The 119,831-nt window shown below is 39.7% G+C and overlaps 2 protein-coding genes and 1 pseudogene across 6 annotated transcripts; 2 read left to right on the top strand and 1 right to left on the bottom strand.

Moving 5' to 3' along the window:
* Positions 1 to 18,729: 18,729 nt before the first annotated feature.
* SAV1 (salvador family WW domain containing protein 1) lies at positions 18,730 to 54,045 on the top strand (the record flags this gene model as incomplete). 3 transcript variants are annotated; one of them, XM_080708086.1, is made up of 5 exons in its annotated part: positions 18,730 to 18,823; positions 21,509 to 21,952; positions 43,073 to 43,343; positions 47,328 to 47,471; positions 53,844 to 54,045. In XM_080708086.1, the coding sequence occupies 5 exons, from the start codon at positions 18,730 to 18,732 to the stop codon at positions 54,043 to 54,045; spliced, it is 1,155 nt and encodes a 384-aa protein (XP_080564212.1). The 3 variants fall into 3 exon arrangements, with proteins under 3 accessions (XP_080564212.1, XP_080564213.1, XP_080564214.1); XM_080708087.1 differs by lacking the exon at positions 47,328 to 47,471; XM_080708088.1 differs by lacking the exons at positions 43,073 to 43,343; positions 53,844 to 54,045 and having other exon boundaries at positions 47,328 to 47,470.
* LOC308271632 (large ribosomal subunit protein uL18-like) lies at positions 46,002 to 46,855 on the top strand (annotated as a pseudogene). The gene has a single exon. The product of its transcript is annotated as a large ribosomal subunit protein uL18-like (transcript).
* A 2,638-nt stretch (positions 54,046 to 56,683) lies between the features above and the next one.
* ATL1 (atlastin GTPase 1) lies at positions 56,684 to 119,410 on the bottom strand (the record flags this gene model as incomplete). Of its 2 annotated transcripts, XM_080708082.1 has the most annotated exons (14): positions 56,684 to 56,794; positions 59,376 to 59,390; positions 60,769 to 61,200; positions 63,030 to 63,101; positions 64,175 to 64,231; positions 65,284 to 65,411; positions 73,191 to 73,329; positions 75,555 to 75,647; positions 87,029 to 87,085; positions 89,687 to 89,737; positions 96,799 to 96,903; positions 97,766 to 97,900; positions 99,380 to 99,627; positions 119,377 to 119,410. In XM_080708082.1, 14 exons carry the CDS (start codon positions 119,408 to 119,410, stop codon positions 56,684 to 56,686), a joined length of 1,677 nt encoding a protein of 558 aa, XP_080564208.1. The 2 variants fall into 2 exon arrangements, with proteins under 2 accessions (XP_080564208.1, XP_080564209.1); XM_080708083.1 differs by lacking the exon at positions 59,376 to 59,390.
* Between the last annotated feature and the right edge of the window lie 421 nt (positions 119,411 to 119,831).

Below are 119,831 nucleotides of genomic sequence, written 5' to 3'. Positions count from 1 at the left end.
CATCTCAAGTTGATTCTTGTGCAGGGAGAGAGGTAAGGATTTAGTTCCATTTTGAAATGTATGCACATTTTGAAATATAAAAGTTGAGCTAATTAGCATATGCATTACCTCACATACCTTTTATTTGTAGTGTGAACACTCATAATGTAGCCCCTTAGCAATTTTCAAGAATACATTATTATTAACTCTAGACACCATGATCTGCAATAGATCTCTTGAATTTATTCCTCCTATCTAAAAAGAATTCTGAATCCTTTGACCAACATCTTCCCAACCCAACCCTGCCTCTGATAATGACCAAGTGTTAAATATGTCTTCAAGCTCAAGTGTCCATGTTTTAATCTGGTTTACAGGTCCTTCATGCTCAGAACCTAATCAAGGTTGAACCTAATTTGTCTTCACCATTACCCTTGCCCCACAAGAATTCGGCCATTCTAATCTTTGTTCAACTTCTTAAAGGCAAGGGGTATGTCTTGCTATGTTGCATCTGTACACTTTGTGTGTGTGAAGTGGGGCACTGGGGTTTGAACCCAGGGGCATTCTACCTCTGAGCTACACTCCCAGCCCTATTTTATTTTTTATTTTTAAACAGTATCTCCTTAAGTTGCCAAGGGCCTCACTAGGTTGCTGAGGCTGTTCTCGTACCTGCAATCCTCGTGTCTTGTCCTCCCAAATACTGGGATTACACGAGTGTGCCACCATCCTGGCTCCCTTTTTTCTCAAAAAAAAAAAAAAAAGAAAAGAAAAAGAAAAAGAAAAAAAGGCTGAAATTTACCATACATGTTATATCCATCCAGCCATAAAACTACATTCATCTAGCTTCTTTTGCTGCTAGATGTGGCCATGTGACTAGGTTTGGGCCACTGATGTGTAAAGTCTGGGAAGTTTATCCCTTTTTAAGAGAAGGGATAAACATTTCTTTATGCCTTTTTTATCACAGCCAACTGAGATGAAGGTGATTGGCAATCTAGCAGGTACCTTGTGCCATGAGAATGGTATCATCCTACATATACACATTGGAGGACTGAAAAGACACTGTAGCTTTGACAAATTCATGTATCCTTTGACCAACATCTCCCCAACTCAACACTGCAGCTGTCATGTAAGGCCAGAATTAACTCCTCCTGGACTTCTTTACATGAAAAGAATGCAATTTTAGTTTGTGGATTTTCTTATCATATGCTGTCAAACCTAATCCTAATTTAGACTGAGATTTAATTGGATACTATAGTGGAAAGGAAGTGTTTTTGGTTTTTTGTTTGTTTTGTTTTTTTGTGGTACTGGGGATTGAACCCAGGGGCATTCTTCCTCTGAGTTATACCCCAAGTCCTATTTTATTTTTATTTTTAGTTTGAAACAGGGTCTCACTAGGTTGCTGAGAGTCTCACTACTTGCTGAGGCTGTTCTCAAACCTGCAATCCTCCTGTCTCAGGCCCCCAAGTACTGGGATTACAGGTGTGTGCCACCATGCCCAGCTATGGAGTGGTCTTGATTATCCAACTAGAACCTAAAGAAGATACAGGATGCATATGAGTCTAGGAAAGATGGAAAAGGCCAAAAAGGTAGAGTTTAATTCTATACTTGGTTTCCTAGAGGATGAAAAGGACAACTTTTATTTTTAAAGGTGACGTAAACATCTGAAAAGAGAAAGAAACGGTAGAATCTTGGGAGGGAGCACAGCAGCAGCAGTCTGCAGTGCTGAAATCCATTTAAATGCAGCGGTTTTATTTTTACATTGACACCGACCGCACCGTCTTCTGGATTCTACCTTTCAGGTATCACTAAATTGGCTGCACTTTGACTCGAAAATAAGACTGGTCTTGAACAATAGAGAGAACTGGACAAGCAGACACGTGGTACTGGGGAGATAAATTGCTGACCTATTGCTCCTAAGAATTGCAAGGTGTCTGAAAGTAGGGTCTTTCTTTAGAAGCTTGAGGATTTTGCCCAAACAATCAGTATAATCAGGACATGGGCACTAGACAGTTTTCTGCAGATTTTTTTCCCCACCTTCTTAGGAACAGTCATTCTAACCAAGATTAGACACATAAAAATGGTAGACTACATTAAAAGAATACCATTGAAGATTTGCTTCAAAAAGATTACTCAAGGGCTGGGATGTAGCTCAGTGGTAAAGTGCTTGTCCTGCCCCTTGTACCAAGAATGACCTCGTCCCCCACCAAAAAAAAGATTACGTAAGCTTCTTCAGACTTTTATTTTATTTTATTATTATTATTTTTTTTTTTTTTGGTGGTACTGGGGTTCCTGGAAGCCCTTCTACCTCCGGGCTACACTCCCAGACCTATTTTTGCATTTTTATTTGGAAACAGGGTCTCCTAAGCCAGCGCGCGGGGCTGGCTTCGAACCTGCGCGATCCTCCTGTCTCTGCCTCCCAAGCGCGGGGATTACAAGCGTGCGCCACCACGCCCAGCTTCTTCAGACTTTTAAAAGAACAGCATCTATTAAAAAATAACTAATGGGTCTTCATTTAGCTCTACTCCCCAGTTCAGAATCTCTTCCTCACTCTGGGTAACTATTTCATTGGCTGAGAAATTATCTATTGAAACCTATAAGTAAGCCAAGAATGCTCTGCAGGTTTTTGTTTAGGTCACTCCTCTGCTGACTGTGACACCACAAACCTCAGCCCCACCACTACTAATTACCCACGGGACCAATTCCAAGCAGGAGGCTACACTTAGAATGGACCCGCTGCTAGCTTTGCGAGTTATCTACCTATTCCTGTCCATACTCTTCACTGGTGATCTTAGAACATGGATCATCATGTTCTTTTTACTATCACTTCTTAATGTTTTCAATGTCCCATATAGGTGGTATACTCACATTATGTGGCCTCATATTTTTCTCTACCCTAATTTGTTACCAATAATTTCACCATATCTAAAGTCTTTATTTCAAGCATCCAAGTCTTTAAACATCTCTTTCCTCTTTTCACTTTTAAAATTCCTTTCCTCCACCCACCGATCCTACCATATTTTATCGTCCATTACTAATCCTCATACCTACTTCATGTCCTCTCTATATTCAGCTTATTTTTTTAATTTTCATATAATTATTCAATTTTTATTATTCTGTTTATATTCTATAATCCATCACCATAACTACTGTCATGAAAACACAATCAATTTGCCCCTATCAACCTTTGCTATATTCACCTGGGATAAGCCCAATCCTGATTAAATTCAGTCTGCAATTGCCACAGCTGAAAATTTTCAGAGAAACAACAATCACCTGTTCTGAGTGATTCACTTTAAATTTATGAACACATATCAAGAAGGCCTTCAACACTGCTTAACCATTCCATTGCATTTAGTAAATTTGATTTTCCATAATCTAAGATAATGGTTTCATATATTCCTTCTATTCAGATATCCAATTTGTCTTCCTTACTCCCAAGTAATAAATTACTCATTTTGATTTCTCAGAGTTAAGTTAGCCATCTTATTTACTGTTATAGTTGAGATATAGTGTCCTTTGGAAGAGTTTGGTAATTAAAAAAAAATGCTCAAAGGGTAAATAATTGAATTAAGAGAGTTTTAAAGCTGGGCATTGTGGTGATGCTTGTAATCCCAGAATTTGGGAGGCTGAGACAGGCCGATCGCAGTTCGGGGACAGCCTCAGCTACTACTTAGTGAGGCCGTTTGCAACTCAGTGAGATCCTGTTTCAAAATAAAAAATAAAAAGTAGAGAGGGGGTGGTATAGCTAGAAGGCAGAATGGGATTCATCCCCAGTACCACAAATTAAATGAGAGAGAGAGAGAGAGAGAGAGAGAGAGAGAGAGAGAGAGAGAGAGAGAGAGAGAGTTTTGCTGGGCATGGTGGCACACACTTGTAATCCCAGCATTCGGGAGACTGAGACGGAGGACTGCGTTTTGTGGACAGCCTCAGCTACTCAGTGAGGCCCTCTGCAACTTAGTGAGACCCTGTTCCAAAATAAAGAATAAAAAATAGGGCAGGGGGTGTATCTCGGAGGTTGAATGCCCCTGGGTTCCATCCCCAGACCCACAAAATAAATAAATAAATAAATAAAAAATTTAAAAGAGTTTTAATAAATCCATTAATAGATTAATTAATTAATAGATTAACAATTTTATGAGGTAATGAGGTAAGCAGGTAGAGTGTCACTGGTATGGCATTGGGGAATATATATATATTCCTTTCCTCTTGTTCTCTCTGCTTCTGCTTCTGGAGGCCATGCCAAGAGCTCTGCAGATATCACCAGCCTAGCATGAAATAAAACATCGGAAATCTCCAGAACTGTGAGCAGATCAATCATCCTTCCTCCAAGTTGTGGTCACTAGGTATCTAGAGCAGTGAGAATATTGACTGAAACAATCACTAATTCTATCTACCCTCTGTATCTCTACCAATAATTTACTACAGGTAAACTGTCCTGGCTTCCTAGTCTGGTAACTTTGTGATCTGAATTTTGTTCCTTCCCACCTCAAGAATGTTTTTCTGCAATTATTACTAGTTATCCATTCTCTGCTATTCCAAACAGTAATTCTCACTTTATCCATGGTTCTTCAAAAGTCCTTCAGAGAACAATTTAATTCATAAATTTTATTACTATGAAGTTTTATCTCATACAGAACAGGAATATCTAACTATTAAAATATCATTAATTTTAAGCCGGGCGTGGTGGCGCACGCTTGCAATCCCCGCACTTGGGAGGCGGAGACAGGAGGATCGCACAGGTTCGAAGCCAGCCTTGCTGGTTTAAGAGACCCTGTTTCCAAATAAAAATATAAAAAATAGGTCTGGGAGTGTAGCCCGGAGGTAGAAGGGTTTCCAGGAACCCCAGTACCACAAAAAAAAAAAAAATATATATATATATATATATATATATATATATATATATATATAATTTTAGTATCTCACACAATTCTATTTTTCCTTTCAGTACAAAAACTTCTCTTTTTGTCAGTAAGTATAAAGAAAAATAGGAATAAAGAGATTTTTCTCACTTGTAAAACTAACATCATTTCATAGTGGTTCTATTTCTCTTCAGGTGGCTGATTTCCCAAATCACACATTTTTAGGAATTCCTTTGCTAGTCCTTAGCATTTTTGCAATTCTAATTTTTGTCATTCTTGTGGGCATTATTCTTCCAGGTCTATGCCACAGTCATATATTATTCTCTGATTATACTCCTAATTTGACATCATGTGTACAAGTTCTTTTAACATCTGAGTTCAACACAGAACTTTGTTCAACAACACAGTACTTAATTCTTCTTACTTCTCTTTGAAAGCAGCTGTATTTGTACATCCAGATTTTTAGAGGTTGTGATTTATTTTGATTCATCTTTCCCTCTAAGGTTCCATGTCATATAATCTTGTCCCTCTTTTGAAAATTCTATCTTTTCCTTGAATTTTGTGAGATATATTTACCCTCCCGCTAACTATTAGAACTCTAACTCTGTTTAGTTTTCCCAAAGTTATCATCATTGCCTCTTTTTTTAAAAAGGAAGGAAGATTTACTTGTTCACAATTGTATGGGGATTCTGGGTTCCATCCATTTGAGGCTGGGGTCTATGAAGCTCAGGGCATAGTACTGGGAAGGAGGGAGGGAGAAAAAGAGAGACTGTGATCTTACATCATAAAAACCAGAAGCAAGCGAGATCAAGAAAGGGGGTTCAGACAAGCAAGCAAGGTCCCTAGACCCCCCACAGGGATCCACTTTCTCAAACCACACCCCACCGGGTCAGGTTACCACCCAGATAAACCCATTACAACCCTCATGACTTAACTATATCCACCCTGAACATTAAACATGAGCTCTACAGGAAACATTCTCTATCTGACCGTAACATTCTGCCCTCGGCCCCTGAAAAGGCAGGCCTCAGCAAGCTGTGAGCCCTCAGCAACTTAGTGAGACCCTGTTTCAAAATAAAGAATAAAACAGGGCTGGGAATGTATCTCAGATGTAGATCACCTCTGGGTTCAATAGCCAGTACCACACACACCAAAATATTATTATTTTGTCTCCTCTTATAAAATGCTTGTATTTACATTGAGCCTACCTGGATAATCCAAGATAACTTTCCCCATCTTGAGATTTACTTGATTGTGTCAGCAAAGTCTTTTTAACTATATTAGCATATTCACATCTTTTGAGGGGGTACCATTTAGCCTACTCAACTTTTAACCCAGAAGTTCTGCTACTGAGAGTTTAATCCAGAGCAAATGTGCAAAGGATTCAATTATAAGGATATTTACGTGAATTACTGAATTTATCAGCCAGAAGAAGAAAATTTCCCAATGTCCATAAAAAAGCTATCATATTTAACATTTATATTGACTATTCTAACCACAGATCCTCAGATTATACTTACCAGTGTTAGTAATTCAAATATTAGGGTTTTGTTGTTGTTTTGTTTTGTTTTTGCAGTAGTGGAGCATTCTACCTCCAAGCTACGCCCCCAGCCCTATTTTTTATTCTATATTTTGAAACAAGGTCTCACTAAGTTGCAGAGGGCCTCACTAAGTAGTTGATGTACCAGTACTGGGAATGGCCTAGGAAGATTTGAGAAAGCTCTAAGTATTAAGATATTTCAAAAATTGGGTGAGGGGCAAATCTGTGAAAGACTTGGTTTTGGTTTCCATCAGGAAGCAAACAGCTATTGAAACTTAGATTGACTTGGCTAAAAGTAATTAGCAAGTCCATAGGAGAGGGGAGCTAGGACTTCCTCTTTCTAAAGACAGATCTACATAATAATCTAGCTAGGATGGGAGGAGGGGATTGACCTTTGTGAAAGACACCTTGGCCGGAAATTAAGGGGAGGTACCTTAGAGGGTAAGGGGAGGTACCTTACAGGGATGTTTACTATGTCAGAATTACGTGAATAAGATGGAGGTCATGTGTATAAAAAGTCTGGTCCACATGTTGTATCTTTGGTGAATTCGCTCTAACCACCCCCTCATGTTACCTTTGGGTACATGAGGCTCTGTCTTCTGTATTTCTATCTTTTTAATAAACTTCTTTAAATCTTCAGCAAGAGTCCGGGCTAATGTGTATTTATCCTTAGCTCAGGACAAGAACCTGCAGTTTTTCTGTTTTGGGGTTATGTTTTGAGGGAAATTGTGTCCGGAACCCTAAAAGGGGTCCTCGGGGACAGTTTCCCCAAAACCGTAACATATTCTCAAACCGTAACATTTTAGGCTGGCTGCAAACCTGTGATTCTCCTGCCTCAGCCTCCCAAGTACTGGGATTACAAGCATGTGTTAAAACTCTCGGCTCAAATATTAGTTATTAATATTAATATTAGAATCTAATAAAGTTTGGGATTTGGATGAGAACAGTCTTTATGTGAAAATGATGTATGTTACAGGGTGAGAGCAACAGAGACAATAGAGAAAAGAGGTTGAAATTCCTTTTATCCCCTCTGTATTTTTAGTCATTATAAATCCCAAACCAGAATTATCATCAAAGTTGTCAGTGACAAGATGTATGTTACTGTCATTAAGAAACTTGCCTTTATTTCCCGATCTGATCATTCAGTACTATTAACTAATCATGCCTGAGATTGCCCTGGCCTGCAAGTCTATACATGCTCTGAATTCAGAGGAGACTAATACAAAAGTTCTGAACTGAATTAAAGAGAAAAGCCCAGAGCCAGGCATGGTGGTGCATGCCTGTAATCCCAGTACTTGGGAGGCTGAGACAGAAGGATCACAGGTTGGAGGACAGCCTTAGCAAATTAGTGAGACTCGCAGCAACTTAGTGAGACCTTATTTCCACATAAAAAATAAAATAGGGCTGGAGGTATAGCTCAGAGGTAGAACACCCAGCACCACACACAAACACACACACACACACACACACACACACACACACACAGCAAAGCACATCAGTGAAATACAATATTTGAATGTTACTGGTAAGTAATTTGGACTCCTCAGTGAACATTCTGGGAATTCAGAGTCCTCTGAGTAACACATGAATCATAAGGAAGAAATCTGTTATTTTTATGCCTCTTATTTATACTATTCTTTCCTCTTCCTTCTCTACTAATTTCCAGGGCGTTTCCTTTGTCCTTTTTTAATGGCTCAATTTGTTTTTATTATATTCCATCTCTTTAGCATGCTACCTTTATATTGCATAATTTTTCTCAATTTCTATACTTTCACCTCTATGCCAACTACTGGCTAGTTTGGTCCTACTTGATAAACCTTATCATTTAAAACTGGAATTCCCCTCTGCCCACTACCTCCTGTTCCTGCCCTCCTACTTCCTCACTCCCCTGAATCTGCTCTTTGTCTATATTGTTATTCTTACTTCTTAATCCTGATCAGCATGCGAGCACCGCTTCACCAGCCGAAAGCAAAGGATCTTGGAATTTCGTGTCCTGTTCTGACCTGTCTTAATCTGATGCATAATTTTTATTGCAATTTGTAAGGAGGTGTGTGTGTGTGTGTGTGTGTGTGAGAGAGAGAGAGAGAGAGAGAGAGAGAGAGAGAGAGAGAGAGAGAGAGAGAGAATGTGATATTGGGTATTGAACTCAAAGGGATTCTACCTCCTAGCTACACACTTCCAGACCTTCTTCTTTTCTTTTCTTTTCTTTTTTTTTTAAATTTATTTGAAATGGGGTGTTGTTAGGTTGCTGAGAATCTCACTAAGTTGCTGAGGCTGGTCTTGAACCTGCATTTCTCCTATCTCAGCCACTCACATTCTGGGATTGCAGGCATGTACAGTATGAGATTGAACACAGGGGCATTCTATCTCATAACTACCCCCCAGCCTATTTTATTTTTTATTTTGAAACAGAGTTTCACTAAGTTGCTAAGGGTCTTGCTTCTGAGGCTAGCCCTGAAGCTGCAGTCCTCTTGTCTCAGCCTCCCAAGTACTAGGATTACAGGTATGCACCACATTTGGTTGGCTGAGTTGTGAAGGCCTCACTAAGTAGTAGCTGAGGCTGTCCTTGAACCGTGATCCTCCTGTCTTAGCCTCCCAAATGCTGGGATTCCAGGCTTGTGCCATGATGCCCAGCTCTTATTCTTTATTTTGAAACACGATCTCACTAAGTTGTGGAGGGCCTCACTAAGTAGCTGAGGCTGGTCGCAAACCCGGATCCTCCTAGTTCAGCCTCCCAAATACTGGAATTACAAATGTGCGCCACTATGCCCAGCTCAATCTTAAATTTTAACCTTAATCTTTGGGTTTGTTGTTGGATTTTATCAAATAAGTCTTTCCTTTCTTGCTTTCTTTCTTTTTTGTACTAGGGACTGAACCTGGTGGCACTCTATCTCTGAGCAACACCCTGGCACTTTTTTTTAACAGTCTCACTAAATTGCAGAGTGTCTTGCTAAATCGCCGGGGCTGGCCTCAAAAGTGCGAGTCTCTTGACTCAGTCTCCCAAGTACGGGGATTACAGATGTGCGCCACCTTGCCTGGCTCAAATAGGTCCTTTTAGAGGGCCCGTGGTGTTATAGTCCCTCAAGTTTTCCCAACTTCTTTCTTTTTCTCTTGAATCCTTTGCCTTTATCATCTTAATTTGTCACAGATTGTATTGACTTCTTGAATTTCATCTTTTCCTTTTCCCCAGAGTCCTCTAAAGTCCAATCCAGTCCACTCAGGAATAGACTCCAGGCTTGCTCTACAGACATGATACTGAGACTTAAATTTCTTTTTTCTTTTTTTTTTTTTACAGTGCTGGGAATCAAACCCAGGGCCTCAAGTGTGCTAGGCAAGTGCTCTATCACTGAGCTATATCCCTAACCACGTTTACTTTCCTTCCTTCCTTCCTTCCTTCCTTCCTTCCTTCCTTCCTTCCTTCCTTTCTTTCTTTCTCTTGTGGCACTGGGAATTAAACCCAGGGACTTTCTACCTCTGAGTTATACTACCAGCTCTATTCTATTATTTTTCAAACAGGGTCTCACTAAGTTGCAGAGGGCCTTACAAGTTGCTGAGGCTGGCCACAAATCTGCAATCCTCCTGTTTCAGCCTCCCAGAAAGGGATCACAAGCATGCGCCACCACACCTGACTCTATTATTTTTATCTCTATCTTTCTGGGTTTTGCTTGTTCCTTATGTATGTGAGACCATTATGCTCTAATTTTATTAGAATTATCTTCTGGTAACTGACTAGGATAGAATATTTGAGAAGTATAGTCTTCTAGCCTTCCCGATGTCTTTGTTCTCCCCATATTTTCAGTCGATATTTTGGGTGTTATGGGACTGGAAACTAAAGTTGGTGTTCTCTCATTTGTTTGAAGGTAATGCTCTGCTGTTTCATTGTCCTTGATGCTGACGAAATATCTGACACGAGGCTGATTTTCGTTCCTCTTTAATTGCCCTTTGCTTTCATTGAAAGCTTTTAAGCTCTTCCCTTTATCACTGATGTTCTAAAATTTCACAATGACATGATGAGACATGGATCTTTTTTTTCCATTAAATTTGAAGGGCTCTTGGGATACCCTTTCAGTCGGAAAATTCCTTGCATTTCTAAAAAAAAACAAAAAACAAAAAACAAAAACATTGTACTGATTATTTTTTATGATTCCCTCCCATTTTCTCTACTCTCTTTGGAACTCATCTTTATTCAGCCTCTCATATAAATCTTTTTCATTTATCTTTTCCCTCATATATTTCCTATCTCAATCTTTTTATTCTGTTTTCTGTGAGATTTACTCAGCTCTTTCTTCCTCACTTTATTCTGAGTATCTTATTTTGGCAACCTCTCTTTAATTTCTGAGAGCTTTTCATTTTTTTCTGAATGTTTTTTTTCATAGCAACTGGCTGTTGAGTTATGTTTGTTGCATCTTTCCAAGTCCTTTTTGATGGAAACAAGCACTGTTTCTTAAATTACTTCACTATGCTCTTACCTGATTTTTTTTGGAGTCGACTTTTCTATTTATCTCAGTATCATGCATGTCGCAAAATTTCCTACAATTCCTGGGAATCCTTGCTTGCATATTTGTATTTAAGAACAACCCATTAAGCCGGGCGTGGTGGCGCACACTTGTAATCCCAGCACTTGGGAGGCTGAGACAGGAGGATCACACGGGTTCGAAGCCAGCCTCAGCTACTTAGTGAGGCTCTCAGCAACTTAGTGAGACCCTGTTTCCAAATAAAGTATAAAAATAGGTCTGGGAGTGTAGCCCGGAGGTAGAAAAACCTCTGGGTTCCACCCCCGGTACCACAAAGAAAAGAACAACCCATTAAATACACATAGACACACATCTGGGGGTGAGGGCTTACTGTCTAGAAGACCCCTTTATGAAATGGTGGTTCTTTTGTTACCGAGCATAGGAATGTCAGACTCCAAGACCTGTGCTGTAGTGCCATTCAGTTTCTCTAGATAGGTGCTCAGCTGCCTGAAATTCTAGGAACAGGGTCGTAAAGATTTGACTTTCAATTAATGTCTAATTTTAGTTAGATATTGCTTTCCTATCTACTCTCATTAAACCAAACACACCTGAGTCCAGAGCCTGTTGTAGGCCTTGGACTGTGTGTACTTTCACAGGTGTTTAAGGTGTGACTTCTGCAGTCCTGTTTCATCTTTTCTTCATCTCCTCCTCTCCCCTCGGTCCAGCATCACTCTTCATCTTCTAGACATTTGCTAATGTCATTTCTGCTGATGGTCCATCTTGTGTTCTCATAATAATTAACTTTATTCCCTCTGCATTACTGCACTATCAGTTAAGCGTGGCTGCAGGAAGGAGAGGAGGTACATTTATGTGGCCTGTTCTCTCCACATAGAATAGGGCCTTTTTGGAACCCAGGGGCATTCTATCTCTGAGACATATTCCCTATTTTTTATTCTTTATTTTATATCCCCAATTTTTTATTTTGATTTATTTATTTATTTATTTATTTATTTACTTTTTGGTGGTACTGGGGTTCCTGGAAGCCCTTCTACCTCCGGGCTACACTCCCAGACCTATTTTTACATTTTTATTTGGAAACAGGGTCTCCTAAGCCAGCGCGCGCGGCTGGCTTCGAACCTGTGCGATCCTCCTGTCTCTGCCTCCCAAGCGCGGGGATTACAAGTGTGCGCCACCACGCCTGGCTCTATTTTTTATTCTTTATTTTACTAAGTTGCAGAGGGCCTCACTAAATAGCTGAGGTTGGCCACAAACCCGTGATCCTCCTGTCCCAGCCTCCCAAGTACTGGGATTACAAGCGTGCACTACCAGACTCAGCTTAGAATAGGGCATTTTTATTTCTTTCCTTATACCTTTGCATTCTGATTCTACCAAGGGAATTCTACCTAAATTCTTTCTTGAAAATCTTTCAAGCAGACGTACTTTGAACCTCCTCCTTCCCCCATTTAAGTTTGCCTTGCACCCTAATAAAGGGTAAAGTTTATTGCCCCAGACAGGTGGGTTTGCAATGGTGTTTCTGTTACTTGGCTCCCATGTGGTGTAGAAGTGATTCAGGTGTTTCAACCTACAATCTATAATAACAGGCTTGGAGACATTTTTTACTGAGTTCTAAGAAAGAAAGAAAGAAAGAAAGAAAGAAAGAAAGAAAGAAGCCTTAACTACAAGCCCCAGTAAAAATTAGTAATTTTTAAAGAATAATTTAAGATAAAGTTGAAATTGCCTAATGGCCCAGTTTTAGAAGGAAGATAAAAAAATGTATATGGCCAGAGAGGCCAGGTAAGAGAAGGACTATAAGGACAGATAGCCGAAGTCAAAAGCTAACACTACCAAGAGTAAAAATCATTCTGGCTAGCTGTCAGGGTTTCAGAGCATTTCTAAATCTAGGCGCTAGGAAGGCATGGTGGTACACACTTGTAATCCCAGTATTTGGGAGGCTGAGACAGGAGGACTGCAGGTTTGAGACTATCCTTGTCAACTTCGTGGTACCCTATTTCAACATAAAAAAATAATAAAAATTGAGCTGGGGGTGTAGCTCAGAGGTAGAATGCACCTGTGTTCAATCCCTAGTACCATGAGAAAAGAAAAAATCCATCACTAACTGTTCTATATTAGTCAGCTTTGCATCACTACAACAAAATACCTTTGGCAACTAAGTTGTAAAGAGAAAAGGTTTACTGAGTTCATAGCTTTGGAGGTTCAAAGACATGGCACCTGCACTAGCTCAGTTCTGGTGAGAATGATGGATGTTGGCACATTGTGGTGGGACTACAAGCAGGAGTCAGCTCTCACATCTCCAGGCCGTGTAGGGGAGCTGGTGGGAAGGGAGAGGAGAACTGACAGATGGGCCCGCCCACAATTCCTTTCAAGGGCATGGCCCAGTTACCAAAGGACCTCCCACTAGGTCCCACCTCCTAAAGGCCCCACCTCCTAAAGGCCCCACCTCCTAAAGGTCCCACCTCCTAAAGGCTCCACCTCCTAAAGGCCCCACCACCTAAAGGTCCCACCTCCTCAAGGTACCACCACCTCCCAATAGCACCACTCTGGGAACCAAGTCTTTAACCACGGGCCTTTGGGTAAGGGATGGTTAAACCAGTATCCAAACCATAGTGAGTCCACAGGAATAAGAGCTCAGCTCGGAGACACCAAATTTCCGCAATGGATCAGATTTGGGCTACTCAGTCTGTAGCATACGAGATGATTCATCAGACATTAGAGGAGTTTGGGGACCCAATTTCATTGTTAATACTAAGAAATTCTATTTTGAGAGCTGTATGGACATTCCACATCCTTATTCTTCATAGGAAAGAACTGAAGTTCTAGCTACGGGGCATTCAGGAATTTATACCCAGATTGGAGCAAAACCTTGGACACTTAAGGAGCTACAGATTTGGTATAGTTATTACTTCTTCCTGAGACAGATTGTTTCTCTTGTTACATGACCAAGAAGAGTGGTTTAGAGAGAAGTTCTTTCTCTTTTTTTTAAAGGCTCCATATGTAGGGCTTATTTCTTTTTTTATTCTTTCTTATACAATCCTTTATTGGGTAATTTTCCTTTTAAAATTTTACATGTTTATTGCAAGAGGAAATCAAAATAGCATAAAAACTTAGCTCTTTGAAAGTTAACACTTTGACATATAAGTTTATTTTTATGCTGCTGCTGCTGCTGCTGCTGCTGCTGCTGATGATGATGATGATGATGATGATGATTTGGTGGTACTGGGGTTCCTGGAAGCCCTTCTACCTCTGGGATACACTCCCACGGGCTACATTCCCAGACCTATTTTTTTACCTTTTTATGTGAAAACAGGGTCTCTTAAGCCAGCAAGGCTGGCTAGGAACCAGCGCGATCCTCCTGTCTCCGCCTCCCAAGCGCAGGGATTACAAGCGTGCGCCACCACGCCCGGCCTATGCTAAGGATTTTATATAAACTGATTTTTTTTTGTGGTACTGGGGATGGAACTCAGGAGTATTTTACCTCCAAGCTACACCCCCAGCCTTATTTTTTATTTCTTTTTTTTGAAACAGGGTCTCACTGAGTTGCAAAGGGCCTAAGTAACTGAGGCTGTCCACTAACCACAATCCTCCTGTCTCAGCCTCCCAAGTGCTGGGATTACAAGCCTGTTACCTATTTATTATCTTACTAGGGTGACTGTTTTCATTTTTACATATTCCCATCTACCTGCATAGCACAAAGCTTTAAGGCTGATAGATATTTAAAATAAATGGAACCAGGCATGGTAGCACATACTGTAATTTCAGTACTTGGGAGGCTGAGACAGGAGGATTCATCTTCCTGTTTCCCAAGGCTCTAAAAGAATTTAAATGGTAAGCTAATTAAAATCGCTGTTAATAAGACATAGTTCCGCCAGGTGTGGTGGCCCACGCTTGTAATCCCCGCGCTTGGGAGATGAAAACAGGAGGATCGTGCAAGTTCGAAGCCAGCCTCACTGCCTTAAGGAACCCTGTTTCCAATATATATATATATATATATATATATATATATATATATATATATATAGTCTGGGAATGTATCCTGGAGGTAGAAGGATTCTATTCCCAGTAACACCAAAAAAAAAAAAAAAAAAAAAAAGACATAGTTCCCTAATTGCCTTCTTTTCCCTACAGAAAATGCAAATGCAAGGAGGAAAATGTCTCCACAGTGTAATATACGATTAGTATTACCAGAGGCAAAGTCTAAAGAACTATAGCTGCAAAATCTGCAAGTCTTAATAAAAATTCCCAGAAGTGTAGGTTTTTTTTTTTTTTTTGGTACTGGGGTTCCTGGAAGCCCTTCTACCTCTGGGCTACACTCCCAGACATATATATATATATATATATATATATATATATATATATATACACACACACATATATATACATATATATATACACACACATATATACATATATATATACACACACACATATATATACATATATATATATATATATTTTTTTTTTTTTTTTAATTTGAAAACAGGGTCTCCCAAGCCAGCGTGTCTGGCTTCGAACCTGTGCGATCCTCCTGTCTCCGACTCCCAAGCGCGGGGATTACAAGCTTGCACCACCACGCCCGGCTAGGAATTTTTAAAAAGCAGATATGTGGGCATGGTGGAGCACGCTTGAAATCACAACATTCAGGAGGCTGAAACTGGAGGATCACTTTCCCGGACAGCCTCAGCTACTTAGTGAGACACTGTTTCAAAATAAAGAATAAAAAATAGGGCAGGGGATGTGGCTTGGAGATCAAATGCCCCTGGCTTCCATTCCCAGACCCACCCCCCCCCAAAAAAAAAAAAAAGCAGATGTGGCTGGGCATGGTGGGCATATGCATTTAATCCCAGCATTTGGGAGGCTGAGACTGAGGATAGCGGTCTGCGCCAACCTCAGCTACTTAGGGAGGCCCTTTGCAACACAGTGAGACCCTGTTTCAAAATAAAGAATAAAAAAATAGGGCAGGGTGTGTAGCTCCCCCCCCTGGGTTCTGTCCCCAGTTACCCCCCACCCCCACCCCACACAAGCATATGTGGAGTCAAAGCCTCCCAGTTTTAGAATTTGGATTCAAAATTCCTCTATTTTCTCAGCCTTGCTACTGCCATCACCTGAGATGTTGCTTCTGGAGTGAACCCTTCTTGATAAAAAGGCAAATTATAGGCCTTAAAGAGGCCACCTAATTGAGGCTTTCTCTTTGCTATACAAAGAATTGAAATAGCTTTGAGAAGAAGAGTACTTTGTAGGGAACATGGGTGGCTTTCAAAACAACAGTGTTAGAAACAGCCTGGATATACAGTAGTGGGATTCTTGATGTACTACAGCAGAAAAAAGGCCCAAAATGGGAATAGAAAACTGCAGTTCTGATATGGCCGCCGTTTACCAGGAAGGTAATCTAAAGCAAAACATCTTATTTTTTTAGGTGTGTTGATAAAATGACGTTTGCATAGGGGACCTCAGAATTCTTGTCCAGCTACAAAATTCTATGATTCTTTCCTCCGTGAATGTGAAAGTATCTTATAGATCAGGCCCTGGGACGGCCCAGGTGTGAAGAGTTGTCATTATTAATAAGGTTCTAATACTCTTGTTTGCTTCTTAGGTAAGCCCTGGGCAGAAACCTGGTACTTTCCTGGCATCCCCTTCCCTCCTTCACTTCCCACCTTCATCCCCCACCTGTAACAAAACCCCATTATTATTATTATTATTATTATTATTTATTATTATTATTTTGCGGTACTGGGGATGGAACCTCAGGGCATTCTACCTACCTCCATGCTACACCCCCCAGTTCTACTTTTTAGACTTTATTTTGCAACAGGGTCTCACTGAGTTGCAAAGGGCCAAAGTAGCTGAGGCTGTCCTCGAACCGCAATCATCCTGTCTCAGCCTCCTGAATGCTGGGATTACAATGGTGTGCTGCCACACGAGGCAAAACCCCATTATCTCTTCCTTTATGCTTCATCACTCTTTCTTCTCCATCCACTTCACCAACACTTTTATCTGAACCACAGGAAGAAGTCACTGCTTTAAATATTTCTCTACGCCGGGCGTGGTGGCTCACGCTTGTAATCCCCGCGCTTGGGAGGCAGAGACAGGAGGATCGCGCAGGTTCGAAGCCAGCCGCGCGCGTTGGCTTAGGAGACCCTGTTTCCAAATATAAAAATGTAAAAATAGGTCTGGGAGTGTAGCCCGGAGGTAGAAGGGCTTCCAGGAACCCCAGTACCACCAAAATAATAAATAAATAAATAAATATTTCTCTACTAGTACAATCTGCTTCACCTGAGCTTCAGTTTTGTTGATCACGATATACACACCCATGGGAGTGACCCTTGATTTCTCTTAGTCTCATCCTTCATAATCAATCTGTCAGCAAATTCTACTGACTGTCTCTTTAAAATATGCCGGGTGTGGTGGCACATGCTTGTAATCCCAGCATCTGGGAGGCTGAGACCGGAGGATCGCGATTCAAGGACAGCCTCAGCTACTTAGTCTGCTATATTATTTTGGTGGTATTGAGAACTGAAGCCAGGGCATTTTACCTCCAAGCTACACACATCCCTATTTTTTTTTTTTTTTAAAACAGGGTCTCCATAAGTTGCTGAGAGTTTTGCTAAATTGCTGAGGCTGGCCTCCAACCGGGGATCCTCCTGTCTCATCCTCTCAAGTACTGAGATTCCAGGTGTGCATTACCATCCACGGAAGGTCTGCTATTTAAATAGAAAATTCCAAGCCTGGAATTGTGGTGCACGACTGTAATTCCAGTCCTTGGAATGCTGAGAAAGGCCGATGGCAGGTTTGATGCCATTCTCAATTTAGGTAGCCTCTGATTCAAAATAAAAAGTAAAAGGGCTGGGGGTGTAGCTTGGAGACAGAATGCCGCTGGGCTCAATCTTTAATACTATCCATAAAATACATGCATAAATAAATCAACTTCTGATAGTTGGAGCTTAAAATCCTCAAAATTCTAAGATTGTAATATGTTAACACCGAGAAGAAATGTGTGGCCTTCGAATATATCAAAGTGACGACGAAGTAAGATCATATGCTAACATCAAATTTATTTTGAATACGAGGTAAAAGACACGTTGTGCCCCCCCCCAGCTTTTTCCTTTCTCAAAATGATGCATTCGGTGGCGCCGAGAGAGGATCGATTCATGCCGCTCTGAGGAGTCCAGCACGGACCCTTTTCAGCCAAAGAGGCATCTCTGTTACTTGGGGCGGCCCTGGCCTCCGTGGCAGCTCTTCAACTCTATTCTGCGTTCTTAGGGACCTGAATTGACCAGCCCAGGAAACTCCGGGAGGGGCGTCCTCACTCGCTCCAGGAGGGGACGCCCCTCCGCTAAGGTCCCAAGGGCGGCATCTGCGTGGAGGGGGCTGCGGGGCGCGAGCTGACGCTCCCGGGGCTCAGCCTGGGCGCGGGCGGGAAACGCTGGCCGGGCCGGGGCGTGGCAGCTGCGGGAGCCAAGGCCCAGCCCAAGGGGCGGGGCCAGAGCCGGGTGGGCGGAGCCAGAGCGGATGGGGCGGGGCCTGAGCGCGGCGGGGGAGGGGCGGCGGCTCGCGCAGCGTCGAGTTTCCCAGAATCCCCAGCGGCCGCGGGGAAAGTTTACGGGGCGCGGGCGGCGGCGGCGGCGGTAGCGGTTACCCGGCGGCCGGCGGCGGACCATGGCCGTGGCCCGGCGTCCTCGGCCTCTCCTCACGGCGTCCCCGGGGCCGCGTGGCGGGGAGAGGAGACTTCCCGGAAGGAACTGACATGCGGCGGAGCGGCGGCCGGCGCGCTTAGCGCCGCGAACATGCGGCGGTGCCTGCGGGCGAGCCCGGGCGGCGGAGCGGCGGCGGCTCGGGAGGGGCGGAGGCGCCGGCGCCTGGCGCGGCTGCGGCCTCGTCGAGGAGGATGCTGTCCCGAAAGAAAACCAAAAACGAAGTGTCCAAGCCGGCCGAGGTGCAGGGCAAGTACGTGAAGAAGGAGACGTCGCCTCTGCTGCGGAGTGAGTATCGGCGCCGGGCCGGGCAGCCCCTTCCTCTTCTGCTCCCTGCCGAGTAGTCTGTTTTTGTTTTTATCTTGTAGCAGAAAGTGGTGTTTGTTCATTGAAAGTCGGCCAAGAGCAGGAAACGAGTTAGTCCCCCACCCCGGTCACCCCCTAAACATAAAAACTTCCCTGCCTCCCAGGGCAGCGTGTTAAAGTCCTTTGGGGCTACCTGGAGGAAAGAGAGTGTAGGGAATAAATCGCTGGTCCCTTGACGCTGCAGAAGTAAAAGTGATTAGACCGGGACACTTTCTTTCTTCTAGATGTGTGCTCGTGTTTGCAAACATTGCGGGCGTCACGCGCCCTTGCTCCAAGTAGTACAACTCGGGACAGTTTCCTTAGTCTTCTTGCGGCTGGACATAGACGAGGTGAAGAACAGACGGTCGCTTTTGTAGCCGCTGCTCAAAGCTTCATCACCGAAATCGCAGAGTAGTCAGAGTAATTTTTGTTTGGTTATGTTGTGAGATTCCAGAAAGGAAAACTACTCAGAATGATTTCTGTCACGACAGAGAGGTTACCAGGATTTTTTTTTTTTTTTTTTTTTGAGGGAAAGGAATGATTTTATTTCGAATAGAGCATATTCCCTCTTCCCCCTGCTCTTTTCAGTTGAAACATTTGACTCTTGATTTTGGAGCTAAATTTTAAATTCGAATGTGTTAAAGATTTGTGTGAAGGAAAGAGCTAAGCTTCTGGTTCTTATTCTGCGTGCAGGCCCCTTTGTGTTAGTTTCCTTCTTGGAAGCTGGTAGCAATCTTGTGACTTCAGCATTACCTCACATTGTATTTGGAAAAGCTGTTCATAGAGGTTCCTAGTATTTGCCCAGCATTACACAGAAAGGGGTGGAGAGAATGTTTTTCCATTGTAACTTCATTGTTAGCCTTCCAGATTTCTTAGAGTAATTGCAGTGCTTTCAACAAAATATATCAGATGGGAACATCAGTAATTTGAAACTTAACTTTTAAACTTATTTGCAAGAGCTTGGTTTTTATCTGTACATGCTCTTAGGTTTGTAGGGTTTCTTTTTTCTTTTTCTGTTTTGGTACTTCGATTGTACCCAGGGGCATTCTACCTCAGAGCTACACCCTCAGTCCTTTTTTAATTTTTAATTTTGAAACGGGGACTCACTAAGTTATTGAGGCTGGCCTCAAACCTGTGATCCTGTCTCACCCTCCCAAGTACTGGTATTACAGGTGTGAGCCACAATGCCCAGCTTTTTGGATACTTTCAAATGATAGTTTGCTATTTGCCACAAATAAAGTTCATTAAACCTTACTTGAAACCATGACATATGTCATTTGATACAGTATTTTTTCTTCAAGTGTTCATCCTTATTTATTGCAATATTAATTTGTTTTAGTATTAGCTTCTGAAGGTTATTAATATGAGTGCCTTTAATGTTTTAATGTATTTGCTTTAATGTATTTGCTTTCTCTTGAAGAATGTCTAAGCTGTTTCACATTCACTGTTAAGTACTATCATAATCCTGAAAGCCATTGTTCGACCATGACATTCTGTTTTTGAATTATAATTATTCTAAAAGTAGTCATAATTCCAGGATTTGTGTTTATGATTTGATTCAACATTTGTGTGTCTCTTTGAAATAAGATTTTAATTTACATTACCTAAATTTTTGTATTTTCATTTTTGATTAGTAGTGCTAGATAATTCCATGAATAGAATGACATTATTAAATTTGAAGTCTTTTAAAAGAAATCCACCTTTACATGTTTGGAAGTAGTATAATGTTGTGTTTGCTTGAAGAAGGATTTTTGGCAATTTCTAAATTAAAGTGAAAACAGTAAACTAAGTATAGTCATAGCTGAACATGATGATGCATGCCTGTAATTCCAGCACTTGGGAGGCTGTGACAGGAGGATCACAATTTTGAATCCACCCTCAGCAATATAGCTAGACCCTCAGAAACTTAAGGAGACACTGTTTCAAAAGTAAATAAATAAAATAGGGCTGAGGGTATAGATGGAAGGTAGGTAGAATGCCTGTGGGTCCAATGCCCAGCCCCTTCTATACACACAGTATAGTCATAAATAAATTATGCTAGTATTATTGTGTGTGTGTGGGGGGGTACTGGGGGTGGAACTCAGAGGCTTTTCTACCTCTGGGCTATCCTCCCAGACCTATTTTATACTTTATTTAGAAACAGGGTCTCACTAAGTTGCTGAGAGCCTCACTAAGTAGATGAGGCTGGTTTCGAACCTGTGTGATCCTCCTGTCACAGCCTCCCAAGTGCTGGAATTACAAGCGTGTGCCACCACACCTGGCTTGCTGGTATGTTTTGATAGATTTTTTTTTTTGTATTTTTACACATCATTTCTTGAGTATTTCATTGATATGCAGTTCAGAGATAAGCTTATTGACATTTTGTTCATATTATGTATAGTAGTATGCAGAATACATTTGTTTCTGGCTAAGCTTATACATAACATATTCGTGTAAATTATAAATTCATTTGAGTGGAAAAATATCTTTTCTCAATTTAAAATACCCATGTAACTATCAAATCAAAATGTAAAATTTTGTTTCCTTAAACTTATTGTGGTATTTTGGTTTTGGGGTAGTAGGCATAAATGAACAACTTTTGAGAAAATGTTTATTGAAATGGCAGTTTTACTCTTTGTTTTATTGTAGATCTCATGCCTTCATTTATCCGGCACGGTCCAACAATTCCAAGACGAACTGATATCTGTCTTCCAGAATCAAGCTCTAATGCTTTTTCAGCTCCTGGAGAGGGAGTAGTTTCAAGAAACCAGAGTTTTCTTAGAACTCCAATTCAAAGAACACCTCATGAAATAATGAGAAGAGAAAGCAACAGATTATCTGCACCTTCTTATCTTGCCAGGAGTCTAGCAGATGTCCCTCGGGAGTATGGCTCATCTCAGTCATTTTTAACAGAAGTCAATTTTGCTATTGAAAATGGAGACTCTGGTTCCCGATATTATTATTCAGATAACTTTTTTGATGGTCAGAGAAGGCGGCCACTTGGAGATCGTGCACATGAAGACTATAGATATTATGATTACAACCATGATCTCTTCCAAAGGATGCCACAGAATCAGGCGAGGCATGCTTCAGGTAACTTAACCTTACAGATAGCCCTTTAAATTCATTGACATTTCAGTTAAAAAGATGGTCTTTTCTGAATTTTCCTCAGAAGCCAACAAATACTCTTAGATAAATTTTCTCCTTTTTCCATTTTGTCAGTCTTGCTCAAGGCTTCTTGCAAGTAGTTATTAACCTATACTGACAGAATTCTTGTGTCCATTTATTTTATCAACCAGTGTTAAACTGGGCACTTATTCAAGGCCATCTAGACTCTTCATACGATGAGCCTTGAAAATATGGAAAATTTAATGTCTCTGGTTGTATTAAATTTAGATTTACATTTGGTAGAATGGGGATGTTAGGTCTTTAGAGAAACTGAAGTGAAATCTGAGTAAGGAAGAAAGAAGTGAGTAAGCTAGCTGATACCATAGGCAACTACATTACATAATGAGATCTTATAGTTTCTCTTCTTTTCTTTTCTTTTCTTTTTTTTTTTTTTTTTTTTTTTTGGTGGTACTGGGGATGCAACCCTTCTACCTCCAGGCTACACTCCCAGACCTATATTTTTATATTTTATTTGGAAACAAGGTCTCTTAAGCCAGTGAGACTGGCTTCGAACCTGTGCAATCCTCCTGTCTCCGCCTCCCAAGCGCTGGGATTACAAGCCTGCGCCACCACGCCCGGCTCATCTGAATATTTCTGTCCTGCCTTTAGCTGTAGGTTTTAAATTGGTAGGATAAAGATAAATGTGTGAGACATTTACTTTTTAACCCACATAACTTCAAATAAGTTGACTTAACAGTTTGGGCCATGAGTATTTTGTCTTGTCAGAAAAAATTATATTCATTTAGTATTAATCATGTATATGTCTGGCATTTTCTTTGACCCTCTTGAGGTACCTTATTTGAGGAAACAGAACCAATATATACTTAATAGTCACAGGATAAATAATTGTTACTCTTTTTGGTACTATGTGACAGAGAGTCAGAGATCAGTATAGGCTGGAATACTAAAAGAAAAATTCATAGAGGAGGTAAAACGAATTGGGCCTTGAGCTTAGACTTTTAGAGAACAGGGCAGAAGAAACATTTTAGGTGGAAAGTTAGGAATAGCCCAGTGAAAACAGTAGGCAAGCTTTAAACTTAAAAGACTGTGTAGTTCTGCCTAGTTTAAAGAAATAGGATGTAAGGTAAAATTGGACATTTATGGTCTAAAACTAGCTTAGACTTAACTCAAGCAGAAGCCATTGTGCATTTCAAAAAGACAAATGATTTTCATGAAAATAATATTTAAAGACTAGTTGTGAAACTGGGCGTGGTGGAGCATGCTTGTAATCTCACCCCTTGGAAGGCTGAGACAGGAGGATCTAGATTTGAGGATAGCCTTAGTTACTTAGTGAGGCCCTTTGCAACTCAGTGAGACTCTTTCAAAATAAAGAAAAAATAGGGCTGGGTTGTAGCTCAGAGGTAGAATGCCCCCGGGTTCCATTCCCTGTAGGGAGGGGGGGGGAGAAAGAAAAAGAAAAGATAAGATTAGTTGTGTAGCAATGTTTAGAATTCCTAGGGGGGAAAAAAAGTACCAGTGATAATGGAGAGGATAAGTTCCTGAGGTTAGCCTTGAACTTCTAAGCCTCAAGTCTCAGCCTCCCAAGTACTCAAAAACACAAATGGCCGAATCAGTGATTGAATCCAGAGGTTTGAAATCTGGAGACTTAAAACAGTTTTTGTTAGCTGAGGAGGAGTAGAAATAATAGCTATGTTTATCCTTAATACAGATTATTTGTTCTTTGCACTCACTTTTCACATCTGTATATTGCAAACATCACTGATAGGTCATTGAGGATGAACATCTATAATCTAAAAGTTAATACTAAAATTGAATCTTTTTGGGCATAGACATAATGGTACACCACATGTATAAAATTTCACATGACCTTGTGTGATGAATAATAGTCAAATGTAGGTGGATTAAAAATATAAAATTAAGCTGGGCATGGTGGTAATCTCAGTACTTAGGAGGCTGAGACAGGAGGATTGCTGGTTCTAGGACAGCCTCAGCAAATAGTGACACTCTCATTAACCTAGCAAGACTTTGTTTCAGAATAAAAATAAAATAGGGCTGGGGGTGTAGCTTGGAAGCAGAATGCCCCTGGGTTCAATATCCAGTGCCACAAACAAAAATATATAAAATTACCTTCAAGCTGTATGTATAAGTTATCTATGAAACATGCATGAATTTGATATTTATGTTTGGGTTCCATCTCTAAGATACTTCTTTATGTATACACAAATATCCCCAAATCCAAAAAATACCCCAAATCAGAAACTTATGGTCCTTTATCTTTTTGATAAGGGATACTCAGCCTGTAATACTTTTCTATCTGAGCTTTTAGTAATATGAAGAATTATTAATACCGAGTTGAAATCTTGCTTTAAAATTCTGGTTTGCAAATTATCTTTGAGGAAATACTGTAAACTTAATCTCTGTTGGTCCTCTCTTAGGAGTGATCTGAAATGGTTTTTATAAGTTTTACAGACTTTAAAGTAACTTTTCTAATCATAGTTAGAAATGAAGTACAGTTTAACTAGATATTCTTTCAAATTAAAAAGCGTAAATAAAAAAATAAGATCTGATATAATGGAAAAGCCAAAACTGCTTTTAATGACAATAGGTTACCATGTTCTATCAAAATTCTTTGATATCAGATTGTACCAGGTTTAGTTGCAGCTATTTGAAATTTTTTTTTTTTTTTTTTTTTTTTTTGGTGGTACTGGGGGTGAAACCCAGGGGCTTTTCTACCTCCAGGCTATACTCCCAGACCTATTTTATATTTTATTTGAAAACAGAGTCTCACTAAGTTTTTGAGAGCCTCACTAAATAGCTGAGGCTGGTTTCGAACCTGTGCGATCATCCTGTCTCAGCCTCCCAAGGGCTGGGATTACAAGCATGTTCCACCACGCCCGGCTTGAATCTTCTGTAATAAAATATCCTTTTCCTCCCCAAATTTTAAAGATATGTATTTATTACAGCACTCATACATTGCTTGAGAGACTTAATTTTATATCAGGGCAACATAGATTTAAAGTTTTGGCCTTGTGGAAGAAAACAATATTTCTTTGAGGGAATCTCTTTAAGTTTCATGAAAAGAATAACAAATCAATTACTTAACCAAACAGAAAATTCTAATAACTGTCTTTTCAGAAGGGAAAAATCTGACTATGGGACATTAGCAGAAAATTCTTGAATTCATCTTGAAAAGACTTTAGCTTTTCATTTTCAAAATTTATGCTAAATAGGATTCAAGGAATTTGAATGAATGGAAAAGAGAAAATAAGTTTGTGGAAGAGTAAGGATAATCTATCAACATTTGCACAAGCAATTAAATTGTTACTGACAAAATAAACATAAAAAGTGTTTTGTTTTTTTGTGGTTCTAGGGATTGGACCCAGGGCATTCTATTTGTTAGCTATACTCCTAGCCCTGTTTTTTTTTGTTTTGTTTTATTTTTTGAAAGAGTGTCTCACAAGTAGCTGAGGCTGGCTACTTGACTGCAATCCTCTTCTCAAATACTGGGATTACAAGCATGCACCACCACTCGCAACTGTGGAAAGTTTTTTAGTAATGATTTAATGACAGTAGTAATTCCTGCCATTTTGATATTTCTTAAGATTTTCAAGAAATACTTCTTTCAAAGGGTTAAACTAATCTTACTGTATTTAGCAGAAGCACAAAAACAAGTTGTATAATATCTTAAAAGGTTTTAGAGGATCCTGGCATGGTAGTGCATGCTTATAATCCTGGTACTTGGGAGGCTGAGACAGGAGGATTGCAGGTCTCTGCCAGCCTCAGGTACTTAGGCCCTCTGCAACTTAATGAGACCCTGTTTCAAAATAAAGAATAAAATATAGGACTGGGGGTATAGCTTACAGATAGAATGCCTTTAGGTTCAATCCCCAGTACCACAAAAAAAAAAAAAAAAAAAAAAAAGAAAGAAAGAAAAGAAAAAGATTTTAGAGGTCTTAAGGAGTTCTGCATTTAGATATGAAATTTGACCTTTAACATTCCTGGCCGACATGCAGTATGCCAATGGAAGGAATCCTGCCATTAACAGGAAGTCTTTAGTTGGAATACTAAAAGGAAATTAAATATCTGTGGTTTGCACTTAAAAGTTTAGTTCCATGCAATTTTAAGTTAACAAATTTGAATTTTTGTGTATGTGTGTGTGGTATGGGGATTGAACTCAGAGGCATTCTACCTCCAAGCTACACCCCCAGTCCTATTTTTTATTTTTATTTGGAAACAGAGTCTTACTATTTTGATGAGAGTCTCACTACTTTCTAAGGCTATTCTCAAACCTGCAATCTTCCTGTCTCAGCCTCCCAGATACTGGGATTTGCAGGTGTGTGCTTTCATGCTCAGCAACCTGCAATCTTCCTGTCTCAGCCTCCCAAGTACTGGGATTTACAGCTGTGTGCTTTCATACTCAGCAGACATATATATTTTTAATACAAATTTTTTATTGAACATAAATGGTATACATTTAAACTATACTTGGTGCCCTCTCCCCCCCCCACCCCATTTTCCCTTTTCCCCTCCCACCAATGATTGTCCAGGGTAACCATGCCATATTCATAATTTTACACATACTTGGATGTAGACCCTCATTAATCAAGTTTAGCCTTCCTCCTCACCTATTTTTCCATTCAAACTTTGTTGATATTTCCCCTCCATTATCTGGAATCCCACTGGTATCCTCTATGTTCCCTAGTTTGGGCATATTAGAGGAAACATATGTACCTTCTTCTTCGGCAGACTTTTTTTTTTTTTTTTTTTTTGTGGTACTGGGGTTCCTGGAAGCCCTTCTACCTCCGGGCTACACTCCCAGACCTATTTTTATATTTTTATTTGGAAACAGGGTCTCCTAAGCCAGCGCACGTGGCTGGCTTCGAACCTGCGCGATCCTCCTGTCTCTGCCTCCCAAGCGTGGGGATTACAAGCGTGCGCCACCATGCCCAGCTCATTTTTTTTTTTTTTTTTTAATTGGAAACAGTCTCACTAGGTTGATGAGCGTCTCACTACTTGCTGAGGCTGTTCTTGAACCTGCAGTCCTCCTGTCTCAGCCTCCCAAGTGCTAGAATTACAGGTATGTGCCTCTGTGCTCAGATGAAAAATATTTTTAAAAATTTTTAAGATTAAAGAAATCAAATTATAAGAATAAAACTAGAAAGTGTCAGGCTTTACAAAACAAAGTCTGGATTTGTAATCTACTCCATTAAATATGTAAACATTTGTTAGGGACGGGTGCTGTGGCAATCCCAGTACTGGGAGGCTGAGACAGGATTATAGATTCCAGGCCAACATGCTGTAACTTAGTGAGATCCCGTTTCAAATTAAAAAGAAAATTTAAAAAACTGAGGGTATAGTTCAGAAGTGGAATACTCCTGAATTCAGTCCTCCGTAACACACACACACACACACACACACACACACAGATAAAATATTTAATTTACCAGAATCATCTTTTGAGAAGAGGTCAATAATTAGACACAACTTTATCTGTAATTATTTTACAGAGAAGAAGAGAAAGCATTTGTCTTAGTTCAATACTTAGATCTCTTTATTAATATCCTGATTATAACACAAGCTGTAATGTTTAGTAACTATTACTATAGACATTGTGGAACTTCAATGGACTTACAAATTTCATTATAAATGTAGCTCTTTTTTTTTCTTTGCAGTACTGGAGATTGAACCAGGGGCGTTCTACCTCCGGGCTCCACCCCAGCCTTTTTATTATTATTTATTTTGAAACAAGGTCTCACTAAGTTGTGAAGGGGCTCACTAAGTAGCTGAGGCTGGTTGCAAACCTACAATCCTCCTGTCTCAACCTCCCAAGTACTGGGATTACAACAATGTGTCACCATGAGAATGTGCCACCACACCCGGCTATAAATGTAGTTCTTATAAATCTCTTCCTAGTTGTACAAAGTTAAGTTCTTTGGAAGCATAGCTAAGTGAAAGCTTGGTAGAAACAAAATAATACTTTATTCATCTTTGGAAAATCAGGTAATTAGCTTGTGAATGTTTTATTTTATATTAATGGAATGTGTGCAGTTAATTCCTACAAATGAAAGCAATTTTGAGATTATGAATGTTCATGTGTACAGTTCTATAGCTTAAGTATATTTACATTGTGCTACCATATTTTTTAATTTATTTTTCATATTCAGGGTCTCAATAATTGTAAAACCATTCATCTTGTTTTATATTGCATATCTTGTCTTAAAAAATAGTACCAGTATTATTAAGAATATGATTACTGAATACAATTTAAGACATTGTTGTAGTTTATTTTCTATCTTTAAGATATTTTCCAGCCAGGAAGTACAATTTATTGTATTTAAAATTCACGTTGTCCAGGCATGGTGGTACATGCTTGTAATCCCCGCACTTGGGAGGCTGAGACAGGAGGATTGCACAGGTTCGAAGCCAGCCTCAGCTACTTAGACTCTCAGCAACTTAGTGAGACCCTGTTTCCAAATAAAATATAAAATAGGTCTGGGAGTATAGCCCAGAGGTTTCTACCCCCAGTACCACACACACAAAAAAATTAACTTTGAATATTTTTCATTTAATTATTATGTTTTAGGGATTGTTCCTTCTAAGTTTCAATTTTGTTTTGTAGTTAGATAAGTTATTTAAAAGTTTCTCATCAGCTTTCCTGTTCCTTGGAGGTTCCTGAGAAAACTAGGAATGTTTCGGAACCACCATATGATCTAGCTGTATCACTCCTTGATATATTTCCAAAATAATTAAAATCATAATACTATCACAATACATGTTTATAGTAGCACAATTCATCAATAGCTAAATATGGAGCCAATCCAGATATCTGTTAATAGATGAATGGATAAAGAATGTTGTACACACAGTGGAATTCTACTCAGCCATAAAGAAGAATAAAATTATGTCATTTGCTGGAAAATGGATGGAACTAGAGAATAAGTGAGATCAGTTACTGTCAGAAGATCAAGGGTTATATATGTTTTTTTCTCATTCGTGGAAGCTAGAGAGAAAATAGGGAATCTAAGGGACTTTAATGTAGAAAGAGCTGTAAAGAAGTGGAAGGGGAGTTCAGGAGAGAATAAGGAAGAGGGAGAGTGAAGGATTGAGGAAGGAAACAATTCAAATAATACTATGACAATATGTGAAAGTATTATCAATTTCATTAACATGTGGAAGGGAGGAAGAGAGTGGGAAGGGAGGTGGAGAGTAATACACCAAGGGTTGTGTGCATGTATGTTTTTAATCACATTGAACCTCACTATGATAAATGATTGTAATACACTAATAAAATAATTTCTAGACATAAAAAGCTGGGCATGATTGTTTACACTGTAATCCTAGTACTTGTGAAGCTGAGACAGGAGAATCACAGATTCAAGACCAGACTCAGCAATTTAGGAAGACCCAATTTCAAAATAAAAAATAAAGAGCTGAAGGTATATATCAGGGTAGAACACCCCTGGTTTTAATCCCTAGCTAAGAAAAAAAAAATCCTTAAAAAAACCTCAGAATCAAAACTATAAAACAAAATACATTTAGAAATTCTGTCTGTTCCTTTTAACCTTATTTCCTTCCTCTTCCATAGGTAACCATTATTAATTTTTGTTGTATCTTTCCATTATAACATTTTATGAAGTTATAAATAATACATATTCATATTAATCACTCTCCTCTCATATGTATTGTGTGTGTCATCTGTTGCTATATAACATGTTACTCTCCAGCATTTATCATTCCAGTTTATGTGAGCCAGTGTGTTAGAAGCAGCTTAGCTGGGTGGTTCTGACTCAGGCTCTCTCATGAAGTTGGGCTTCAGATGTCAGCCGGGGCTATTGTTACCTACAGTCTTCACCAGGGCTTAGAGATTCATACTCTCACGTTATTAGCAGAAGGCTTCAGTTCTCAAGAGCTAGAGGCCTTGGGTCCTTACTACAGAGGCTCCTCATGACTTGGCAGCTGCCTTCCCTCAGGGTGAGTGACCCAAGAGAGAGCAAGTGAGCTTGACAGGACAGAAACTGCAGGATTTTTATATCCTGATATCAGAAGTCACATCCTGACCTTTAGGGGTGAATGAATAGCAGGAGAGCAGGCATCACTGGTACCCAGGGCCACTTTATGGAATATGAATATATAGAGAGTGTATGTGTTGTGTATGTAAGGTAGTGTATTATGCAGGCTATTTTTATTCACTTAACATTTCCCCGAATCTTACTCCAGGGCAGTAAATAGAAATCTTTATTTTTACAAATGTTTAATACAGTATTCTCATCTAGTATGTGCATATAATAGCATAATCACCAATGCCCTAATAGTGAACATTTGGTTCATTTTTAGCCTTTCATGACTACAAATGATACAGCAATGACTAGCTCTATGCATTTTCCATATTTTGTGTTTTATATTTAATTGAAAATTATTAAACCATCTGCCAATAATATTTGTTCAACGTGTATATTTCTTTTAGACTATAAGAGATTGAATAGAAGCATTTACTTTAATTTTAAAGTTTTTTTTGTTTTTTGTTTGTTTGTTTGTTTTTTACCTCCGAGCTACACCCACCCCTAGTTTTTAGTTTTTTTATTTTCAAAACAGAGTCTCACTGAATTGTGAAAGGCCTCGCTAGGTAGATAAGGCTGTTCCCAAACCATTATCATCTGGTCTGAGCCTTCCAAATGCTGGGATTACAAGCGTGTGCCACCATGCCCAGCAATTTTAAAGTTTTTTCTAAATTACTCTTTTCATTGGTGTTTACATTACAGAGCAATATAATTAATAGACTCACTGCTACTCTAATCCAGCAAGGGGTCCACACTTGTTGGCATATATAGTATTTTCAATATAGTTTTAAAACATAAGAAAAATCTTTTTTTTTTTTGCCATTTCTTAAATACTTTGCCTTAGTTCTCAACCAAGTATAAATTTAAAAACTTTAAAAAGTCACCTGGAAACTTTTTTTTTTTTTTTTTTTTTTTTTTTTTGGTGGTACTGGGGTTCCTGGAAACCGTTCTACCTCCGGGCTACACTCCCAGACCTATTTTTTATATTTTATTTGGAAACTTCTCCTAACCTGCACGGCTGGCTTCGAACCTGTGCAATCCTCCTGTCTCCGCCTCCCAAGCGCGGGGATTACAAGTGTTCACCACCACGCCCGGCACCTGAAAACTTTTGATAAATAGATGTTTTGCACTAAAGTGGTAATCTTTCACACTTGAATGGTAACCTCATCTTTATTTTTTTTAATATATTTTTATTGGTGCATTGTAGTTAAACATCACAATGGAGTACAAGACTTGTGAGGGTTTCCAAGCACACATCATCCAATTGGCCCTTATCCAATCCCCATCCCCCTCCCTCAGTCCCATACTTGATTTAGTGATTAACTTTGATATATTTGTTTACATACATCATGTGTTGGAAAGAGATTCCATCTTCCCCCATCCCATTCTCTCTGATTGGTCACCTTAATTGCTCCTCCATAGGGCCCCTTCTTCAATCAGATTTCCTCCTATTACCCATTTCTTCCTAGTTTTTGCATATTAGGGAAAACATCTGATTTTTTTTTTTTTTCTGTGATATTTCTCTGTGTATGCCGCATTGCAAGTTCTGATCCCACTATTAAGGCCCCAGCACTGGCCTGGCCACCCGGCAGACTCTAATCCCGGCCTCGCTGGCTCCAGTACTGGCCTTGCCTCATGGTAGGCTCCATCCTGACCTCAGAGGCCCCAGCACAGGCCTTGCCTTAAGGCAAGCTCCTAGTCTTTGTTATTTTGAATATCAGATGTATTCAAAATTTAGGCCTTGTGGTTGATTGGCAGTCTTCTGTTGTCACACTAACTTCATTTGAATGCTGAATCTTTATACCTTTTAGTCGAGGATCCAATTTTTTTTTTGTAAAGGGTCTCACTAAGGTGCTGAAGGTCTTCTCTGGCAGCCTCCCAAGTGCTAGGATTACAGGCATGCGCCACCATGCCAAGCCTCAAGGATCCAAACTTGTTAACATTTTAAGTGGAGTATAACCATTATGAATAAGTAGGAGTAATATTGGTACAAATTAGATGCTGTCTTCTTTTTCTGGCCATATGGGAATCAAATCCAAGGGCATGCACATGCTAGGCAAGTGCTTTACCATTGAGCTACATCCTCAGTTCTTTTTATGTTGACAGGTTCTTGTTGTTGGCATATTCAATGGTAATGAATAATGGTATGATATTAGTACTTAGGATGAGACAGGATGATCCCAGGTTTGAGGCCAGTCATAGTTATTTAGTAAATGTTATGGTTTAGATATTGAATGTCCCCTGAGAGAGCTCATGTATTGATGTTTAGAGTTAATGTAATAAGGGCTATAATCTCATCAGTAGATAAATCTATTGTGGTGGGTATATTGGGTGGTAACCAAGGCCGTGGGTGTGACTGGGGGTGTGGCCTTGGGGACTATGCATGTGTCCTTTTTTTTTTTTTTTTTTTTTTTTTTTTGCGGGTCTGGAGATGGAACCCAGGGGCATTCGACCTCTGAGCTATACCCCCTGCCCTATTTTTTATTCTTTATTTTGAAACCGGGTCTCACTGAGTTGCAGAGGGCCTCACTAAGTAGCTGAGGCTGTCTGCGAACTGCGATCCTCTGGTCTCAGCCTCCCGAATGCCGGGATTACAAGCGTGCGCCACCACGCCTGGCTTGATGCATGTGTCCTTGAATCTCATTGCTAGCTCTCTTACTTAAGGCCTCCATGATATGAGAACAGAGCACTTGCTTTCTTCCTTTTTCTGCCTCCCACCACCATGTACTGATATCTGTTGATGTAACCTGGCCACATAGGCTAAACTCCTGAAATCTCCAGAACAGTAAACGAATAAATCTTACTTCCTCAAAGATAATGGTGGTCAGTTGTTTTTTTATTGCAGCAGTGAGAATGCTGACTGAAACAGCAAGAACCTTCGGCAACTTAGTGAAACCCTGTTTCAAAATTAAAAAAAAAAAACAACAGGACTGAGATATAGCTTGGAGATGGAATGCCTTTGGGTTCAACCTTCAGTACAAAAGAAAAAAAACCTTACTGAGCATATCTTGTGTCATTAATCTTACAGACTGATAGACTAAATACTTCTCTTTTTTTTTTGGCGGTACTGGGGATGGAACCCAGGGGCATTCTACCTCCAAGCTATCCCCCCAGCCCTATTTTTTTATTCTTTATTTTGAAATAGGGTCTAAGTAGCACAGGGCTTCACTAAGTAGCTGAGGCTGACTGTGAACCCATGATACTCTTGTCTCAGCCTCTCAAGTACTGGGATTACAACCATGCACCATCATGCCCAGCTTTAAAATGCTTCTTTTAAACCACTAAGTTTTGGGGAATTTATTATACATATACCATTACTTTTCTTGTGTGAGGATAAGCTCACACAGTAGGTTATTACTTCTTCTTAAAATATATTAAACATAGCCGGGTGTGGTGGTGCACGCTTGTAATCCCCGCCCAGATGTGGAAGGGCTTCCAGGAACCCCAGTACCCCCCCCCACATACTATCTATATCTATATCTATATATAGATATATATATATCTTGACTTTTATGAAGATACATAATTCTGTAATGCTAGCACAGTCAATAAATGAACATTTCCATCACCCCCCAGAATTTTTCTATGCTTCCCTTTGTAATCACCCTCCATCCTCAACTTCAGTTCGCAGCAACCACTGTCTTTGGACTTAATATGTAGTTTTGCAGGAATCTCATAAATAGGGAACTGTACAAATTAGAGCCATTTGAGATTGGTTTTTATCATGCCTTTGAGATTCATCCATGTTGCATATGCTACTAATTCCTTTTTATTCCTGAGTATTTTCACTGTATGGTTATGTTACAGTTTATTTAATCCATTCTTTTGAATGATATGTGGTTTGTTTCCACTTTGGCACAATTATGAATATAGCCACTGTGTAAACATTCATATACAAATTTTTGTGTGAAGATGAATTTTAATTTCTTTATGATAAGTATCTAAGAATGAGATTACTGTATCATATGACAAGCTTTATTAAGAAGCTTAACTTTGAAGCTAGGCGTGGTGGTGCATGCTTGTAATACTAGTATGTGGTAGGCTGAGACTGGAGGATTGCAGGTTCAAGGACAGCGTCAGCAATTTAGTGAGGCTCTCAGGAACCTAGTGAGACCATATTTCCAAATAAGAAATAAAATTGGTCAAATAAAATTGGTCTGGAGTTGCAGCTCAGAAGTAGAATGCCTCTGTGTTTAATTCCAGTAACAACCCCCACCCCAACACACACACAGCTTAACTTTGTAAAAAACTGCTAAGCTGCTAGAGTAGCTGTAGCATTCTGCATTCCCAGCAGCAGTGTACAAGAGTTTCAATTGTTCTGCATCAGAACTTGTGTTGTTGATCTTGTTGGCCATTCTCATAGGTGTATCTTGTCATCTTTTTTTTTTTTTAATTTTATTTTATTGGTGCACTGTATTCATACATCATAGTGGGATACAAACTTTTGTAGACATACATGCACACATCGCCCAGTCAGCCCCCACCCGATCCCCACCTCATTCTCTCCCCATCCCTCCTTCCCATGCTTGGCTTAGTGGTTGACATCTAGTATTATAGCAATTTATCCAAAATTAAAAATGATAATCTCACATAACAGTTTCATTTGTCTGATACCAAGCGTTTGATGATTTAAAGATAGCATTTCAATATTTCTTTTTGCTTTCTTTCTTACTAGAGCATATTTTTTTCTGTTTTTTTAGGTGAAACTATGATATATTTATATATTTATTTTTCAGAAAAAAATCTATCCTAATATGGAATATGAATTCTAGATACCCAAAACGATCTTGAAAAAGAACAAAGCTAGCAGATATATATTTTCTGATTTCAAACCATATAAAGCTACAATAATTGAAACAGTGTAGTACTGTTCTAAAGGCAGATATATAGACCATTGGAGTTAAATACAAGCCTAGAGCTAAATTCTTCCCTATATTGTCAAGTTATTTTTGACAAGGTTTCCACGAACATTTGGTGGTGGAAATAATCTTTTAACTAAATATTGTTGAAAAATAATAATTACATGGAAAAGAATAAAATTGGATCTTTACCTAATCCCATATACAAGTATTAACTCAAAATAGATAAAAGACCTAAATATAAATCTTAAGACTATAAACTTTTAGGAGAAAATCTGGGTCATAAAACCTCACAACATTGAAATTGGCAGTGATTTCTTGGATATGATTTCAATGGCACAGGCAACAGAAGAATATACAAACTCCCTAAAAAATAAAAGAAAATATTGTATATCCAAAGACAATGTAAACAGAGTTAAAAGTTACTAATAGAATTGGATAAAATATTTCCAAATGCTATATCTGAAGGTATATTAATATTCCAACTAGAAATCCTAAAAATTAACAACAATAAAGGCAAACAATACAACTTAGAGATAGGTAAAAGACTAACATAAATAATGAATCTCCACAGATAACCAATCTTAGTTGTCTGTTGGATGGAAACTCTTGTTTCTCTGGTTCTGGTGAGTGTTACCTATTTCTTCTTTGTAGTTAATCTCTTTGAGTATTTTCTCTAGCGCTGGTTTTGAAGACATAAATTCCTTCAGTTTCTGTTTGTCATGGAAGCTTCTTATTTCTCCATCTAATTTGATAGAAAGTTTTGCTGGATAGGAAATTTTTGGCTGGAAGTTGTTTTCTTTCAGAGTTTGGAATATGTTACTCCAAGCCCTTCTGGCTCTCATGACTTGGTTTGGGAAGTCTGGAGTGATTCTAATTGGTTTGCCTCTGAATGTCAGTTGGCCCTTTGTTTTTGTTGCCTTTAAGATTCTCTGCTTGGCTTCCACATTGGTCATTTTGACAATTATGTGGCGTGGGGATCCTCTTCTCCGATCCTGTCTAAAGGGAGTTCTATAAGTTTCCTGGACCTGTGTATCAACCTCTTGCTCTATGTTTGGAAAATTTTCTGCTATTACTTCCTTGAAGAGATTGTTGATCCCTTTGGTTTCACTTTCTTTTCCCTCCTCTATTCCAATTATTCTTAGGTTAGCTCTCTTAAGATGGACCCATATTTCTTCAATGTCAGATTCCTGCTGTTGGATATTTTTTTCTAGATTAGAAACTATGCATTCATTTTTGGATTGCTCATCTTCTAAGAGCGAGATTCTGTTCCCCATGTGGTCTAATCGGTTGTTTGTGCTTTGAATTGAGGCCTTTACTTCATTAATTGCATCCTTTATCTCTTTTTGGCTCTCTCTGAGTTCTTTTCGAAGCACCTCTATTATTTCTACAGTTATTTTCCTGATTTGATCTTCTAGAAATCTCTGATTTTCTGTTTTATCAGGTTCTGATGTTGTGGGGTTGTGCACATTCATTACTCCAGTGTTATTCCTCTTTCCCATGATTTCGGAGGTTTGTGCCTTCTCTGGGTTCTTCCCTTGGGTCACTATGGCTTCACTTAAGGTGCTCTGGATCTCGAGTCTGTATTATCTCAGACCCCACTACTCCTTTACTGGGTTGTATCACAGAGTCTCCGACCCAGGGAGTCGATAGAGGCTGCTTTAAACCATGGGGGGTGCCAGGTTGCACGTTCTCCTATGGTGTGATATCTCTGCCACCACCACTCCCTCACTGGGTCAAGTCCCAGGAGGCCCAATACTGCGATTTCTCCTCTGTGGCCCGCAATTTGACTCACTGTTCTTTTTTTTTTTTTTTTTTTTTTGGTGGTGCTGGGGGTGGAACCCAGAGGATTTCTACCTCCGGGCTATACTCCCAGACCTATTTTTTATATATATATTTTATTTGGAAACAGGGTCTCACTAAGTTGCTGAGAGCCTCACTAAGTAGCTGAGGCTGGCATCGAACCTGTGCGATCCTCCTGTCTCAGCCTCCCAAGCGCAGGGATTGCAAGCCTGCGCCACCACGCCCGGCTAACTCACTGTTCTTGAGTACGCAGATGTAGCTGCACTGGACTCGGTGAATTCACTGCTGCTGCCGCCGCCGGTGGCAATATTGTGCCTCTGCCACGCCCTCGGCCATGAGGCTGGCGTATTTTTTCTTCTCTGGTTTTGATTTCCACTCTGAATCCCTGCAGCGTGTGCTGAGCTCAGCCACTGGGAGCTTTAAATGCTGTCTGCGCCGAAAGATCCCGCCTGGCTGTTCCGCAGCGGCTCACCTCGGCTTGCTGTAGCCGTCCGTTGAGTTCGCCGCTGCCGCCGGCAGTATGGCGCTGCTGCCGCGTTCTCGGGCGCGTGTGTCTCCTCTGTGGCCCTGAGCTCTGTTCTCAGTCCGCTTTCTCTCTGGAGCCTGGTGTTTTTTTTTTGTTTTTCTGGTGATGGTGTTTTCTGGCTATGAAAGGCGCTCTTTTTGTGGTAATGGAGATTGGTTGTTAGCGGGACTCTTAAGCCCCGCTTTTCTCGGTCGCCATCTTCCCGGAAGTCCACCAATATCCTATCTTGTCATCTGTGTGTGCAAAGTGCATGCTGGGGATTGAACCAAGAGTCATTCTACTTTCCAACCTTATTTTACTTTTTTTTTGGAAAGAAGGTCTAAGTTGCTGAGAGCCTCACTAAGTTTCTGAGAGCCTCACTAAGTTGATGCGGCTGGTTTTGAAATCCTGTCAGCCTCCCAAATACTGGGATTACAGGTATGTAATCCACCATGCCTGGCCTCCTTGTGGTTTTGATTTGCATTTCTTTGATGGCTAAAATTGAATATTCTTCCATGTGCTAATTTACCACCTATGTATCTTCTGTAGTGAAGTGCCTTTTAAAATCTTCTGCCCACTTTAAAAAAAATTGGGTGGTTTTCTTATGTCTTCTTTTTTTCTTTCAATGCTGTAGTTTAAATGCAGGGTCTTGTACATGGTAAGTAATCACTGCACCACTGAGCTACATCCCAAGCCCTTCATGATGAGTTTTGAGGGTTCTTTATATATTCAAGATTAAAGTTCTTTGTATAATGTGTGATTTGCAAATATTTTCTCCCAATATATAGCTTGATTTTTAGAACTTTTTTACAGAGTAAACTTTTGTGTGTATGTGTGTGGTACTGGGGGGTGGAACCCAGGGGCTTTCTACCTCTGGGCTATACTCCCAGACCTATTTTTTTATACTTTATTTGGAAACAGGTTCTCACTAAGTTGCTGAGAGCCTCACTGAGTAGCTGAGGCTGGCTTCGAACCTGTGCAATCCTCCTGTCACAGCCTTCCAAGTGCTGGGATTACAAGTGTGTGCCACCACGCTCAGCTTCAGAGTAAACATTTTAATTTTGATGAAGTCCAGATTTTCAGTGCTTGCCTTCGTAGCACAATATAAATTAAAATTTGAATGATACAGAGAAGATTAGCATGGCCCCTGTGCAAGGATGACACACCGATTCATTCATTATTACATGTTTTTCTTCATTTAAAAACTTTTAAAAAAATATATTTTCTTTCTTTGTGTGTGTTGCACTGAGGAGTTGAACCCAGAGGCATTCTACCTCTGAGCTAAACCCCCAGCCCAATTTTATTTCTTATTCGGAAACAGATTAAGTTGTGGAAGGCCTTGCTAAGTTGTCAAGGAGGCTGGCTTTGAACCTGTGATCCTCCTGTCTCAGCCTCCCAAGTACTGGGAATTACAAGCATGAGCCACCACACCTGGCTTAGTATTTTTTCTATTTGCGTTGGACTTTTAGGATCATGATTAAGAACTCATTGTCTAAATTGAGGTCATAAAAATTTATCTTACAACCAGGCACATAAATAGAATCAAAAGACAAAACTCACAAGAGATGGAGAAAAGGTCTTGATTAAATTCAGAATCCTTTCATGATAAAAGTCCTGGATAAATCAGGGATGGAAGGGCCATAACTCAACATACTACAGGCCACATATGACAGACCTATAGCCAACATCATGCTGAATGAGGGAAAACTGAAAGTTTTTTGGGTTTTTTTTTTTTTTTTTTTTTTTTTTTGTGAGTCTCGGGATGGAACCCAGGGGCATTTGACCTCCAAGTCACACCCCCTGCCCTATTTTTATTTTTTATTTTGAAATAGGGTCTCACCAAGTTGCAGAGGGCCTCACTAAGTAGCTGAGGCTGTCCGCGAACCGTGATCCTCCTGTCTCAGCCTCCTGAATGCTGGGATTACAAGCATGCACCACCATGCCCAGCTTGAAAGATTTTTTCTCTAAGATAGCAGTGTACAGTCTCACCACTTTTATTTAATATAATACTAGAAATTTTAGCCAAAGCAGCTAGTCAAAAGAAAGAAATAATAGGATTCAAATAGGAAAGGAGGAAGTAAAATTATCCTTTTTGTTAATATGATTCTGTAAATAGAAAATCCTAAAGACTCCACCAAATAACTATAAAACTGATAAATTCAATAAAGTAGCAGGATACAAAAGAAGCATACAAATATCAACTTTTCCACATACCAATATTGAGCTTGCTGAGAAAGAAATCAGAAAAACAATCCCATTACAGTAGCCATGCATAAAATTAAAATACCAAGGAATAAACCCAACTGAGGATGTGAAAGACTTCTACAATGGAAATTACAAAACACTGTAGAAAAAAATAGACTGTAGAGGTAGAAAGACTATCGCCCCATCCTCATGGACTAGGAGAATTAATATTATTAAAATGGCCATTATTACCCAAAGCAGTCTACAGATTCAATGCAGTCCTCATCAAAGTACAAATGAAATTCTCACAGAACTAGAAAAAAATAACCCTAAAGTTCATATGGAAGCACACAAGATCTCAATAGCCAAAGCAACCCTGAGCAGAAAAAGCAGTGCTGGAGGCATCATAATACCTGATTTCATAGCTGGGTGTGGTGGCGCACACTTGTAATCCCAGCATTCGGGAGGCTGAGACCGGAGGATCGCAGTTCTCGGACAGCCTCAGCTACTTAGTGAGGGCCTCTGCAACTGAGTGAGACCCTGTTTCAAAATAAAGAATAGCCGGGCGTGGTGGCGCACGCTTGTAATCCCAGCATTTGGGAGGCTGAGACCGAAGGATCGTGGTTCGAGGACAGCCTCAGCTACTTAGTGAGGCCCTCCACAACTTAGTGAGACCCTGTTTCAAAAATAAAGACAAAGAAATAGGGCTTGGGTGTAGCTCAGAGGTCAAATGTCCCTGGGTTCCATCCCCAGATCTGCCAAAAAAAAAAAAAAAAACACACCTGATTTCAAAATATACTGTAAAGCCAGATTTCATAATATACTAGAGAGCCATAGTAGCCAAAACATCATGGTATTGGCATAAAACAGACACATTGATCAATTTAACCATGTTAGCTTTTCATCCAGGTGACCAAAACATCTGACATAAACAACTTAGAGGGGGAAGTTTATTTGACTCATGATTCAGAGGTTTTGGTCCATGATCGGAGTCTGGGTCCATTGCCTTAGCCCTGATTTGAGGCAGAACATATTGGCAGGAGTGTGTGGTGGAAGAAAGCTGCTTGCCTTATGGCATTTGGGAAGCAGAGGCAGAGAGGAAAGAGCCAAGAGCACACACTCAACTGACCAACCTCCTCCAACTAGATCTTATTCCCCAATAATGTCATCAAATTATGACTCCATCAATGGATTCATTCACTGGTGAGCTTAGAGCTTTTGATCCATTCACCTTCCCAAAGGACCCAATTGATGCATTTGGGTCCAAGTCCAATACATGAGCATTTAGGGAATATTCTAGATCCAAATAAAAGCAACAAAAGAGAGATTCCAGAAATTCATGCTGCTTTAGCCAAATGATTCTTGATGGAGGTGTCAAAAATGTATACTGGAGAAAAGACAGCCTCTTCAAAAATGGTGCTTGGGAGGCTGACTTATCTTGACTGTAGAAGATTGAAACTACAGCCTTATCTCTTACCCTGTACAGAAATCAATTCAGAATGGAACAAACTTTAAAACCTGAGACTTTTGAATTTCCAGATGAAACATAAGAAAAACACTTTAAGATACTGACACAGGCAGTGATTTTCTGGATGGGATTCCAGTAGCTCAGAGAATCAAAGCAAGAATTGACAAGTAAAATTTCATGAAGTTAAAAAGCTTCTAAGAGTGAAGGAACAACCTACACAGTGGGGAAAATAATTTACTGACTTTTCATCTGGCAGAGATTTAAGATCCAGAATATATAAATAACTCAAAACCTTTTTTAAAAAACCCAAATAATCTAATAAAAAACAGGTAAATGACCTAAAGATATTCACCTCAAAAGAAGCTCAGATGGCCAGTATACATACATATATATATATACACACACATACATATATATATGAAAAAATGCTCAAGATTGTTAGTTATCAGGGAATTGAGAATCAAAAGGACATTGAGGGAGCTGGGTATACGCCTGTAATGGTGGCACATGCCTGTAATCCCAGAATTTGGGAGGCTGAGACAGGATTACAGGCTTGAGGCCAGCTGTGGCTACTTAGGCCATTAGCAACTCAAAGACTGTTTCAAAACAAAAAGGACTGGGAGTGTTGCTTGGAGGTAAAATGCCCTGGGTTCAATTCCTGCTACCACAAAAAAGCAAAAAAGTACATTGAGATTTTATCTCACCCCAGTTAGAATTGTTAAGCAAAACAAAACAAAAAATACTGGTGAGGATTTGGAGGAATCCTCATGCCCTGTTGGTGTGAATGTTAATTAATACAACCTTATGGACAACAGTATGGAGGTTCCTCAAAAGAGTCGAAGAATTACCATATATGATCAAACTATACCACTTCTGGCTATATATCCAAAGTCAGTGTACTAAAAGATAACTGCATGCTCAAATTTATTGCAACACTATTCACAATAACAAAGATATGGAATAGGCCTATGGTACCTTTCAGCAGATGAAGGGATAAAGAGAATGTGGTATATATACCCGGTGGAATATTATTCAGCCATAAAGGAGAATGAAATCCTGTCATTTGCAAGATGTCATGTTAGGCAAAATATCCAGGCACAGAAGGACCAGTATTGAATGTCTTCTCTCATTTGGAAAATAAATAAAATAAAATAAAAAGATGACCTGGAAGTTAGAAGGGGAGGTATTAAGGACTGGACTAGGGGAGGAAGGGCTGGAAAAAGTAGAAGAAAGGGTGGATATAACTAGCGAATGATATACAAATATAAAAGCCAGGCGTGGTGGCGCTTACTTGTAATCTAGTATTTGGGAGGGTGAGACAGGAGAATCATAGGTTTGAGGACAGCCTCAGTAATTTAATGAGGTTCTCAGTAAACACAAACATAGAAATACCGTGAAACTCAAATTTATATAATGTTAATAAAATTACCATAAACAATAAAGATCATTTCAAGAGACTTGACATCATGACTTCCTTGAATCTTCTAACCCATTGACACAGTTGGTCTTCATTTCTTTCATCAGAGTTTTATAGTTTTCAGCATACTGATTCTACACACATTATGTTAGGTTTATTCACAAACATTTTAATTTTGGAGTCCTTGTAAATGATAACTCAACAATGTCTTTCCAGATATTTGTTTTTATATTGAACTTCGAGTCTATCTTGATATACTTACTTAATAATTCTAGAACGTAGCCAGGTTGCTTTTAAGAAATTGTAAACTGGGGCGGTACGTGGTGGCACACTCTTGTAATCCACGCACTTGGGAGGTGGAGACAGGAGAATCGCGCAGGTTTGAAGTCAGCCTTGCTGGCTTAAGATACCCTGTTTCCAAATAATATAAAATAGGTCTGGGAGTGTAGCCGGGCGGTAGAAGGGTTTCCAGGAACCCCAGTACCAGCCCCCCCCCCCCCCCGCCAAAAAAAATTGTAAACTGGGACTAGTTTAACAAGTTCCATTTCTGCTTTTGTTAGATGAAATTTCAAATCTTAATTGAGGTGAGCTTTACTTATTTTCACTTGCTTTAGTTAAGTGTTTCTGTGGCTTGATAATAGACTCAAATTAAAGAAAAACCAAATTTCAAAGTCTAATTTCTCCCTCTTTTTCTAATTATATTGGCTAGTTTTATGAAAAACTATAATGACATAACAAAATTTTAACAACAGATAATTGAATAATTGTTCTGTACTTCTTTTTCCCCTCAGGTATTGGAAGAGTTGCTGCTACATCTTTAGGAAATTTAACTAACCATGGGTCTGAAGATTTACCCCTTCCTCCTGGCTGGTCTGTGGACTGGACAATGAGAGGGAGAAAATATTACATAGATCATAATACAAACACAACTCATTGGAGCCATCCTCTTGAGAGAGAAGGACTTCCTCCTGGATGGGAACGAGTTGAGTCATCAGAATTTGGAACCTACTATGTAGATCACACAAATAAAAAGGCTCAATACAGGCATCCCTGTGCTCCTAGGTAGAGTATTGACTTATTTTCAATATTTTGTTTCAAGATTATTGCATGTTAGATTGTAGACTTACATTTTCATCACAGAAAGATTTATTTTTATCAGAGAAAGGTATCTTGAAGCTTGAGATTTTAAAATCTTTATTTTTCAAAGTTTATGAAAATTATCTCAACTTATTTTTAGTAATGAATGACTTTCTTTTTTTTTTTTTCTTTTGTTATACTGGGGATGGAACCCAGGGGCATTCTACTTCTGACCGACACCCCAGCCCTATTTTTTATTGTTTATTTTGAAACAGGGTCTCACTGAGTTGCAAAGGGCTGCACTAAGTACCTGAGACTGTCCACGAACTGTGATCCTACTATCTCAGCCCCCCAAATGCTGGGATTGTAATTGTACGCCGCCACACCCAGCTGACTTTAATCATTTAAAAAATACTTTTTTCTTAACAACCTGAAAAACAGGATCAGTGTTCTTATGGTCAGATTCTGTTTTAGTATGCCAGAATATTTTTGTGTCAGATACCCAGAAATTAAATAATTTGTCTCTTCATATTTAAATTTCTATGAATAGTTCATGCCTACTTTTTAAGCCAAAATACTTTTTCAAATTCTTTTACTGGTGCATTGTAATTATACACCAAAGTTATATAAACCTGCGTGCGCACGGCCCTTGGTTTGTTTCCTTTGTATCCTAGCCCCCTTGATACTTTTGAATTATAACATCTTGCTCTTTTTATGCATTTAGGACATGGATTTATGTTCTGTTGATTTTTCCAAGCAAGAAAGTGAAAATTGGGACTGGACAAAACATCTCAGATTTATTTAATAAATATAGCCAGTGATTTCTTGGGACTAGTTTGATTGATAATGGGCATAGCAGTAGATCTGATTTGTTGACAGTTGTAGCCTGTACTATCTAATACCAAAGCCAGTTGTCACATGTAGCTGTTGAGATGTGCTATAAGTGTAAAATACATACTAGATTTCAAAGTACATTTGAAGTGAGTACATATGAACCTTAGTGATAAAGTGGCAGATATTTCACAGTAGCCATATTTGAGCTTCAAGAACTGAGCCATAAGCCAGGCATGGTGGTGCATGCTTGTAATCCCAGAATTTAGGAGGCTGAGATAGGAGGATCGCAGATTGGAGGACAGCCTCAGAAAGTAGTGAGACTCTCATCAACCTAATGAGACTTGTCACACACACACACACACAAGTAAAATGTCATTGGCATATTGATAGATGTTGCCTAGGTGTCATCTGGCATAATACAGGTTATTGGTTATAGTTGATAACTTGTAATTTTTTTAAGGACCATTAAAATCATTATGAAGCTCGGTGTGGTGGACTACACCTGTAATCCCAGTACTTGGAGCCTGAGACAGGAGGATCGCAGGTTTGCAGCCAGCCTCAGCTACTTAGTGAGGCCATCTGCAACTTAGCAAGACCCTGTCTCAAAGAATAAAAAATAGGGCTGGGGTATAGCTCAGAGGTAGAATGCCCAGTACTGCAAAAAAGAAGAACCAAATCTGTGATTACTGTTTATAGTCAGGTGGCCGAGATCTTTGTGGCATAAATAATGAAATGTGAGTGTTTACTGTTTATCACAATTACATTATTAACTTCTCTCAGGAATTCTGTAGAAGTTAAACAGGAGAGAGTAAATGCTATTGATAGCTTTCATTATGTATATTAGGGCATAATTACATCAAATTCTTTGCTTATTCGCTTATTTAATTCCGAGAACATCAGTCTATAGCATGAATTTATTCTACTTGTACAGATAAGAAGCTAAGGCTTAGAGAAGTGAAACAATTTTGCCCTTATTCATATAACTCCTAAGTGGCCAAGCTCAATTTCAAAAACAGGCATATTTGACCTAAAAACCTTAATTCTTTTCCTCCTCTGAGTTGCAGAATCAATGAATATTTCCCTTTGAACTCATTCGTGAAAGATATTTAAGATAAATATCAGTGCCACTTGCATAAGAATCTTTAAATTGTTTACCACACTCTGTAATCTCTTATTTTCGAGTTTAGAAAGCAGTGACCTTTTCTGATATACACATAAATCTTTGTGTTTAATGGCAGACCTCATCCTATTCTAGTTTTTGTCTTCAAATTTGAAATAAATGATTTTGGCTTCCCAGAGTTTAATATTTAACCTGCAGGTGTTCAGTGCTTTCCGTAGCACTTTCCCATATAATACCCTCCTCCCTACTTACTTAGTCCCTCCTTCCTCACAGCATACACAGACTATTAGAACTGATTAAAGCATGGTCTTTTTTTTTTCTAAGCCTATTTTTTAACATAGGTTCTAGTTAATTCTATCTCCCACTCCTCTTAAGTTGATATTGTGCCCACTCTTGCTGCATTATGTATCCTAATCCCTTCTCCCCTTTTCAACCAATAGAAAAAAACCTTTTTTTTTCATTTCGAGAGCTCTCAACCTTTCTAATATCAATTTATAGCTAATTATGTTATTTCAAAAATTTATAATTCTAGTATTAAGCCTTTATTTAAAGTTTAAAAGTTAAAACTTAGTTCTAACATTTCTATAACCTCCTTTGAAGCTATCCTTGAAAAGATTAAATATCAAAAGAAATATCCTAAAACTATGTAAAGCTGTATTGAGCTGCGGATGTGGGTCTCTGTTCCCAGGATGGGGTTTGTTAAAATTGTCAAGAACAAGGCCTACTTTAAGAGATACTAAGTGAAATTTAAAAGATGACGAGAGGAAAACTGATTACTGTTCTTGGAAATGCTTGGTGATTCAGGACAAAAATAAGTACAGCACACCCAAATACAAGATGGTAGTTCATGTAACCAACAGAGATATCATTTGTCAGATTGCTTATGCCCGCATAGAAGGGATATGATAGTCTGGGCAGCATATGCACATGAACTACCAAAATACAGTGTGAATGCAGCATACTGTGCTGGCCTGCTACTGGCCCGCAGCTTCTCAGTAGGTTTGGAATGGTCAGTGAAGGCCTAGTGGACGTGACTGGATGTGAATACCATGTGGAAAGTATTGACAGTCAACCAGGTACTCTCACCTGCTATTTGGATGCAGGCCTTGCCAGAACTACAACTGGCAATAAAGTTTTGGGGGCCCTCAAGGGAGCTATGGATGGAGGCTCGTCTATCCCTCATAGTACCAAACAGTTCCCTGGTTCTGATTCTGAAAGCAAGGAATTCAGTGCTGAAGAACATCAGAAGCACATCATGGGTCAGAACGTTGAAGATTATATGCACTATCTAATGGAAGAAGATGAAGATGCTTACAAGAAACAGTCTTCTCAGAATATAAGGAACAATGTTACTTCAGACATGATGGAGATGTATAAGAAAGCTCATTCTATACTAGAGGAGAGAACCCAGTCTATGAGAAGAAGCCCAAGAGAGAAGTAAAAAAGAAGAGGTGGAATCGTCCCAAAATGTCTTAAGAAAGATCGGGTAGCTCAAAAGAAAGCAAACTTCCTCAGAACTCAGAAGCGGGCTGCAGAGAGCTAAGCCAAACAAAATTTGTCTGAAGATTTTTCAGATAAAGACAATAAACTTATTGACCAAGCAGGAAAAAAAAAAAAAAGGTTGAGCTTAGTTTTTTATCATTAGCAACATAACAGTTTGCAAACGAAGGTAGATTTTACTTTCATATGGTATGATAAAGTTAGACCCTTATGGAAAGTTGTCTAAAAGATAGGGTTGACTTGGGGTTGGTGCACACTTGTAATCCCAGTACTTGGAAGGCTGAACAATTTAGTGAGACTTTGTTTCAAAATAAAGAATAAAAAATAGGGCTAAGGGTGGAGCTCAGAGGTAGAATGCCCCTGGATTCAATCTGTAGTACCACGCACAAAAAAAGGGGGTGGTGGTGGAATATAGTCAGTTTGGGTAGGAAGGATATTGAAAGATACTTAGTTTTCTTTATAATTTCTTGCTTAGATTTAGGGTTTTAATCTTAATATCAATTTTTTCTTCTTAGTGTACCTCGGTATGATCAACCTCCTCCTGTCACGTATCAGCCACAACAAACAGAAAGGAATCAATCCCTTCTGGTACCTGCAAATCCTTATCATACTGCAGAAATTCCTGACTGGCTCCAGGTTTATGCACGAGCCCCTGTGAAGTAAGTGAATTTCCAGCACAGATATTTTTAGGAATCTGAGCTGCTTAACAAACCAAGCCGTGTGTTCTCTTAATAATATTGGGCATCTAAGCCGGGCGTGGTGGCGCACGCTTGTAATCCCCGCGCTTGGGAGGCTGAGACAGGAGGATCGCACAGGTTCGAAGCCAGCCTCAGCTACTTACTGAGGCCCTCAGCAACTTAGTGAGACCCTGTTTCCAAATAAAATATAAAATAGGTCTGGGGGTATAGCCCAGAGGTAGAAAAGCCTCTGGGTCTCACCCCAGTACCACTTAAAAAAAAAAAAAAAAAAAGAACATTCAAAATACCATTTCATTGGCCATTCTGGGTCTTTTGCTTTTTCATATGAAGTTTAGGACTGATTTTCTAGCTCTGTGAAGAATGACATTGGTATTTTAATAGCAATTGCATTGAATCTGTAGATTGTAGATCTGTAGATTGTACTTTTGGTAGAATGGCTATTTGGATATTTATTATATCTAAGAACATAGGAAATGCTTCTATCTCCAAAGATTGTGATTTTTTTTTTTTTTTTTTTAGTGTTTTACAATTTTTTTTATAGAAGTCTTTTTTTTTCTTCTGGTACTGAGGATGGAATCAGGGGCATTCTACCTCTGAGCTACACCCCCAGCCCTACTTCTTATGTTTTATTTTGAAACAGGGTCTCACTGAGTTGTAAAGGGCCTCACTAAGTAGCTGAGGCATGTGTGTGTGTGTGTGTGTGTGTGTGTGTGTGTGTGCGCGCGCATGTGTATCTTTGTACTGCAGTCCTCCTCTCTCAGCCTCCCAATGCTGGGGTTACAAGTGTGTGCCACCACATCTGGCTTTTTTTTTTTTTTGTGTGTGTGTGTGTGTGTGTGTGGTACTGAGGATGGAACCCACGGGCTTTCTACCTCTGAGCTACACGCTAGCCCTATTTTTTTTTTTTTTTAAACAGTCTTACTGAGTTGCAAAGCGCCTAAGTAGCTGAGGCTGTCCACAAACCACGATCTTCCTGTCTCAGCCTCCCAAATGCTAGGATTACAAGCGTGCGCCACCACGCCTGACCACATCTGGCTCTTTATAGAGGCCTTTTACCTCCTTGGTTAGATTTACTCCTAGGTATTTTATTGTTTTTGAGGTTATTGTGAATAGATTTTCTGGATCTCTTTTTCAGTGGATTCATGATTGGCATATGTAAAAGCTACTAATTTTTTGTAGATTGATTTTTTTTTTTTTTTTTTTGCAGGTCTGGGGATGGAACTCAGGGGCATTTGACCTCTGAGCTACACCCCCTGCCCTATTTTTTATTCTTTATTTTGAAACCGGGTCTCATGGAGTTGCAGAGGGCCTCACTAAGTAGCTGAGGCTGTCCGCGAATCGCTATCCTCCAGGTCTCAGCCTCCCGAATGCTGGGATTACAAGCGTGTGCCACCACGCCCGGCTGTAGATTGATTTTGTATGCTGCTTCTTTACTGAATTTGTTAATCAGTTCTAGAAGTTTTTTGGGTTTCTAAATATAAGATCATGCCATCTGCAAATAGAGATAACTTCAGCTCTGCTTTGATATTCCTTTTATTTTTTTCTCTTGCCTTATTTCTCTGGCCAGAGGCTAAAGTACTGTATTGAAAAGGAGTGGTGATAGTGGGCAGTCTTGTCTTGTTCCTGATTTTAAAGGGAATTCTTATAGTTTTCCCCTATTCAATATCTTGGCTTTGGGTTCATTATATATTTATGATATTGAAGTAAGTTCCTTCTATTTTGATTTTTCTGCAGTCTTAATAAGAATGGGTGTTGGATTTTGTCACCTGCTTTTTCCACATCTGTTGAGATGATCATGTGATTTTTTTGTCCTTAGCTCTATTTATGTGGTGAACATGTAGTGATTTGTGTATGTTGAACCAGCCTTGCATTCCTGGAATGAAACCAACTTGATTGTGATATACAATTTTCTTGGTATGATTTTGAATGTGTATCTCTAGTATTTTGTTCATAATTGTTGCATCTGTGTTCAAGAATAATGAATATTTTCTTTTAGTATATTTATTTGGTTTTGGTATTAAGGTGATATTGGCTTCATAGAAAGACTTTGAAAGAAGTTCATCTTTTTCTGTTTCACAAAATAATATGTGAAGGATTGGGTTTAGTTCTTCTCTAAAGGTTTTGTAAGGTTCAGTTGGGAATTAGTCTGGACCTGGATTTTTCTTTGATGGAAGGCTTTTTATCTCTTATCTCTTTGCTTGCTATTGGTTGGTTTAAGTTTCATAACTTCAAATTATACTACAAAACTATAGTAATAAAACCAGCATCAAATTGGCACAAAAACAGAATAAAACCAGCATCAGATTGGCTTGTAGATCAGTGGAACAGAATAGAAGATACTGAAACAAATTACACACTTAAAATTTATTTTTGGCAAAGGTGCCAAAAACTATGTTATAGAAAAGACAGCCTTTTCAACAAATGGTGTTAGAAAAATTGATTATCTGTTTGTAGAAAAATGAAATGAATTTAAATCCCATCCTTTCACCCTGCACAAGACTCAAGATGGATCAAAGACCTGGAATTAGACCAGAGATTTTGAAATTGCTGTAACAGTGTATAAGTTAAACACTCCAGCATTTAGGCACAGGTAGAAACTTCCTCAATAAGACCTCCAAAGTTCAGGAAATCAAAACAAGAGTTAATAAATGGGATGACAGCTGGGTGTGTTGGCACCTGCTTGTAATCCCAGTACTTGGGAGGCTGAGACAGGAGGATTGCAGGTTCAAAGCCAGCCTCGGCAAAATAGTGAGGCGCTCAGAAACCTAGTGAAACCCTGTTTCCAAATAAAGAAATAAAAAAAATGGGCTGGGGGCGTAGCTTGGAGGTAGACTTACTCTAGGTTCAATTCCAAAATTTAAAAAAAATTTTTGAAAAATAAAGAAATAAATGGAGCCGGGCGTGGTGGCACACGCTTGTAGTGCCCGTGCTTGGGAGGCGGAGACAGGAGGATCACGCAGGTTCAAAGCCAGCCACACTGGCTTAAGAGACCCTGTTTCCAAATTTAAAAAGTATAAAATAGGTCTGGGAGTGTAGCCCAGAGGTAGAAGGATTTCCAGGAACCCCAGTACCACCAAATAAATAAATAAATAGGATGACATTTAAAAAGTTTCTGTTCAGCAAAGGAAACCATCAATCTAAAGAGAGAGAGGCGTGGTGGTGCACACTTATAATCCCAGCATTCGGGAGGCTGAGACTGGAGGATCACAGTTTGCGGATAGCCTCAGCTACTTAGGCTCTCTGTAATTTAGTGAGACCCTGTTTCAAATAAAGAATAAAAAATAGGACAGGGGATGTAGCTCCGAGGTCAAATGCTTCTGGGTTCCATCCCCAGACTCAGAGGAAAAAAAAAAAAAGAGAGAGAGAGAGAGAGCCTACAGGGTGGGAGAAGACCTTTGGCAGCTATTCCTCTGATAGAGGACTAATATCTAGAATATACAAAGAATTTAAAAGATTTAGCACTAAAAAAAGACCCAATCAAGAAATGGCAGTTGAACAAAATAGACACTTCACAAAAATGAGATACAAATGGCCAATAAATATGTGAAAAAATGTTCCAATATAATAGCAATCAGAGAGATGCAAATAAAAATTATACTGAAATTCCAACTAACCCCAATTAGAATGGCAGTCATCAAGAAGTTGAACAGCAGTAAATGCTAGCAAAGATTTGGAGAAATAGGAATGCTCTACACTGTTGGGATAGGAAAAGTAGTACAGCTGCTATGGAGATCAGTGTAAAGATTCCTCAGAAAACTGAGAATGGATCCACCAATGTGGTCCAGTTATAGCACTCCTAGGAATCTTTCCAAAGGGACTGAAATCAGAATATAATAGTGATACATGTATATCCATGTTTATATCAGCATAATTCAAAATAGCCAAATTATGGACTCAACCTAGGTGTCCATCAACAGATGAATGGATTACAAAGTCATACACACAATGGAATGATACTTAGCAATAAAGAACAAAATTGTGTCTTTTGTCGGAAAATGGATAGACCTGGAGAATATTATATTAAATGAAATTAGCCAGTCATAGAAAGTGAAGGGTCATATTTTTTCCCCTCTTATACAGAAGCTAGGGAGCAATCAGAATACAAGGAAGACTTTAGGTAATGGAGGGAAACCCCAGTGGAGCGAGGGAGGTGGTTCAGGGGAATATGGGGGGGTAGTGAAGGAAACACTTCCACCGACAGTAGGTATGTATATGAGAATACCGGTGCCACTCTCAATGTCATGTGTGGAGAAGGGAGAGTGGGGAGGGAGCCAGGGGGAGTCTACCAGGTGCTGTGTGCATGTATGTCACTGTCACTCTGAACCATATTATTATGTGAGACTACAATGTAACAATAAAAGAATAGAAAAAACCCACTATTTCAAAGCTTCTTGGTCCATAGTTTACTACTTTTCTCAACCTGTAGGCACTGAACACTTTTGTAAGAAATAAACATTTTAGGTTTCAGTTTTTCATCTTTAAAATGAAAAAACTGAATTAGAGTACTGTTTCCAGATCTTGTTTATTTCAGAGTATAAGTTAGTACTTTAGTGCCTGATGCATAGCTCCATCTCAGCATGTGATCCATTTACAGGGGGTTAAAGGCCTTCTGAGATATATGTAAATATAGTCTTAACACGAGTCCTTTGCCAATTTATGGTATCTTCTACAGTCTACTTTTCCTTCATCTAGAAGAGTTTATTCATTCCTTTCTTCTCGAGATTGATTGTTTTTTCTTTTGTTGTACTGACAGTTGAGTCCAGGGATATCTTCTGAGCTAAACCCCAATCCTATATTATTTTTTAATTTTTATTTTGAACAGGGTCTCACTAGGTTGATGAGTGTCTCACTACTTGCTGAAACTGTCCTCAAACCTGTGATCCTTCTGTCTCAATCTCCCAAGTACTGGGATCACAGGCGTGTACCACCATTCCCTAAATTTTTTAATACTAGGTATTCCTGCTCAGGAATTCTTGACCTATAAATGGCCATTCTTCTTCATTCTTCCTCCGCCTGTGTGATTCCTTGTTTGCTGTAGTGATCATCTTTCCTCCTCTAGATTTATCAATACTAATGTCACAAATGATTTTACCCATTTTTATGCATCATCATAAAGCACAGTGTGCTCTGAAGTATTCTTAAGTTCCTGACAATTAACATTGGCTGAATTTGGGGATTAATATTTTTCAGAAATTATAGAAGCCAGGTTTGGCTGCACACACCTGTAATTCCAGTATCTGAGAGGCTGAAACAGGAGGATTGTTTACAGATAGCCTCAGCAATCTAGCGAGATCCTGTTTCAAAACAAAAACTAAATAAAAAGAAATTATAGAACCATTAGAGCTTGAAATTGGCATTCGTGGTTGTCTAATATCAATATTAGAATAACTGATACTTAAATTTTTTTTTTTTTTTGTACTGGGGATGGAACCCAGGGAGGGGCCTTCTACTTTTGAGCCCCAGACCCATCTTATATTTTTATTCGAAAACAAGGTCTTACTCAATTGCTGAGATCCTCACTAAGCTGCTGAGGCTGGCCTGGAAGTTTTGATTTTAAAAAAGTATGTATTTGGCTGGGGTGGGGGATGGAACACACTTGTAATCCCAGAACTTGGGAGGCTGAGACAGGAGGATCACAGTTTCATGGCCAGCCTCAACTACTTCATGAGGTCCTCTGCAATTTAGTGACAGCATTTTTAAAACAAAGAATAAAATATAGGGCTGAAGGTATAGCTCAGAGGTAGAATGCTTCTAGGTTCAATCCTCAATACTGGGGGAAAAAAATGTATTTGGCGCTTGGCATGGTGGGATGTACCTATAGTCCCAGACACTCCAGAGGCTGAGGCAAGAAGATTGCATGAGCCCAGGAAATCAAGGCCATCCTGGGCTACATAGTGGGACCCTGGCTTAAGAAATAAAACAACAAAACCTCTATATTTAAGTAGTAAATTAATAACTCATTTATCTTTTATTTATTTATTTATTTATTTATTTATTTATTTATTGGTGGTACTGGGGGTGGAACCCAGAGACTTTCTACTTCTGGGCTATCCTCCCAGACCTATTTTTATATTTTATGTGGAAACAGGGTCTCACTAAGTTACTGAGAGTCTAAGTAGCTGAGGCTGGCTTTGAACCTGTGTGATCCTCCTGTCTCAGCCTCCCAAGCGCTGGGATTACAAGCGTGCACCACCACGCCCGGCTCTCATTTATCTGTATATAAAGCTTATGATTTACTTAGTTTTAATGAAACTGACAACTTATAAAAAGACCCATTTATTACATTAATATATGTTTATAAGCATGTGTTGTGAATATTATGTTTTAAAACAGATATGACCACATTCTGAAGTGGGAACTCTTCCAGCTGGCTGACCTGGATACATACCAGGGAATGCTAAAATTGCTCTTCATGAAAGAACTGGAGCAGATTGTTAAAATGTATGAAGCCTACAGACAGGCTCTTCTCACCGAGTTGGAAAATCGCAAGCAGAGACAGCAGTGGTATGCCCAGCAACATGGCAAAAATTTTTAAGTTAATCTTTTAAAAATAAAATTTAAATTTTATAAGAGCTTTAAAATACTTTTGCAGATGAAAAAAAACTGAAACCAAGTACCTTGGTTAAAAAAAGGTAGCTTACTTTTTGGAATTTGTAACTTCTAATTTTCTGTGTATTTTGTTGTTAGAAATTTTCTTTTGAGCAAAAAAATGAGCATCATTTTAAGAGCCAACATGGCATATACTTTCAAATGCTGTATATTACAAAACTGCTTAGAATATTCTTGGAGAAAAATGCAGCATTATAATGTCATTATAACCAGTATTAATAGAAATGATCACTTCTTAAAGCAGCAACTTTGTTTTAAAAAATAATCTATGCAGTGCTTTTCAAGAGATGTTTACTGCTTTATTGTGGAATGTTATCTGGAATGGGATGATTTAAATATCACCATGATGTAGTTCAAAATGTAAAAGAAGATTTGGAGTCTTAGCCGGGTTTGGTAGTGCATGCTTGTAATACCAGCATTTGGGAGGCTGAGACAGGAGGATTGTGGTTTATGGACAGCTTCAGCTACTTAGAGAGGCCCTCTGCAACTTAGTGAAACCCTGTTTCAAATTAAAGAATAAAAAGAGGGCAGAGGGTATAGCTCGGAGTTCAAATGCCCCTGGGTTCCATCCTCACCCGCAAAAAAAAAGAAAAAGAAAAAGAAAATGGAGTCTTTGTGATAATTTTTTATATGTTATATGTGGTCCTTCCCAACACCCACAGTCAAATGTAATGATCCCTTTGAAGCATACAGAGAAAACTTTCAGGAATAAATTTAAGCATAAGGCCTTAGCCTGTGTAGGGAGGTTTGTGCATCACTCAGAGTTGCTAACATCGCTTCCTTACTTTTTAAAGCCAGGGATTCTTCTGCATTTAGCTTGGCCCTAATGAAACATACAGCATAGCACAGTGCCTCCTGACAGACTGGTTAAGCTGCCAAAAATGACAATCAGGGATTCAGCAAGAAATCTTGGTCATTATACCAATTTTATATTACTTTTTTTAATTTTCTAAGTGTTTGTCACAAAATGATGAAAGTATATATTTCCCCTCCCAATTTTTTCCCCTTTCGGTTTAATAGTTAAGACATTGTTCACAATTAGCACAGTATATTGATTATAGACAAACATATTTTTAGCCTGTAAATCTCTAGAATTCTGTGAATTTCATAGCCCTTCAGTTATATTTACATGGCTGTAAATATGTAAATATATTTAGGTAGTCTTCCAAAATACAGAGCACTCCTAGCTATGAGTTTGAGTTCTTGTTTAAATGTTAAATGTTTGATTTTATATAACAAGTTTATTAAATATATTTTTGTGGAAACTAAATGTGTGGTGTTTGAATCCATGTTTTAGACACAGTGTTGTGATTTTTCTATTCAGAAGACTAGCCCATAGGCCAAGGAAGCAATATACTGCAAGCAATGTATTGAAAATTTAAAGTATGGCTAGTGGAGTTTTATCAGTGGGAAAAGGTAATTGACTTAAGTTGCGATCAAACTTTTTGAATACGTAGCTGATTATCTTACGGACTTGTGCATGCTGTTCTATCTTAATTATTTATTTTCCTTTTAGCCATTTATAAGAATGTCTGTTTGGACCTTCCAGATAAGAGGAAGTTTGTTACCACAGCCTCCTATTTTTTTCTTTAATAAAAGGTCTGCATAATGAAACCCCACTAGAGATTTTAGTCATTAGAAGAATACATTATGAAATCACTGGTTTAAAGAACTGAAAATTACCTAAAGAGATTAGCACATGTTTCTTTAAATATAAATTTAAATTTGTAATAGAATTGCCAGTAAAGAAAATGCATCTTGAATTTAAAAAAATAATAAACTGTCATTCTTTATCAACACCTCCCCCAAATTTTCCAAGTTCAGTGAGCATGTTTTAATGTTAGGAACCAGAGTAAACTTTAATAGTTCACATGTTAAAAGAATAGACCTATGAAGAATACATTTCTTGTGTGCCAAATGAAAAAATATACAATGCAGTGAAACTCAAATACATATACAAAGTGATTTTTTTGTGCATTTTTGTTCAAGAAGTTTACATTCTATATTAAATCATAATACAAAAGAAGCAATATATAGTTTTTGGTAAAGCAACTGAAAAGCCCTTAAGTGTATTTAAAAATACCTAAGAGCTTGTGGTATGTATAAGATTAGATAGATTAAATCAAGCCTGCTGAGTGATGATGCTGTGCTTTAACAAACAGCTATAAGAAGTAATTTAAATTTTTTTCTGTAGAAATTAAATGAGCATATCCAAACATGGAGTAATATCACTACATGGTTTAATTTGTAACCCCGTAGTAGAATTTAGTAAATTCAAGCAGAACACATGTACTGTCATCATAAATATACAAATACCTTAAATTATAACAGCAGATTTAAAGACAAAAACCAGTAAACTGTACATGTTAACAAAGTGATGTGACCATGCACCATACATCTGCTTACTAGACACTGAAGTAAAAGAACTAAGTCATTTTGCAGTCTCCAGAGGTGTTTGGTATCTTACTCTGTTCTGATGGAAGCACTTTGAATGTTTGCATGGGGAAAAAAAAACAATATTTAACTGACAATTGATCATGCACCTGTGTTTTTAAAAATTTGGATTACATTTTCTTCTTGTCTGATTGTTCAGTAGAGTCTGACTTTGGTGCAGGAAAAGCCTGTTGATACAGATGTCTGTGGGTTGCTGCTGCACTGTAAAGCTTGTATAAAGCCTAGAATACAAGAATCAGGATTATAAAATATTAAACACATATAAAGTTTTTCTATTTTAATCAATTATGATACTATATAAAACAGCATGCTGAATTTGAAATCTTTATCATTATTATAGGATATAAATTGTTAACTAGTATCTTTGTATGTGTGGGAGGAAGGTTCGTAGGGATTAAACCAGGGCATTCTATTGTACCTCTGAGCTAAACCCTTTTTACTTATTTATTTTTGTTCTGAAACGGTCTCGCTAGGTTGCTGAGAGTCTGGCTATATTGCCGAGGCTGGCTATGAACCTGTGATCCTCCTGGCTCAGCCTCCCAAGTACTGGGATTATAGGTGTACACCACCATGCCTGATTTGAGTATCTTAAGATTCAAAAGTATTTTTAGCTCTCCAGCATGTCATCACTTTTGTGGCTTGATCTTCATGGTAAACGTTTCATTCTCAGATGGCGTTTTATTTTACATTGCATACCTTATGGAGCACAGCTTTTCAACCACCATTCCCCACGGATGTGTGAACAACTTACTGTGAATATTACCAGGTTTGGATGAATTATAAGAGTTCGTAACTTCTGATTGCCAGTGTTTTCCAGAACAGGTCTATTTTGTTCTCCACTCTTGCCTAATAAGTCATGGTCATGGCGCTAAGTACACGTTGCCTCTCCACCTCCCATGGGGACCTCTCACCTCACAAGTGTGCTTGCCTTGTTTCCATGGCCTGGTTCAGAAACACCACCTCAGAAAGCCTTTATTAAAACTGCATCTGGTTGTTGTTGTATTCTCTTAATAGTGTTTGAAAATTGGAATATTTGTGTATTGCATAGTTTTATTTAAATATTCATAAGCATCTTTATGGATTTTCCCCTTCAGCTAGTGTGTAAGATTCATCCCTCCTCTGACTTCCACATACTGAATACTCAATTACCACTGATTTGTCTAATTTAGTTCTGGAGTCTATAAAAAATCTGAATATTTCAAGAGCTAGGTAAAAGCTTGTTATCTATTAAGTAATAATCTATTCCTAAGAAATTGTATTATTTTTTTATTTGTGAATCTATAGCTATTTTCTTAATGCTATAAATACAAATGATACCATTTAAAGCTTTATTTATTTATTTATTTTTGGTACTGGGTATTGAACTCAGGAGTATTCTACCTCTGAGCTACATCCCCTGACCCTGTTTTGAAACAGGGTCTCACTTTATTGCCAAGGCTGGCCTCAAACCTGCTATCTTCCTGTCTCAGCCTCCCAAATACTGGGATTATAAGTGTGTACCACCATGCTTGGCTCCTTTTTATTTTGAAATGGTCTTGCTAAATTTCTGAGGCTGGACTTGAATACATATTAGTGCAACATACTATGTTCTGTTACATTCTGATTCTAATACATTTAATTTTTATCTTAGTTTTCTTAAAATACTGGATTTTTTTCTCTCAAGGTCTGATTTATAAAGTTGAAATCTGTTTTTATTCTTATTGAATTTGTCTTAATGGGTTTTACATGAAATAATTTCTTGTTGACTTGTAAATATTTAAATGTATCATTGGTATTTGATTAAAGGACCTACTACAGTTTTGGTAGAAACTAAGGAAAGAATTATGTGCTGTCTCGGTCATTGCTTTAGATCAGCTCATTTACTAAAGATCTGAATGACTCCATAATGATAAATTTTTGTAGTGTAAAAAATGGTTTCTTCCTAAAAACTCAGCTTCATTCATGACTCAACTCAGGTATATGAGAGTTCCATAGCAGAAATGAATACTAATTTACAGGTCAGATCTGAGGTATGCAAAGAAAGTTAGAATGCATACTGGTATGGAATCTGCTTAAAGCGGTACAGATAACAATCATTCATTCAAAAGTCAGGTTGAAACCTGAAGATTGTAGCCTGAGGACAGCCTCAGCTACTTAGTGAGGTCTTCTGCAACTCAGTGAGACCCTATTTCAAAATAAGGAATAAAAAGTAGGGCTCGTGGTGTTGCTTGAAGGTAGAATGCCCCTGAGTTCGATCCCCAGTACTTAAATAAAAGTCAGTTAAAAATAAGAGAGCCAGATGTAGTGGTAAACGTTTATAATCCCAGCATTTGGGAGGCTGAGACCGGAGGATCATGGTTTGCAGACAGCCTCAGCTACTTAGTGAGGCCCACCACAGCTTAGTGAGACCCTGTTTCAAAATAAAGAGTAAAAAATAGGGCAGGGGGTGTAGCTCAGAGGTCGAATGCCCCTGGGTTCCATTTTCAGACCCACAAATAAATAAGTAAGTAAATAAATAGGCTGTAGTTGCATTTAAATACCTTACATAATTCAGTTTAGTAAAGCTTCATAACTACTTGCTTCACTCTGCAGTAAATTAGAATTTACTGCATAGTCAGGAAACTGCTTTTCATGATGAGATCAAATTGCATAATATTTGGAATATGTTTAAAATTCACAATTAAAAATTTTAATGTTTAACATAGGAGTAGTTACTAAAGATTTTCTAACCTTCATAAGGTATCTTTTAATACTTATTCAGTTTATAAAATAAGACTATCATGGTATTTACAAATATATAGCTCTTAATTAAAAAAGACTTACCTCATTTGTACTTCCCTGGGGCAAAGGCAATTTAAAAAGGAGAAAAGAAAAAGTATATAGCTTGCTTCATTAATAGCATTATGATATTCAATTTTGTTTACAATATCAGTTTGTGAGCACTTAAGAGCAAATACTCCTGAAGACTTTTCAGTTTAAATTACATATTTTATCAGAATCTTTTGAAGAACCCAATTCTGTATTTCTGATAAGTCTCAGTATCACAATCTAGGATGGTTTTGAGATATACCTCAAATAGAAATACCTCAAATAGATGGTTTTGAGAAATACCTCAAATAGATATACCTCAAATAGAAATACCTTCTTCACGTAAGGGACTATTTGAGACACTGAGGGACTCAGAGGATTCACTTTTTATTTCGTTCATTTTCTATTGAGATCACTTATTTTTCCTCGATTAGATTCTTCAAAGGCACATATTAAGTTCATTAATTATATTTCTGTTATAGAGTATATGCAAGTATGTTTTTAATCCTGAGAGAGTTATTTACTACCTACAGACTACAAATATTCATAAGTCTTAAATGCAAAATGTTATAGAGAACTTTAACATCACTAAATTCTCCTAAAGTTTCACAAACTGACAACAGTTCCAGAATGTTATCGTAAGTTGGTTATTCTTCTAGATGTAATTTTAATGGTTTCTCCTGTGCCTAATCTGTTATTTAAACAATGTTCTTTTGTACCTCTGGCTCCCTAGTTGGACCATAAAAGACAACAGACCCATGAGCAGCTAATCCATGACCACTGACTCATGCTATGGCTTAATGCAAAAGTCTAGCTCAAATAGAATCTAAAAGTAATTTGATATTGGTTTCAGGAGTTTATACAAAAAAGTGACAGCATGACTTATAATAGTGGTTTGTATATGCTCTAAACAAAGCCAATACTAAAATAATAGGTTGTCAGGAGTCGTAACACATAAGAGTCACAATCAACTGAAAATTTTTAGACTAAGAAAAATAAAAACAATATTCATGTCTTTTTTAAAAATTGAAATGTTAACTGGAACACAAGTATAGGATTGCACATATTATAGCTATTAAACATAAATACACACACACATATATATACATACATATATATATTTATGTCCAACCTACACTACCAGCTCCTTTATTTTTTATTTTGAAACAGGGTCTCAATAAGTTGCTGGGGCTGGCCTGGAACTGACAATCCTCCCGTCTCAGCCTCCCAAGTACTGGGATTATAGGTGTGTGACACCACACCAGGCAGTTGGTTGTATCTTGACAAATTATAAAAATTTGACAACTGGGACCCAAGTCATGTTTACATATTTCCAACATCCAGTGTGGTGCCTGTTACAGAGATGACATCCAAATGTGTACTTAAAGAAAGTTAAAAGTGTTCCTACCTGGTCCCACAAAGCCGCAGCCACCTGGTCTATCACAGCACCCAGCTCTCGGTATTCTCCAGAGTACCGGATGTACGCCCAGGTACACAAGGTGATTAGGGTCAGTCCCATTATCATGTTGCACAGGCTAGCTATGATGTCCAAACCAATGAATCCAGTCACACCGGCAATCACATACGTGATAAAGATGACAACAAACAGTGTGGCTGGAGTGCGAGCTGCATGGAAGATGTTTTTGCTATCATTGTGCTTAATGTACTGGATGTAGAGTTCATCTATTTCACTCTCCAACTGCTGCAGGTAGCGCCGGCTAAATTCTTCCCCACCCATCTTCTTCACTCCTCGGAATAGCTTCACAGATTCTTCTTTAAGCTGCAGATGCTTGGTCTGCAGGTCAGTAGGGGCCAGAAATGGTTTGTCACCACCACAGATCTGTATTAGACAAAGGAAATTAGAAACTGCATCAAAATGTTTCACTTGGTTAGTTGAAGAAACCTTAGAAACATAGTTTTGATTAGTTACTGTGTCCTGGCCTCGAACCTGCCATCCTCTTTTCACATCTTCCCAAGTACTGAGAATAATAGGCATGCACCACCACACTTGGCTGCTGACTTTTTGACATGGGAATTAATATCTACGACTTAATCCAACTTCAAGATAAAAGACATGGTGTGACATGAAGTGCAAACTGAGTTCATTCACAGAATCCAAATCCAAAATAACTGCTTATACTCAGTGCCTGTAGGAACTCTTAACTACACTGAAATAATGTTGACCAATGGAGTTTGAGAGAGAGAGAGAGAGAGAGAGAGAGAGTGTGTGTGTGTGTGTGTGTGTGTGTGTGTGTGTGTGTGTATGTGCATACTATGCACATGCATGTACAACACTGGGGATTGAACCCTGGGGTATCCTACCTCTGAGCTATATCAACTTTTTTTTTTAAGCAGTGTCTTACTAAGTTACTATAGACTGGTCTCAAATCTGTGATCTTCCTGTCTTAACCTCCCAAGTACTAGGATTACAGTGAAGGTAAATTTATTTATTATTTTATTTTATTTTATTTTTGGTGGTACTGGGGTTCCTGGAAGCCCTTAGACCTCCGGGCTACACTCCCAGACCTATTTTTATATTTTTATTTGGAAATAGGGTCTCTTAAACCACCGCGGCTGGCTTCGAGCCTGCGTGATCCTCCTGTCTCCGCCTCCCAAGCGCAGGGATTACAAGTGTGTACCACCACACCCAGCTAACAGTGAAGGTGAATTTAAAATGATGATCAGTGCTATAAAGCCGTTATACTCATGAAACACATTTTCTTTGGCAGTTTCACAGATTTCTCTGAATGGAGGCCCACTGAGTATTTTCTTCCAGAAACTAAATATAAGCCTATTAAATGTTCTTGAACCATATTTTAAACTTTGAACAGTTACAGGAAAAGTTAGTTAACCATATCATTTGTTTCTGTTATTTGAGGTTTAGCTGCATCTACTATCTCCTTGTCCTTATGTCATAAATCTTATTCTGTATACTGTTATTTCTATGAATCTATCAATTTTGGATATGATTATGATTTTATAACATTTGTAGGGAAAAACAAAACCTAACTCATTAGTTAATACAAAAACAAGGAAATATAGGAACTGGGTGCGGTGGCGCACGCTTGTAATCCCCGCGCTTGGGAGGCTGAGACAGAGGATCGCACAGGTTCAAAGCCAGCCTCAGCCACTTAGTGAGGCTTTCAGCGACTTACACCCTGTTTCCAAATAAAATATAAAATAGGTCTGGGAGTATAGCCAGGAGGTAGAAAGCACCTGGGTTCCACCCCCAGTACCACCAAAAAAAAAAAAAAAAAAAAAAAAACCCACAAGGAAATATAGTATGTAGAAATATTAGTTCTTGAGGTTTAATTTCTTTTTTTCTATAAGCTTTTAACTTTAAGAGATAACTAGAATTTTAGAAGGTAAGGAGGTATCATGGAGTAGACTAGCACATGTTATTTGAGCTACTAGATCTTATAAGTAATGGGAAGACCTGGCTAAAATAAAATGTAAACAGGGATATACTGTGTATAGAGACAACTGACTTAAAGTTATGCATACATGTTCTTGTTTTTAAAATATTTTAGGAATACACATAGACTGAGAAAAAAGTCAAAGCCACCTCTTGCTTTTGTATACAATGTGATGAAAGATAAAAAGAATCAATTCAATTAATTAAGACTCAGCTTATTTAAAATGTCATTCAAAATATTATTTAATTCTTACCTCTTCCATCTTTTTGTTGTATGTATCCTTAGCAGTTGCAACAGCTGCTAAATTGTTAGCTTCAGCTGTGGCCTTTGGACAAAATACAAATTATCATGTAAAATGGAGTTCACATTCATTAAAATCCCACAGGCAGCTCACATTTCAGAGCATCATGTGCAAGAAATGTGCACAAAACAGCCAATCATCACATAATTCAAAACCATTGAAATATTGTCACTACATTTTTAAATTAGGAAAGCTAAAGTATCAAGATGCATTGTAACATGGATTTTTACTTAGCAAACCATAATAGTAAAATGAATTTTCATGTGGATGATTTTTCCTCCAAAACAATATTTTCAGTCTCTTAGAAATGTGGGGGTGGAGATGGAGTCTCTAAACGCCAACACATGGGAGTAATATGTCGGACATTTAAAATATACTGACATATTAAAAATGCTTAAGGACTTCTGTTGATAGGGCCAGCACATCACTGATAACAAAAGAAAACAAGTTTTTTAAGTATGTAAGGAAATTCATTTTCTTTTTTAAAAATGTTTAATTCTGAAGATCACTTGTTTAAAACTTGGACCTTCTTTTCTATTCTTTTTTTTTCTTTCTTTTTTTTTTTTTTTTTTGTGGTACTGGGGTTCCTGGAAACCCTTCTACCTCCGGGTTACACTCCCAGACCTATTTATATATATATATTTTAATTTGGAAACAGGGTCTCTAAAGCCAATTTGGCTGGCTTCAAACCACCGTGATCCTCTTGTCTCCGCCTCCCAAGTGCGGGGATTATAAGCGTGAGCCATCACACCCAGCCCTATTGCTTGTTTTCTGTGTGACTAAATCACAATTTGACTCTGTTTGCTAAACAAATTTAGTACAAAGAGAATGCAAACTCTGGTACAAAATACTGTTTTGTATCTCATTAGATACTCAGCACCAAAAAAAGTGCATTTCAACATAAAATGTGTATGTGTGAAAATGTTTAGATGAACACATGGGTGAAGTTATTAAGCAAATAATCTTCTAATAAACTGTTATCCAGAATCTATATTAAGTAGTTTATAGCAACCAGGTTAGCAATACATGAATATAAGTAGGAAACCTTAACCTTAGTGACAAGTATGTTTTAGAACATCATTCTTCCTGATTAATACCTGTAACATGGATTTGGGATGTGGTAATTCTTCACCTTGATAGATCTTTATATAAGCCTAAGAAAAAGAAAAGAGATTTCATAGTCAAGCAATTCCATTCAGTATTTCTCTATGTGAAACTGTATTCTAAGGTCGTGACATTTCAAAAGTGTTTTCCAGGTGCTTATCTCCAGCCTGTCGGACACTGTGAGCAGCTGTTTTAGTTGATCTTGTTACCATTCCCTGAGATGCTCCTTCCACAGGTCACGATGCCAGTCCCACCCTTCTTAGAAGGCTTGCTTCATTTAACACTTCCTCACATCCTCTGCTGGAAGTAAACCTCCCTTCTTCATTTACCCAATAATTTGTAGCCCGTTGATGTCATAAACTATGGAACAGCTTAGTGTAAGGATTCTGACCTTCCTACCAGTTGTAAGCTCCTTCACAGTGGCATAGTGAAAATTCAGTTTTTTTTAATCAATAATGTCATTTGTTGTTGAGAATGATTAAGGTAAGTAGGCAGTGTATGATAGCTTCTTAGATGATAAACTACTTTTTTATTTTAAAAAGTTGATATTATCTCAAAGCATCAATCCAAAAATTAGGGGGAACTTCCCCACTAAATATGTGAGTTAGTAAAAGGCATCTTGTGATAAGATAAACAAGTAAATGAAAAATTAAAATAAGTCAACTTCAAACTGGCCCTCAGGGCAGAGCACAGGAAATATGGAAGACTTTCTTGAGTAAGAAGGTATAGACCCTTTGGGGAAAGTACTCAGAATGAAGATAAAATTCAGTGTAGGTCAGAGACCTTGGGAACTCGCCCCCGCCCAAGAAAGACTTTTACAACTCTTAAATACATTCATACTTCAAAATACACTTCCCTCAAGATTATAGGGGGAAAGTAAAGTTACTTCAAAAGACTTTACTAAAAAAAAAAAAAATTCAGAAAGCATGTTTCTTTGGGGTACTTCATGATTTTAATTTTAAAATTAAATTTAAAATTTTCATAATTTTTTATGAACTCTTCATACCTTTGTCCCATATTAGTCTACAGTGTTTATAGGAAGTACATTCTAAAGCATGTCAAATCTAAGTACTCACAAGTGCTCTAGAAATGAGAGTGATACCTTGAAGTATTCCACCAGACCTCGGCAGGTGATTTTATTTCCATTGATCTCTTTAATATCTAGGCTCTCAGGACTAAGTAGCCAAGGAATCAGTATTTTCAAGTTTTTGATGAATTCATCATCTATTTCTACAAGTAAAAGCAAATCCATCATTACTTTTAAAATCCTATCTAGTCTACTATGACACAATAAAACATCCTTTGATTCCTCTAGTGGTAATGTCATTACTGACTTCCCCATCATGTAAACAACTCCTGAAACCAAGAGTCTCTTTCCTCAAACATCCACTACTACTACTAACACACACAAACACACACATACTCTATGTATGGGTAATGGAATTGAGCCCAGGGGCATTCTGCCTCAGAGTTAGACCTCCATCCCATTTTATTTCACTTTATTTTGAAACAGGGCCTAAGTTGCTGAGGCTGCTCTTGAATCTGTGAACCTCCTGTCTCAGAATCCCAAGAATGGATTATAGGAGTGCACCACCATCCTTGGCTCAATTACATATTTACCGTTATCTTCCACCTATAAAATAGCTTTCTTTTTTTAATTTATTGGTGCCTTGTAGTCATACACCTTAATGGAGAACACGATGGTAGAGGCATACATGCACACATCACTCAACCCCTCCCCAATTCCTTCCCCATTCCCTTCCTCCTATGTTTGGATTAGTGATTGACTTTGATATGTTTGTGAATGTACATCGTGTATGAGTTAAACATATTTAAAAGCCCATTTATATAAGCATGTCATGTATTATGGTGTCTTTAAGTCTTCTTAGCTCAAAAATGGGAAGCTAGGCACAGTAGTATTCTATCTAGTCCCATCTGCTCAGGAGCTGAGACAGGAGAATCATTTGAGTCCAGGAGTTCAGGACCAGCCTAAGCAACTTAGTGAGACATCTCAAAAAAGAAAAATAAATGAGGAAAATACCAGGTATTTACTGGCTTATGATATGTTCCCCTGTAGAAAATGTACCAAAAAACTGCTCTGTGTTTAATCTGCCCAATTTAGGGAAGTACATAGAACTGGTAAGCTGTGGTAAGGACTTCAGAGTTCAGAAAGATAGTGGTGACGATGCATCCTCTAGTGGTGAAACTCAGCCACATGTAGTAACAGCAAAAAAAGGCCATAGACTTTACCGAGTACTGTGTGCATGTATTCACTAACACTCTAGACTTCATCATGATGCATGATTACAATGCACCAGTAAAAATGATTTTAAAAAGGGCCAAAGAGGCCTTATAACAGATCAGAGGTAGTCTGAGTTATTTTGCTGTTATGTTTTGTATGATTGATTACACATAATCCATGTTATAGCAGTAGGTTCAAGCTTAATAGTCGACTTAACAAAATAACTATCTTCAGAAAACTTTAACACAGCAATAATTTCTTAAATCATGATTTCAAGTGTATATATATATTTCAAGCATATATAAAATGTACATAAACTGTATAAAAAGTTCAAGTTCTTACATAAGAAAATGCAGTTACTGCCTGTAATTTTTTAAAAACCTGGTTATTTTTAAAATCTGGCTATTGTGGTTCTCACTAAGACCAAGCTAGGTATTCCAATTCTGAATTCAGAAAATATATTAGTAGCATACATAAGTGACCTCTTGTAAATATTAGTGGACCACAGGAAGTTCATGACCCAGCACATCTGCAGACCAGTTCAGATTTTCAGAGATATACAAAGAAGATTTAACCCCCTATAAATATTCAAGAAATACATATGGGTGAATTATTATTCAGGATTTATATCTGTATCATTTCCTCAGTAATTTCTGCCTCAGTAGTAAAAACTTGCTAGGAATTCAGGGGCTGGAGCAAAGTGGTAGTTACCCGTCACAGTAATTAGGTACATGGTGCATCCTTATAATAACTCCATGGAACAGATGTACCCGTTTAGTATTTCTGGGTAAATTAACCAATGAAGATATTTTCTCTGGATTACCTAATGCTGACAAAGCATTTGACTATGCTTTCTGAGTTTAACTAAAGCTTCTAAGGAGGCAGCTCTGTAACTTATGATGTGGTTACCTAGTTATTCTACATCTAGATAACTCCCTGATAATTAAAAGATTGTATTTGCTATGCTAGGATAGGTATTCAGTAGGTGCTCAGTTAACAGTTGGCCGACTAGCCTGAATGAATGTAATTCTGTGCTTTTGATTCTCTTGATTTCCAATATAGGAAGTTCCTATATTAACAGCAACTAAATTTAACCATAGTATTACAAGTTTTTAGTAATTCTGGAAATAGTAAGATAATAATGATTATAATACTTCGAGGGGCCATGGACACATAGTAATCATAATGATACTATTGGCAATAGCTAGAAGGCTACTTCTGCATGTGAAACAGTGTATGAGAAACTTATCAAAGAACAGCTTTTGCACAAATCTATTCAGAGACTTTTTTTTTTTCCTGAGGTACAACCACTTGGATACCAGCTGTCTGGAGAGCAGCATACCCAGCTGACAAGACATTCTGGGCAGAAATCACACCAACTTATAATATGCAGGGGAGGATGGAAAAGTACTCCAGAGACTGTGAAGCTATTAGAGAAGGCATAGGTTTAACACTCCAACATATAGGCACAGATAGAAACTTCTTCAACAAGAACTCCAAAATGCAAGAAATTAAAACAAGAATTATTAAGTGTGATTACATCAAGCTAAAGTTTCTGCTTACCAAAGGAAACCACCAAGAGTCTAAAGAGAAAACCTATGGAATGAGAGAAGATCTTTGCCAGCCTTTTCTCTGACAGGACTAATATCTAGAATATACAAAGAACTTAAACGACTAGAAAAACAGCCCAATAAGAAATAGGCACCTGAGCCGGGCGTGGTGGCGCACGCCTGTAATCCCCGCTCTTGGGAGGCTGAGACAGGAGGATCACGCAAGTTCTAAGCCAGCCTCAGCTACTGAGTGAGGCTCTCAGCAACTTAGTGAGATCCTGTTTCTAAATAAAATATAAAATAGGCCTGGGAGTATAGCCCAGAGGTAGAAAGCCTCTGAGTTACACCCCTAGTACCACCAAAAAAAAAAAAAAAAAAAAGATTTGGAAGTCAGACCAGAGATTTTTCAGCTCCTTGAAGAGAGTATAAGTCCAACACTGTGACACATGGACACAGGTGAAAACTTTCTGAACAAAACTCCAAAGGCACAAGAAACTAAAAGGCAGGTCAATATGTGGATTGCATTAAACTGAAGGGCTCCTGTACAGCAAAGAAAACTATCAAGAACCTCAACAGAGAGCCAACAGAATGGAAGAAACTTTTTGCCAAGTATTCCTTCAATAGAAGACTAATATCTAGAGTATACAAAGAAGTCAAGAAACTCACAGCTAAGAAAACAAATGGGGTGGGAACCAGGTAAGAGCTAACTGAGTGATGTGTGCATGTATGCCTCTACCATCTTGTACTCCATTAAGATGTATGACTACAATGCACCAGTAAAAAATTTTTTTAAAGAAAACAAATAACAAATAGCCCAGTCAAAAAATGGGTAGGTAAAGTAAATAGATACTTCACAAAAGAAGAAATTCAAATGGCCAGTAAATGTATGGAAAAATGCTCATTAGCAATCAGAGAAATGCAAATCAAAACTACCCTGAGATTTCACCTAACTCCAGTTAGAATGGCAATCATTAAAAATACAAACAACAACAAATGCTGGCCAGGATGTGGAGAAGTGTGAACTCTAATACATTGTTGATGGGATTGCAAATTAGTACAACCACTTTGGAAAACAGTATGGAGAATCCTCAGAAGAATGGAAATGAACCTACCATGTGATCCAGCAATACCAATTCTGGGTATCTACCCAAAAGAATGGAAACCAAACTACCAAACTAATGCATGCATATCTGTGTTCACAGCCACACAATTCATAATTGCCAAACTATGGAACCAGTCAAGATATCCATGAACAGATAAATGGATTACAAAATTATGAGCTATGTATATAGTGGAATTTTACTCAGCCATAAAAAAGAACAAAATTATGTAATTTGCAGGGAAATTGATAAAACTGGAGAACATTATGCTAAGTGAGATTAGTCAGTCACAAAAAGTAGAAAAATCAGATGCTCTCCCTAATATGCAGAAGCTAAGGAGAGTCGTAGAAGGAGCTCTACACAAAGAATGAGAAACCATAGATGAGCAAATAAGGCGACCAGAGGAGGATAGAAGGGGTAAAAGGAAAACACCCTAATGTACATGATGTATATTCACAAACATACCAATCACTAAGCCAAACATGAGAAGGAGGAAGAGGGAGGGAATAGCGTGGGAATTGGGGAAGTTCTAAATGAGTGATGTGTGCACGTATGCCTCTAACATTTTGTAGTATAACTACAATGCACTAAAAAAAATTTTTTTAAAAAGCACATGAAGGCCAGGCATGGTGGTGCACGCTTATAATCCCTGCATTTGGGAGGCAGAGACAGGAGGATCGCACAGGTTTGAAGCCAGCCGCAGCTACTTAGTGAGGCTCTCAGCAACTTAGTGAGACACTGTTTCCAAATAAAGTATAAAATAGGGCTGGGAGTCTAGCCCCGAGGTAGAAAGCCTCTGGGTTCCACCCTCAGTACCACAAAAAAAAAAAAAAGAACATGAAATTTAAAAAAAAGCACAGATTTCAGTGAACTTTTTATTAAATTCACTCATATTTTGATAATATGCAAATAAATTATCTTTATCTCAAAAGAACAAAAAAGAAAAATACTCTAGATAAAGATCTCAAAACTGCTCAAGTACTGTGACAAAATAGAACATCTCTGACAAGATCAGTTTATCAGCTATCCTGTAAGGTACAAAAGCCTCATCATAATGAACTTTTAGAGCAGCCGAAGTGCAGGCTCCATCTCTTTCTCCCAGGCTAGCTATTTTGGTAATCTTATACCTTACAGGTGACTGACGCCAATTGCATGGGTCAATGTATATGTACATAAATGTGTATAATTTGATGGAGAACAAATCTATTAAAAGGCAAGATTCGAGTCAGGCATGGTGGTTGCATGCTTGTAATCCCAGTATTTGGGAGGCTGAGCCAGGAGGTTGGTTCACTGTTTGCAGACAGCCTCAGGTACTACTTAGTGAGGCCCCTTGCAACTCATGAGACCCAGTTTCAAAATAAAGGATAAAAAATAGGTCTGGGGGTGTAGCTTGGAGGTAGAATGCCACTGGGTTCCATCCCCGGTACCACAAATAAAAATAAAAATAAAATAAAATATAAAATAAAGTAAAAAATAAAATAAAAAATAAAAATAAAAAAACTAAAATAAAAATAAAAGACAAGATTCTATATATATATGATTTTTTCTAAACTCGTTCCCTGGGCTCACCCATTGCACTATGTATCAGTTAATTTAAGAACTGTAGCTGTACACTACAGTAATGGAACAAGCCAGAGTATTTAGTATTTTCTGTCCCAAGAAAGGACTGTTATTGAAGGCCTGCCCCTCCTCTGCCTGTTTACAGCTCCCAACTTCAGAGAAGAAAGAAAGGCTGTGTGGAAGCCTTTTCTTTACATAATTTATTCAAAATGCATTGAAGCCCTTAGGTGACTGCACAATGTCAAGAGGCCTGTGTGTTCACCAGTGGGTTAGGATTCATGGGTAACAGTGAAATTATAATACCCTGGCATGCATGTGTTAATATGTGCTCACTGCTCTCTGTTCTGTGATAAAAAAAAAAAGGTAAGAAATTTCAATGTGCTTAAAAGCAATGATGGATAAATATGGATTCAATGTATGGTACTAACAGGCAGTTAAATATAAGATGTCTGAAAGTAAATACCGTGGATTCAGAGGGGAAACACTTTTGTGTTTCAAATCTACCAGTTTGTAAAAACTGGATATAAAATGTTATGTTGTCCTTTTTGTGTGTGTGTGGTACTGGGGGTGGAACCCAGGGGCTTTTCTACGTCCGGGCTATACTCCCAGACCTATTTTATATTTTATTTGGAAACAGGGTCTCACTAAGTTGCTGAGAGCCTCACTCAGTAGCTGAGGCTGGCTTCGAACCTGTGCGATCCTCCTGTCTCAGCCTCCCAAGCGCGGGGATTATAAGTGTGTGCCACCACGCCCAGCTATGTTGTCTCTTTTTAAGAGTAGTTCTGAGCTGGGCGTGGTTGGCACATGCCTATAATCCAAGTACTTGAGAGGCTGAAACAGGAGGATCTCAAGTTCATGGTCAGCCTCAGCTACTTAGTGAGGCCCTCCACAACTTAATAAGACCCTGTTTTGAATGCTCCTGGGTTCAATCCCTAGTACACACACACACACACACACACACACACACACACACACACACACAGGAGAGAGAGAGAGAGAGAGAGAGAGAGAGAGAGAGAGAGAGAGAGAGAGAGATTGAGATTGAGATTGGTTTTAAATCCCTTTGATAGCAGCCGTGCTGAGAAACTTGTAATGTTACATCTCACTCCTGGCACAGTGCAGATAGGTGACGGTGAATTCAGACAAATATCTGAATTCATTGGTATACCCAGTGCTAGGCTTACAAACAAAAAAAGATCATCTTTACTACCTTGTATTAAGTGCAAAGCATATCTAAAGACTGATGACTATCTCTTAAGATTTAACTTCTGTTTCCCCAGTCCCTTATGTACACCACACTTTTTTAAAAAATAAGTTGAGCTGTTTTGAAATCATGAAACAGTCAAGTTCTGTTACAGAGGTGATTAGTAGATACTATTTCAAAATATTCTAGTGCTTTGGGTTTTGTTTTAAAATGGCCCTCATTCAGAGAATTCATTTTTAGTGAACTTGCTGTAGTTTATAATTTTTAGTAGTAACTTTAAAGAGCCTGAATTCAACACTATGTAGTGTTTCTTCAACCTCTAGATATATAATTTAATAAATAACAAGAGCCGGGCATGGTGGCTCACTACTGTAATCCCAGTATTTGTGAGACTGAGGCAAGAGGATCGTGGTTCAAGGACAGCCTCAGCCACTTAGTGAGGCCCTTTGCAACTCAGTAAGACCCTGTTTCAAAATAAAAAGTTAAAAAAATAGCCAAAATATGGACCCAACCTAGGTCTCCATCAACAGATGAATGGATTACAAAATTATGAGAAATACACACAATGGAAATCTACTCAGCTATAAAGGAGAACAAAATCATGTCATTCGCAAGAAAATGGAAAGACCTGGAGAACATTATGTTAGGTGAGATCAGGCAAGCCCAGAAAAGGAAGGGACATATGTTTTCTCTAATATGCCCAAACTAGGACTATTAGGGATACCAGAGGCACTTCAGGTAATGGAGGGGGAACGTCAGGAAAGCTAGGAAGAAAGGGTAGGAGAGGAAGAAGGCTGAGGTTGATGAATGGAGGAGCTACATTGTTGGGGGGGGAGGGGAAGTGAGGGAGAGGGCACCAAGCACCGTGTGACTGTATGCCATTTTCAATATGATCCACATTAAAATAAGAAAAGACAAGTTTAGGTGCAAAAAAATAGGGCTTTGGGTGGAGTTTGGAGGTAGAATGCCCCTGGGTTCCATCCCTAGTACTGCAAAATAATAAATAGATAAATAAATAGCAACATTCTAAAAATACAAACATCTGTTTTTGCCTTCTAATGTCAATTAAGAAAATTATGTTCAGTGCACAGAAGTGAGAGAGCGAGGGTCGCAGGGTCGATGGACGCAGATTTGGTCTGTCTTCGAAGGGCAGCGTACACATGCAATACCAAAGAATCCTACACTTGACTCAGGAGGAGTTCCAGGGCCAGCCCAGGATTCCCAACCCTCCCGGCAATGTCTAATCTCATCAGCCTCACATCAGTGGATACATTAAACTCTCAGTCACAGTCAAGTGGCATTTTTATAATCAGATTAAGTGATGCAAACATATTCTTTAAAAGGCAGACAGACCTTTCAGTTTTCCATCAAAGTTTGGATTGGTCGCTACTTTTAAGCCAGGATGAGGTAGCAGAAAACAGGAAATGTTGGTGAAACAAGAGTGGATGTGCTTTCGGACGTTCTGCAGTTCTTCATGCTGATTCCCTGAGACCTGCAATAAGTCATTCTGAAGTTTAAACTTACTTGCAACGGAAATGGAAAACAGAACGTCTGTGGCATCTTATGTTTGCTATGTCTGTCTGGTTTCACAATGGTAAGAAAAAAAAAGTTATGATGGGGTTGCTATTAAAGAAAGAAAAAGTCTTAGGTAGATTTGCCCACACAGTCATATCTCAGTATAGCAAACACATGGTTCAGTTGTTAGAATTAACAACTGCCCTTAGGCCAGCTCAGGTGGGCCTTCTCATTTGTTAGTTCAGACTAGTGATATTTTATTCTAGTTCCTATAAATTGAGAAATTTTAATTCAAAGCATTTATAGGAGTTACAGGTAGATCATAAGATATCTTTTCAAAAGATACTCAAGATAGCTTCTTGTTGTCTGGTAGGTACATACTTAAATTCTAGAAAGGCATCTAAATAGTCAGGTATTTACCTATAAGCCCAAATATTACCCACTCCCCGTTTTAGACACATTTTACAGCTTGTAGTATAGACAAATTAAAAAATTAAAAGTAACTATAAACCTAAAAAGGCAAGCCGAGAGATACTAATATTCAAGAAGGTATTTATTTATTTATTTATTTATTTATTTATTTATTTATTTTGCAGGTCTGGGGATGAAACCCAGGGGCATTCAACCTGCGAGCTACACCTCTGCCCTTTGTGTGTGTGTGTGGGGGGGGGGGTACTGGGGTTCCTAGCAACCCTACCTCAGGGCTACATTCCCAGATCTATTTTATACTTTTTATTTGGAAACAGGGTATCTTAAGCCAGCGGGGCTGGCTTTTGAACCTGCACAAACTCCTGTCTCCGCCTCCCAAGCGTAGGAATTACAAGCGTGCACCACCACGCCCGGCTCCCTGCCCTATTTTTTATTTTGAAACTGGGTCTCACTGAGTTGCAGAGGGCCTCACTAAGTATCTGAGGCTGTCCGTGAACCATGATCCTCCGGTCTCAGCCTCCCGAATGCTGGGATTACAAGGGTGTGCCACCACACCCGGCTCTCAAGAAGGTGAAATAGTTTCAAATTTTCCCCTTGTTTCTTAGGTTCTTAAAAATATCTGCTCAATATAAATAAGCATACAAATTCATACAATGTTAACTTATGATGTAGAAAGTGGAAGACCTTTAATTTCACATTGTATAAATTATTATCATAATATTTTAAGACTAACTTTGAGGATTTCAAAATTAGATATTTTTAGCTGGTCATGGTGGCACATGCCTGTACTCCCAGTACTTAGGAGGCTAAGACAAGAGGTTCACAGTTCAAAGTCAGTCCCAGGAACTTAGTGAGGCTATCAGCAACTTAGTGAGATCTTGTTTTCAAATTAAAAAAAAAAAAAAAAATAGAGCCGGGCATGGTGGTGTCTGCTTTCTAATCCAGTACTTGTGAAGCTGAGACAAAAGAATCACAAGTTTGAAGCCAGTCTCAGCAACTTAGTGAGTCTCTTTTTCCAAGTAAGAAATAAATTCAGGCTGAGAGGCTGGGAGGTAGAATGCCTCTGGGTTCAATCCCCAGTACCAAAATAATAATAATAATAATAATAATAATAATAATTATTATTATTATTATTATTATTATTATTATTTTTAAATGTTAAAAATAACAAAATAGGGCTGAAGGTAGACTGCCACTGGGTTCAATCCCCAACACTACAAAAAAAATATTTCTTTAAACCTCTACTAAAACTTGAATCTAAATATTTGCACTGTCAGTTTGAATTATTTCTTCAAGGTAAAAGCTTTATCTTAAGAAATAAATAACTTAGCTGGTTGTGGTGGCAAACAGTTGTAATCCCAGCGCTTTGGAGGCTGAGATGGGAGGATCGCACAGGTTCGAAGCCAGCTTCAGCTCCTTAGTGAGGCTCTCAGCAATTTAGTGAGACCCTGTTTCCAAATAAAGTATAAAATAGGTCTGGGAGTATAGCCCGGAAGTAGAAAAGCCTCTAGGTTCCACCCCTCATACCAAAAATAATAAATAAATACTTATTTTATTCATATCCATAAAAGATTATTTATATCAATACTATTGGTAATATTTAAAATTATAGCTCTAGATAATTTATTTTATATCATTTGGTTTGTTCATAAGATAGTGTCAGGGTCAAATGAAATTGTGTCTGCTGAGTGTCTATTCAGCAAATCAATTCAGCAAAAAAATAGTTCTAGATTATCACTGGTGAAATTTTAAGTACTTAAACATCTAACCAACCTTGAGGCGTTTTTCCAAGAATTTGGCACCACCATCAGCTCCATATGAAAATTCGTAGGGGAAACTCCAGTCTCGAACAAGAAAGATCAGACTCTAAAAAATGATAAGAAAGGCTTAGTAAGGGCGCTTTAATGTGCCTCCCCCTGCTTTTTAGTGAAACCAATTAGAATACCATTGGCATCGTAGCAGTGTTCTTTACCACGCGGTGGAACTGAAGAACATAAAGCCTTTGAGAGTTTCTGAGCAGTCAGTCCTCTCCTACGTGCTTTGCTGAGTACAGACAGCTGCCCCTAACTGCCAGATGAACAACCCCACTGAGAGACAGGAACAGAGGGGACTGAAGCCCACTGGATGGAGGGAGCTGTGAGCTGTAGTCAGGTTTGTGTAAAATGTTTCTGTGAGTCTTCCTGTTGGTGGCTATGACAGAAGATGTAAGATCAGCTTTTCTTTCTTAAATTAATATTTCTCTAAAAACAATGCATAAACATTATTATCTAAAAGTTTAAAACTAAATAACAAAGTCCATGTTTATAATATTAATCTTTCAAAAGATGTTCCAGGTTCATTTCCTACCTCAGACCTAGAATCAAACATTTCTCCAAGTAGCACTGTTTTCTTTCAGTAGAAATTAAAATTTGAAGATATATATATATATATATATATATATATATATTTTTTTTTTTTTTTTTTTTTTTTTTTGCAGTACTGGGGATTGAACACAGGGGCACTCTACCTCTGAGATACATCCCCACTCCAGTTTCTATTCTTTATTTTGAAACAGGGTCTCACTAAATAGCTGAGGGTCTCACTAAGTAGCTAAGGCTTGCCTCAAACCTGTGATCCTCCTATCTTAGCCTCCCAAGTACTAAGATTACAAGTGCGTGCCACCGCCTGGCTCTGAAGATTTTCCTTCTGAAAATACTACTGCATTGGTCATTGTTTCTATGTCTTTTTAGTAGACAAGGTAGGATATAATTTTCTGCATATATATATGATATATATATATATATATATATATATATATAACATATATATATATATGCCATTAATTCTTACTGGTATTTCCAGTTCAAATACTGAAATATAGGACAGTAAGGCTTTCACTGAACTTCTACTATGTTAGTTCTGTATCTCCTTTTTCAAAAATCCTGGTTCTTTAGGTATAGGGGATGACTTTATTATGATATCCCATAATTACACTTTGTTTTATGTTATCATACATACACAACGATCTCAGAGTATAATACTATCATCAACTACTAAGAATATTTAATGAAAGCTCTAAAAGTTTCTTGGAGCCAGGCATGGTGGCACCCATCTGTAATCCCAGTACTTGGGAGGCTAGAACAGGAGGAATGCAAGGACATCCTCAGCAACATAGCGAGACTCTGAGCAACCTAGTGAGACCCTGTTTCCAAACAAAAAGTAAAAAAAGTTGGAGGTGAGCCGGGCGTGGTGGCGCATGCTTGTAATCCCAGCATTCGGGAGGCTGAGACCTGGAGGATCGCGGTTCACAGACAGCCTCAGCTACTTAGTGAGGCCCTCTGCAACTCAGTGAGGACCGGTTTCAAAATAAAAGAATAAAAAATAGGGCAGGGAGTGTAGCTCGGAGGTCGAATGCCCCTGGATTCCATCCCCAGACCCCCCCCCCACCCTAAAAAGGGTTGGAGGTGTAGCTAAGAGGTAGACTGTTCCTGGGTTCAATCTCCAGGACCACACACACACACACACACACACACTTGGCATATGCTCTCATTATTTTATGCTTAATCTATTTACTTACAGAATATAGATACTAAAAGAACATTAAACGATGCTCTCTCACTTTTCTCTTTTATTAGATCTTAGTTCCACAAGTTAATGTACATTTAATTCTCACCCCAGGCCTATGTCATCTTTTTTTTATCTGGAGCTCATTCCTTGGTCAATTTCTCATTAAGTGGCCATAGGAACAATATTCCTTGCGTTCTTACATTTTGATAATAGTTTGGACCCTTTATACTTGAAAGTTAATTTTGCTGGATATAAAATCCTTGTATCATATCTTTTTTCCTTATACAGGGATGCTTCTTTGTGTGTGACTATGGATATTTCTTATCGTGCTAAGATGGAGCCTGTCCTCTACTTTTTCTTTTCTTTTTTTCTTTTTGTTGCTTTATGGAATCTTGTAGAGAAGAGAGAGATTTTTTATAGAAAATAGAATTTTAAATACCCATATCTAGTCTCTTTAAAAAGCATACTTTAAATAGGTGCCCATTTTATCATCTTTTGTCAAAATAATTTGAAACATTTCTATCTTACACATCTATCTTGCAAAATAGAGGTTCATGAAAGAGTAAATAAAACCAAGTATGTAGCTTTGATTCTATTTTGCATTTCTCTCAAGAGATTTCGGTTTCATTTCTTGCTTTTTCCCACCAGGCATTGTCCCTACTTGAGGTAATGAGAACCATGTGTAGAACAGAAGCAAATGTGAAATTTTACTTTCTCAAATTAGCAATCTATAGTAGTAATTATGAAATTACTACCAGTGTTCAAGGTCTTAAATTCCCTGTCTGATGCTCTGATGTGCTGGTAAATTGACTGTTTGACAAAAAAAATTAAATAAATTAAACATTGATTTATAGTATTTGCCAGTTTCTGTGGAAAAGGATTATTTCAGCTTCTGGTTTAGTAACTGGCTTATATCATTCCTGAATATTTAATCATTGGTTCTCATGAAGTGGTATGAACTTTCTAAAAAATCATTGCTTCCATCCCATCCCTACATGATCTGTGTGCTTTACGTTTATCATGTATGGAATTCCAGTCGTATTTTGTGGAAGACTCAGTCCAGAAAACTCACTGCAGCTGATGTCAGCCCATTTCCTCCTCTATAACCTATACAGGGCATAGGTTATGCTTCAACAAAGACTCTTCCTAAGACTCTTGTCAACCCATTCTTGCCTCTGTAGCCCACAAAACTCCAAACAAGCCCCACGGTCTACATCTGGTCATCGGTTTGCATTTCACCAGCAGAGCTCTACTTAACTCTGCTCTGGGCATTTTAATCAGGTGTGTGTGTGTGTGTGTGTGTGTGTGTGTGTGTGTGTGTGTGTTACTAGGGTTTCTGGAAGCCCTTCTACCTCTGGGCTACACTCCCAGACCTATTTTATATTTTTATTTGGAAACAGGGTCTCCTAAGCCAGCACGCGGCTGGCTTCGAATCTGCGCGATCCTCCTGTCTCCGCCTCCCAAGCGCAGGGATTACAGGCGTGCACCACCACGCCGGGCGCTTTAATCAGATTTTGAGTGATGGTCTTACTCTTGACAATTCTGGGAGTGTGTGTGCGCATAAAGGGGTAATATACATTAATTTGAATAATGTATAAAACACACTTAACATAGTACTAGCACAAAGTAAGCACTCAGTAAAGTATTACTGTTATGAAGCTCTTACAGCCATTTCATGTGGCCAAATCTGGAAACTAGGAGAATGCTGGTCTATACCCCTAACCTAATTCTATGTAGCCAGATGAGCACTTCACAATTTTTCATAGCTGTAAGAGCTTAATTCATACAGCTCTCAGATCAGCTGAGTTGCTCTGGGGTAGGGTCAGTGGTTTTATCAGACAGCTGCCCTCCTCAATAATGATCTTTTCCTTTAACTTTCAGTCTTTCAGGCAACAGTAACCTCTTTTTCTCAGTGAGGTCATGGATTTCTCTGGTAATTACTTGGCAGCTCCAATCATCACAGATATTTGTCCAAGCATGTTTTGTTTCAAAGTAGCTTAAGTCACTACCAAAGAATTCTGCAAATGAACATTCTTCAATCATGGGAACAAAAGGTCCTTAAATATAATTAAATAAACCAGATTAAAATAATCTCTAATGGTCCACATGTAGACCCAGTTTGAATGGGAAACTGAGAAACAGGAGGCTTATCCTTATATTATTATATGCTTTCCTTCTATTATTTTCCACCAACCTTTGGTTTAACATTAAAAACTGATCTGCTAATAATGATGCCACCAAAGGAATGTGAGGACTTGGGCTTTGACTTTTTTCTCGCAGAAAGGATTCAAATCTTTTTCTAAGGTCTGTGATGTTGATGGAATTTTAAGTATACGAAGCTTGTTGATAAAAATGCTAAGGAGCGGAGCATGGCATGTGCCTGCCATCTCCGTACTTGGGAGGCTGAGATAGGAGGACCACAGGTTTGAGGACCCTCAGCAACCTAGCAAGACTCTCCGCAACTTAGTGAAGCCTTATTTCCAAATAAACACCAAAAATTTAAAAAGGGCTTGAGGTGTAGCTCAGAGGTAGAACATTCCTGCTTTCAATCCCCAGTACCATACATACTTTTTTTAAAAAAGCTATGGGAGGCCGGGTGTGGTGGCGCATGCTTGTAATCCCCACGCTTGGGAGGCTGAGACAGGAGAATCACACGGGTTTGAAGCCAGCCTCAGCTACTTAGTGAGGATTTCAGCAACTTAGTGAGACCCTGTTTCCAAATAAAATATAAAAAAGGTCTGGGAATATAGCCCGAGGTAGCCTCTGGATTCCGCCCCCAGTACCACTAAAAAAAAAAAAAAAAAAAAAAAAAAAAAAGATATGGGAGGGCTGTGATATAACTCATTGGCAGAAAAATGTAATAAAATATATGCTGAAGAAGAAAATAAGACTTCCAAGGGAAAGGAAATCAACTTCATGTTCAGGGAAGTTGTTTTTCTTTTCTTTTTAGGATTTATAGCTCTTGTTTTTCTATTATGGGCAAATCTTAATTGACTAACCACCTGAACATACAAATATATAGAGACATGGCATTCTGTCTCCCTGGTAACAGAACTTCACTCACTAAAGATGCCCTGTGTCAGGATGTTAGCAGTGGCTAATCAGTTCTCAAATGTTATATGCGTAAAAATGACTGGAGTATTCAGATTCTCTAGTCCCAACACAGAAATTCTGACTGCACAGAACTATGGGATGGCTCAGAAATTACTCTAATTCAGGTGTTTCAAAAACCTCGCACTGGCCAGGCATGGTGGCACACGCTTGTAATCCCAGCGCTTGGGAGGCAGGGACAGGAGGATCGCGCTGGTTCGAAGCCAGCCCCACTGGCTTAAGAGACCCTGTTTCCAAATAAAAAATATAAAATATGTCTGGGAGTGTAACCCAGAGGTAGAATGGTTTCCAGGAACCCCAGTACCACCAAAACAAAACAAAACAAACAAACAAAACCCTCTCTCTGTAGCTATTGCCATGGCGGCATAACCCATTGCTTCCTTGTTGGCTGCACTGCCTAAACCCTGCCAGCACACTCCGTCTATCTCAGAGTTTCGGCCTCGGAGAGGTCCAGGAATCACTGGATATGTTCAGGGCTCTGGCTTAAAGGGCTCAGGGCTCAGGAATATTATGGGTACTCTGTAAGTTTACTTCCGGTAAAGTAGACTTTCATAGACGGGCCTACAACAAACATACCCACTCTGTAGAAACGCCATCATCCCAGCATTTGGGAGACTGAGACCCGAGGATCGCGGTTCGCGGACAGCCTCAGCTACTTAGTGAGGCCCTCTGCAACTCAGTGAGACCCTGTTTCAAAATAAAGAATAAAAAATAGGGCTGGAGGTCGAATGCCCCTGGGTTTTATCCCTTGACCCGCCCCCCAAAAAAAAAAAAATAGAAATACCATCATAATGTATTGGCATCTAAAACACTGACTCTAGTGAATCTTGAGACTATACTACTTTATTAAATTGGGGAGTGTTTCTAGTTCTTTGTGGCAGTTCTTTGTGGCTTATATAATTAGAGGGCATGAAATACTTACATAATAAACTCGAGGGGCTATAGCCATAGGGAGAATTTAACAGTGTAACAGGAGGGCATCCTAGAGTCTGTATTTCAGTCTAAGGGGAGTCTGTTTTCAGCTCAGACCCCTTAAGAAACATACTGTTATAACCTCATGACAGAGTGAGAACCCAACAAGCGCGCAGAGAGCCATGGAGCTACAGGAATGGAAAATGAGGCTTTCTAGGACACACGTAACTGATGACTGACCATTTAGCAGAAGACAGCCTTCTTTGGAGTTGATAAAAAAAAAAAAAAAACACTTATTGAACTTCTTATATCTGAAAATCTGAAAAATACCTATAATTAGCAATAAGTATCTGAACCAAAGAATATAATTTTCTCAATAAAATGTGGAGCCAGGTGTGGTTATGTCAGTCCAAATGACCAACAAAGAAAAATTCACAGCAGATCAATACAGAGGCAAATCTCCTATCAAATCTAACGAGCTATTTTCACAAAGTCCTAAGACCAAACTGGAAATTATTATACAAAGTCCTCGTAAAATTTGCATACCTATCGCATAAAATCATGTTTATCAGGTGGTTTTGTTTTACCTTGGTTTGGCATTGGGGAATTGAACTCAGGGGCATCTTATCTCTCAGCTATACTCCCAAGCCCTTTTGACTTTGAAACCAGATTTAACTAAATTGCTGAAGCTGGCCTTGAACCTTTGATCCTTCAGTCTCAGCCTCCCAAGTCCTGGGAGTACAGGCATGTGTGCCACCATGCCCAGCTCCGAAAATGTTTAAATTAAGTAAACATCTTGTCATTCCCGACTCAGTCTTTGAAGTCTAAGGTGAAGCTACTGCAAAGAACATACCTAGTTGGGTGTGGCGGCACATGTTTATAATCCCAATATTTGAGAGGCTGAGACAGGAAGACACAGGCCCAAGGCCAGCTCTGGTGAGGCCCTCTGCAATTCGGTCAGGACCTGTCTCAAAATAAAGAATAAAAAAGGGCTGGGGGTGTAGCTCAGAGGTAGAATTCCCAGAGTTCAATTTCTAGTGCCACCAAAAAAAAAATTATTATTTTATAGAATCGACATGTTGATGAAGCAGCTCCTGCTAGATTATTATACTTGAGATCCAAGTGCTCATAGTGACCAAAATAAGTGAAAAAATAAGTAATATCACTTAGAGAACTCTATATTATATCTTAATACAGATTCAGTATTGTTTAGAACTGCCTCATAAGGGCTTGCAAGAACAGTTATGAAAATCTGAGGAATTTTACAAGTCAGCTGATATCAATGTGGTAGCTTGAAAATCAGCCAGGGTAAAAGGATTTACCGCTTATCTATAAAATGCTATAAGGCAGGCCCACCAGCTTTCCTCTCCACAGCCAGCTGTAAACATTCACCAGCATGCCACTGGTTAACTCTGCAATTTGATATTGCTTTTAAACTAAATTTTTATTAATTAGTTTATTAGCTTTTATTTCCTTTTTAAAATCACAGTTTTCAAATATAGCGACAAGAGCCGGGCGTGGTGGCACACGCTTGTAATCCCAGCATTCGGGAGGCTGAGACCGGAGGATCATGGTTCACGGACAGCCTCAGCTACTTAGTGAGGCCCTCCGCAACTCAGTGAGACCCTGTTTCAAAATAAAAATAAATAAATAAATAAAAAATTGGGCAGGGGGTGTAGCTCGGAGGTCAAATGCCTCTGGGTTCCAGCTCCAGACCCGCAAATATAGTGACAAATCTGGACATAGTGGTACATACCTGTAATTCCAGTGCTTGAGAGGCTGAGACAGGAGGATCACAGGGGCACAGCCAGCTTCAGCCACTTAGCAAGGCCCTCTACAACTAAGTAAGAGCTTGTTTCAAAATAAAAATAAGACAAGGCTAAGAGTGTATCTGAGAGGCAGAATACCTCTGAGTTCAATCCCCACTACCATGCACACAAATAAATAAATACCCTGATGAATCTTTTTGTTTATTTGAATTTTTTAAGAATCAATCTGTTAATTCAGATATATATTCTTGGGATAGATGCCTTCATATTTGTTGTTAATTATAGACCCTGATTATTATTTATAATTTTACTCTATTCTTTGTTAAGAATTTACTACTTCACATTTGTTAAAATTAATATAATTTTAGCATAAAGTTATTGTTATTAAATTGTCATTACCCTGTCACCTTACTTCCTCAGGCATGCTTAAAAATTTTTAACTTCTCAGAGAAAGGAAGAGGATAATAGTGACCTGACTTTAAAAAAAAAAGAAAAAGAAAAAGCTTACTAATAGCCAGATGTGGTGGGGTATGCCTGTAATCTCAGTACATAGAATGCTGAGACAGGGAGATCTCTGGTTCAAAGCCAGCCTCAGCAACTTAGTGAGGCCCTCAGCAACTTAGCAAGACCCTGTTTCAAAATTAAAAATTAATAATAGGGCTGGGGTATAACTTAGAGATAGAATGCCCTAGGATTGAGTTCCCACTGGTGAAAAGAAAAAAGAAAAACCTTGCTGAGTTAATTGAAATTTCATTTAAGTTATTTTATATTACTATTTTTTATGGTTTTCCTAATTTAAACATGATTTCTGTGTAGGGGCGAGTACTGGGGCTTAAACTCAGGGGCCTTCTACCTCTGGGCTATACGTATACTCCAGCCTTTTTTTTTTTAATTTTTTTTTGTTTTGTTTTTTCTTTCTTTCTTTTCTTCTTCTTCTTTTTTTTTTTTTTTTTGGTGGTACTGGGGTTCCTGGAAGCCCTTCTACCTCCGGGCTACACTACCAGACCTATTTTTACATTTTTATTTGGAAACAGGGTCTCCTAAGCCAGCATGCGTGGCTGGCTTCGAACCTGCGCGATCCTCCTGTCTCAGCCTCCCAAGTGCGGGGGACCACGCCCGGCATTTTTTTTTTTTTTTTTAAATTTTGAAAGAGAATCTTGCTAGGTTTCTGAGTCTTGCTAAGTTGCTAAGATTGGCTACAAACCCGTGATCCTCCTGTCCCAGCCTCCCAAGCACTGGGATTATCGGTGTGCACCACCATGCCCAGCCTTATTATTTTACTAGTATCTTAAATGTCCTAGCAGGGCGTGGCGGCACACACTTGTAATCCCCGCACTCGGGAGCTGAGACAGGAGGATCGCGCAGGTTTGAAGCCAGCCTCGCTGACTTAAGAGACCCTGTTTCCAAATAAAATATAAAATAGGTCTGGGAGTGTAACCCGGAGGTAGAAGGCCCCTGGGTTCCATCCCCAGTACCACCAAAAAAAAAAAAAAAAAAAAAAAAGTCCTGAGATTGTTATTGTTATAGAAGTTTATACCTACTTGGGAGTAGCCTCTTATTGTTGACTCATTTGTTCAAAACCTTTTCACTGACATTGCACAATGCCAACAGCTTGCTTACAAGTGGTGATCTTGTAATGTTCTTATAATTATGTGTTCTGAGGGCACTGGCATTTTCTTTTTTCTTTTTTTTTTTTAATACTGGGATGGAACCCAGGGGCTTTCTACTTCCAGGCTACACCCCTAAACCTTTTCTTTCTTTCTTTCGTTTTTTTTTTTTTGTTTGTTTGTTTTGTTTTTTGTTTTGTTTTTTTTTTGGTGGTACTGGGGTTCCTGGAAACCCTTCTACCTCCGGGCTACACTCCCAGACCTATTTTCTATTTTTATTTGGAAACAGGGTCTCTTAAGCCAGCACGGCTGGCTTCGAACCTGGGGGATCCTCCTGTCTCAGCCTCCCAAGTGCAGGGATTACAAGCGTGCGCCACCACGCCCGACTTCCTAGACCTATTTTTATATTTTATTTGGAAACAGGGTCTCACTAAGTTGCTGAGAGCCTAAGTAGCTGATGCTGGTTTCAAACCTGTGCGATCCTCCTGTTAGCCTCCGAAGTACTGGGATTACAAGTGTGCGCACCCATGCTTGGCTGGGCACTGGCATTTTCTATCTTTCTGTTGTCTCTGTATTTTAGCAGAGCACTGACTGGTTAGTCATTTCTTAGCTTTGTATCTGGCAAAATGTGAGGAAGAGTGACACCTACTGGTGAGACCTAAGTTTCCTTTCTAGAACTTACTATGGAGTTCCCCAGACTTGATATGACAATGGTCCCAGGAGTAACAAGTTCAGAGAAAAGTCAAAGCAATAGTCTAATTGCTGTGTAAGACAACAACCCAACTACGAACCCAACAAACGAAAGAAAGACGACAAAGGCCAGCCGGCATTGTGAAGCACGTAGAAGATCGTAAACCGGGACAGGTTTTATTCCACCTCATAGGCTACTTAGTGAGGCCCTGTTTCAAATAAAGAATAAAAAATAGTGCTGAGCGTGTAGATCAGAGGTAGAATGTCCCTGAGTTCCAACCCCAGTACCGCAAAAAAGAAGAAGAAGAAGAAGAAGAAGAAGAAGAAGAAGAAGAAGAAGAAGAAGAAGGCGAAGAAGAAGAAGGAATGTGTTCATCTTTTATCTAGATATTCTAAGCCGGCCTCTATGACCTCTGCCTCCTGGTGCTCACACCTTTGGCTAGCCTCTCCCACACTGTGCAGAGTGGATCCGTGTGACTGACTGCTGGAATCTAGCAGAACTGATCGTTGCTTCCAAGATGCGATTATAAGAGACTGTGGCTTCTCCCTGGGTTCCTCTCTCTCATAACTGGATCACTCGCTCTGGAAAGGAGTGTCTGATGGAAAGGCCCATGTGGTACACAGGGAAAGGGTCCACTAACAAGGGTCCCATCAGTTAGCTTAGAAGTGAGTGCTCCAGTTAAGTCTTCAAGGAATGTCTCCCTCGCCAACCTCTTGAGCACAATTTCATGAGAGGCCCTGAGCCAAACACACAGGCTAAGCCACTCCAGATTCTCAACCCTCAGAAACTGTGTAAGATCACCAAAGTTTGTAGTTTGAGAATAATTTGTTAGGCGGCGATAGAGAATAAATACAGCTCGCTTCAAGTTATTTGCCATCAGAGCTACTAATTTTACTTAGCCCTTTATCTCAATCATTCAGTTTCTCTGTGTGCTCATTTTCCCCTGGGTTCTGATCCAGCCTGGCTGGTGAAGTACACCTGCAGGGAGACGCTAACCTCTAGAGCCGGGCCTCCCTCAGAAGCTTAAGCTGAGGGAATCGCTCTTGAAACGGACCGCCGCTGCTGTGTGGTGCACCTTTCTGGGTACAGTTCTGAAGGACGGTTCGACTTAGTTATGGTACCTTTGTTCTTGGTATATAAAGGAGGAGTGCAAAGAGGACTGACACTGCTCAGTGCAAGCTCAGATGCTGCCTGGTGTGCTGCGGGCCCAGCCGGGCTCCGATGACTGCTGTTATACTCAGTGGCGATGGGATGAGAAAGGCCCCTCCCCGTATCCTCTCTGGGGCTCAGTCAGCTTGCATAGGGCGTGCAGCCACCTTCCCTGCCCCAGGCAGCTTTTTGTTTTTAGCTTGTGTGTTCGACAAATTCATGAGTTTACTTCTGGCTTCTGTGGCATCTCTAGGGCAAAAAAGCAGATACTCTTGCAGAAACCCGATTATTTGTCTTTATATTCGCCCACTCCGATCTCCTCTTCACATCAAATATCATTAAATAGGCATTCAAAAGCTGCTTTTAAATGAAACAAGAAATAGACCTTAACTAGTTAACATACTCAGGTACAGTCTTCAGAAGACTCTCACGAGAATTTGCCATTAGTCAACCCTCGCTCACCTGAAAGGGCTTCAGGAAGGTTTCCTCCATTGCCAGCCTGCCATACTCAGTGAAGAGCTGGAAGGAAAATCACACGCACACACGCACGCACGCACACGCACAGGGAGGGAAGGGGAGAGAGAACTTCAGTATTTCTAATGTTTTACTTCTTGATACTCTTCACTTTTTTTCTCTAGCTATAATGGAATAGTGCATTATTAAAACAATAATAATCATTTTCAGAAAATAAGTATTGAACAGATAAAGCAGAGCAATAATAACTAGATATTTTAAAATTAGAACTTAAAGTACATTAAAACAATGAACTTCCATTTAAAACTGATATCTTCTTTTCTTTCTGTCTTTTTCTTTTTTTTGGTGCTGAAGATTAGGGGATTAAACCCAAGTCCTCATGCATGCTCAGCATGCACTCTACCACTGAACTGTATCTCTAGCCCTAAATTATACCTTTTATATCTAAAATGTAAGGTAATTCTTTGTAGAGAAGAAAGGGTAGAAGGAAATATAAGGTAAAAGACTTTCAAAGCAGAATTTGCATAAGATTAGAAATCCATAAACCATTTACAAAAGTTGTGGCCTCAGGAAACTTAAGGCACAGTAACTTGGATTATTACAAAGACATGAGACATTTAGTTCAAACAATGGGTAATCAGCCAGGCAGGCTCAGTGGTACATGCCCGTAATCCCAGCTACTCAGGAGGCTGAGATAAGAGGACTGTAAATTCAAGATCAGCTTTGGCAACTTGACCCTGTCTCAAATGAAAATTAAAAAGAGATAGGATGTAGTTCAGTGGCAGAGCACCTCTGAGTTCAATCTCCAGTGCTGTTAAAAAAAAAAATGTAAAGAATCAAATTCACTGCCTTCTCTTATCTTTTTATTACTCCCAATTGAGACTGTAAGTTTTTATGTTGTCAGAAATGTGAGATCTTGGAGAATGCAGTCCTGAGGAGATGGCTGTGAAGGGACCTCTGAGAAAGGTCCCTTATCTAGACTGGCCCAATGGGTTTTCCCATCTAAACACAGGAAACGCCACTTCATACACAAGACTAACAGGCTGCAGTGGCTTCCAGAGCCAGAGAAGAATGCTGACACGCAGATCCCCATCCTGGGGCCCTCGGGATGGTGCACACAGCACCATGCAGCCTTCCCTGTGGGTGTGGTGGGAATCTAGGAACCAAAGGTAATTATGAGGCCCCTGATGAGAGTGCTGAAATGAAAGACTACATCTCTAAAAGGCAGCCGGTCCAGGGATTAAACACTCATTAGAGTCGTGTACTAACACTACTTGAATTTATAATCACTTCTGAGAAAGGCTGAGGTATTGTCATTTACAGGAAAAATGTTTAAATGACCGTGAAAAACTCTCCTGTACTCAATACCAGAGTCCACAATTAGTTCTTCTGTAGATACTCCTACACTGGTATTGAACAGCACCATGTCATCAATGTAGAAAGTTTTTGGCTCGGTTGCAACACAAGCCCAAAGAAGTCATTGCTCTTACTGTAAAGTACCCAGCTAACAATTACTCAGCGTGTGGCCTGTTTGTTGTAGTCAGTGTGATGGACCAGGACTATATTTAGTAGCAATGCTACACACACCGATCAATATTCCCGAGGTCATAGGTGGCTCTGCCCCATTATCCTTTATATCTGGTAAATTTTTCACATTTTGATATAATGCCTTTGATTGCCAACATTTAAAAAAAAAGCAAAATGTTCTATAAAATATTCAAATTGCTATCAGAGAAACAATAGTTTTGCTATCTACCCAAGAATAACACGAATAGAAAGAGAGCAGAGAGTGTTACAGAGATGAGAGCCATCTTTAGGAAACACCTCATCTTTCACTTATTTGAGCCCAGTCAGATGACCTGATTTCTATTCCCACTCTTATCAGTAGTTAGCCATTTGATCTTGAGCAAGTAATTTATTTATTTTCAGCCTCATTTTCCTAACCCATAAAGCAGGAAGGATAAATTAGATGTCACTGAGTCTCTATCAGATTTAAAGCAGAAGTCTGTGAGTGATCATCAGGTACCCTCTAACAGCACTCTAACAGTCCTTAGCAACAAAGTGGTCCACAGGAAAATATCTGGCATATAATACTAATAATTGACATTATCATACTAACAGTTATCAAATTCTAAGACCCTGAGACTTCAACTTCATTTTTTAGGTAATCTTTAAACCCCCATTTTTTTTCCTACTTTGATTTGTGTTATATTTTCCCCTACTCAGAATTAGTAGCCGGGCGTGGTGGCGCACGCTTGTAATCCCAGCATTCGGGTGGCTGAGACCTGGAGGATCATGGTTCGTGGACAGCCTCAGCTACTTAGTGAGGCCCTTCATGACTCAGTGAGACCCTGTTTCAAAATAAAGAATAAAAAATTGGGCAGGGGGGTGTAGCTCGGAGGTCAAAAGCCCCAGGGTTCCATCCCCAGACCCGCAAAAAAAAAAAAAAAAAAAAAAAAAGAATTGGTAGCAAGTAGCCTTGTGAAAACAAAGGATTTGAAAATTGAATTAGAGGGAATATCTCCATACAAGAGCAGAACAAGAATCCTGACAGTAGTGTACCCTCATTTGGTTCTGTTTCTAAGCCATCCCCGAAGTTCTGCTGTGTGTAATTCAGAAGACAACAAGAAGTATAAACATTTTTACCTGGAGGTGCTGAAGATCATCTTCCTGGACGTTTTGGGATAAGTTATACACCTTGAAGAGGAAATAAAAGTCCAAATGAGACAATAGTTGGCATCATCCTAAACACTTACTTTGTCACTCTCTATTTTTATAAATCATTACAAAATGAAATCCCTTATATCCATCTTTACAGGATGACATTCATGAGACCTTGAGAGAGGAGCAGAGAAAGCCTGAGGGACAATAGACAATGGATAACAATAATGAAGTGATTTCAGAAATACAATGGCCGCCGGCTCTGAAGTAAGACTATTAAAATTATTTTATGAACCCAATTTAATAATTAGCCAAGAGTAATTCTTCCAAGCACATAAAAAAGCACTCATGTAAATCTGAACAACCCATATAGAAAATTGCATTTTGAAAAATTACATTGACCTCTAGAGAAGGTTGCATCACATGGAGTTAGGCTTTGAATATCGTGCTTGTATCTTTATACATTTGTACTATTGTTTCATGAACAAGTCAAAACGTTAAGATGACATACTTTGGAGAGAGATAAATATTAAAAACTTTAAATAAATAAAAGTTAAGGTGCTACATGTTTATGAACTAACACAAACTATACTTTGTGTACCACCACCATCCCCGGACTGGGGATGGAACCCAGGGCATTCTACTTCTGAGCTACACCCCCAGCCCTTTTATTCTTTATTTTGAAACAGAGTCTCACTGAGTTTCAAAGGGTGTAAGAATCTGAGGCTGGCCAGAACCCTGATCCTCCTGCCTCAGCCTCCCAAATACTGGGATTACAAGCATGTGCCACCATGCCCAGCTCTTTGTGAACTTATTTAAATAACATTTTTCCTCAGATCATTAAAATAGTCATTACTAAGGACTTAGAAGATTTCTCTATTAAATATTCATTGTATTCAAGTCAAATGTTAAATAGTAAATAATAAATACTGAAAGGCAAACAAAGCCAATTTAGTTTTAATTGGCTTGTTTAAATGGTTTCTCCTGTTGACTATAGAGAAAATAGATATTAAGTCCAGATTTCATAGATGGACCTATGGACCTGGAGAACACTATGTTCAGTGAGATTAGCCAGGCACAGGAAGTGAAGGGTCATGTGTTTTCTCTCATCTGTGGAAGCCAGGGAGTCATCGGGGACAAGAGGGACTTCTGATGATGGAGGGAAACCCCAGTGTGGTGATGGAGGGGGTCCACAGGAGGGGGAGGGAGAATCCATGAAGGAAATGCTTCCACCAACGTTGTACATATGTGAAGTTTCCAATGCCAATCTCAATATCCCATATGGGGAAGGGGAGGCCGGGGAGGGAGCTGGGGAAGCTCCCCAAATACTGGGTGTATGGACGTCCCTATCACTCTCGACTTTATTATGATGTGAGACTACAATGCACCAATAACAGCATATATATATATATATATATATATATATATATATATATATTTTTTTTTTTTTTTTTTTTTTTTTTTTTTTTTTGGTGGTACTGGGGGTGGAACCCAGAGGCTTTCTACCTCCAGGCTATACTCCCAGACCTTTTTTTTTTTAATATATTTTATTTGGAAACAGGGTCTCACTAAGTTGCTGAGAGCCTCACTAAGTAGCTGAGGCTGGCTTCGAACCCGTGCGATCCTCCTGTTTCAGCCTCCCAAGCGCAGGGATTACAAGCGTGCGCCACCACACCCGGCAAGTATATTTAAAAATTCAATCTTTGAAAGACTCATCCAAGAAGTATATTGTTAAAAGCATCAATCAGAGCCAGGTGTGGTGGCGACTACTTGTGATCCCAGCATTTGGGAGGCTGAGACAGGAGGATTGCAGTTTGTGGCCAGCTTCAGCTACTTAGGCCCTTTGCAACACAGTGAGACCCTGTTTCAAAATAAAGAATAAAAAATAGGGCTGGGGGTGTAGGTTTTTTTTTTTTTTTCGGTACCCTGAATTTAACCGTACCGCAAAAAAAAAAAAAAAAAAAAGCATCAATCATAGGTTAAAGTCATGGTGTGTGTGTGTGTGTGTGTGTGTGTGCGCATGTGTGTGTTACTGGAGATGGAACCTGGGGCATTCAACCTCCAAGCTACACCCCAAACCTTTTTTTTTTGTGGGTTTAGGGATGGAACCCAGGGGCATTCAACCTCTGAGCTACACCTCCTGCCCTATTTTTTTTTTTAATTTTATTTTATTGGTGCACTGTATTCATACATCATAGTGGGATACAAACTTTTGTAGACATACATGCACACATCGCCCAGTCAGCCCCCACCCGATCCCACCCCATTCCCTCCCATCCCTCCTTCCCATGCTTGGCTTAGTGATTGACATCTAGTATTATAGCAATTTATCCAAAATTAAAAATGATAATCTCACATAACAGTTTCATTTGTCTGATACCAAGCGTTTGATGATTTAAAGATAGCATTTCAATATTTCTTTTTGCTTTCTTTCTTACTAGAGCATATTTTTTTCTGTTTTTTTAGGTGAAACTATCATATATTTATATATTTATTTTTCAGAAAAAAATCTATCCTAATATGGAATATGAATTCTAGATACCCAAAACGATCTTGAAAAAGAACAAAGCTAGCAGATATATATTTTCTGATTTCAAACCATATAAAGCTACAATAATTGAAACAGTGTAGTACTGTTCTAAAGGCAGATATATAGACCATTGGAGTTAAATACAAGCCTAGAGCTAAATTCTTCCCTATATTGTCAAGTTATTTTTGACAAGGTTTCCACGAACATTTGGTGGTAGAAATAATAATCTTTTAACTAAATATTGTTGAAAAATAATAATTACATGGAAAAGAATAAAATTGGACCTTTACCTAATCCCATATACAAGTATTAACTCAAAATAGATAAAAGACCTAAATATAAATCTTAAGACTATAAACTTTTAGGAGAAAATCTGGGTCATAAAACCTCACAACATTGAAATTGGCAGTGATTTCTTGGATATGATTTCAATGGCACAGGCAACAGAAGAATATACAAACTCCCTAGAAAATAAAAGAAAATATTGTATATCCAAAGACAATGTAAACAGAGTTAAAAGTTACTAATAGAATTGGATAAATATTTCCAAATGCTATATCTGAAGGTATATTAATATTCCAACTAGAAATCCTAAAAATTAACAACAATAAAGGCAAACAATACAACTTAGAGATAGGTAAAAGACTAACATAAATAATGAATCTCCACAGATAACCAATCTTAGTTGTCTGTTGGATGGAAACTCTTGTTTCTCTGGTTCTGGTGAGTGTTACCTATTTCTTCTTTGTAGTTAATCTCTTTGAGTATTTTCTCTAGCGCTGGTTTTGAAGACATAAATTCCTTCAGTTTCTGTTTGTCATGGAAGCTTCTTATTTCTCCATCTAATTTGATAGAAAGTTTTGCTGGGTAGGAAATTTTTGGCTGGAAGTTGTTTTCTTTCAGAGTTTGGAATATGTTACTCCAAGCCCTTCTGGCTCTCATGACTTGGTTTGGGAAGTCTGGAGTGATTCTAATTGGTTTGCCTCTGAATGTCACTTGGCCCTTTGTTTTTGTTGCCTTTAAGATTCTCTGCTTGGCTTCCACATTGGTCATTTTGACAATTATATGGCGTGGGGATCCTCTTCTCCGATCCTGTCTAAAGGGAGTTCTATAAGTTTCCTGGATCTGTGTATCAACCTCTTGCTCTATATTTGGAAAATTTTCTGCTATTACTTCCTTGAAGAGATTGTTGATCCCTTTGGTATCACTTTCTTTTCCCTCCTCTATTCCAATTATTCTTAGGTTAGCTCTCTTAAGATGGGCCCATATTTCTTCAATGTCAGATTCCTGCTGTTGGATATTTTTTTCTAGATTAGAAACTATGCATTCATTTTTGGATTGCTCATCTTCTAAGAGCGAGATTCTGTTCCCCATGAGGTCTAATCGGTTGTTTGTGCTTTGAATTGAGGCCTTTACTTCATTAATTGCATCCTTTATCTCTTTTTGGCTCTCTCTGAGTTCTTTTCGAAGCACCTCTATTATTTCTACAGTTATTTTCCTGATTTGATCTTCTAGAAATCTCTGATTTTCTGTTTTATCGGGTTCTGATGTTGTGGGGTTGTGCACATTCATTGCTCCAGTGTTATTCCTCTTTCCCATGATTTCGGAGGTTTGTGCCTTCTCTGGGTTCTTCCCTTGGGTCACTATGGCTTCACTTAAGGTGCTCTGGATCTCGAGTCTGTATTATCTCAGTCCCCACTACTCCTTTACTGGGTTGTATCACAGAGTCTCCGACCCAGGGAGTCGATAGAGGCTGCTTTAAACTATGGGGGGTGCCAGGTTGCACGTTCTCCTATGGTGTGATATCTCTGCCACCACCACTCCCTCACTGGGTCAAGTCCCAGGAGGTCCAATACTGGATTTCTCCTCTGTGGCCCACAATTTGACTCACTGTTCTTGAGTACGCAGATGTAGCTGTACTGGACTCGGTGAATTCACTGCTGCTGCCGCCGCCGGTGGCAATATGGCGCCTCTGCCACGCCCTCGGCAATGAGGCTGGCGTATTTTTTCTTCTCTGGTTTTGATTTCCACTCTGAATCCCTGCAACGTGTGCTGAGCTCAGCCACTGGGAGCTTTAAATGCTGTCTGCACCGAAAGATCCCGCCTGGCTGTTCCGCAGCGGCTCTCCTGGCTTGCTGTAGCCGTCCGTTGAGTTCGCCGCTGCCGCCGGCAGTATGGCGCTGCTGCCGCGTCCTCGGGCGCGTGTGTCTCCTCTGTGGCCCTGAGCTCTGTTCTCAGTCCGCTTTCTCTCTGGAGCCTGGTGGTTTTTTTTTTGTTTTTCTGGTGATGGTGTTTTCTGGCTATGAAAGGCGCTCTTTTTGTGGTAATGGAGATTGGTTGTTAGCGGGACTCTTAAGCCCCGCTTTTCTCGGTCGCCATCTTCCCGGAAGTCCCCCCTGCCCTATTTTTTATTCTTTATTTTGAAACCGGGTCTCACTCAGTTGCAGAGGGCCTCACTAAGTAGCTGAGGCTGTCCGTGAACCACGATCCTCTGGTCTCAGCCTCCCAAATGCTGGGATTACAAGCGTGCGCCACCACACCCAGCTTATTATTATTATTATTATTATTATTATTATTATTATTTTGAAACAGGGTCTCACTAAGTTGCTGAGAGTCTTGTTAAGTTGCTGAGGGTGGTATAGAACTGGTGATCCTCCTGTCTCAGCCTCCTAAGTACTGGGATAACAGACATGTGCGACCACACCTGACTCATGACCTATTTTTAAATATTTTATTTTTAAAATTCAGTTTATCTTTGCTTCTTCTATTTGCTCTCTCTCTGGGTTGTCTTAACAACGCAGAACACCTTCGTTGTGTGTTCACCAGCTCTGTTCTCTGTAATCACATATAATCTCAGTGCAGACCTATTTCTACCAGCTACTTTGCCTTTCCTGACTTTTAACCTGCCTTTCCTTTTTAAAATTGATCAACTCGCCAGGCGTGGTGGCACACGCTTGTAATCCCTGCACTTGGGAGGCTGAGACAGGAGGATTGCACGGGTTCGAAGCCAGCTTCAGCTACTTAGTGAAGCTCTCAGCAACTTAGTGAGACCCTGTTTCCAAATAAAGTATAAAATAGGTCTGGGAGTATAGCCCGGAGGTAGAAAGCCTCTGAGTTCCACCCCCAGAACCACCAAAAAATAAAAATAAAAAATAAAATAAAATTGATTAACTCTATTCTTCACTGCCTTCCCTCTACCTCTTCCTGCTCTCTCCAACGAATAGAAAATACCTTAAATAGTCTTAATCTTTTTATGCTACATATTCTGTGGTTATAGTAAAAACCTCCAAGGACTTTCCGGACAATTTAGAAAGCCTACAACAACCCCTAAAACAATACTTTATTTATTTATTTATTATTCACTTATTTATTTTTGTGGTACTGGAGATGGAACCCAGGGGCTTTCTACCCCTGGGCTACACTCCCAGACCTTTTTAATATATATATATATATATATATATATTTTTTTTTTTTTTTTTTTTTGAAACAGGGTCTCACTAAGTTGCTGAGAGCCTAAGTAGCAGAGGCTGGCTTTGAACCTGCACAATCCTCCTATCCCAGCTTCCCAAGTGCTGGGGTTACAAGTGTGCACCACCATGCCCAGTTTGTAATTCCAGTACTTGGGAGGCTGAGACAGGAGGATCCGGTTTGTGGCCAGTCTCAGCTACTTACGTCCTCTGCAATTTAGTGAGACCCTGTTTCCAAATAAATAATAAAAATTGGGCTGAGGGTGTAGCTTGAGTTCAATCTCCAGCGTGCACACACACACACATACACACACACACACACATACACACACACATGGAGAGAGGGAGAGAGAGAGAGAGAGGAGAGAGAGAGAGAGAGAGAAGGAAAGAGAGAGGGTGGGGCTAGGAATAGAAGGAAGATAACAATTTTATACATTTACTTTTCTAGATGTATATTAAGGTTTTTATTTTTATTTTGGTGGTACTGGGGGTGGAACCCAGAGGCTTTCTATCTCTGGGCTATACTCCCAGACCTATTTTATATTTTATTTGGAAACAGGGTCTCACTAAATTGCTGAGAGCCTCACTAAGTAGCTAAGGCTGGCTTCGAACCTGTGTGATCCTCCTGTCTCAGCATGCTGGAATTACAAGCATGCGCCACCACGCCCAGCTATATTAAGGTTTTTAAAAACCATGAACACACATAGATTTTATATTTAGAAACATTTCCACTGGCTGGCTATATAAACAAAATTTTATATGTATATTGTTTTGTTAAACATAATAGGTAGTTCCAATGGCTACATATCAAATTTAATATGATTGAATTTGCTCTAGGCTTTACAGAAAAAACATCTGTTAAAAAAAAATTTAAACCTTTTCTGACTAAGGCATCAGTTTGAAAAACGATCAGTAATTAAGTTACTGTAACAAAATAATTCTATTCTTATAGAAATCACAAGAATTGGCATGCTAATTGAGCCAAACCACATATATAATTTACCATTTCTGTTGTCTCACTATTACATTGTGTGTAGAAATACATATATTCGTAAATTCTTAAGAGATAACCATCAATATGGATTAATCTCATCCCATACCTGTATTGAGCTGATCATTGTGCTAAGGGCAAATACTGTGGCTGAGTCTCTCAAAGTTGACTGACTATCAAAGGTTCCCTGAGTATCCATCAATAACACTGCAACCTGTGGGCAAGAAGAGCACAGGATTGAGATGGAATAGAGCACCAGGGCATTCCAGTTACCACAACATCAACACCGTAAGAAATAACGAAAACCAGTATCACTGAGTGCTTAATAGGTCATTGCTTACACGTGCTACCAATGCTACAGAAAACAAAAATATTAGCTGCTGATTACAGTAATAACTAAATTTCACTGGGAATCCAATATAAACTTAATACATCAATGAAACAAAGTGTAAATGTTGGCTTGCTGATCTGACATTGCTTTATTCCTCTGATTTTGCCCACTGTGATCACTGAAGAGGTAAAAAGGGTTATGCAAAGGGTGATGCTACCCCCCCTTTAAGTGAAATGGCCAAAATTATTATTATTATTATTATTATTATTATTAATTATTAATTTATTTTGGGGGTGCTGAGGATTAAACCCAAGAGCATTCTACCCTTGAGCTATACCTCCAGCCTGATTTTATTTTATTTGGAAAGAGGGTCTCAGTAAGTTTCCCAGGCTGGCCTCAAACCTATAATCCTCTTGTGTCAGCCTTGTAAGTACTGGGATTACAGGCATGCACCACTGCTCCTGGCTCCAAAATTCATTTTCAAAAGAGTATTTTCAAGGTTACTGTTGCAAGTGAAACTCAATTTTACTTTAAAAATTACTATTGGCCAGCCGTGGTGGAGCACGTTTGTAATCCCTGTGCTTGGGAGGCGGAGACAGGAGGATCCCGCAGGTTCTAAGCCAGCCTTGCTGGCTTAAGAGACCCTGTTTCCAAATAAAAATATAAAATAGGTCTGGGAGTGTAGCCCGGTGGTAGAAGGGTTTCCAGGAACCCTAATACCACAAAAAAAAAATTACTATCATACCTTTTTACCATCAAGTTTATTGATAAGGAAGACTTCACTCCATATCTGGATTCCTGTGGTCTCTCGTTCAGATCCACCTCGCCATGAAAATCCAGTCAATGGTTCATTGTAATCTCCAACCCAATCAACGGATTCCTATAAATTTAATACAGTATATCATACAGAACTGGATATAGATGTATGATCTTTCTATTCATCCTTTTCAATTCTTATCTCTTACTCTAGTTAAAAGGAAATAACACATTGCAGAAAAAAGAGAACATGTCTATTTGCGGAAAAGCCTGAAAAATAATTTTGAAACACAAGGAAAACATCCATAAACAGGGAGTTTCATTCTTTCAGGCAGGCATTCAAATATTTCATTCGTGCAGGCATGCTTCCAGATATTTCTTCAGAAAGTACTCACTGATTGCTAGGTTCTAGGTAAAGGACAAGCTTAATAACATTATTCTACCTAAATAAGCAGATTATCACATTCAAAATAAAATTTTGCCATTCTTATTTGAATGGTAGATATATATGCAGGAGCAGAAGTAGAATTTGGTCTACACAAGTCAATGACACCTGCCCTTCAGCAAGGAACAGCAAAGTGCTCATATGCTATCTTGCCTTCTTAATGCTCTACTGGATGCAGAATACGGAAAAGAAATAAAGAAGATGGATAGAAAAGGATGAATAGATGGAGACATGGCAATGTTAATGAAAACATGTAGGTGGTGAGAACCTAGGTGTGTTCACTGTAGGATTCTGTTAACTTTGCTGCATGATTGAAAAATGTCACAGTAAATGGTGGGGAAAAGTTGTCATAATAAAAAAAAGCATAACAAAAGTTATTTGACATCTTAAACACTATAACATGTAAAGTTTGTAATCATATCATTATTATAGTGTCTATTTTTCTGTGGTAGTGGGGGTGGAACCCAGGGGCTTTTCTACCTCCCTGCTATACTTACTCCCAGACCTATTTTATACTTTATTTGGAAACAGGGTCTCACCAAGTTGCTGAGAGCCTCACTAAGTAGCTAAGGCTGGCTTCGAACCTGTGTGATCCTCCTGTCTCAGCCTCCCAAGTGCGGGAATTAAAATCATGTGCCACCATGCCTGGCTAGAGTGTTTTTTTTTTATTTCTATTTTGTGTGTGTGTGTGTGTGTGTGTGTGTGTGTGTGTGTGTGTGTGTATCTGAGGATGGAACCCAGAGGCATTTGATCTCTAAGCTACATCCTCTGCCCTTTTATTCTTTATTTTGAAACAGGGTCTCAATGAGTTGCAGAGAGCCTCACTAAGTAGCTGAGGCTGTCTGCGAACCGTGATCCTCCAGTCTCAGCCTCCCGAATGCTGTGATTACAAGCGTGCGCCACACCTGGCTTAGAGTGTCTATTTTTAAAAGAGCAAAAAATTAAGTTCTCAGGGAAATGCAGCCAAGTGGCTTCACAGACATGTGTTCCGTGTAGTTTGTTGTCAGACCACTGCAGTTGAAATGGCTACACTACAGCATTTATATTTAGGTGTATAATAATAGGAAACAGAAATAATAATATAATAGAAACACATAATATATATTTAGGTATGGAAGCATAGAAACAGTATAGCTCGTGAAGACGCCCCTCACCTACCTGGTTGTACATGTATCGCAGCATGAAGTCCATCAGAAAGGACTTTCCTTTTCTAAAGGCTCCAGCAACAGACACCGCGACCACCTCCTTGTCCCTGACGGCCTCGGAGAGGAGGATGCGATTTAGTGCGGCTTCATCTAACTCGAAGGAGTGGTCGTCCTTGACGATCAGGACCTGGACGGGCCCTGCCTTTTTCACCGGCTCTTCCTCTTCTGAACTCCAGTCACCCGTCCTTTCTGAAAACCCACCTGCGGAGCAAAGCGGCAACTGGTTCAGCTAATCATCACACGGCGCCGGGAAGTGTGCACCTCTCAGCTCTCAGACATCTGACACACGGCGGGACTGAAGTGTTTGTTCTAATGACACATTTTACTGTCATTCACACCGTATCCCAGAAAGGCTTCACTGGGTCTTTCTGATGATGTCACTTACTCAACCAGAATTTTATTTTCAAAAAGCACTAGGTCAATGCAGAAATCTCTCTTTGCTGAGTGAGACAGTCAAGGAAAGGAATTCCACCACTAGATCAGATGAGTAGCATGGTTTGGGTTCACATTTTCTCCATCCCCTAGAAATAAGCTGAGCTATTTACATAAAGGATCCTTGCAACACTTCTTAAAGCAGAGCATATATGTGAGGAAATACACAGAGGGCTCAAAAGTAAATTCTTGAGGAGACAATCAGTACAGATGAGGAAATGAAAGCCAACAATGTAGCTGACTTTGCCCAAGGGAAGGAAATGGGATTTCTCTATCAAGAGTTCTACGATAAATCAGGCATGGTGGCATACACCTGTAATCCCAGTACCTGGGAAGCTGAGACAGGAGGAATGTGGGTCTGAGGCCAGCCTCAGCAACTTAAAAAGACTCTGTTTGAAAGTAAAAAAAAAAAAAATTCAAAAACGTGTGAGGGTGTAGCTTCAAGGTAGAATGTCTCTGGGTTTAAAACTCAGAGAGAAACCGGGCGTGGTGGTGCACGCTTGTAATCCCCGTGCTTGGGAGGCTGAGACAGGAGGATCTCACAGGTTCGAAGCCAGCCTCAGCTACTTAGTGAGGTTCTCAGCAACTTAGTGAGACCCTGTTTCCAAATAAAATATAAAAAATAGATCTGGGAGTATAGCCTAGAGGTAGAAGGCCTCTGGGTTCCACCCCCAGTACCACAAAAATAAAATAAAATAAAATAAAACTCAGAGAGAAAGGAAGGAAGGAAGGAAGGAAGGAGAGTTCTAGCATGGAATTTTTCAAGCTATGTATTATTTATTTATTTATTTAGGGTCTGGGGATGGAACCCAGGGGCATTCAACCTCTGAGCTACACCCCCTACCCTATTTTTTATTCTTTAATTTGAAACAGGGTCTCACTAAGTTGCGGAGGGCCTCACTAAGTAGCTGAGGCTGTCCACAAAATGCAGTCCTCCGTCTCAGTCTCCTGAATGCTGGGATTACAAGAGTGCACCGCCATGCCTGGCTCATGCTGTGTATTTAATACTTTTAGTATCTCAGCCAGACACTTTATATATACTTTTTTTTTTTTTTGCAATACTGGGGATTGAACCCAGGGCATTCTACGTCTGAGCCATATTTTTTATTTTTTATTTTTTATTTTGTAACAGGGTCACTAAGTTGCGGAGGGCCTCACTAAATAGCTGAGACTGGCCTCGAACCTGTGCTTCTCCTGTCTCAGCCTCCCAAGTACTGGGATCGCAAGTGTTTGCCACCACACCTGACTCATTGATACACGTGGAAATTAAGAATCTAATTAACCATACTCCCTAGGAAGTGACAGATCCAAGTTCTCAGAGCAAGTCATTGTCAGCCTGGGATTAGAAGTCAGGTACCTAACAAAAGCCGAATTACGAAACCCGACTATGAAATCAAACTATGAAAGCAAACTTGGTATCCATCAATAGATGATTGGATACAGAAAATGTGGTATATACACACAAAAGAACTCTACTCAGCTATAAGAAAGAACAAAATTATGTACTTTTCAGAAAATGGATGGACCTGAAGAATATTATACGTGAGATCAGCCAGTCTCAGAAGGTCAAGGGCTGTATGCTTCCTCTCATGTGTGGAAGCTGCAGAGAAAGAAGGAAATATGAAGAACTGTAGATAACGTGGCCAGGGACCTACAGAGACGTGAAAGGGGTCTGGGGAGGGGGTGAGGAGGGTGCGGGAAAGACTGAAGACAGAAACAGTTCAGATAAGCTGTGGCAGGGTGTGAAGGTGCCACATCAATTTCACTGCCGTGGGGGGGGGGGGCTGGAAGGGGGCGGGGTCCATGTGCCAAGAGCCGCGAGCATGTATGTTTGTCTCACATTGGACCTTGCTGGAATGTATAACTGCAATGCACTGATCAAGTAGGTTTTTTAACAATTAAAAAAGAAGTACCTAAACCTTTATCCCAGATCTCTCTACGATAATGTTCTGCTTCTTTAGTGATAATCGACCCCTGAACAGCACCCGGGTGGGCTCATTTGCTTTGTATGAAAAGAACAGAAAGTCAGTACAAACAACACAACAATTACTTCCTCAGAACAGATATATGAAATACCCCCAATGCCTAATAATTGATGAATTTTTATGTTCCCCCCAATTCACATGTTGAAGCCTTAAGCCCCAATCTATTATGTCTGTTACAGCATTCCCAACTGATAATGACAATATTAATTTTGAAACAAACTGGTCTCTTAAAGAATTTTTATCCACATTTTTGAAAATATATTTATTTATTTATTTATTTATTTTTTTGGTGGTACTGGGGTTCCTGAAAGCCCTTCTACCTCCGGGATACACTCCCAGACCTATTTTATATATTTTTTAAATTTGGAAACAGGGTCTCTTAAGCCAGCGAGGCTGTCTCCGAACCAGCGGGATCCTCTTGTCTCCACCTCCCAAGCGCGGGGATTACAAGTGTGCGCAACCATGCCCGGCTTGAGAATATATTTAAATAGACTTTCTGCATTGTTATTTGTTTGAGAAAATGCCTTATAACTAGATAAAAAGAAGGTAATTGTATCTTTTGGCATTTATTTATTTATTTATTTATTTATTTATTTATTTATTTATTGGTACTGGGGATTGAACCCAGAAGCATTCTACATCTGAGCTACACCCCCAGCCCTATTTTTTTATTTTTTATTTTGAAACAGGGTCTCACTGAGTTGCAAAGGGCCTAAGTAGCTGAGGCTGGCCATGAACCGCGATCCTCCTGTCTCGGCCTCCCAAATGCTGGGATTACAAGTGTGTACCACCACACCAGGCACCCTCAGCTTTTTTATTTTTTTGTTTGGAAACAGGGTCTTGTTAGTTTGCAGAGAATCTCACTGTGTTGCTGAGGCTGTCCTTGAACCTGTGGTCCTCCTGTCAGTCTCCCAAGTACTGAGATTACAGGAATGCCTGGCTCTTGACATACTTGTAAAGGACTGTTCAGATTACATTGATACATATATCTCACATTGACAGCTTTCTATTGTTTATAAATCAATCATATAACTTTAGTTTTTCATTAATAGAAATAAATATATACCAATATTTTCTTTTTTTTTTTTTTTTTTTTTTGCAGGTCTGGGGATGGAACCCAGGGGCTTTTGACCTCCGAGCTATACCCCCTGCCCTATTTTTTATTCTTTATTTTGAAACCGTGTCTCACTGAGTTGCAGAGAGCCTCACTAAGTAGCTGAGGCTGTCCACGAACCGCGATCCTCCAGGTCTCAGCCTCCCCAGTGCTGGGATTACAAGCGTGCGCCACCACGCCCGGCTATATACCAATATTTTCTGAAGAAAATAGCACAAAGCATCTCAAAAAAAAAACAAAAACAAACAACAACAACAAAAAAAAAACAACAGCATACCGTTGCCTCTAGCCATGAATCAGAGTTGTTCTCTCTGCAAGTTTAGGGAAACTGATTTTCTATCTGAAAGATAATAGGTTCTATATTGCTTTATATTGCTTTATGACAGAAACTAGATTACAAGACTCCCTGTTTAAATCCTACATTTACAATGACAATGCATATGAAGTGTGGAACTTACTTAGCTCCCCAGTGGCTCACGATTTTCTATCTAAAAATGGCTGACTCTGGGTGTAGATCAGTACCTAGCGTGCATGAGGCCCTGACTCCGTCCCAAGCACCTCAGAGAGAGACTGAATGGTGATGGTACCTCGGTCACAGAGACTTTGTGAAGATTAAATGATAATGGTAATTAAATAGACTAAAATATCAAATAGTATATGCTTAATAAATGGCGACTGCTGTTAACATACATTTATTTATTATTTATTTATTTATTTATTTATTTATTTATTTATTTATTTATTTATTTTTGTGGTACTAGAGATTAAACCCAGGGAGGGACATTCTACCTTTAAGCTACACCCCCAGCCCTATTTCATTACTTTTTTATTTTAAGAGAGGGTCTCACTAAGCTACTCAGGGTATCTCTCTGTTGCTGAGACTGTCCTCAAGCCTGCAATCCTCCCATCTTAGCCTCCCGAGTACTGAGATTACAGGTATGTGTCACCACGACCAGCTTATTATATTCTTATATAATTAGCATTTTGTATATTATGTTTAAGAAGTTATTCTTTACAAAAGATAGAAAAGATATTCATATATATTATTCTATGTCTTAAAGTTGTGTTTTTGGTATTTAAGTTCTTAGTCCATAGGAGTTGATATTTGTATAAGGTTTAAAAAAATCCAATTTTTTTATATGAGTCAAAAAAATTTTAAGAGTTATATTATCAAACCACTTCATTTCCTCAAGTAGTCTTCCAGTAGATCGCTGACATATATTAGTCATACTGAATGCAGGGACAGGAGGATCTCAAATTCAAGGCCAGCCTCAGCAACTTAGTGAGGCCCTCAGCAACTTAGCAAATAATAAATAATAATAAAATGATATATAAAATAAGACTGGAAGTGTATCTCAGAGGTAGAATCCCCCTGGGTTCAAACTCCAGTATTATAAAAAAATAAGTAAAATTAGTTACATACAAATATATATTGACTTCTTTCTGAGCTCTTAATTCTGATCCATCTATCAATTTTCCTATACTAGCATCAGTAAGACACTACCTTAATAAAAAGTTCTATAAAAACTATCATATGGGAAGGCCCTATTATTTTTCTAATTATTATCACTCTTGGCCCAAAGCAATAGAGCCCATTGACCATGGGCTGACATCTCTGGAACAATAAACCAGAATAAACCTTTCCTCCTTTATTTTTAATATTTATTTATTTATTATTTATTTGTAGTACTGGGGATGGAACCAGGGGAATTCTACCTCCAAGCTATATCCCCAGCCAAACTTGTTTATTCCTTATTTTGAAACAGGGTCTCACTGAGTTGCAGAGGGCCTCACTAAGCAGCTGAGGCTGGCTGTGAACCTGGATCCTTCTGTCTCAGCCTCCCGAATGCTGGAATTACAAGCGTGCGCCACCATGCCCAGTTTAAACCTTTCCTCTTTTAAGTTGTTTCTTCCAGGTAGTTTGTCACAGTGATGAAAAGATGACTGACACACTGAAAATAAATAAGTTAATCTGAGTATGGTGGTGCACATCTGTACTTGGAAGGCTGATACAGGAGGATCATAGGTTCAAGGATAGCCTGGGTAATGTAGGTGGACCTTGTTTCAAATTAAAAAAAAAATTAAAGAGTGGGGCTGTAGCTCAGTTGTAGAATGCCCTAGGGTTCAATCATGAAGAAGAAGGAGAAGGAAAAGAAGAAGAAGAAAAGAAGAAATAGAAATGATTAACAGGGGAAAAGTTCAGTTCTCCTAGCAAAAGTACCTTACTTAAAAGGAGACAGAAGCTGGGCATGGTGGCACACGTCTTTAATCCCAGGACTTAGGAGGCTGAGACAGGAGGACTGCAGGTTGGAGGCCAACCTCAGCACTTAGTAAGTCATTGTTTAGAAAGAAAAAAGTATTACTAACATGATAACTACTTCTCTTATGTGCAAACATTAGGGCTATAATTTTATTGTTAGTTAATACCTCTAATAGTTTAAACTCCATCCCCAAATTAGCCAGCAACCCTGTAGGAAGGTACTGTATAATCCAATGTTTAATCATAGAAATAGGGTATAAATGTATCACTGAACACTGTTTTCTAGAGTATCAAAATTCTTTTGTTTCAGGATGGGTGTGGTGGCACACTCTTGTTATGCTAATACTTGGGAGGCTGAGACAAGAGGATCACAGCCAGCCTCAGGTAGATCCTGGCCAGACTCAACCTCTTAGTAGGCCCTCCACAACTTAGTGAGACCCTGTTTCAAAATAAGGAATAATCCAGGCGTACTGGCACACGCTTGTAATCCCAGCATTCAGGAGGCTGAGACTGGAGGATCAAGGTTTGTGGACAGTCTCAGCTATTTAGCGAGGCCCTTCACAACTCAGTGAGACCGTTTCAAAAATAAAAAAATAAAAAGACTAGGCTGGGCATGGTAGCACATGCTTGAAATCCCAGCACTTGGGAGGCTGAGAGAGGAGGATTGTGCTGGTTCAAAGCCAGCCTCAGCTACTTAGTGAGGCTCTCAGCAACTTAGTGAGACCCTGTTTCCAAATAAAATATAAAATAGGTCTAGGGGTGTAGCCCAGAGGTAGAAAGCCCCTGGGTCCATCCCAGTACCACAAAAAATAAAAATAAATAAAATAAAATAAATAAAAAGACTAAAAAATAGGGGTGGAAGTGTAGCTTGCAGGCAGAATGCCTCTAGGTTCCATCTCTAGTACCGCAAAAAAAAAAAAAAAAAAAAGGAAAAAGGAATAAAAAAATAGGGCTGAAGCCGGGTGTGGTGGCGCACCCTTGTAATCCCAGCATTCAAGGAGGTCGCAGTTTGCAGCCAGCCTCAGCTACTTAGTGAGGCCCCTTGCAACTCAGTGTGACCCTGTTTCAAAATAAAGAATAAAAAATAGGGCTGGGGGTGTAGCTTGGAGGTTGAATGCCCCTGGGTTTCATCCCAGACCCGCAGGAGGAAAAGGGCTGGCAGTATAGCTCAGAGATAGAATGTCCCTGGGTTTGACCCACTTCTTTTTTTTTCCCCTTGGTGGCACTGGGGATGGAACCCAGGGGCTTTCTACCTCTGGGCTATCCTCCCAGACCAATTTTATATTTTATTGGGAAACAGAGTTTCACCAAGTTGCTGAGAGCCTCACTAAGCACCTGAGGCTGGCTTTGAACCTGCGCGATCCTCCTGTCTCAGCCTCCCAAGCGCAGGGATTACAAGCATGTGCCACCATGGCCAGCAACCCCACTTCTTAAAAAAACAAAACAAAACCACACAAAAAAAATCATTTTGTTTCACATTCACTTCACTGTGCTGTTGTTATGATGTGCTTAGCAGGGAGCATGGTTAGTGGCAGAAAGAAAAACCTGGATGTTACCATAAAACTTAATTGAATGAATGTTGAAAGAATTCAAATTTTATCTGCCTCCTATAATTTGGACCTCTTCTTATGTAAGTAGTCCTAACATGACCTATTTTTGCACTATATGCAAATAGGGTAACTAAACAAAGCCACTTTCAACCCTTGAAGGTATATACAGGTTTATGACAGTAATTGTGTTTACATTTTATGGGGCCTCGTATTGACAAATGTTATTTCCCTTTATTAAACAGATGAATCCAGAAAAAAAAATGGGGAGGTTTGAGGGTGTAGCTCAGACGTAGAATGCCCTTGGGTTCCATCCCCAATACCTCACACAAGCGTGCGCGCACGCACACACACACAGTCTTTTTGGTTATCATAACCAGTAATGGTAAAATATACAGATACACACAAATTCAGTATAAGAAATAATGAAAAGTATTTAAAAAATACACATACTTTTTAAAGCCAGGCATGGTGGCATACACTTGTAATCCCAGCATTTGGGAAGCTGAAACAGAGACTAGAACTACCTAACGTAAGTGCTCAGTGAATATTTATTTACATAAACTTAATAAAAATAGCTGAAAAAATGCTATGATGTTGCATATTACTAAGAACAAATGTTACACATTTGCTTCATCATTCATAACTATATATTATCTAAGCAATAAATAATATCCTTTAGTCTAAAATAATCCAAAAGTCTATTGGAATACATACCAAGTTTCCTGAAGCACCAAATTTCTACCTTCTTAATTATGCCTTGCTCAACTAAACTTATTTTCAGTTCCCTGAACACTATGCAAATCCTAAAAAGAAATGGGAAAGGAAGAAGGCCAGAAACAAACCAGCAGGAATTAATATTTTACTATAGGTGATACACAGGTCCAGCTCACAAGGAGAGGGCCAACCTGCTACTGTTTGAATATGCTTTATGTCCCCTGAAAGTCATGCTGGAATTCTGTCCCCAGTGTAACCATAAAGAGAGGTGGTGGTACCTTCAGGAGGTGACTGGGTCATGGCGACACTGCCTTTTATGAGTAGATGCCTTTCTCAGAGGGCTGAGTCAATCCTCAGGAGAGTGATCTGAGTTCTCTCTCACAAAGGACTGGATTTATTACTGAAAGAGCAAGTAGGCGTAGAGCAAAGCTGCCTCTGGTGCCTCCCTTTAATAGCCCTTCAGCTTTTCCACCCCATGCAAGGGCCCTGGCACATGTGACCACCTGGTCTTGGACTCTCTACCTTAAGAACCATGAACCAAAATGAACCTGAACCGAGAGAGGGGGGGGGGGAGGGAGGGAGGAGGGAGGGGAGGGAGGGAGGGAGTGGGGGGAGAGAGAGATTTTGTATGTATGTAGCACTGGGGATGGAACCTAGGGACATTGTACTTCCGAGCAACACCTCCAGCCCTTTTTTTTTTTTTTTTTTTTTTTTAATTTGGAAGCAGGTTCTCACTAAATTACTGACAGCCTCCCTAAATCGCTGAAGCTGACAGTGAACCTGCAATCCTCTTGTCCTAGCCTCCCAAGTACTGGGATTATAGGCAGGCACCACCACACATTCCAGGCATGTTTTACCAGCAAAACTCTATTCTATAGCTGGGCATGGTGGTGCACACTTGTAATCCCTGCACTTGGGAGGCTGAGACAGGAGGATCACACAAGTTCGAAGCCAGCCTCGGCTACTTAGTGAGGCCCTCCACAACTCAGTGAGACCCTGTTTCCAAATAAAGTATTAAATAGGTCTGGGAGTGTAGCCCGGAGGTAGAAAAGCCCCGGGTTCCACCCCCATTACCATATACAAAACAACAACAACAAAAAAAAAAAACCCTCTATTTTTTATAAATCACTCGGTCTCCAGTATTCTGTTATAACAGAAAACAAAGACATACCTATATTGTTTTATCTTTTCACATACTAGATCATGTACTCAATACAGAGACTGCAGGGTTTTTCCCCATTCTGTGTGTTATTCTAAACCATTGGAAGTGGCACTCAGCTACGAAATTTAGAGATGTAGAAAGGAAATCTTCAAATCTGAAATGCAGCCAGGCGTGGTGGCGCATGCTTGTAATCACAGTACTTGGGAGGCTGAGACAGGAGGATCACAGGTCGCAGCCAGCTGCAGCTACTTAGGACCTGTTTCAAAATAAAGAATAAAAAATAGAGCCAGGCGTGGTGGCACATGCTTGTGCTTGGGAGGCCGAGACAGGAGGATCACGCAGGTTCTAAGCCAGCCGCGCTGGCTTAAGAGACCCTGTTTCCAAATAAAAATATAAAAAATAGGTGTCTGGGAGTGTAGCCCGGAGGTAGAAGGGTTTCCAGGAACCCCAGTACCACCAAAAAAAATAAAATAAAATAAAATAAAAAATAAAAAATACGACTGGGGGTTTAGCATGAAAGTAGAATGCTCCTGGATTTAATCCCCAGTACCACACACACACACACACACACACACACACACACACACACACACACAAAATTGAAATGTAGGGAACAATTATTTTAAATAATGGAAATGCTGGGACTATGTTAACTAATTTTCTTCATTGTGAATTTTGTAAAAAAAAAAAATCTATACTACATTTTTCAAAAGAAAAGATTAATCCAAGAGAGATGATGAACTCTGAGCACAATGGAATCAGTATAAAGAAAAGATAATTCGCTGAGGAAACTGTCTCTTGGCAACTAAAATTAAAAGGAACCTTTTCTAGTCGGGCGTGGTGGCTCACGCTTCTAAATTCCAGTACTTGGGAGGCTGAGACAGAAGGATTGCAGGAGGCTGTGCGTGGTGGCGCACCCTTGTAATCCCTGCGCTTGGGAGGCAGAGACAGGAGGATCGCACAGGTTCAAAGCCAGCCTCAGCTGGCTTAAGAGACGCTGTTTCCAAATAAAATATAAAATAGGTCTGGGAGTGTAAGGCCCCTGGGTTCCATCCTCAGTACCACACAAAAAAAAAAAAAAAAAAAAAAAGATTGCAGGTTTGGGGACAGCCTCAGCTACTTAGTGAGGTTCTCCACAACTTAGTGAGACCCTGTTTCAAAATAAAGAATAAAATATAGGGCTGGGGGTGTATCTTGGAGGTCAAATGCCCCTGGTTTAATCCCCACACACAGAAAAAAGAACTGTGCACATGTGCACATGTATTTATCTAAATGGAGATTTAAAACAGCATTATTTATGTAATAACAAATTGGAACTAATCTAAATGCCTAACTGTATGTAAATAAATGCCACAGTTACATTATACAAAATATGCAGTCATGTTATAGGAAAATACCTAATCACAAACCGGGCGAGGTGGCGCGTGCTTGTAATCCCAGCATTCGGGAGGCTGGGACAGGAGGATCGCGGTTTGCAGACAGCCTCAGCTACTTAGTGAGGCCCTCCGCAACTTAGTGAGACCCTGTTTCAAGATAAAGAATAAAAAACAGGGCAGGAGCTATTAGCTCGGAGGTCGAATGCCCCCGGGTTCCATTCCCAGACCCCCCCCAAAAAAAAAAAAAGAAAAGAAAAGAAAAATACCTAATCACAAGAAAATATGTTCACATATTTTAAGGGAAAAAAGCGTATGGAAAGTATCATTCCCACTAAGAAAAAACAAATACACATACATTTAGAACCACTGGGGGAAAAAGTCAGTTTTAGAAGTACTTGGTTTCTATAGAATTATCTGGTCCTCTTTTGATCATCTCTGAGTCAGCTGTTCTGAAAATGGGCGGTTACTCTTAGTGCTAAATACGGTCTACGTCATGCTCAGATCGCCTCCCCCATTCTAAGTTCTCTGTATTGCAGAGACTGGAAACATTGCAGAGACTGTAGACATTACAGCTATAATTCTTAGACTCTTCTCTTGGCGGAGCTCTGGTTTAGATTTTGGTGAGAATGTAAAATGATACAGCTATTGTAGAAAACAATATGCAAAGTTTTACTCATAAATTAAAAATAAACTGGATGTGGTGGCACACATCTGTAATCCCAGTACTTGGGAGGCTGAGACTGGAAGGTCCCAGGTTTGAAGCCAACCTCAGCAACTTAGTGAGTCCCTGTTTCAAAATTAAAAAAAAAAAAAAATCTGGGCATGGTGGCACACGCTTGTAATCCCCGTGCTTGGAAGGCGGAGACAGGAGGATCATGCAGGTTCAAAGCCAGCCGTGCTGGCTTAAGAGACCCTGTTTCCAAATAAAAATATAAAATAGGACTAGGAGTATAGCCCGGAGGTAGAAGGGTTTCCAGGAACCCCAGTACCACCAACAAAACAAAACAAAACCTTGAAAAAAGGACTGGGAGCCGGGTGTGGTGGCACACATTTGTAATCCCAGCTCTTGGGAGGCTGAGACAGGAGGATCGTCGTTCGTTCTTGGACAGTCTCAGCTACTTAGTGAGGCCCTCCACAACTCAGTGAGACCCTATTTCAAAATAAAGAATAAAAAATAGGGCTGGGGGTGTTGCTCAGAGGTAGAATTCCGCTAGGTTCCATCCCTAGTACCCCCCCCCCACGAACTGGGGGTCTAGTTCAGAGTATAGAATTCCTGGGTTGAATCCCCCCAAAAAAAAATAGAATTACCAAAGACCCAGCAATTCTACTTATGGATATATAATCCAAAGAATTGAAAACATAAGGAGCTGAGCGTGGTGGGGTATACCTGTACTCCCAATACTTGGGAGGCTGAAACAGGAGGATTGCAAGTTTGAGGCCAGCATCAGCAACTTAGTGAGACCCTGTTTTAAAATAAAAAATGTAAGCTGGGCATGATGGCGCATGCTTGTAATCCCAGCATTTGGGAGGTAGAGACAGGAATTTCACAGGTGCAGACAGCCTCAGCTACTACTTAGTGAGGTCCTTAGTTTGAAACAGTGAGATGCTGTTTCAAACATAAACAAAGGACTAAAAAATAGGGCTGGGGGTGTAGCTCAGAAGTAGAATGCCCCTGGGTTCCATCCTCAGTACTGCAAAAAACAAAAACAAAATAATGTAGCTGGGCATGGTGGCGCACGCTTGTAAACCCAGTACTTGGGAGGCTGAGAGGAGGATCACGCAGGTTCGAAGCCAGCCTCAGCTACTTAGTGAGGCTCTCAGCAACTTAGTGAGACCCTGCTTCCAAATAAAATATAAAATAGGTTTGGGAGTATAGCCTGGAGGTAGAAAGGCCCTGGAAACCATTCCCAGTACTAGAAAGAAAGAAAGAAAGAAAGAAAGAAAGAAAGAAAGGGAGGGAAGGATGGAGGGAAGGAAGGAAGGAAGGAAGGAAGGAAGAGGGAGGGAGGGAGGGAGGAAAGAAAAGTAAAGTTAAGTAAGCCTGGGAATGTAGCTCAGAGGTAGGCTGCCTCTGGGTTCAATAATCAGTACCACAAAACTAAGCAAAAACAAAAACAAAAAATACACTACAGAGCCAGGCATGGTGGCGCATGCTTGTAATCCCTGCGCTTGGGAGTGGAGACAGGAGGATCACGCAGGTTCGAAGCCAGCCTCACTGGCTTAAGAGACCCTGTTTCCAAATAAAAAAAATATGTAAAAAATAGGTCTGGGAGTGTAGCCCGGAGGTAGAAGGATTTCCAGAAACCCTAGTACCACCAAAAAAAAAAAAAAAAAAAAAAAAAAAAAAAAAAAAAAAAAAAAACCACTACAGAGAGAGCAAAGCCATATCACAAGACAACAAAATAGATTTGTACAACCATCAAGCACTTATATCTGAAATATGTAACGAACTCATATAAAGCAAGAAGAACAACGCCAAGTTTGGGTGAGGATGTGAAGCAAACAAAATAGACAAAATAGTTTTTGGCAAAATCCATTTATATTTGATTCTTTTTTTTTTTTTTTTTCAGGTCTGGAGATGGAACCCAGGGGCATTCGACCTCTGAGCTACACCCCTGCCCTATTTGTTATTCTTTATTTGGAAACAGGGTCTCACTAAGTTGCTGAGAGCCTCACTAAGTAGCTGAGGCTGGCTTCAAATCCATGTGATCCTCCTGTCTCAGCCTCCCAAGTGCTGGGATTACAAGCAGGCGCCACCAAAATGCCCAGCTTTAATTTTATTTTTAATACAAATTTTCAGTGAGGGGCTTTTTCAGTCCCATTGGTTCTATTTTATTGTATTTTTCCATTTTTATTTTTAACTTAAACCAAGTATCTTCTAGTCTTAGTATTGTTTCTTATTTTTATTTTCTTATTTTTTATTTATTTATTTTTTTTGGTGGTACTGGGGTTCCTGGAAGTCCTTCTACCTCCGGGCTACACTCCCAGACCTATTTTATATTTTTTTATTTGGAAACAGGGTCTCTTAAGCCAGCGCAGCTTGCTCCGAACCATGGGGATCCTCCTGTCTCCGCCTCCCAAGCGCGGGGGTTACAAGTGTGCGCCACCACGCCCGGCAGTATTGTTTTTTAATTTTGTGATGTTGGGCATGTTTCTAAGAACTGGAAAGGTAATTTATTGGAATGAACTGAGTCCTCCCCCTACAGTGATGATTCTGACATGAATTTACTACTTCATGATGTGTGTGCACGCGCATGCACACGCGTGTGCGTTACCCCCTGCTTACACTTTGCCTCGATGACTCCCAGGTTACAATTTTGTTCCATTCATAAATGAAGAATGATGTTGCAAAGTCCGATACCATGGCAAAATTGACAAGTACCACTACAATGACTATGATTTAGAAGCAACTTTCTTCTGCTGCTCTAATCTGATAAATGGTTCCTGTGTGATGTTTTCTGTATTCAGTTTTGGGTATCTGTTACTTCGGCACTATTCTTGTTTGCCTCTTATTACATTTGCCAGCGCACTATATCTCAGCCTTATTTGAAAGACAGAAGTATGATCAGAAAAAAGTCATAAAAACAAGAAGATGATGTTTTTATAATTTATCCTCCATGTTCAATTTGGTTATCTTGTTATGAGATATAAGTGAAATACCAGCTTTTTACTCCTGTGTCCTTTATATCATTAAAATTAACACAGAATGTTAAAATTTTTAAAGCAAAATGAAATAATATACTATTTAGAAGTATAGGCTTATTTATAATAAAACTATAAAAATAATCAGGGAATGAGTATGCCAAATGTATTATTTACCTTTGGAGGGGTAAAGAAAGGTTGCCTTTAAAGAGGGGCACATGAAGCCGGGCGTGGTGGCACACACTTGTAATCCCAGCATTTGGAAGGCTGAGACCGGAGGATCACAGTTCGAGGACAGCCTCAGCTACTTAGTGAGGCCCTCTGCAACTCAGTGAGACCCGGTTTCAAAATAAAAAAAGAATAAAAAATAGGGCAGGGGGTGTAGCTCAGAGGTCGAATGCCCCTGGGTTTCATCTCCAAATCTGCAAAAAAAGAGGGGCACATGAGGCGTGAAAAAATATTAATAAAGCTCTATTTCTTCAGCTGGAGTATGGGGACATTATTACTCATCTTTCATATATAAACATGACCCACAGAATTTTTATGTAAAAGAAGAAAAGCCTCTAAACCTAAAAACTTCTTATGAGTGGGAGCTTCTTTTCCCCAAGAATCACAGGTTCTAGCTGATGGTCCAGTGTAGACCTAAAGCTAACAGAGGCTCCGGAGTTTGGGAATGGAACAAAATTGTAACCTGGGAGTCATCAAGGCAAAGTGTAAGCAGGGGGTAACGCACACGCATGTGCACGCACACACACACACACACACACACATATACGCACACACAAAATGTGTTTGGAAAAAGATGCTGGGAAGACAAATTAAATGAGAGAAATGGAGGGCAACCCACAGTACATGTCAGATACATACACTATGCATCACACGGTAAATGCAGGGCCCAGCAGAATGTTTATTTCATTTCAGGAGGATGAGAATTTAAGAAAATGAGGTGGGCGGGTGTGGTTGCACACGCTGGTCATCCCAGCGCTTAGGAGGCTGACAGGAGGGTCGTTCAGGTTTGAAGCCAGCCTCAGCTACTTAGTGAGGCTCTCAGCAACTTATTGAGACCCTGTTTCCAAATAAAGTATAAAATAGGTCTGGGAGTGTAGCCCAGAAGTAGAAAGCCCCTGGGTTCCACCCCCAGTAGAAGAAGAAGAAGAAGGAGAAGAAGAAGAAGGAGAAGGAGAAGGAGAAGGAGAGGAAGAGAGTAAAAAGGGACAAATAGTCTCATTTTATAAAAAAGAGAATATGTTTCTCATTAAGAAAAAAAACAATATAGCCAATTAGAGAAGAAATAAAATTAAAAGGCAACTACATTTCTCTGGGTTGTTTTTATATTTTATCAACCCCCAGAAACCTAAAAATTAATTGCCACAGCTGATTTTTCAACAATAAAGTTTTCTTACACTTATTGTGAAGCCAAAGTGGACATTTTCAGTACAAACTACACACACACACACACACACGCGCGCGCGCGTGTGTGTGTGTGTGTGTGTGTGTGTTATTAGTAATTGAACCCAGGGGCATTCTATCTCTGAGCTATATTTCTGCATTACAACCCCAACTTTTTAAATTTTTTGTTTGCTTATTTTGAAACAGAGTCTCAGTAGGTTTCTGGGAGTCTCCCTAGCTTGCTGAGGCTGTCCTCGAACCTGTGATCTTCCTGTCTCTGCCTCCCAAGTACTGGGATTACAGGCATGTGCCACCAGGCCCAGCTGCAAACATTATTTTTCTATACCAATATTGTACTGGCAGTTTCTGTAAACTGTAGAAAACTCAAATTACCATATAGCATCCCAAGTTGTTGAGCAATTTTAATGAAAAGAAACAAACAAATGCTCACTTCTGTTTTGTTTCTGGTAGTAAGTAAGCTCCAGCCCAGCAGTGAAAGGTTGCATTCTGGGCTACTGTTTCTGATACTCATCTGTCCCCTTTATTTTCCACATTGGCACATTCTTTGCCTACTTTTCTGGTCCAAGGTGCTCAGGTTTATAGAGCACTGACTTCCTGTACCAGCTCCATCCTAGACAGGCTTGTTGTGACACCTTTGGGTGTGCTACTCCAGTTTCCTGTCTTCATCGGATGGACGGTAGAAGCATCCAGTCCTGAATTTAAATCCTACACTTATAACTTAGGAATGACAGTATTTCAGGCAGGTTCCTTATGTTCTCTGAATGTCAGATTCCTAATACATTAAAAGAAGAAGAATGCCTACCTTTGAAGAGTTGACTGTGACATGCTTAAATATATAGGAAGTCCTTAAATGCAGATGTAGGTACAGGGGGTGGGATTCCCAGTCGTATCCCCAGCTCTGCTTCCCAGCTGGAGCTTGGAGTGTGGTCCTCAAACACCACCCCCAACGATGGTGGACTGCACAGATGTTTTTCTACTTCCTGACTTCCACAGTCCCCGCAAGACCTAACAGGGCCCTGGTCACTCCGTAAAAATAATACCTGTTCCATTGGTCCCCCAGAGTCCTCATCTGCTCTCTGGTAAAGATTTTGCAGATTTTTTGCTCTTTTGGGGGACTCACTATATTTTCCAATTCTGGATTACCTACCTTAACTCTGCCTTTTTCTTTCTAACTTGTAGGGAAACTATTTACTTAGCTAGATGATAAGGCTAGTCTCTGTCTCGTAGGCTATCACCAGACTGCTTCCTCATCAGAGACCTCTGGCAGCTCTAAGGGCCTGTTTTCTCTATTAGCCTCACAGCCCAGCCCATTATCTTATAAAAACAATTCACAGTATCGTGTTATAAAAATAAATTAAAAAAATAAACCCAGCCGGACGTGGTGGCGCACGCTTGTAATCCCCGCACTTGGGAGGCTGAGACAGGAGGATTGTGCAGGTTCGAAGCCAGCCTCAGCTACTGAGTGAGGCTCTCAGCAACTTAGTGAGACCCTGTTTCCAAATAAAATATAAAATGGGTCTGGGAATAGCCCGGAGGTAGAAAGCCTCTGGGTTCCACCCACAGTACCACCAAAAAATAAAAATAAAAATAAATTAAATTAAATTAAACCCTGTTAGGGTTTAGCCTTAGTCTCTAACTTACTAAATATATGACTTTCACGAAGTCACTTAGCCTATGTAGATTTAGATTGTTTTATCTGAAAAATAGGAAATAGTGTTTCCTAAGATATATAATTATGTAAGAGGCTTAAGACCAAATGCAGTAATGCAGATGAATGTGAATATGTCTTGAAAACTAGTTCTATGCAATGCAGAGGGTCTTACTCAGTAAACAAAAAGGAAGTATAATATAGCGGAGAAGATGAAAGAATCTGAAGCCAAACTGCCACATAGAATTCTATCACTTACGACTCTACCTTTTATTTGTTTATTTATTTATTTGCAGGTCTGGGGATGGAACCCAGGGGCATTTGACCTCCAAACTACACCCCCTGCCCTATTTTTTATTCTTTATTTTGAAACAGGGTCTCACTGAGTTGCAGAGGGCCTCACTAAGTAGCTGAGGCTGTCCGCGAACCGCGATCCTCCGGTCTCAGCCTCCCGAATGCTGGGATTACAAGCGTGCGCCACCACGCCCGGCTTCAACTCTACCTTTTAGTACGGAAGATAAAGATGATACTACTTACCCCACACGAGAGCCCAATGTTAGCTACTACTTCTGGCACCAAACACCTACTGTGCGATAGGCACTATAGCGGGTGCTAGTAATAAAATGGAATTAAGACAGACATGGCTAGCATCTTTGTAAAACTATCTCTTACTCCATATGCCACATTTCCTAAATTTTTTGAGGTACCGGGAATTGAACCTAGGGTCATTCTACCTCCAAGCTACACCCCCAGTTCTATTTTATTTTGAAATGGGGTCTCAGTAAGTTACTAAGACTGGCCTGCAATCCTCCTGTCTCAGCCTTCCAAGTGCTGGTACAACAGGCATGCACCACCATGCCCAGTTCCCACATTTTCTAAGTCACTTAGGTAAAACATACTTCACAACAAATAAAAATCTAAGTCATAGGACATCAAGGTAAGAGTCCACAACTCCACTATGTCTTTTCTCTGAAAATGTCCAAGGAACATATAGTGACTCTGACATTTCCTTTCCTAACCTGTCATTTGAGTTGAAACTGTTCCTATGACTTCCAGGGTGACTATCTGGGAAGTCTTTCTATGGAACATAAATAAGCTAAGGTAGTGTTTCTCAAAGTAACATTTGCCTGGACTGATAATTAGAAGGCAGAGCCTGGGCGCCATTTCAGATCTATCGATTCAAAAGCTCTGGTTGGAAAATATGGGAAACTGCATTTCTTTAAGTCCTCAATGTAATTTTGATGCAAATCCCATTTAAAACTGCATTCCCAAGAGGAAAGAAAAAAAAAAAACTTCCACTACATAAGAAATCCATAACCAAATACCGAAGAATCATGATCAAAAGCATCACAAAGGAGAAAAATTTTAATCCTGAGAGTAAATTTAGTACGGAGTTAGTAATCCGCACATCAATACCCAAACTGACTTGAGCATCCCAACTTAACTGTGATTATCCAAGACACGCCCATCCCAGCGCCCGTTGAAAAGGGGACACGCCCAGACTCCGAAAGAAGCAAATATAACCATGTCATTACAGAAGTCACGGCTACTAAAAAGGGCGTGTGGATCTCAGAAAACGGGCCTGCTTTCTCTTAAACGCTGTCAACTAATGAGGTTAGTCCCTGCTGCAACACACCGCCCTCCAGCTACCTGAACCTGGGGTGATCCTTCGAGTAAACCTTGCCCACCGGGAATCATGTTGATCCAGCGACCACCAGAACCACCCAAGGCAGGAATATGCTCTTTTGATAAAAGTAAACAGAAGTCGCCCATTCACGTGTGCATTTATGTCTCGTGGTCAGATGGAGGGTGAGAGTAGAGATCTCACCGACACAAGAGAACCAAGCAGCTCTCAACTCCTGGTGGGCGTGAACTTTAAAAACAATAACAATTCAAAGCTAAGGAGCAATCTATGTTCCTCTATCCACCCCGCAGTGGTCGAGAGAATAACACGCTTTAGACCCTGAAATGCTGGTGAGTGAGGCACGGTGACAGCCAGGGACCGGGGCCTCTCCCCACGCCGGCTCGCCCACCCGCCTGGGAGCCGCCCACCCACTCGCGGCGCGAACCCGCTGGGCCCGGCCCCTCCTTTCCCCTCCCCTCGGCCTGGTGCTGAATCATGCGCCCAATATCTCCAAAAGGTAAAACCGGAGAACAAAGCCACCCCCGGGGCGGGTCTGAGTGGGGTAGCAGGTCGGGGTGAGGCTCAAGACTGGAATCCGCAACTTTGCTCCCCTTCCTCCCAGCCTCCCCGCCCCCACCCGCACCCCCCGGTGGACGAGCTCTTCTGCGGCGGGCTCGGGGGTCCCGGGCGGGCTGCGCCTTGTCGGGTGCGGATGCCGCGCTGCGCCCCATTGTTCAGCCCGCGCCCCGCCGGGCCGGGAGGGGCTGGGGCCGCGCCCGCCGCACCCTCCCCCCCACCCCCACCAGGACCCCAGCCCCGGCCCAGCCTCGGCGTCTTGCGGCCCGGCTAGGGCGGGGTGGGTGGGCGCTGTCCAGATGCTGGCGGTGGGGAGGTGGGGCGGCGCACCCCGCCCCGGCCCGGGCCCCCCGCCCAGCCCCCGCCCTGCAGGGCCTGCCCCCACCCCCCGCCGGCCCCTGCAGAAGCCGAACGCCGGGCCGGACCCGCGCGGCCGCCGAGGGCCTCGGACACTCACCCCAGCTGTTCCTGTCCTGGCGGCCCTTGGCCATGGTGCACCCACCGGCCCCGAGGCGCTGGCTCCGGCCCGGGTCCCGGCGGTGGGAGGCTCGTGCCCGCGCCGGGCGCTGCTCGCTCACTCTCCCTGGATGATGCTGCGGCGCTGGTGGGAAGGGGGAGGGAGGGGGAGGGAGGAGAAAGCCGATGAGCCGAGCTCAGCATCACCAGCCCGGGTTCTCACAAACACCCGCGTCACGCCCTCCCTACCTCAGCCCACCCCCCGGGGCGCGAAGACGGCCACGGGCGAGGTGCTGCGGCCTCTTCAATGGACAGCACAGAAATAAACAGCACCCCCTTGCACACACTCTCCCACATTACCCAGTGACAGCAAGGCACAAACCCGTGTGCAGATGCCCGCTTCTAGGACAGTTAACACACTCGTGCAAACGGGCTGCGAACACCGACACGGCTGAA

This window comes from Muscardinus avellanarius (assembly GCF_963383645.1).
Source record: "Muscardinus avellanarius genome assembly, chromosome: 12".
NCBI classification, from domain to species: domain Eukaryota; kingdom Metazoa; phylum Chordata; class Mammalia; order Rodentia; family Gliridae; genus Muscardinus; species Muscardinus avellanarius.
Note: the sequence above shows the minus strand (reverse complement) of the source record. Positions and strands in the feature narration are given on the sequence as shown.